Source organism: Amblyomma mixtum, chromosome 5 (genome assembly GCF_055824585.1).
Source record: "Amblyomma mixtum isolate Tamu chromosome 5, ASM5582458v1, whole genome shotgun sequence".
NCBI lineage: Eukaryota > Metazoa > Arthropoda > Arachnida > Ixodida > Ixodidae > Amblyomma > Amblyomma mixtum.
The window spans coordinates 4573096-4715322 of record NC_143016.1 but is presented as its reverse complement, the minus strand read 5'-3'; the positions used below and the strand labels follow the sequence as shown (position 1 = coordinate 4715322).

Genomic DNA, 142227 nt, shown 5'->3' with positions numbered 1-142227 from the left:
GCTCGTTTAGCTGCTTCAGCTTCTCGTCGTTTCCGCAGTCGTTCTTCCGTTTCTTGGGCACATTGTAACCTTGCTTGGCTGTAAGCTTGTTTGGCTGTCGCCTTAAACTGTTCAGAAGCAGTAGAGCAACTATATTAGATATAGACTCTTCGCCGGCGACTTCCGTGGCGAGACTCCTCGAGGAGCACGGCACGAGCCGCACGACCGGCTCCTCCTGGCTGCGGTGGAGAGAGCAAGCTGCCGTCACGCGTCGCCTTAGCAACGGAGAGGCTGACGTCACACCATCTCTTATGCGCGGCGGCGGGTCCTCGAGGAGCAGGGGAACCACGCGACGAGCGGTTAGACCTGGCGTAGTATGTTTCGCAATAAAATTCGTCCTGGTCCAAGGTTAGAACCTGGGGCCACCGCCTCTCCAGGGCAGTCGCTCTACAGGCCGAGCTAATCGGGAAGGCTAGCATGTGGTAGTGAAGAAACTTCGTTCTGGTCTGAAGTCTGATCCCGAGACCACCACATTACCGGGGCAGTTGCTCTATGAACTTAGCTAACTGGGCTGGCGAACCATTTGCCCTTCTCAGATTCACGAGTTGAGGATGCCGTAACCTGCTTGATGCAGGCTCAGGACGAACTGACGGGCTAGTTGGTTACACATCTGAGAATTTCCGAGTGCACGAGAATGAAACGAAGACTGACAGAAAGGACACACACACCAATTGTGTCAGCATTCCTTCTGTGCAGTTAAGTACAAAGGAACATCAATTCTTAGACATAATGCACCAGTAACGGCTGTTGCAAAGGTTGCCCTTACACGTGGTTACTCGCTCTGGATACTGTTTGTTTTTTTTTCTTTATGACGTGGCCCGGTTCTTCGCACGACGACCATCATCGCTATCAAGGAGTAGCCAGGCGTATCACCGAGAGGTTTGTTTTGATGTTTGTAATTTTTCTGCGAGTGCCAGCGATGCATTGTATAAATGTGGGCACATCGCATGCAAATAAATCAGTTGAAGTATGGCGCTTTGTGGTGTGTGTCCTTTCTGTCAGTCTTCGTTTCGTTCTCGTGCGCTCAGAAATTTGATGCAGGTGGCCGAGCACTACGCCGCTCTCGAGAAGGCCCCATGTGAGTAAACCAGCACACGACAGCAAAGCAGAGCGCCAGTAAAAACAATACAGACTTCTTTCCAGTGACAATGGGCCGCAACGCTGGGCGAAGCTTTATTACGAGGAACACATGTAAAACGGGTGGCAAAGACAAGAGATGGTGGGTGCAGGAAGAGAAGACTGGTCGTCAGCGGTGGTGCCGGTCCCGGCTGTGTGACCTGCGGCCGCGGTGCCTGCTGCCCGAACGAGACCTCCTGCGCGACGAGGCACGCCGCGAACGACTACGCGAGCGACGGGGGCTCCGGCGACGCGCCGAGCGCGACCGGCGACGCGAGCGGCTCCTCTTGGTGCGCACCGGACTGCGCGACAAGCGACGCCTCGGGCTGCGGGAGCGTCGGCTGCGAGGGCTGCGTGATCGCCGGGTGCGAGGACTGCGGCTGACGCGGCGCCGCGGGCTGCGGGACCGCCGCCGTGGACTCCGAGACTTCCTGCGCGGACTTCGCGAACGGCGGCGCACGGGGCTCGGCGATCGTCGGCGCGGAGTGGGAGTTCGGCGTCGCGGTGGACTCGGGGACCGGCGGCGTGGACTTGGGGACCGGCGGCGCGGACTCGGGGAACGTCGTCGCGGACTCGGGGAACGCCGTCGCGGACTCGGGGAACGCCGTCGCGGACTCGGGGAGCGCCGTCGCGGACTCGGGGAGCGCCGTCGAGGACTCGGGGAGCGCCGTCGCGGACTTGGGGAACGCCGTCGCGGACTCGGGGAACGCCGTCGCGGACTCGGGGAACGGCGGCGAGGGGTCGGCGACCTCCTACGCGGGCTCGGGCTCCGCCGGTGCGGGGGGCTCGGCGTGCGGCGCCTTGGGCTGGAAGAGCTACGCTGCGGGCTCGGAGAGCGCGGGCGTGGACTTGCCGAGCGCTGGTTTGCCGGACTCGCGGAAGTGTGACGCGGTGGTGGTGGCGGCGTGACAGACTGCTGGCGCGGGCTCGCTGATCGCTGCGCCGGACTCGCAGACTGCCTGCCTGGTGACTGCCTCCGAGGGCTGGGTGAATGTCGCTTGGGACTTGGAGATCGACGCCTCGGGCTGGGAGAATGACGTCTCGGGCTGGGGGTACGGCGCCGCGGGCTTGGAGAGCGACGCCTTGGACTGGGAGAACGACGCCGCGGGCTGGGAGAACGGCGCCTCGGGCTGGGTGAACGGCGCCTCGGGCTGGGTGAACGGCGCCTCGGGCTGGGTGAACGGCGCCTCGGGCTGGGTGAACGACGCCTCGGGCTGGGTGAACGACGCCTCGGGCTGGGTGAACGACGCCTCGGGCTGGGAGAGCGCCGCCTTGGGCTGGGAGAGCGCCGCCTCGGACTGGGTGACCGACGTCTCGGACTAGGCGATCGGCGACGTGGGCTTCGTGAGCGCCTGGGCGAGCGTTTGCGGGGACTCGGTGATCGTCGGCGCGGCGAGCTCGGCGTTCTACGCGGGCTTCGCGGGCGAGCCTGCCGCGGCGATGGTGATCTCCTGAACAGAAGAATGCTAATTAAAAGTAAGAATTGCGATATTTTTGCATTCTGACGATATTCACACTTGACAAGTTAGGCAAGCACCACAAACAAGCGGCGGATGGGGCAAAATATCGATCACTTTCTTGACTTACAAGAGGGCAATAAGTCTCTTTTCCCTTCCAGGTGCACTGAAACTGCATGTATTTTTCACGAGGGCTACCTGACTCCGAGCAGTGTGTGCAGACCCTAGCTCCTTTATATGCTGACATTCTAGCTGTCCGAGCTACCTGTTCTGCAAGTCTTGGAAAGGGACACGGATTTATGATACAAGCACCGCTTAGCCATGGCTTCTAGAACTATCACTGCCACTAGAACTGCTGAGCTATTGTAACTACTATTGAACAATGTTATCATCAGTGCCATCCAGTTTCTCAACACAAGCCTTAAGGAGCATCAAAGGTCATGACAGACCCTGTTCGCGCCCTCCCTGCAAAGCACAAATGAGAATGGAGATATTCACTTCTCAGTACGGCGACTGTGCTATTTAGGCACAAGGACAAATAGTTCAAGGATATAATTGAAGCAGCGCCCATCAAAAAAAAAGCAAAGGAATTAGTGAGCCTTTGGTTGCACTTCAAGAATGCAAAAACAACCAGACTCTGTAATGCATACTTGACCTAAATGCCATAATACTGTGCTTCAAGGTTGCATTTTGCATAACCACTCACTCACCGCTGAAAGGATGGAGAGCGGTAGCCGGCAGGTGGTGTACGTCGCTTCCGATCTGAAGGGCTCGGTGACCGAGGTCGCACAGGGCTTAGGGGATAATCGGCCATGGCAAGTTTGACCAGTCGACTCTGAATGCCTGTGATTGGAGGGCGTGGCAAACCATTTGCAGGGGGCGGGCCATCTCCACCACCCTGCTGAGATGGCGGGGACTGTGGCCGCACAGGGCTGTTGTCAGAAGCGCTGCCCGAATCACCGGAGCTTGCGGACTCGGACGACTGACCGCCCCCACCACCGGACCCCGGCTGGTTGTGGCTACTGCTGTTGCTGCCTGTCTTAGCGGCCATACGCTTGAGTTTGCGCTTCTCCCGCTTGAGGCGTTTTTTCTTCTTGCGCTCCTTCTTCAGTTTTTTTTTCTCTACGAGCGAACAAGAGAGGGCCGACTATTAATTTGATCACACAATTTGCCTCACTGAGAGGCGCAGAGCATCATAGCTGCCACAATGATAAACACACACGCAAGCTTATGCACGAGCCCAATGAGAAGCACTTGCATTACCTGTGAAGGCTTGGTGTAAGTTTCAGCAGTTGAAGCTACCCCAAGTGAAGCCTTAATAAAATGAAGTCTTCTGCATGGAAAGTGCTGCATCACTTCGTGCAACAAAGATCGACATAGCTCTCAATGGCAATAGACATTTTTCTGGCAACATCCTGTTCATGCCCCTAGCCTCCTTGTCCAAAGCATGCTTTGCGGAAATGAGAGAACAGTTCAACCATGCTTGACCAATGATGCAACAAGCTGCGAGGCAATAGTTGGGTGCAGTGCTGCTAAGCCCATATACAGTCGCCGGCCGATTTTTCAAACCCGGCGGGACCCGAAAAATGGTCCGAATAATCCAACAGCCCGAAAAATCCGTGAACTTAAAAAAATAAACTTTTCTGCGAAAAACTGGCTTTCAAAATCGCGAAAATTGCTGCTCCCCATGTTCCGCCTGCATGCAATATTAGACTACCTGAGTCATAGCTGTGCTTTCTTTATGCCCGCACCCAATCACATCACGATACCAGATAGTGCGACGCGGCCGCAGTCATGTCGCGAATGAATGCACTCGCTGTGCGAAGCAAGAACAGTCGTTTGCATGGGGCAATGACGTTCGCGAGACCGCGAAGACCGAGAGGTAACCCACGGGAAAACACGAGCGGAAGCGAGCGCTTCCGAATGGAGTCCCCCCCCTCACCCCGTCTACCGCGTTTGCTGCCCTACACCGCAGGGTGCGTCGTCCAAGCGGCGGCAGACGCTGCAGCTGTCCCGCTGTACCGTTCTAAATGCGATCGCACGCCCTTTGTAGGCCATCTCGATGGCAATGGAAAGCATCTCATTATCTCAAATGGCAACAATGGAGAACAAATAGCCAAGCCTATCCAAGCCAGTCCGATCGCGCCAGCCAAGCCGATTCCGTTTCAATTCAAAATGGCACCTTTCACGGTGGCGGCAAATGGGTTGGTAGTGACAGCGATGCCCGCTAGCGTCTATATTAGGCCGAAATAACAAATTTTCGGTTGAAAAACGATCACCACAATATTGTTGGCGTCTATTTTAGTCCAAAAAATCAAACTTTTAGACTCCTCAAGGTCCAAAATATCGGCAGCGAAAATGCACAGTCGCCGTCAAAAGTAAATGGAAGGCGACGACTTTGTCAAAAAAATTTAATTTCTTTAAATCTAGAGCATAATGGTCCATGTTTGTTGGTGCACAGTGCAATTCGCACAATCACAATTAGTCTGCACATATGTGTTCAAGGATGCATGAATTGAGAGGGCAATGATTAAATTTTTTCTTTAATATTGCCTTCCATTTACTTTTGACGGCACCTGTACACATTCCTATGAGGTGCGCGACGGTTCCTCAACGAAGTCTGAAATATCGCGCTAGTCTGAATTATTGGAGTCCGAAATATCGGTCGGCCACTGTAGATGCGCATGTGGTATTTGCACACACCGGCCTCAAGCGAGATGTGGTTTCGTTCACAAGCACTCTTCAGTCAGGGACTTGGCGGATTAAATGCAGTGCTGACAATGTGCTGCAAGGCATGTGCGTCCATAGACAAAGCTAAAACTGCTCTTCACTACTGCCCTAAGTGAGCCCAAAAGACCAAGGGAGTAAAGAAAAACTTCAAATTTTCAAATGGTCTCGAATGAACTGCCAAAAACCTTTTGCACCATGGTAAATGTATTCTGTGAAGAGCTTGCAAGTTAATCCGTGCCATACACAAATTACCCTATAGCATGAGATGCAGTAGGGATATTCCTTCGTACAGTAGGTACCGTCTCGTGCTTTCCATGTATTCTTTGAGGCTACCTACACCTGTAGGTATGTGGGTGCTCGTCTACTATGTCAAGGTCAGGTTGGATTTGGTTTGGTTAGGTGGCTACCCACTTAACATCCATTACAGTGCTAGTCATACACGGAACACTGGCTCATTCCAAGATGTTCTGCATGCTCTCATGTGCAAACGATAAGCAAGGGTACACCGACCTTAGCACAGTGCACCTGTGTAGGCAAATGGGCAAAAGTGAATGGATATGGTACAGTGGAAGACTTGACATGGGAAATCAAAATGTGACCACAAGTACATTTCATGCCTTAAACCCCCCCAATAGTTGCCCCAATTCTTAAAACAGCGCAGAGAACATGGACGAAGACAAAAGGGGACACAAACACGGTTCAGTAATACTAACCTTGCAATAGCTGTTTGCGCTTGATATAGGAACTGCGTGGCAACAACTTTTTGCAGTTGCAACAAATGCTCACTCCCAAGAGTGTCAAAGCAAAACTGCTACATAAAGGTTAGCATCTCCACGGCTTCCTTCATGATGCAACACTGTGGCAATGGAGCTTCCTCACATGTGGTATTCACATACGAGGAGGCTTCACCACATCAACAGATAACAGAATGTGATGAGTGTACAGTTCCCGAGCACAGGTCAATCAGAAGCACCATGCTGACGGAAGCAAGGGAAATGCATGCCAGGCCTGCAACTATGAGACACCTTTAAAAAAATGACTGGTGATGCACCAATAAGTGTCCTAAACAATGTGCAACTAGGCTCGGTTGGCTGGCTGACATGAGACTGATAGCCAATAAACCAAAGTAAAATTGGTTTTCAGAAAAAGAAGACGCAGTAACTGTCTCACTACTCAGTGGACACCTCAAGTGCACCATGGGTGGAAAGGATGAAGGTGGGAGTGAAATAAGGAAGAGAGAAAGATGTGCTGTAGTGGAGGCCTCCAGGGTAATTTCAAGCACCTGGGGATCTCTAACGTGCACTGACATCACACCGCACACCATACAGCACACCGTTATTGGAGGTTGATGCAAAGCTCAGGAAGTGAAAGCAAAACCATGCGTCCAGGCTACTTTTTTTTTGCCTAGCAAAGGGGCCTCTGCAATAGTTATCACACCTGTAATTAAGCACACATCAGAGGTGCATGGTCAACAGTGCACCTTACTATTCAGGCTTTGAAGAAGGATACGACCGCTTATACTGCTGGCCATATCTGCCCACAATCCCGTTTCATGTGTCAGTCCGAATTACGTGGTGTGTGCCAGGCAGCATTAATCAAGTGCCTGATGCCATAGACATATGGGTGTTGGCTGGAACTCTACAGACAGTCTGAATTAGCCAATTTTTCAAATTAATAAGGGTCATCTTAATGAAGCTTCACTTATATTCACTGCTCATTCCTCAACCACAAGCAAACTTCAGCGGCCCTATTCACACACTGGCTACCATTATAATTACGCTTCCAACTTTGAGAAAAGCACCCTTTTAGACGTGTTCAACATGCAACACTGACTGTATAGGTTTATGGCTTATGGGGCTAAACATCCCAAAGCGACCCACGCTATTAAGGACGTCGTAGAGAAGGGCTCCGGAAATTTCGACCGCCTGGAGGGCACTGAAATCACACAGTACATAGGCCTCTAGCATTTCGCCTCCATCGAAATGCGACTGCCGTGACCGGGATCGAATCCGCGTTTTTTTGGGTCAGTAGCTGAGCACCATAACCACTGAGCCACCGCAGCGGCCACTGACTGCATATGAATGACTGTTTGCGAAATGTCTTGAAATGACTGAATACAAGCTAATTAATTTAAGCAAACGGGAAGCAAATACCAACGTGTGAGCAATGCTTCGTGATTGCACAAATGCAGTGCTGACTATAGAAATCACATTGAATGAAGTCAAGAAAATTTAAATTCATTTGTGCAGAAATGACGCATCACATGGCGGCCAAGCTTGGTGGAGGTTATACAACAATCTGCAGTTAAGTTTCATGAGCCCTAAATCCTTCCCACTGTTTCCCTTTAAATGCATGCTTAAGTAAAATTTCACCATAAAGCACCACTATAATAAGAGCATCCCTAATTCCTCCTCATGACTTAAGGGCAGTGTACCAATCTATTTGAGCGAGTCTGACAAGGAAAAAGGAATCAAGCCAATCCATTCTGCTTTATTGTGCTGGTGATGGGGCACCAGGCTCAGTTTCCAACAACCGGAAAGCATATATATAGCAATGAACATCTCAGTTAGGCACAGAGAATGGCTTAGGACCAAAACTGGCCACCTAGCTTATGACTCAAACTTGTGGTATCAGCTATTCCTAGTGCCTAGGCATGGCTGCTACATCAACACTGCTAGTAAAATGCTGCTCAGTGAAGCCCTGAACCATGATGATGCAGGTTTAAATGCAAATATTTGTATCCCACATAGAGGCCTTGCAATATTTCATGCAACACAGGGGGGGGGGGGGGGGGGGGGGGGGGGGAGGGGGGTGCGTGCGCGTGCGTGCACACTGCAGGCTATGCAGAAACCTACATGACAACTCACTAAGTAGGAAAAAACCTGTACATTCATTTCTGTGCAGAATTGAGTGCCAATTTTAGGATAACCTGCCATTCAACAATTCAAGGATAAGCACCAACATTCTATATACATGAAGAGCAGCCTTGGCGCTCATGCATACAGAAGCAATCTATGCTTGAGAAATGCATCCACACTGCACCAAGGCAGAAAGCAAACAAGTTTTGAGAATATACAGGGCAACCATTCTCTTCAAAGGCCTGCCTCCACTGACCCGATCAGTACACGGGTTTATGACAGTGAATGCTTGCTCAGGCTGCTTCAGTAATGTTCAAACTAAAAGCACGAACACTGACGTCGAAGTCCAGCCATGGCCGCTAAGGACAATCCGTCCAATTATTCTTCGTAAAAAATTCTCTGGCTACATTCACATTTGTGCGGCACCAAAAGATGCATTTATCGGCGAGAAGACTTCAAAAATCTTCCCACCATTCAATTCAGAATCCTGACGTCATTACCGAGAAGACTGGTTGCAACCGTTTTCAAGTGAATGGCATGTATGTTACTTGAGAAATCGACCAGTGACGGCGACACGTATTTGATTTTTAGTGCCGAGTGGTCTCTTTATGAATGGAATGCGGTACCCTTTCGATACAGGCCAACTTCTTTGTCCTCCTCAGCTTCTCTTTAAGTACAGCAAGCTCTTTGCCAATATGTATGCTGTCTTGTATGATGGGGCACAGAAAATTGACAGCCACAAGTGGATGCAGAAAGTGCTACAAGAAGGCAAACACTTTACTGTCTTCCAGGGCTCTACCATCATGTTGCTTACCCCTGTCTGCGAATGGGAGGCAGAGCAGAGGGAGCAGTTCTGCATCTGTAGTGCATCTCTAAAGGTACCAGCAATTAGCCATTTTTCTCTGCCAAGAAAGAAGTAATGAGCTTGCAGCCAGCACATACAATGAAAAGTGAAGTAAATATAAGTAAATATAGCAGCACATCTAGTGCTAAAAGTAAACATTGTGTGCCGTGATCTCATCACTCATGTGAAACTAATTGTGCCAGAAGAGGGGCAGTGCTGTATAGCAGGACATGCCGCAAGCACCCCAGCCTTTTCCCTAAGAAGATTGCTTTGAGCATTTGCATAAAGGATCAAATAAATCGAAGCACCAGAACAAACAACAGCAAGGCACAAGTTAACTTTTTTACTGGGTGTTTCAATTAAAAAAGATGTGGGATTCTAAACAACGTGAAGACAGCAAAGTAGGTAAAATCCCATGATTGCAAAAGGCTAATCGTTTGAAATTCATTCACATTAGGTACAAACTGTATGTGATATGTAATACACACTGTGCTGAAGCAGATAAGGGAATGGTATGTTTAGTATGTGGGGCTCAGTGTCCTGAAGTTGCGCATGGGCTATGTGAGATGCTGTAGTACGGAGCTCCCGATTAATTTTGACCACTTGGGGTTCTTCACCATGTGCAGTCATCACACAGCACATCGGCAATTTTGCAGAGAAGTCGCACACCACAATTATGAGGATAATGTGCATTTGATAAAAGAAATGAAATTCAAAAATACTAGAAACAGTGCTCCTTTTAATATTGCTTCAAATTTCGTTTTCTACATTTACTGCAGAAGACAACCGCAATGCAAATACTGACATGGAAGTGCCAGTATTCAACAAGGATTTTGCGGCTTCTTTTCAATGCACTGCTGATATTTGAGACCATTTTCAATTTTTCATGTCAGTTCTGTAAAGGCGTTTTACTCAATAATGTGTGCACTATCATTTACCAGAGCCCTTTCAGCAATGGTACACAAGACTTCGAAATATTTGCATTAAAGAAACTGAGGGAACAAATGCATGTAAACGATATCCTAGTTGAAATCAAGATGAAGATGGTCGCTTAGGGTCGCTTAGGGTTAGGCTAGGGATTCCAAGGGTAGGCAAAAGTAGCATGGGACGACAGAAAGCCAGGTGGCCAGATGAGATTAAGAAGTATGTGAGGATCGGGTGGAAAGCTGGCACAGGACAAAGTTCATTGGAGGTCAATGGGAGAGGTCTTTGTCCTGCAGTGGGCACAGTTAGGACAACGGTGATGATGAGAGGAGAAACCAACAGAGCAAAAGAGCTATGTTAGAAATGCTGAACTATGCTATGCTATGCTAGCCTTCAAGAATGCTACCGAAGTTTTACCTGCGTCAAAAGGTGACAGTGTTATCGAGAAAATCACAAATGAAGCGCCCAATTTTTTCCATTTGTATCTCCACGAAGCATCAGTGCTATCACGTCCAAACATACGGAAAATCTGACAAAACGGTGAATATACAGGCCAATCAGTGAAAATAAATGAAACCAATATCACTTTCCCCACCAACCATGAGGGCTCTCCGTAATAATATTTATCAAGAGATGGAGCCCCTTGTCATATTTTTTCAGCTTGAAAACATGTCTCTTCAACCCAAACGCTCACCTAAAAAAGTTTTTTTTTTACCAAATGTCTGAAATCGATGTTTAGCACAATGCTGTACAAATTAAAGCCAGAAAATGGGGGCACAAAAAGGCCACAGTGTAGCCAAGAAGTCGACACAGCTTTGGTGCACTCGAGCCATCCTACCACAGCATCCAAAGCAGCAGCTCATATTGTTTTGTAGCCCAGATAAAGTCACTTTCAAGCACCATATTCTCAAATAAAGTAAACTTTACAACACACTTCCTTTTCTTCTTTTGCTTCCAGCCTAACTGGTGAGGCTGAGCTGTACACTAGCGATGCAAGTGGTACAGACTGCAATAAGATTTATGGACTAGCACTGCAGCAGCAGAGCATTGGATGGCTCTCTGCTAAACAGACTACAAAGACGAGCCTCAAACAAGCGTCAGTGGCATCAATTTGCCTGAACATATACCTCCGTGTGGAGAAGCTGCAGAGAGTGAATGGCATATCTGCAAATCTTTCTAGATTGCACCTCGCCACTGAATTATGAGGGAACAAGTCTGGATGTCCCCATTATGTGACTGAGGAGACTGTGGCCAGATGGCCAATAAAAAGTAGAGAATGCTGCGGCGACAAGGCGTCTTTCCATTTTTGTAATGTGCACTCTATTGTGTATTTCACTCTAAATGAACAGTTCCAAGCAGGGCTCCGTTCATGTTTAAATGTATAGATTTATTATTCTATAAATAGAATAAAGCAACCTAGAATAAGCTGTTCTTGGCATTTGCAGTACCTTTACATAAAGCTTCCTTCTCAGAAAGATGTCTGATATTTAAAATGAAAATGAAAAGCGGGCTCATAATACAAGCTGCATTAAATCAAACAAAAACAATCAGAAGTGTCATCCAGTTGCTTTCAAAAATAACTGCATAACTCAGGGTGTTCAAAGTGCCCCCTCTCACAATCTCCCAGCGTGCTACAACAATGATGAAGACCACCAAGTGAGCATGCACTGCCATGCTTTCACAGGAAGCCCCAGCAATAACTACCATAGTCAGGTACATAAGAAAGCAGCAGCAAATGCCCCTCACACAAGGCCCTCCAGCCAATGACATTGACCGATTGTCATGATGCAGTGGTCAATCCCACTCCACGAAGGCACTTTCTAGTCACTTGTGAATTCATGCTTGAGGATTAACCACGATGTCATGAGAACTGGCCGAGGACACTGGCTGGATGGCCTGCTTCGAAGGACATCTGTCATTGCTTTTTCTGAATTGTGTCACACTATGACAACCAAAATGTTGCACACAGTGGCACATTATAAGCAAGTGCTTCACAGCATGAGCATGCATTGAAGTAAAGACCCCCCCCCCCCCCGGCTCTAACAAAGTGTGCACCAAGTTTGCTCTAAGGCACTTCCAAAGATGCAGATGTGTGCAACCGCTTACTTTCTGCCCCTTCTCCCACCAAGATTCACATGCCGTTTTATCAATGCTGCATGCTTACATTTCTGAATAATTGCACTCCTCTTCAACATGCATGCTTCAAAAGTTGTTTCCTTAACACTGCAACAAACAGCCATGCTTTTTGCTGCAGCCACAGCTTGAAATGAACCTAATAAAACTCACTTAAAAGCCATACTACATGTAGCCCTATGATTGTGTCCAAAAAAAAAAAGAATTTGCTTTTCTCCAAACTCAGCCAGTCAGAGAATCGGCACAGCATTACTTCATCGCTGTGCTTACCACGTGGCCCATGTCATGCCCAGTGTGTTTGGAAAGGCCCAAACGGAATCAAACAAATGTAAAAGAAAAAGAAAACAGCAATGCCAAGGTGTGTTAGTGTGCATGCTGCTCAGCAAGCAGTTCACAAAGGTGAGGATAATGCAAGTGTGGACCTCAATTTGTAGGCTCCTGCATCATATAATACAGGAGACCAGACATGACCAAGGCTATGAGAGCGATTTTGTTACCATCATTTTAGTGAAAAACTGGACAGCAGTCAACACATGCAGGTTTGTTAGAGCTACCAACACTGAGACAGCAGTGTGAGTCTAACCAAGGAAGCTGCCTCACGCCCAAGGAAATTTACCTACCCCCAAGCATGTTAACTGGCCACAGCCACATGCTATTTCGGACACATCCTCCATTCAAGCTACTTCCCAGAGAGCCCCGTGAGGTCTGTGCCTCCTGCTCACAAGAAGCAGCAACCGCAAGCCCGGACACAGGTTTCCTTGCTCTAGGGAAGGGTTTGCTCACCCTTCTTGAGACGCTTGGTGTATTCGGGGTCATCCCCGCGGCTGTCTGCCGGGGGTGGCCCCTTCTGTAGACCATCCTCAGCCCCAATCTCGTCCTCAGAGTCGTCCTCGGACTTGCGCTCATCTCGTGCAACCGTCTCAGGGCCGCAGCCTTCACGGTGCAGCTTTGCCATCAGCGCGTCGAGGTCCTCAGAGTCCTTGGGTGGCCTGTAGTTCTCCACGTGGTCCACACGAATGGTGCGCTTGCACAGCTAGAAACCAGGAGGGAGGATGCCAGGCACAAGTCAGGGCATCCCCCTTCCTTTTGGCACGCCCCCCAACCCTCTCTTTCCTGCCCTGTCCGAGATGCTTAAACTCCACCATCCTCCCAAGCCTAACTGCACAGATACATGTGTTAAAAGCAAGGCCCAGAGCTTGTAAGCTTTAAAAGCATATGAATAGGGCACCATGAAGAGTCACTTGATTTATATGCAACGCCAATTACCGAAAACATGCCAAGAATAAGGCTTAGCTCCAAAAATGAGCTACACCAAGCAATTTGGTACCAATAGTGCACTACATTAAGGCACCCAAAGAAAAAAAATGCTTTTGTAAGCAATATACAAGCTGGCCTTGTTTCGAACTCATCTCATGGTGTGCAAAATATGCATACCTGTGGCGAACAGCACTGCCTTGCTGTATAAAATGTAGTTCTGTTTGGACATGGACAAAAGCAAATTCCAACTTCAAGCTGCCAAACTTGAACCAGACATTTATGAAACAATCTGCAGCAAGTGTAAGAGGGGGGGTTCCCCTTTACAAGTTTCAAAAAGAAGCAGTAGAATAGACATAGCCACTAAAGTCAACCACTTGCTTCTCTACAAATTCAACTGCACTCATAGTGTGACACACTGGCACTGAGTATGCGGCTTCGGAATCATACTGAGATGTGCTGGTGAAGTAAACTGGCTCTAATGCAAAACAAATACCCTTCAGAACCACTGGCCAGCACGTCTTCCAAATCCATAAGACTGTACACCAAGTTAGACTCACACATTCATAACAAATGTGGCTCTGTTCAGCACTCAAAAGCCAATGTCACATCTGAAGGCTAGCCATATAGTTCCTGCAGCCTCCCGGTGCCAGTGTGCCTTGCATCCTGCATAAAAAAAAAAACCTGCACACCAGTTTGCAAATCCCCCCCTCTTGGTGCTGTCGGAGTAGGGCAGTGCGGGCCGCAGCAATGACCAGGCCACGGCATCTTCAAAGTGACACGCTAGCCACTGAGGAGGAGAGCTCGCACCGTCGTGCTGGTGCCGACTGCTTCAGCTGTGCGGTGGTAGCGCAGCGCCTAGTTGTCCTCCCGGCGCGGGGACGGCCGGAGCCCCCGTGGGCGCGGAGGGGGACGGGGCGGGCCCGTCCCCAAGTGCGCGGGGGAGGAGACAAGCCACTGTGGAGCCCACAGCACAGCCAACAGCATGGCTGCTGCTCCAGACAGGCTGCCGAACGAGGCGTCCCAGCTCCCTCGCTGGCGGGGCCAGCGCCCGCGTCGGGGACGGGACGGGCCCACCCCCAAAACAGGCCCTGCCCCAAACACACGGGGGGCGAAGCCTCTGCAGCTCACGGCGCCGCCAGCAGTGCGGCTGCCGCTCCAGACGGGCTCGCGTCCCATGCCGGCGTGGGGGGCCTTCCGGTGGCGGCCGAGCGAGCGCAGCCACCCGCTCGTCCATCGCCCTCTTTAAAGAGCGTCGCAGAAGGCGGCGAGCGGCGGCAGGCCGGCTCAATCAACCCCTGTGCGTGTCGCTCTTTTGCGACTCTGGAAAGGGGCAGTGCCAAAAGTGGCGGCGTCAAAGACTTGTCCCTAATTCCTGCAGCCACTTCACACTGGACCAGATGCAGCACCCCACAAAGAACCACTGCTGGCCACAGAAATCACTGCCGCCATGCCGCAAAGCAACACCACCCCAACTCACCGGAGTAGAAGCACCCAGGTGGGGCTCACCTGTTCAGCACACATCGCACAAGGGCTTTGCAGAACAAGGGGAAGTCACACGAGGATTTGAGACACCAAGAGAAAGCAAGCCAAGCCAAAGCGAGAGACCTCACAGTAATGAGCTGGAATTGCCCACTGACATTCGCTCCGCCTGTCGCAGATGAAGGATACCATTCAGTCCATGTACTTGACCAATGTTTACAATAAATGAAGGGGAGCCAGCATCATCACCAAAGTGGTCTGCCCCTGAACAAGGGAGGTGCTGTTGCTCCAAAGGCTTTGAGGTAACAGAAATGCTAACAGGACTTGTTAAGTGGTTAATTCTACAAATCCTATACACAGATGAGAAACTAAGCAAGAGTTCAATACATTTAAAACGATTTCTGTTCTTCCTTCCAGTACCTTTTTATTGAAAATTATATGATAAAATAATATGGGTGAACAATGCAGGCTTTGCCACACAGAGAAGTTCTTGTCACATACCTGTTGCAATGGCGTAACAGCATTAGATGATGCAGCAGAGTACATGAATTTAACAAAATGCCATAAGGCATTCCACAAGGACACAAGATGTTTTGTTCGTGTGACATCTCTATCAGACCCGAGCAGAGCAGCACTACAAAAGTGCATGTAGGCGTACAGGCAGGAGCAAGCAACAGAAATCAGCCAAAAGGTCAGGGTGCAGCTCTGGTAGATAACCATCAACGGTACAAGGCACTTAACTACGAGAAGCTTTACCAGCTGTATATATTTAAAGGAAAATAGGTGGCTATTGCACTAACATGCTTGTTGTATGCACTTTTAAAATGCTGACGTGTTCTTTCTGGCCATGTGAAAACTTATTGTACTGATGTAAACAAAACCTGTGTACCAGTGAGACTAGCAAGACTGGCAAAGTCCGAGCACTTACCGAAATGCCGTTAAGGTTGTCCACTGAGAGAACAGTACTACGCTGGTCTTCGTAGCAGAGAAAGCAGTACCCTTTTGACTTCCCTGTCTTTTTGTCCCGGATCAAGTTGATGTTCACAATCTCTCCGTACCTAAACAAACGAAAAAGGTGGTAGTTTTAAGTGTGCATCCGAAGCGGAGAAGTACAGAAACCAAAAGCCGAGTAATATGGCATAATTCCTGAATAATGCTTTTCATGGTGAATGCGCAAGTCAAGCTAAGGTGGTGCAAAGACACTAAAAAGCTGGAGCGAAACTGAAACAAACCGCATCAACCTACACGTTACCAATTAATATTTAAAGCAATTCGGCCATCAGCAATCGTTTACATTAAGGAGACGAATTGCGTGAGTCGCCGGAGGTAATTAATATCGTTCGAGAACCTGCCTTTCTGCTAAGCGTAGCCTCAAATGTGTTTTGCATTGTTAGCTATTTATTCCTCACTCAAGTGCTTTTCAGCGCGAGGTTCATTCCTCACAGCAAATCAAACCAACTGTTACACACAAACTTACTGTGAAAACACGCAGATCACGTCGCCTTCCGTGAGCTGATAGTCCAAACCACCGACGAAGATCCAAGCGCTGTCTTTATATTTCTTATGCCAAGATGTTTTTTCGGTAACTCCGAGTTTTAGTTCGGTCTCATTGAGTTTAGTGATATTCTTGACATTTCTGTGGAAGAAGAATGAATCCGCATAAGGGACTGATAAATAAAAGGCAATCAACTCGCAACCGACGCTACGTACACCAAGGTGTACAGCACCCAATACAAGAGCGATCGATTAAATGCTCCATCTTAATCCGACGGAACCGCGCCCCACATGGCACCACATCTATAAAAGTTCGCAACAGCAGCGTAATTCGGCAGACAAATTGTACCTACGTCAAAGGATTCATGTGAAGCCCTTGCCAACCGTACTGTAGTTTTCCGCCGTAAGCACGGCGTACTACACGAAGCACTGATCAATGCTAGGACTAACGAACTGTAGCGAGACGCGCACTCGAGCGCGGTCGCCCTTCGAACATGAAATGTATCAATGCGCAGGTTTCCTGCAAATTAGGGGAAAAAATATCTTACTCAGCGAGAAAATAATGATTTGTAGCGCAAGCACTGCAGTTAGTACTGCAAGATTAAACTTAATCTACAAAATTCTGAAGTGTTTGCACGAGGTACCAGGCGCAAGGACAAGGACTACTTCACGATGAGAAGCGTCAGCAGCGGCCCTTGAGCCAGCGTAGCGCTTAGCCAATGGCTTAGCCAGCCTAGCCCCTGGCGCAGCTCTCGAAGCAAGGTCCACAACGTCCTCTTCAACTTGCAATTTTTGAAGCGTGACTTATCCGTTGTCTCAAAATATGGAATATCGACTGTCATATCACCTATTGTCACCTATGCCATTTGCATGCGCATACAGTAAACTGCTTGAACTAATTACAAAACGCGCGTGGGGAAGGTGGATACCACATAGAGCAACTTCTATGTTACTCTATGGATACCACAAGGTCAATCGGATACCATACCAAGAACTGAGAGGGAGAGAGAGAAAGCCTGAGTGCTGCATTCTGCTACGCGATTGTGCACTTCACATTCTGTTGATGCATTAATTACTGTCAGGGAGTCCACGGAACGCCACCACACGTTCGGCGCGATGCGTTGCCCTTTGAACGCAACGCTTTTTGAGGAAAGAAAATTCATCTCGGTGGACACCTGAACCGCACCGTACAGGAAGGGAGGAAGTGGAGTGAAAGAAGAAAGAGAAAGAGGGGCCAATGAAGAAAATTGCCTCCTTTCTTGCCAAATGAAAATTGTATTTGAGAAAAGGAAATTACGCAGTAACTGTCTCACGTATCTCGGTGGACACCAGTCGAAAACTGTATTTGAGGAAAGCAAATTGCGCAGTAACTGTCTCACATATTTCGGTGGGCACCCGTCAAAATTCGCGCTCAGTGATGTCACGATCATTTCGACCAATCTGAAATGCGGACAAATTTGCTAACACGTCTTGGTCACGACAGTATGAGCCATTAAAGGCTTTCGCCTTAAAAATTTTGTTATCTTTTCAGTTCAAGGTGGTTCTCCCAAGTCCAAGGGCGGCTGCTGACTTCCAGGCCCTCTTCACCAACGTTAATGGAACTACTCTTCACCAGCTGAGGCTGAGTGGAGGGGTCCGAGCTGGCTGCAGTACTGCTAGAGGCTTTTCCTCAACCCAAAACATAGGACGCAGCTTTGTTAGTTCCCAAAAAGACGCAGAAATTAAGCAGATTTCTAGGCATTTTTTTAGGCAAACGCATGCGTGGCAAAAGCGTACGGAGCACGCTTCGGCGTTCTTTCTCTCGCATTGCGTAAAGCTTACGTGCAAGCGTACAGGGGGTGCTTCCTATGTCTGATACTAGCATCAAACAGCACGAAAAGTGTCTGATTGGCAAAGCATGGCCAAAGCACGCCGAGCGCGCTCCGTGTTCTTGAGTAGGATGGTGCTAACGTGCACGAAATATGCAATCAAAACGTGCATTTTATTTAAATTTACTCTAAACGTAGAACAGCTACATATATATATATATAAGTTGGGGAACATTGGGGAAGTCACATTGAAAAACTTAACAGATTTATTCAACGTTTCGACCAGGGACTGGTCATTCTTGAAAAAGACCAGTCCCTGGTCGAAACGTTGAATAAATCTGTTAAGTTTTTCAATGTGACTTCCCCAACTTATTATATTTTTAATCAGTTGCCTTGAAGATTTTGTTATCCCTTATATACATAGAGTTTCTTACTACTCTATGCTTATATATATATATATATATATATATATATATATGAGAGAAGCCAACAGCCACAGAAACCAAGGAGCACAGGGGATTTTTTTTTTTTTTAAATTCATTTATTTTTTTTTTTTTGTGGTGTTGATCAAGTAAGAATATTACTGAATATGTTGTCGCTTAAAGATAATTGATTAGAAAAGCAGAAGAAAAAACAACCACATGCCGCCGGTGGGATCCGAACCCACGACCTCCGAATTACGCGTCCGGTGCTCTACCTCTGAGCTACGGCGACGGCTGTCAAACCTTCTGCTTTCGGGGGTATTTATGTTTACAAGTAACCTAACCGTGAGAGTGTTCATCAGCGCCACCCACGTTCGTAAGCGGCGGACGTGGAACGTCCTGAGTTACCGCTGGTGTGACGTAGAACGCCATCGAACGGCGAGGGTGGAAGCTGTGTGAGAACCCTCCTATGCTTCCTATGGCTTCAAGGTTGCCAGAACCGAGGCCCTCGCTAAGCAATTAAGCAAACAAGGGAAGGGGAATGAGGGGCTCGTTATAAATATGAGAGAAGCCAACAGCCACAGAAACCAAGGAGCACAGGGGATTTTTTTTTTAAATTCATTTATTTTTTTTTTGTGGTGTTGATCAAGTAAGAATATTACTGAATATGTTGTCGCTTAAAGATAATTGATTAGAAAAGCAGAAGAAAAAACAACCACATGCCGCCGGTGGGATCCGAACCCACGACCTCCGAATTACGCGTCCGGTGCTCTACCTCTGAGCTACGGCGACGGCTGTCAAACCTTCTGCTTTCGGGGGTATTTATGTTTACAAGTAACCTAACCGTGAGAGTGTTCATCAGCGCCACCCACGTTCGTAAGCGGCGGACGTGGAACGTCCTGAGTTACCGCTGGTGTGACGTAGAACGCCATCGAACGGCGAGGGTGGAAGCTGTGTGAGAACCCTCTTATGCTTCCTATGGCTTCAAGGTTGCCAGAACCGAGGCCCTCGCTAAGCAATTAAGCAAACAAGGGAAGGGGAATGAGGGGCTCGTTATAAATATGAGAGAAGCCAACAGCCACAGAAACCAAGGAGCACAGGGGATTTTTTTTTTTTTTTAAAATTCATTTATTTTTTTTTTTTGTGGTGTTGATCAAGTAAGAATATTACTGAATATGTTGTCGCTTAAAGATAATTGATTAGAAAAGCAGAAGAAAAAACAACCACATGCCGCCGGTGGGATCCGAACCCACGACCTCCGAATTACGCGTCCGGTGCTCTACCTCTGAGCTACGGCGACGGCTGTCAAACCTTCTGCTTTCGGGGGTATTTATGTTTACAAGTAACCTAACCGTGAGAGTGTTCATCAGCGCCACCCACGTTCGTAAGCGGCGGACGTGGAACGTCCTGAGTTACCGCTGGTGTGACGTAGAACGCCATCGAACGGCGAGGGTGGAAGCTGTGTGAGAACCCTCTTATGCTTCCTATGGCTTCAAGGTTGCCAGAACCGAGGCCCTCGCTAAGCAATTAAGCAAACAAGGGAAGGGGAATGAGGGGCTCGTTATAAATATGAGAGAAGCCAACAGCCACAGAAACCAAGGAGCACAGGGGATTTTTTTTTTTTTAAATTCATTTATTTTTTTTTGTGGTGTTGATCAAGTAAGAATATTACTGAATATGTTGTCGCTTAAAGATAATTGATTAGAAAAGCAGAAGAAAAAACAACCACATGCCGCCGGTGGGATCCGAACCCACGACCTCCGAATTACGCGTCCGGTGCTCTACCTCTGAGCTACGGCGACGGCTGTCAAACCTTCTGCTTTCGGGGGTATTTATGTTTACAAGTAACCTAACCGTGAGAGTGTTCATCAGCGCCACCCACGTTCGTAAGCGGCGGACGTGGAACGTCCTGAGTTACCGCTGGTGTGACGTAGAACGCCATCGAACGGCGAGGGTGGAAGCTGTGTGAGAACCCTCTTATGCTTCCTATGGCTTCAAGGTTGCCAGAACCGAGGCCCTCGCTAAGCAATTAAGCAAACAAGGGAAGGGGAATGAGGGGCTCGTTATAAATATGAGAGAAGCCAACAGCCACAGAAACCAAGGAGCACAGGGGATTTTTTTTTTTAAATTCATTTATTTTTTTTTTTTTTGTGGTGTTGATCAAGTAAGAATATTATTATTAATATTCTTACTTGATCAACACCACAAAAAAAAAATAAAAAAAAAAATAAATGAATTTAAAAAAAAATCCCCTGTGCTCCTTGGTTTCTGTGGCTGTTGGCTTCTCTCATATTTATAACGAGCCCCTCATTCCCCTTCCCTTGTTTGCTTAATTGCTTAGCGAGGGCCTCGGTTCTGGCAACCTTGAAGCCATAGGAAGCATAAGAGGGTTCTCACACAGCTTCCACCCTCGCCGTTCGATGGCGTTCTACGTCACACCAGCGGTAACTCAGGACGTTCCACGTCCGCCGCTTACGAACGTGGGTGGCGCTGATGAACACTCTCACGGTTAGGTTACTTGTAAACATAAATACCCCCGAAAGCAGAAGGTTTGACAGCCGTCGCCGTAGCTCAGAGGTAGAGCACCGGACGCGTAATTCGGAGGTCGTGGGTTCGGATCCCACCGGCGGCATGTGGTTGTTTTTTCTTCTGCTTTTCTAATCAATTATCTTTAAGCGACAACATATTCAGTAATATTCTTACTTGATCAACACCACAAAAAAAAATAAATGAATTTAAAAAAAAAATCCCCTGTGCTCCTTGGTTTCTGTGGCTGTTGGCTTCTCTCATATTTATAACGAGCCCCTCATTCCCCTTCCCTTGTTTGCTTAATTGCTTAGCGAGGGCCTCGGTTCTGGCAACCTTGAAGCCATAGGAAGCATAAGAGGGTTCTCACACAGCTTCCACCCTCGCCGTTCGATGGCGTTCTACGTCACACCAGCGGTAACTCAGGACGTTCCACGTCCGCCGCTTACGAACGTGGGTGGCGCTGATGAACACTCTCACGGTTAGGTTACTTGTAAACATAAATACCCCCGAAAGCAGAAGGTTTGACAGCCGTCGCCGTAGCTCAGAGGTAGAGCACCGGACGCGTAATTCGGAGGTCGTGGGTTCGGATCCCACCGGCGGCATGTGGTTGTTTTTTCTTCTGCTTTTCTAATCAATTATCTTTAAGCGACAACATATTCAGTAATATTCTTACTTGATCAACACCACAAAAAAAAAAAATAAATGAATTTAAAAAAAAAAAAAAAATCCCCTGTGCTCCTTGGTTTCTGTGGCTGTTGGCTTCTCTCATATTTATAACGAGCCCCTCATTCCCCTTCCCTTGTTTGCTTAATTGCTTAGCGAGGGCCTCGGTTCTGGCAACCTTGAAGCCATAGGAAGCATAAGAGGGTTCTCACACAGCTTCCACCCTCGCCGTTCGATGGCGTTCTACGTCACACCAGCGGTAACTCAGGACGTTCCACGTCCGCCGCTTACGAACGTGGGTGGCGCTGATGAACACTCTCACGGTTAGGTTACTTGTAAACATAAATACCCCCGAAAGCAGAAGGTTTGACAGCCGTCGCCGTAGCTCAGAGGTAGAGCACCGGACGCGTAATTCGGAGGTCGTGGGTTCGGATCCCACCGGCGGCATGTGGTTGTTTTTTCTTCTGCTTTTCTAATCAATTATCTTTAAGCGACAACATATTCAGTAATATTCTTACTTGATCAACACCACAAAAAAAAAAATAAATGAATTTAAAAAAAAAATCCCCTGTGCTCCTTGGTTTCTGTGGCTGTTGGCTTCTCTCATATTTATAACGAGCCCCTCATTCCCCTTCCCTTGTTTGCTTAATTGCTTAGCGAGGGCCTCGGTTCTGGCAACCTTGAAGCCATAGGAAGCATAAGAGGGTTCTCACACAGCTTCCACCCTCGCCGTTCGATGGCGTTCTACGTCACACCAGCGGTAACTCAGGACGTTCCACGTCCGCCGCTTACGAACGTGGGTGGCGCTGATGAACACTCTCACGGTTAGGTTACTTGTAAACATAAATACCCCCGAAAGCAGAAGGTTTGACAGCCGTCGCCGTAGCTCAGAGGTAGAGCACCGGACGCGTAATTCGGAGGTCGTGGGTTCGGATCCCACCGGCGGCATGTGGTTGTTTTTTCTTCTGCTTTTCTAATCAATTATCTTTAAGCGACAACATATTCAGTAATATTCTTACTTGATCAACACCACAAAAAAAAAAAAATAAATGAATTTAAAAAAAAAAAAAAAAAAAAAAAAATCCCCTGTGCTCCTTGGTTTCTGTGGCTGTTGGCTTCTCTCATATTTATAACGAGCCCCTCATTCCCCTTCCCTTATATATATATATATATATATATATATATATATTAAAAGTTCGATTTTAATCCTGCCTGATTTGGGCCGCGGGCCAAAAGGGCCAACAGACTGTCGTGCCACTTGCAGCATTCAGACAAACTGATGGACCTTGCAAATTTGCTCAGTGCAGCAGAAATAAAAAGTTGCATGGGCTAAATGTTCAGCTGCAGGACGTAACCGCTATAACTCGGGACATTGCCTCCTCTTCTTGGATGGTATTAGGAAAATATTTTCCTTCCTCCATGCACTAAATTTTCCTTCCTTCAAGACTATAACGAAGCTACAGAGCGCTTTGCTGTAGAGCGGGCAAACGGGTGACGGTCGCTCGTTTGCAGCGGCGGCGGTGGCAAATCATCATCATAACTACAGAGGCTAGAAGGTTTTCCTAGTGTCGCGACCGGGCCGGCGCAGCTGAAATAACTTGCTATGCTCAAGGCAGATGGCGCTGCCGCCCGCTGGCGTGCGGGCGGGCGCAAGAAGCCCCTATGGGTAGTGCTCGCTGGTTCAGTCGGTTGATCGTGTGTGGGTTGCTATCACTGCTTTGACAAGGCGTTAAAGTGTTAAAGACGGTGCAAACACTGGCATAGGTTCTCTTCTCATTTAGATTCGACACGGACTAGCTGTAACACCGACAGTGTGCCGCGGCAGGAGCAAATGCAAGCGTCACGTCGGGCCTCACCTACTGCGCCGTAAATAAGCGTAAAAACGCATTTTGTACATGATACCGAAATGAGAAAAGGAAGCGGCACAGATTGCAGGGTGGAACGTCTTCATTACACAAGGTTCCATGACAACAATGTACTAATGCCTTTATTTGTGCGAAGTGCCCTGTGCGAGGCTACTGACAGCGCCTCATTTTCAGCAACTTTTTCTTTTCTCGCTGCGCGCCGCGCTCTTTGTTTACCGACTTTACAAGGAAATGCATCCTAGTCAAGGCGTGAAACTTGACCACTTCTGTCGTAATTCGACGTCCATGCTCCGCGCAGCCCACACCTTGAAGCTCACGTCCCTGAAGAAAATGCAGAAAGCTGACCATGCTATCTGCGTGTAGCTCATTGCGGCTGAAAAACACCGTAAATGCGTCCTCAAGCTTAGCTATGAGCTGTTCAATTGGCCTTGATGGATAAACTAAGCCTCCATGGTCAAAATTTCGAGTAAGTGAGGCATTGTTGTTTGACTCGGCTTGCAAAGGCGAAGTGCTGAAACAAGTTGCACATTCGGGGCAAAGAAATCTTTTGATTTTTATAACAACATAGCCAGCTACATAAAAAATTAGTCTGCAGCATGCTGTCACTTTTTTTGTCTACACAGCCCTGATGATCGCTCAGGCTGCTGTGCTCCTCGAGCAGCTCTGCAGCAGAAGCCAAGTTTCGGCCATTTTGTAAATTATCGACAAGTTCAGTTATTCGCTCATTTTTTTCTTTGGGAACATCAGATGGCTGCAAGAGGGCAGTCACGACTTCTTCAGGTACGTTTGCTCCTTTTGGAGGCTTTGCGAGGCGGTAGAAAGAAAGGTGGTTGATAATTATCAAAAACTGCCCCACAGTTGGATGATCATTGCAACCGAAGCACTGGCGCACAATCCCAAATACATTCTCCATCCTGTCTTGGCTTAGGTTTGCAGTCAACAAGTACTTGTATTGCAGCGACGTGGTCAGGTATTTTACAAGCGACAGTGTGCTTAACACGCAGCCCAAGGGCAGTTCCTGCACTTAAAAAGCCGCCACCATACTGTGCAGCATGCTCCTCCCATTCCTTGAGAAAAACAATGAACTCATTAAAAAATTGTGCACTTCTTGAATCAGCACGAAGGCCTCTTGATGGAATTCTAGATGACATTATAAAAATTAGTCTTTCCATTAGTTTTACAAACCGTTCTGTCGGTTCGATGTTTCTGACGTTGTCCCTTTGCAAATGGTCCCGGTAAAAGAAAATACCCTTTAGTACCTCCTGACTGAACAGCTGAAATGCAAGGTTTACTAGCATTTTTTCGAATGCGTTTGGATGCACATGTGATTGCGTGATGTGTGGCATCACCTTCAATGTCACAAATCGCCCGCGCGCACTTGCCAACTGGCTGGGCGAACGGCGCGGCTTGCATAGCGCGCCAAAAGCCGCACGCCTGGCAGCTGCAGCGCCACCTACGCTGTGCATCCAAACCGGTTTCACAGGGGCCCCTTGAAACGGCGGCCGTTCACGACACTAGGAAAACCTTCTAGCCTCTGTATCATAACTATTTATAATGATGGATAGATGATAAGTGGATGGATGATAATGGCTTTATCCTTTGTACCGGGCGGTAGCTTTCGCCACCTAGCCTATACTTCCCCCATTGTTAATTTATTTTTATTTTCCCTTTCTTTCCCTTTCGCTCTTACAATGTCTAATCTGTCTATCCTTTTCCCCTCGAAATTCACTCCTCCCTTGATTTCCACCACCAATCCTCCAGCCTCCCCTTCGTCAATGTCACGCTTTTCCCATCCACTCGCCCGTCCTCCCCAGTAAATCCCAGCGCTATCTCTATGGCCGTTGCTGCCCCCTCTGGGAGGGCTGGGCGGAGTTCTGCGCACCTCATAACCAAGTGTTCTATGGTCTCCGTTTTACAAGCAGAGCACAAAATATCCACTTCTTCAAATTTGGATCTATACGTTTTTGTTCTCAGAGTCCCTGTCCTAGCCTCAAAAAGCAGTGAACTGCCCCGCGAATTATCGAATAATCGCTCTTTTTTGATGTCCTGTTTTCGTGTCCTATATATGCCTAGCGCTGATTTTTCCTGCATTCTTTCTTTCCGTCTCCTTTACCTCCGCTTTCACCTTAGTATTTTGTTGCGTCCCATCCCTCACCCGTAAATACTTCGTTCATAGCTTTCGGGTTCTATTAGTCCATTTTGTGTTAATACTTTTCATGTACAGATACTTGTACACCTATTTTGCCCACCTTGTTTCCTCCATTTCAGTGAGTCTCTGATCATATTTCAGTTTGCTGATGGCCTTCCGAACCTCGAACGACGCCCAACCCATATCTCCCTGGACTCCCTCATTCGGAGTGTTCCCATGGGCTCCCAAGGCTAGCCTTCCTACACTTCTTTGTCTGACCTCTAGCCCTGACTGTACTTCTGATTTCATGCACAGGACTGCATTTCCAAATGTGAGGCCCGGTACGATTCCCTTCCATAGCCCTCTAACCACCTCATACCTATTATAGTTCCATAGTGCTCTATGCTTCATAATGTCTGAATTCCTTTTTCCTTTATCCTTCAGAATCCTTTCATGCTCTTCCAGATATTTTTTCCCTTCACTTAGCCATACACCTAGATACTTATAAGTTCTCACATGGTCTATCATAGTGTCTTGTATTTCTAGTGGGTCTCCCTTCTCATCATTATAGACCATTATCCCTGACTTCTCTCTACTGAACTGGAGTCCTAGCTTGTTGCCCTCCTCACCACAGATTTTAGCTAGTTCCTGCAGCCTGTCTCGCTTGTCTGCCAGTAGAACAATATCATCCGCATACATTAGTCCAGCCAACACTTGGTTTACCTTCTGACCATCCTGCATATAACTCACGTCAACTCCTACCCTACACTCTTCCAACCTCTTTTCCATTTGGCTCACATATACCATGAAAAGTAGAGGTGATAGCGGGCAGCCCTGCCTTAGCCCTCTCTTTAATTTTAGCTGGTTTTGTAGTTTCTCCCTCCCAGGTTACTACGACCTCATTGTCTCAATATACATGTTGTAGATATTCAACCACATTTCTATCTGCACCATATCCCTTCAATTGGTCCCAAAGTTTTTCCTGATTCACATTGTCATATGCCCCCTTAATGTCTAAAAATGCCATCCATAGAGGTCTCTGACTTGCCTCAGCTATCTCTATACACTGCGTTATGACAAATAGATTGTCCTCCAACCTTCTGTCCTTTTGGGAACCGTTCTGCAACTCTCCCAAGATCTCCTCACGCTCTGCCCATTCTTCCATTCTCATTTTCACCATCTGCATTGCTAGCCTGTAAATAACTGATGTGACCGTAATTGGTTGGTAGGATTTAATGTTGTCCCTGTTTCCCTTGCCTTTGTATATTAGTCTCATCCTGCTCACTTTCCAGTCTTTTGGAACGTCTGCTCCCTCTACTACTTTTTCAATGATCTGTCATAATTTCAGTTTGCTTTTTTTGCCTAGTACGGTAATTAATCTCATAGGTATGCCGTCTGGTCCTGTTGCTGTTCCGATGGGAACCTTGCCTTCTATTCTGTCCCAGTCCCCTGCTGTTCTCTCCCTAGGCTCTTCCTCCCCTGCCCCATTGCTGTCCCTGCTCTCCCCTAGACCATCCGCCACAGGCTCTGCAAATGCTGCTTCAATTGTTTGTCTGATAAATTCTTGTGCTTCCTCTCCCTCTACCCTTTCTCCATCCTGTGTGGTCAGAGTGTGTTGGATGCCCTCTGTTCTCTTCCCTTGGAGCCTTATGTGCTCCCAAAACCTCTTTGCAGCATTCCTATCTTTCTTATTTACCTCCATCATCCACTGGACTCCTGCCTTTCCTATTTTGGCTTGGACTAATGTCGCTGCCTCCCTTTTGCTCTCAAGGTATTCATTCCATTTTGCGTCCACTTCGTCTGGTGGGGCCCCCCTTTTCTTTGCAAATCTGTGTTCCCTGGATGCCTCCTGTCGTCGCGCTATGGCTGCCTTCACTTCCCTGTCCCACCAGCTTTTTGGCGTGTGTCTTCCCTTTTTTCTTTGAGCCTTCTCTAACTCCCCTTGAAAAACCCCCACGAGGGCATCATATGTCCACTCCCTATCCGGCTGCCTGCACACTATGTCCTCAATGTGTCCAGACACTTCCTGCAGTTGTGCATCAGTGAGGTTATGTTTGCTTTCCCTCCCTTGAGTTCCTTCCGCTGGTATGGCGCTACCAAATGTAATTTTGATTCTTCTGTGGTCGCTTCCCAGGCTTTTCATACCTTCTTCATCAATTTTCATGTCCCCTAACCTGTCATAGAGTTTGTGTGACACTAGGCAATAGTCAATAGTTGAGTGCGAATTCTTTCTTACCCATGTTACTTTCCCGTCGCATTTTATTTCCGTATTAACCATTACTAGATCATGGGCATCGCAGAATTCTCCTAACATCTTCCCCGTTGTATCTGTAGCTCCGTCAAAGTATTCCAAGTGAGCGTTCATATCTCCCAAGATGATTGTTTCCTGATGCAAGCCTAAGTCCCTGATGTCTTTAGACATACATTCGAAATGCCCTTTGTTCTCCTCACTCCCTGTTTTAAGGTATACAAACCCTATTATTGTTCTTAGACTCCCCACTATGCCCTGGAGCCATAGATGCTCTCTGCAGTTCTCTCTTACTCTTTCCCAATCTTGCCCATTTACTAATGCCCCTAGGCCTCCACCTTTACGGTCTTTCTCTTTTCTGTTACACCCTATCCAAGTGTAACCTGCAATGTGTGGCGGTTCTTCCATGTCTCTCAGGTGAGTTTCCGCAACCCCATATACCCCACTGTTGTCAGATTTTAGTTGTTCTTCGATTTCATCCCATTTAATTCGACTTCTTCCCCCTTGCATGTTAATGAACCCAACACTGAGAGGTTGCTTTCTTTTCGTTCGCCATGCCCTTGTCCTGCCCCCCCTCCTTTCACCTTTGCTGCCTACTCCTTGGTCTGCAGGGGTTTCCTGCGTGCCTGTAAAAAAGCAAGTGCCCTACGGCCTATCCTCTTCCCAACCTGCCATTCCGCTGGTTCGGCGTAATGGATGCCATCCGGGCAGAAAGGGAGAAAGTTCCTGTCTCCATAAATCACCCGGTTTACATCCATCACGTCGCACCTGAGGATCTTTCCCAGCTCTCTGATTGCTGCGTTGGCCCTCATAACCTGGTCTGCAATGTACGGGCCCCGTCCCCTGATCTCCGGGACTGTGCACAGAACAATGTGCACTGCCTCGGAGGTTGCTCTAAGTTTCTCTACCCCTGCCTGTATTTGTCTTCCCAGGTACTTCCCTTTCTCCTGCAATACGTCGTTGATCCCTGCGTGGAGAACCACGAGGTTCTCACCTTCCATGTTCTCCCACAGTTTTGTTTTGGCCCGCTCTGCCACCTCTCCAAAGCACCCACCCGAAATGCTCTCAACCTGCACCTGCTCACTGTAATTGACTGTTTTAAGTAGTGCTCGCTTTACCTTGTGTACGTTTGAGCTACCCACTACCCAAACCTTCCTACCATCGTCTGGCTTTGCTCGGTCTACACCTCGCTCCTTTTGCTTATCTGGTCTTGGAGCCTGGGACCCCTCCACAGTACTTCTGTTCTCTGCCTTCTCTGACTGCTCGCCTCTCTTCGGCGCGCTCCACACTGACGCGTCTGCCCCCCAGTCTGTTATGCCGGCTGGCCTTCCTGCCTTCCTCTGCTCTGCCTCCAACCTTTCTGACTCTCTCATTCTCAGCTCCTCAGCCTGCCTTGCTAATTGGGCTCTTTTCTCTCTTTCCTCGCTCAATTCTCGCTCTCCCTCCAATCTTTCTGCCTCTCTCGTTCTCAGCTCCTCAACCTGCCTTTCCAATTGCGCTCTTTTCTCTCTTTCCTCGCTCAATTCTCGCTCGAGGGACTCTACCCTGCTGCTCCATTCCCTCTCGACTCTAGTCTCGGATTCCGCACGTCTCTCCCTTTCCTCCCTTAATTCCAGGCTTATCTTATCCAATTCGCTCGCCAGTTGTTTTTGCAACTTCGCGACTGTTCCACACAAGTTACACACAAAGCTTGGGCAATTTCCTCACTGGCGTCCCAGAACCCTCCTCGCAGCGGCGCCTCTCCTCCTCCGCTCTTTTCTCCCTTCTCCTCTTTTTTTCTTTCACGGCTGTTGCGCTCTTCGGTCTATTCCTCCGGCGAGTCTGCCTCCGCGCACCGCCGCCGCGAATCTGCGCGTCTTCTGGTCCTGGTCAGCGCGCCTCTCAATGTGCTGACGCATGAACACGTAGGTGGTGGTGGAAACGTTTATTGCCAATGATGTAAATCGTCGGGGGCGCCTGGTTTGCCGCAAAATTTTGCATGATTACGAGCATTGGTCTGGGTATCGGGCATGCAGCAGTATTGGGTATTGAGCAGTCCGGGTTTGTAGTTGTCGCCAATGTGCAGCCTGCGCTATGGTGAGGGACGGAGCGGGGGTGCGTATTCCCTTCTTTTGTCTCGGTAATACGAGAGAATATCACGGAAGGAGACTAGGTAGTGCATTCCCTGCTCACGACAGTATGAGGCATTAAAGGCTTTCGCCTTAATAAAGCGATTCTGCTCGTATTGTCTTTCACAGCTGTTCTGCTCCTGGCGAGCTTCTAGGGCGGCCGGCTCGCGATTTTCGCGTTGCCCTTCGAGCCATTTGTGTGGCCGGCACGTTCCTCGCGCAAAGAAGGCGACTGCGCACGTACTTAAAATGGCGTTAAAGGGCGATTCACACGACGGTCCGTTCGCCCGCGGCCCGCGCACTACCTGGTCTCCTTCCGTGATATTCTCTCGTATTACCGAGACAAAAGAAGGGAATACGCACCCCCCGCTCCGTCCCTCACCATAACGCAGGCTGCACATTGGCGACAACTACAAACCCGGACTGCTCAATACCCAATACTGCTGCATGCCCGATACCCAGACCAATTCTCGTAATCATGCAAACTTTTGCGGCAAACCAGGCGCCCCCTACGATTTACATCATTGGCAATAAACGTTTCCACCACCACCTACGTGTTCATGCGTCAGCACATTGAGAGGCGCGCTGACCAGGCCGCGGTTCAGAAGACGCGGAGGAGAGCGGAGGAGGAGAGGCGGCGCTGCGAGGAGGGTTCTGGGACGCCAGTGAGGAAATTGCCAAAGCTTGTCCCCTCCGCCTCCGTCACACTTTCGAACCGCGTTTCGTCCATGTAGCACCATCTTTTGCATGACTCGCATTGGACGAGGTCTTCTTCCTCCTTCGCTTTTTTTGCCGGACGTCCCATGTTAGCCCTGAACGAAGAGCCCTGCCCCGCCAATGTCTACATGCCCCAGATCAAAACACACTAAAAAAAAAGAAGCTACATCAGTCAGAACAGTAACCTGCACATCCAAGACCAGATTACACACACAAGAAAGAAAAGGCAGCAAAGATCGAAAAACTTCTTCTTACATAAAGGCCTAGCACATGGTTCACGCTAACCCTACATGGGCCCAACGCTAACTTCAACTCCCTGAAACCTACTTCCTATTCTGCTTCCCTAGTCCTGCCACCTGTTAAATCTGCCGCCGCTTTCTAGTCCATAATCAATCCAAACAAAACAAAACAAAACAAAACATAGATGGTACTTAGCTACGAATGGATCGATGCTGCGACGAACGATGATGATGCCGGCGCTGCTCGACTCCTTCGACCCCTGATGATGATGATGATGATGATAGATAAACATTGTTTCCAGACTGGCGATTGTTTTTATTGTTTCTTTAGGTGGCTGTATGAGTTTGTATGAGTGGCTCGGTGGGCGTGCGAACTTAGCTGCGATGCAAGTTATCGCACGCAGGTGGCTTCATGTGCCGTTATCCTGCATGGCTCATGACAACTTCTTTAGTTACATTGTCTGAATTTCGAGTGAGTGCTTCTGGACGTGCAAAGAAAGTGTATTCCGTTGTAGAAGTTGCCGCTGCATTATGAAACTGTCAACGTTGATTCTACACATACCTCGTACCAGTGCAAATCAGCCAATTCGTGATCACACGGTTTCTCGGTCGATGTCACGTGCTACGGCTAAGAACTGTGTGCCTTTGGAGCTGGTCAGTGGCGATATCGCTGGCCAAAGGTAATGAACAGGCGTGGCAATGCTCTTGATTGGAAAGGTGATCGTGCGGACCGAGTGCACCTTGCACCTCTTGTGCTACCGACTCGACGCGTGCATGTTGTGCCTGAGCACACGCGAGGAGGATCGAAAGCTGGTGCATCACGTTGAACTGCAGGTATGGCAGCAGCAGGAGCACTGGAAAACCGTGCGCGGTGTCCACAGTTGAAGCGGCGCTGGAGCAACGCCGACGAAACTGAGCGTGACGGTGACCAGTCTTCCTCTCTTGCGAAAACTGTGAGCAGTGCGGGAAACATGACTGCTGCTCGGGGCCGCGGAGGCAGGAAGGCGCACCACGTTCGTTCGCGGTCGGATCTGGCCGGCCACATACAGTGCGACCCGCCGCCACCGCAAGCACAGTCCGAGCCGCCTCTGATGCGGACATCCGTCTCGTACCCGGCGCAGCTGTCCGGCGGCTGTACGGCGCGGAGGAGCTTCCTGGACGAAGGTTCATGCCTGCTTATTGGCTCTTCGTTCTGTGCTTCGATCTGTTTGTGTGTGCTAGCGCCAAAATGTGCCCTGCACTGCTACTGGAAAACGAGGGGGTGGGGGCGGCTCATTCGAATGCTCTCGCTGTTAGCTTACATGCAGTTGTTTTACAGCACCTTGCTTGTAAAGCAAAATGCCTTTCAGACTCATGCAACACTGGTCTATTAGAGGACGACTGTGTTGCAAAAACTACCTGCCCCCTCATAAACAGTGCAGCAGTGTTGAAAAATACTAGTACAGTTGCATGGTACAATGTCTTATCCGTCTTAATTATTCGCTTTAGCCGCCGTGGTGGCTCAGTGGTTATGGTGCTCGGCTGCTGACCCGAAAGACGCGGGTTTGATCCCGGCCGCGGCGGTTGAATTTCTTTGGAGGAGAAATTCTACAGGCCCATGTACTGTGCGATGTCAGTGCACGTTAAAGAACCCCAGGTGGTCGGAATTTCCGGAGCCCTCCACTACAGCGTCTCTCATAGCCTTAGTCGCTTTGGGACGTTAAACCCCATAAACCAAACCAAACCAATTATTCGCTTTAAAGGTGATCATACGGCATTAATGATGTAGTGTCATGATCTGAAATGCAGTGAAAGGCATAGGAATCACTGCAATGCCATTTTTCTCTTGGGGGTATTGGAAACAACATCTTTGCCATGAGTGCACAGTAGTGCTTGGCGTTACCGTGCTGATGACATGTATTTTCCTGCTCTGCCACAAGGACCCTTGTCCAAGGTCTTTGGCAATCACGGTGGCTCAGTGGTTATTGCGCTCGGCTGCCGGCCCAAAAGACGTGGGTTTGATCCCGGTCGTGGTGGTCGAATTTTGATGGAGGCGTAATTCCAGAGGCCCGTGTGCTGTGCGATGTCAGTGCATGTTAAAGAACCCCAGGTGGTCTAAATTTCCGAAGCCCTTCACTACGGCATCCTTCATAGCCTGGGTCGCTTTGGGACGTTAAACCCCAGTAAAACCATAAACCAAGGTCCTTGGACCCTGGAGTGATGGGGCTTCGGCTGCATGTGGGACAGAAACCTTACTAGTTTATCTTAGGGACATGGGTTTGACAGACTTTGTTTGATGTTCGTGTGTTTGTGAATGTGTTAGTGTTGTGGATGCTTGACTTCACCTTTTAGCTTTTTTTTTCTTCCTTTTTATCCTCCTCTTTTCAACCTTCTTCCTTCACCCTCATCTGGAGTAGCATGCAAGTTTAACGACCAGGCACACCTTTCTGTATTAATTGTAATATCTATCTCTCTCTCTCTACTGCATCTCCCATCACAAACTAAAGAAAATTCAGTCAGCTGTACAAAAGTACAGTAAGAGACAAGTGACTAAAACATGCCATAAGATGTTGGAAGTGAAAAGGTCCCTTGTATTGTCATAATTAGACATGCTCTTAATGTGTAAAATGTTGAAGCGTTGTTTTCACTTTGGCACAGTGTATTGGAAAATGAGATAAAGTAATATCCCGAGATAAAACTTCGGAACTATCAGTATATCGCTCCACTTTACAAAGGGGATCCCTCCAGTGTTTCAAAGAGGGGAATTTTCTTCATCTGGGCTACTGCAAACCTCACTGACATGAAATGTATTGTTGTCCTAGAGAACTCCAACTTGGATGACAAAGTAGCGACTGCTGACATAGGGCTAGAACTGAAGCTAAGTGCTGTAATTATGTACAAAAACAAACAAACAAACAAAATACTAGCAAAGTGAATATTTAGGCAAAAATAAAATAAAAGATATAGGAAAGGTAAATAAGCAGGAATGGCATGTTCTAAAAGGATGCCAGAAGAAACCAGTGCGAAATCAAGAAAATGAAAAGCTATGACTCAAACGACAACCAAAAATGGGAGAATTTATACTTGCAGTGCAAACAACCGTGTTCACATTAAGGAAGTATTGTGAGTGTGGTTATTTGCGCTGTAGTTAAGTCTGAAGTATCAAACCAACTCACCCAAAAGCTTGTCTTGCTTTGGAGAACTTCCAGCTGCCTTTTGACAGAAGCCTTTTACGTATATTCACTACAGGTGCCATTCTCGCGACATGGAAGCACTGGTCTCAGGTGCTTCATCATTCATAACCCATATCAGTTCCTCTCACCCTAGCATTAAATTCTCTTGCCACTGTTCCAGAAAACGATTCCTCGACACTACTGACCCTTTTTAGACAACGGCTAGATTAAAACTGCAACTTAAAAACAGCAGACTTGGACTTCACTAGTCAGCAGGAACTGTGAGCAAGGCATATATGTAGTCAGTTAATGCAACTTAAAAGATGAGTAGCAATGGCAGGGGCTATATAAAGGATCTAAACACAAAAAAAAATATGCAAATCGGTAGGAACCATCACCCCAACTTCCTGAATCGAACAAGATACTGCAGTACTGCTCCAAAACATACATATTATTTTGTGGAACTTCTGCCCTGTACTAACTAGCAATGACTATCCCTAGAAATTTTACAGAGCACCAGAGGTCACATATAAACACAACATACAGGCTTATGGATATTTTAGCTCATGCTGAGCTCGGTAAATAATTTCCACCTGTAACAAATTGCAGCTCTCTGTCCAGTTGTAAGTATCGCAGGCATCTAAGATTGATGGTGCTATTAGAACCGCGGCGAGTGGCTTCACATTCGCCATAGCATCTAACCTTAATTACACATTGTTATATGTTATCTACAAGCTAAGTAACCATGGAATTGGGTGTGATGGAAAGAAGTTGCTTAGATGGCAGTACTAGGAGTAGTCAAATTATGATGGAGTTTCACAACATTCTTTCTGTTCTATCATTAGAGTGGACATCAGATGGAACTAGTCATATGCTTGTTGTTTTGTTGAAATGTTTTGAGTGAAAAGGAACTTACTCAGTTTCTGACTTGAACTACTTTGGAAATAAGCTTTATGAGTCATAATTAGAAACTTAGGTTGCACTTTGAAGCTTTCATTGTGTATGAAGTGGAGGAGCAAGAAAATTTTGTAGTACATCAGCATATGCCTTGAATATAATTTTTTTCAGTTGGCTTGAGTATGCTTGGCGAAAATGATCATGACGAGTGAAGCAGATGGCTTTTATGCTACCACAATTAATACCGCCTGCAACTTCTGTTCAGGGTTTACAAGTAATGTTACAAATGGTTTGGTTTGATTTGGTTTATGGGGTTTAACGTCCCTAGCGACTAAGGCTATGAGAGATGCCGTAGTGGAGGGCTCTGGAAATTTCGACCACCTGGGGTTCTTTAACGTGCACTGACATCGCACACTACACAGGCATCTAGAATTTCTCCTCCAAAGAAATTCAACCGCCGCGGCCGGGATTGAACCCGCGTCTTTCGGGTCAGCAGCCAAGCACCATAACCACTGAGCCACCGCGGCGGCATTAATGTTACAAATGGTATCACAGCTCACTTTAGATGACAGGAAGTAGAAATTAAGAGATTGAAAGTGCTCCCTTTGTGAGAGAGAGAAAAAACTTTATTGTCAGTAAGAGGCTGGTGATCTCTTGGGTTCTTCAGCTGCTCCAGGTGGCCGGCAGTTTAAGTCTGTTGGCGACCTCCTGCGCTCTTGCCATGGCCCTGGACTGAACGTCCGGGTCCGGGCTGGCGAGAACAGCTTCCCATTTTTCAAGCGTGGGAGATGTGACTAGATCTGTTGGAGGCGGATCCTCCGTGCAGTCCCAGATTATGTTGTCTAAGGTGGCAGGCTCGCCGCACAGCTGACAATATGGATTTACCAAATCGGGAAAGATATTGGGATATTGCTGCGACCGCATTTGCAACCGCCTCCACGTGGTAGCCTGTTCGCGGCTGAGCGAATTGTGCGGAGGAGGCAGGCTCGCTCGAAGCTCCCTGTAATAATTGGTTATGACCTGATATGTAATTAGCGTCTCACCCCTTGGGACTTCAGGGTCCGAGCCCGCTTCACCGGCTTGGCTGACAAAACCTCGAGCATACTCGACCTACACCAGATCCACTTCCTTCCTGTAGTTTGGCATCGTACGAAGAATTTTGTATGCAGTGGCGGAGATACTTCCCCTCACAAAGTTGCGAAAGGCCGTTTTGGAACCACTGAGAATTGTGCTGGTGCCTTCTTGAACGATTCCTAGTGCTATTGCAGCCTCTTCGGCGTCTTCCACTCGATCCGTGACCACCATAGCCGCTACCCTGTGGGAGATGCTCACCGTGCTCACAGCGAAAGCGTCTTTGCCTGTAATGTTGTAAAGTGCTGTATCAACATACATGGCACTATCGTCTCCTAGATACTTTTTGCTTAACGCCTTCTCCCTGGCCCTCCTCTGGTTTTCGTGACGATCCGCTTGCATGTTCTCCCCCCAAGTAGAGTATGACACTGCTGACAAGTCAGCTGTTATTGCCATTTGTAACAACCATAATTGATGCATGCAGACATGTATGGGAACTGCTGGTGGTTCGCTGTTGTCCCAGTACTAATTCTATGCTCTTCATAGATTATTTAGTAGTGCGAGAACGTTGTATATGTTTTTTGTAGGTGTATTCCTTTGTGACTGTAATTGCGCCTGCAAATTGGCCTTGCTTCCACCTCCAGGCAGCAGGTTGGCACCAGCCACCGAATGCTTCTTTCCCACACCACACCGAGGCCAGAGCCTGACCAGCTTCTTATCATCTGCTGACTTCAGTTCGTGCGGCGAGTTGGACCGGGTGAGCGAACCACTTGTGAGAGTGAACCTGGCTCGAACAGTGAAGTTTCATTGTGTGTTTCAGAAAGGCAAACCAGAATAAGTACAGAGTCAGAGATGTTGAGGCACTGTTGTTTTTGGTTGGACTTGCAACACTCAAGCTGTGGTCAGAGCATGCTAACAGGCCAGGTTCGCAATAGTGTCACGTGACGGGCCATGCAATAAACAAGGGAGGAAGGGTCTCTTCATTCTGAAGTTGTGCATCATGGCACCTGGCTGCAAACTGTGCGAATGTCTTTGTTGCTGATTTGCTTGGACATCATATCCTGTTCCTGTCATCCAGGGACATCACTGCATTTGTTTCAAAGAAAGTTAAAGCAATGGAAGAAAAAAAATTAACGAATGAATTGCCATGCCAGATCGAAAGAAAACATGGTATTCTCTTGAAGTTTGTTATAATAATCCTCCCTTAAAAGACCATGGTTTTGTTTGCCGTTCATGCATATAATACTGTTCTGGTCCAATTCTGGAAGTTAGTATGCCGTTTCTTAAAACTCATGTGTATAATGATTCTTATATTCTGAGAACTAGCGCAAAACTAGAACCACCTTTCTCCCTCCATTGGTACCATTTCGGACACTACAAATTTCAAGACTGTTGTACGTTCCATTGTTTTGTAAACTTTTGTATTGTTCAGCAGAATGTAATTCTTTGTCTCCTACCACTCCATTCTGTAATGTTCTCGTGCCTGAAAAGTGTTTGAAACAAACAAACAATTAGAATAATAATTAAACTAAGGATATCGTCGATATGAGGTTATATTCATCAATGTATCAGATCTTGTCACGTTGGGAAACTTTTGATATGGCTTCGGAAAAAGAAACAACCGGGGCAATGTGCTGCTTTGGGTCAGTGACACCCTCTCCCTCTTGCTTGCTGGTGTATTTAACAAGTAAGGTTTATGACTGGGCAAACCAGTGCATCACATATGCGGCACTTTATGGGAAGAACACTGCTGCAGGAATAGTCTCTAGGTGTTATATGTCAATAACTGTAAACCACAAGTCTGAGCATTAGCGCTCATGGATTTTTGTCAGTAAGCTGGGGCAGCAGTTTACTGACACCCTCTTTGTGTGCTATGTTAATTTCCACCTTTCTGGAAAAAAGTTATCATATTGATTGCACAAGAGCACTATAGCTCTTCTGTGCATCTTGTGAGCTGATGCTCACGTCTATTTTGTCACACCCCCTTGCAGAAAGCTTTGGAGGTATAACAGTTGGGTTTGTAGAACATGCTCACTGTGCTTTCAGGGCTTCAGTGCTAAATATCATACTGATACATCCTGCATACCCTTAATGTTGGGTTAGGAGCCAGTCATTTTTGAGCACTGCCTCTATTGTTCTTTATGAATAATTTGCAATTTTTTGCAATTTTTGAAGATTGGTGCCTGTTGTTTGTTTTCTTTCTGTTGTGCCTGGTGGTTTGCAGGAGAATGCACACATGTATGTCTCGGAAGCCTTGATCGCTGCTTTCGAGCAGATGCGATGCAGTCGTGCGATGAGGGCAGCTGATGACGACGACGACCAGGGGGACAGTGATGAAGAAATCTGTCGTCTAAGGCAGAGGATACGGATCCGGCGAAAGGAGCGGCTTCGTGAGGTGAGAGGGCTGAGCAGTGGTGCAGCACATGGCTAAATGCAAATGTGGTCCAAAGAAGTGTCCCATTGAAAGCAGCTCTGTTTGCCATATTTGTGTACTGCAGTAAATGAGAAAACCTTCCAGAGAGGTGTGCTGGCTTGTTGGTTTGTCACAGGGGGGCATAGGTGAATGAACTCTTTATGAACAACATTATTTCTAGACTTGTCATAACTTCTTTTCGTTCTGAAACAGCATTTCCAATTGAGCATGCAGGCTGAAGGCTTGGGCTGCTGGTTCTTTGGTTCAGTGTGTGCAGGTTCAGAAAGTCTTTACTATTACTGCATTCTACACGGTTAGGTTAGGTGACCATTGTTTTATGTGTGTATGCAGCATCAGGCTAACAGGTGTTGCACACAGTCTTGAGCTCCTCGCAAGCAAGACTTTCCTCTTGTTAGTGGACTAACTGCACTTGTTTATAGCAATAGGTGTATGAAATGATCTCCTTGGTATTTATGATATCCATTAGCGGTATAACTGAAAACTCTCTTACTCCCCTGCTGGCAAACGAAAATGTGATTGAGGGTTGGTGTGGGCATGTGGGTCAGGGAGGGTGCTCTCGAGAATTGCCTTCAGTAATTGTGTGGATCTAGGCGGGAGGCCAAAACATCTTAGAGCTTATATTTTGCATCACTTCTTTTGTTACTCTTACATAAGCTCCGACCACTGTTCAGCACTAACTTGATACAGGCTTGTTTGCTGGTTTCCAAGAGTACACAGTATTAATCAACAAGCTATGCAGTAGTGTTTCATCACAAATATAAGTGGTGGTGTGTCAGGCGTACTGTTTTATAGTATTTCTACATATTTTCATTTCATTCTTGTGGCTGGATTTTGCATTTGAAGGAAAAGAACTCATTAGAGAAACTGACCACCGTCCATAATGCGTTATGAGATTAGGGTGGAAATGAAAAGATCCTACCTCACATTGTTAGGATTGAACACTCCAGAATCCAAGAAATGAGGATTTATAATTCCAATTAGGCTCTGAAAATTGCTTAAAACAAACTGAAGTGCCATCCTGCCGTGAAACTCTGTCATTATCGGTGTATCCCATCACGTGACCACATCTCAGTAAAGTATTCCTGATTTTTTTTTAAGTGCATAGTGTTTTTATTTTCTTTCAGGAGAGTCTGTCATGTTTTATTATAGTTTACACTCTCTCCAGTGCGGCCTTCAGTGAAAGGAACGCTTCCTTCGCATCGCCTGTGGCGTGGTTTTAGCTTTTTTGTCACAACATGGCACCACAGTGTTTTGCATTCCTTGGATGAAGTGGTAGTCATAGTCCATTAATACTTTTCTCAACAAGGTGCATGTCACTGTGTAACAGCTTTGGGTGTGGAAACTGATACAGATGTTACTCTATATTAAATCTGGCTTATTACTGTCCGGCATGTGGGATTTATATTAGTTTCGGTACATCACTTTTGCCGACCTGCAATAGACCTCTCCCAGCCTACGTCACGAAAGACATTTCGAAGGAGGGGCGATTGGCGTGGCGTGGAATGGTAGGCAGACCATTCCGTTGGCGATGGCGCGGTGCAGTGGATTTTTTTCTCGTGTAGCGCGACAATTTGCTGTTTTTTTCTCAGTGCGGTCAAGTTTTTGCGTGGTGGAATGCGCTAATTGATTGAAGAAGATCAGCTCAATATATTTTGTTGCTTGCCAACCAAGTCTGCTTTCTTTCGGTGCACCCACGTGCCCACGTGCTCCACTGACATCACATCATTAGCAAACAGGCAGAGGTCCATTGCCATCGCTCTCGCTGATCATTGTTTCTAACATCGAGATACTTAAAAATTTACGATGATTGAAAAAATCTTGTCAAAAATGTTCCGCAGAATTTCAAACAAAACTATTGCAGGGTCAAGCACCTGAGACAGCAAGCTTTCCGTTTCATCGAAAAAAAATTTGGGTATTAGTCCCTCTAAGTACTTTTTAACCTGACCTTGGCTGTACTGGCATCTAGTACTGCAGTGCTCAGAATGAAATGTTGAAGGAGTCACAGTAGTAGCAAATATATGCAAGCATGCAAATTCGGACTACGCTTTAATGCACGTGTACACTAATGTAGCAAGAGCATTTATAGCCTCTTGGGATGGTTGTGCATTTTTGCGTGCCTGCTATGAAACTAGATCAGCACAAGTGCAGAGGTGGATAGCACACCCACTGACCTTCTGGTTGTGCAAGGCATGGGCTGTAGCCGTTTTAAATATTTCAATAAAATTTACTCTCTTTCTTTTGTTGGTCTTTTTTCATCATCTTTCAGTTGTTATAAATGAAAGCAGGCATACATGTGCGACATGCACTAAAGCAGGCGATTCTCATATATCATGTGTACTACCGTGTTTCCTGAGCAATACCCATGTACTTTGCAATGTCGGAGCACGTTAAAGAACCCCAGGTGGGCGAAATTTCTGAAGCCCTTCACTACGGTGTCCCTCATAGCCTGAGTCGCATTGGGACGTTAAGCCCCAATAAACCATAAACCAAACCAATACCAGTGAATTTACCCTCAAATCATGTATGCAGAATGATGAAATACCACATTAGCCGCCGCGGTGGCTTAGTGGTTATGGTGCTTGGCTGCTAACCCAAATGACGCGGGTTCGATCCCGGCTGCGGCAGCTAGAATTTCTTTGGAGGAGAAATTCTAGAGGCCCGTGTGCTGTGCGATGTCAGTGCACGTTAAAGAACCCCAGGTGGTTGAAATTTCCAGAGCCCTTCACTACGGCATCTCTCATAGCCTGAGTCGCTTTAGGACGTTAAACCCCATAAACCAAACCAAACCGAAATACCACATTAAACACATTGCCCGTGAAAGATTGTAAGGGCCGCGTGAATGTAGGAAGCAATCTTGAGAAATGCGGTGTCACGTAGCTGACACAACCAGCTGACTAAAGCCAGTGATCTGTTCTTGCTTTATTGCAGAAAGCCTTAATGCGGCCAATCGAGCGCCAGCTCAGCGATGGCCGCACAGATGGTAAGCAGGTTCCTGGATGGTGCTGCTTGGACCTTGCAGTGAATCGCCGTTTTCACCACGCAGTTGCCACTACCAGCACGTCGCCCCTGAGCTCTGCCTTCTCCTCGCCCTGCTTCCATGGTGAGCTTCTGTGCTTGGGCAGATGGCACATCTCAGTTGTAGGCCACCTTCGCACACTTCCCAAGATGTGACCACCTGTTTCCTCCTGCTTTTCATAGTAGTGTCGGTGCAGCAGTTTCATCACTTTGCACTCTGCATGGCAGCCTGCCATGTTGCTAACCGGGGCCCACATTTCAATTCCTCAAAGAATCGATCGCTGGAAGTGCTCACGGACTGACTGAAGCAGCAGAAGCAGATGTGATGCCCAGCTGCATTGGCAGGCATCAGTGCACCAGCCATTTAGATAGTTGTATGCATGTTGCTGCCTAATTGGACTTCATTCGGCGACTCAGTTTCTTGCAGACGGGACCACTGTAATTGATAGTTTTGGAAGTGCGCCAGTTTTGGAAAAATTGCTGTGGCGTTTAAGTAACTTTGACAACACGACAGTTGCATGACAGTATGCTCAAAGCAGGAGCTGAGATATTAGTTCTTTTTGTTAAGGAGCAAAGTTATGCATTCAGCCGTATTTTATCTGGCATTGATAATTTAATTTTGCTTTTCAGTGTGTGGTGTGTTTTTAGTTAAAAAATAGTGGTTTACATAATTACACATAAGCTCATGTTTTTTGCACTGACAACACAGAAAGTGTGACTGCATCACTGCACTTTAGGTTGCAACTGAGCACTAGAGCCACTTGTGCTAATCCCTCAGTCCAGCCTTTCTCTATAAATAAACCTCCGTCTTTCCCTCTCCACTGCCTCAGCAAATTGATGCCTGCTTCGAGTCCCTGGAAGTGCCGTTCCCTCAGCAGCCCACATTCAAACTTCGATCGCTCAAGGGTTCGAAAACTTGGACCCAGGCTTCAGTTTACTTCTCAAAAGCTCATAGTAGCTAGTGGGAGGGAACTTCCCTTTTAGCATTTTTCTATGTGCCATGCTGCTGGTCAGCTTACTTGTGCACAGTTCTTTTCTCAGCTGTGCCATGTACTATGCATTTGCTTTACTGTAAGCTGCAAGGCTGCAAGTGAATTTTTTCTGTCATGCTGAGCTTAACTGTTTGTGGTTCTGTGTGGCATTTTGTTACACACACATTATAAATCAAAGTACAATCAATGTCTGCTTAGTCTTGGATATAGCGTGATTAATTGCACTATTCCTTCCTTTTTCTTTTTGCTTGGCTACTTCACATCCACTGCTGCCAGCGGACCTGAGTGACAATGATGATGACATAGATGAATATGAGCTCTCAGGTGAGTTCAGATGTTTGCTTATTCTAATCTTTTTCTTGTGGTCTTGGGCTGTTTTCTGCAGTAGCATACATGATTAAATGAGCTGTTTGTGCTGCGGTCACAGTTGTTGATTGTGTCTGCGCTCATTGGAGTGCAAACAATATGTGCAGCGTTTAATAAGCCCAGAAAAGTGAACTCGTTGTGCCTGCACCTATTGCAGATGACATGGAGTCCGGCCTGTCTACGGTGCATGAATGTGGTCTGTCTCTCTCCTTGGCCTCACTTTACTCGGGTGAGCTGTGCTCTCCCTTTTTCTTTAGGCAGTGCATGGGCCACTTTTGTATTGCACCATGTTCTGTTGGCAAACTGTGTTTGGGTCTTATATATGAATGACTTTTTATTATGGTTAATCTCAGTTGTTCTTATGGGTCTGCCGAGACAGAAATAGGGAAAATTAGGTGGAGGAAATGCTTTGTTTCACAAGCTGCTTGCCAGAATATTAAGATGTGAAAAATGGTGAATGCCCTAGGTGTGCCCAGCCAGGACTGAGACCGGGGTTGGTCCACATCTTTGTTTGCTTCTTCGCTTCTTTCTCAGGCACAGTTTGACCAGGTCATTATTTAGAGCAGTTATTCTTCAAAGCTTTCTTGTCAAACATTTTCAGAGGGTTTTTGAACATAGAACCTATTTTTTCTGTGTATATCTGCACGCAGTCCTCGGTTATTTTGCGAGCCTGTTTACCAGGTTGCAATCTCCAGTGATCATCCAAAAGTGTTTGTTCCTCCTTGCCAGCATACATATTGGTTCTTGTGCTATGCCTGGAGCAAGTTTAGTATATTTCATGTACACTTGTTTTTTTTAGGTGCTTTATGAGAGGGTGCTTGGGAAAGCGTCTCTACAAGAAAATATGCTGCCTTTTTTTGTTACTTAATTTTTGTTCCTTAAGACCTGCATTAATGTTTAGTGCTGGCAGTCATGCCTGTGGTTACATTAGTATTCCAGGAGTTGCTTGGTAAAATAAATAGCTGAAGCAAGCAGTTACTGTAAACTAGATGGGAATGTAGCAGCTGTTACTGCCAACAATGTATGTCATTGCTAAATTTCAGATGCAGATGTGCAGAAAAGTTCGTCAGTATGTTGGTCTCAGGAAGACGCCAGTCAAACGTAAGTGTGTTTATTTTTTTAAGGAGGGTCTGTAGTGTTTTTCAGAATGCTAATCATTTAGTTTACAGCGTGCTTCTTGAGCTGTGCCAATGTCAGCTTAAAAAAATGACAGAAATTTGCACGGAACAATGAAAGTTATTCAGTCTTAGAATTTTAAGTATAAAAATGAAGTAAATTTCCACTTTGGTGGCATTCTCTTGCTTACTTCACTTGCCTAGCATTCGAATTTGCCACTTCTGACCAGGAGAATGCTTGGCATTCATTTAGCACAAGCTTGTATACCATGGTGACCTTTCCGAGGCATGCAGCCAACATCTGTTCTGCTTTGAAAATGCTAATGGTTATGACACCCATGTGGGGGAGAGCATACCAGCAGCCTGCAGTCACTGTGGCACCTGTGTGACATCAGTCACCTTGGGCACAAGCTCCTGCCATGCAGTGAAGCCCTGCTCATAATACAATGCAAGGACATAGCAACTGGAGAAACAAGCTCTTGCAGTGAAGTGAACCACCACACATTGTGCGCTACAAGGGTGCAGCAACCGGAGAAATGCATGCTGTCATAGGGAAATGAAGCACTGCCCGTAGTATGGTACAAAGATGCAACAACTCTGGAGGCACAGCTCATAAAAGGGAAAGCTCAGAAAAAAGAAACCGAAACTATGTGGCTGCACACTTTTTCGCCGCGGAAGCCTTCCGAACCGTCACTCCTGCTATTGCCTGATGTAAGAGGTGATGGGATATTTGACATGATGCGGGATATTAGCTCGGTCGCTCATTATGTTGCCTCCGGTCTGGAGCGTGTCTGAATTAACCGGTGTGGGCCCAGTAGCACCAGTATTAACGAGCGTATGCCACAGACTTACATGGATGTTTGCTGGGGCCACTTCGGCTTTCGGAATTATCCGGAATTCCAACTTGATGGGAGTTGAATTAACCAGCTTTCACTGCATTCTGAACCATGAAGGCATTCTGCGAAGTACCACAGTGCAAGATCGCTGTACATTTAAATAAGCTTTTTAAAATCTGCCAGGCTTTGTGCATAATTCTGTTTGGACACACCGACGATTCCTGTTCAAGAACATTCATCACATATTACGAGGGGGTACCCAAAAGAAACCGGACTTATTTTTGTTTGAACTTATTTATTCACATTTTAAGCACAGACCTTCAATCTCCTTCAAAGTATTCCCCACTTGCAATGATACTCTTGTCGAATCTTTCGTTCCATTTTTCAAAACATTGTTTAAATTCATCTTTTGTGATGTTTAACAGTGCCTCCGTCGTTTTTTTCTTCACCTCAGCAACATCAGCGAAACGCTTTCCATTCACCTATTTTTTCATTCTAGGAAACAAAGAAAGTAGCACGGGGCAAGGTCGGGAGAGTATGAGGGTTGAGGAATGGGGGTCATGCCATTTTTGGTCCAAAATTGTCGTAGAGACAGGGCCGTGTGAGCAGGGGCATTGCCATGATGGAAAAACCAGTCACCCGACCGCCACAAATCTGGCCGCTTCCACCGCACACTGTTGCCCAATATTTTCAAAACATCCAAGTAGAAAGCCCGGCTAACTGTCTGACCCTGCGGAACAAATTCTCAATGGACGACTCCTCTCACGTCGAAAAAACAAATCAGCATTGTTTTGAGGTTTGGTTTCACCTGACGAGCTTTCTTGAGGCGAGGTGAATTTGAAGTTTTCCATTGGCATGATTGTTGCTTTGATTCAGGATTCGATTCAGGAACACTTGAGCTGTCCCCATAGCATCGTCCTTGTACGTCTTTCTTAATATTTCAAGAGTTTCCATTCAACTTTTTCCGAGCAAAAATCAGAATTTCACCGGCGCACGCTGTTCACGAAAATCAGCCATTGGAAAAACGACATTCACACAAAACAGTCGTCGCTCTAAAACTCTGCCTAAACTAGTCTGACGTCCTTCAACGACGGCACTCGGCTTACTGACTCTGGAGTGTTTGTTCTATGCGCTCCTAGTGGCAAAACGCGGTACCACAGAAGCTTTGCCGACCAAAAAATTTAGTCCGGTTTCTTTTGGGTACCCCCTCGTAATAGCAGCATAATTTCTGTTTTTCCATGTTGGTGGTTTATAGTCGTTGGATGTGAAGAGTCACTAGCTCGTGTGTCTTATTCTCATTTGCCATTTGGTGTGCTAGCAGTGAGTGCTCATTGGCGCATGGCCGTGTTTGTTGGCACCATAACAGTTGCTCCTCAGCTGAGGCAGTGGCCCTGAACCTGTTGAGGCGCTTCTCCGAGAAGCATCTGCCCAAAGCCTCGGACCTCCAGTGGCTGGTCTCTGAGCAGGATGCGGCCCAGTCGGTACGTAGTACTTGCGGTAGCTTGGCACGAGAAAGAAAAGCTTGCCTCAGTTACTTGCAGTCCCTTTTTTCAACTAGATCAAGCTGAAAAATGGCCATGGGGAAGGTGTCGCAGCTCGCCATATTTTGCATGGTTAAGAAACCAACTGGCCCTCTGAAGTATTCTTTTCACTCCACCATTTGTACATAAGTAGGTTGGCTTGTCAGCAAATGTCGCCCTGACGCCTATACTAATATGATTTCCTTGAACGATCCCTGCTAGCAGCATTAAAATAATTGGATGTACCCTTGCTGTCATCGTAAGAGGGAATTAACTTGTTGGCTGTATGGTCCTACTCGGCACTTCTTTGTACTGTTTTCTCAGTTTCTCAGGAGGACTGCAGTCACTGTCACTGTCTGGCAGTGCAAAAGTGCGTATTTTGTGTAACGCAGGCTTTCTGAATATGCAGCCATTGTTGTTTTGTGTAGTGTGCAAAAAAAGAAATACTACACAGCTCGCTTTTTCTATATGTGTATTGGTTGGGACCTCTTGGACTTTCTCAGCTGAAAATTTACTTAAGGTGTGCTTAATCAGTAAATGTGTTTTCTAACTGATGGTACACATCTGTCCAGATTTACCTCTAGTGTGGCGGGAACGTCACCAATCGGTGAGGGTGGAAGCTGTGTGAGAACCCTTTTACGCTTATTATGGCATCAAGAAAGCCAGAACCGAGGCCCTCGTCAAGTAATTAAGCAGGCAAGGGAAGGGGAATGAGGGGATCGTTATACTTACGAGAGAAGCTAGCAGTATATATATAGGGAAGGGGAATGAGGCGCTCGTTATTAATATGAGAGAAGCCAACAGCCACAGAAACCAAGGGAAAGAGGGGATTTCTTTTAATTTTTATTTATTTATTTTGTGCTGTTTGATTTAGAATATTACTGAATATGTTATCGCTTAGAGCTAATTAATTAGAAAAGCAGAAGAAAAACAACCACATGCCGCCGGTGGGATCTGAACCCACGACCTCCGAATTACGCGTCCGGTGCTCTACTGCTGAGCTACGGCGACGGCTGTCAAATCATCTCCTTTCGGGAGTATCTATGTTTACAAATAACCTAACCTTGAGAGTGTTCATCAGCGCCACCCACGTTCTTAAGCGGCGGACGTAGCACGTCCTGAGTTACCGCTGATATGACGTAGAACGTCATCGAACGGAGAGGGTGATTAATATCTCTGTGATATTAATCTCAAGGGGCCGAAAAATATGTTTTATTCATATCATCCAAAAACAAACATCTGTATGCAAGAGCATGGGAAATGCATCCACACAGATATGTTTCCGACTGACTGGATTTATTTACAGCCGCATGGCACTTATCGTAGCTTGTCGCGGTGTCAGCGATAAGTGGGCCATGTGCCACTACTTGATCCTTACAGCGCATACTGTGCGATTGATGATCGCACGGTCTGCGGTGCAAGAGAACCGCTTAGTGCTGGAGGGTGCGGCTGCTGTCCATATCGCTGCAAGAAAACGTTCGGAACATCCAAAATTCTCCCCATTGTACACAATACACTTTGGTCAGGGAATTTTACAAATTCACGTTATACCGAAATTTATAAGCACTGATCATTTCATGAGAGATTCCACTGAGTTGCTTTGTGACGTTAAACCCTCATAAACTAAACTTAACTACTGTATTGCATTATTGAAATTAGCCAAAAAAGTGCTCTCGTTTGTTAGCACACTGCATTTAGGGTTGGGTATAGATATTATTGCAATCTATCTATTGCAATTAATAGACAGTGGACTCACAGTTGAACAAACATAGTGTGGTATTTATAGGGAAAAACTTGTTTGCAATTCTACGCACTCTATGGCATGTCCACATTTCTCACTCGCTCACTCGTACCTCTGCTGTTTTCCTTCCCATTGCTTTGTCAACTTCCCAATGTTCTGCTCAGTTTCTTTAACACTCACGCACTGGTTTCCATGAATCTTCATGAAGGACGGGCAAGGGCGTCCGCAGAATTTTTTGCAGGGGGGGGCCCCGTTGGTTGTTGGCGCCGGAGGGGGGGGGGGGGGGGGGGGTGTTCGTAGCAAAAAGGCACTATTTGCGGAGCAAATTTATTTATTTATATATAAATAAAAATTAAGCAAAATGCACACATGAAAGATTAATTACAAAAAGCAAATTAAAGCGCGGCTGGGAGAGGTACATTGGAGTTTATCAACGAAGAAAGAATTAAAATTAATAAAAAATGCGAAAAGATATACTATCACTTCGTGGAGAAGAGTGCTCAGTCTTGCTGCATACGGGTTCTCGACTCACCCGGATTGATGACCAGCACACAGCACAATATATTCACAAACACGCAACTACAGTCACTCAGTCAGTCTTCCTTAAACAGCAATTGTAGTCGCCTCGGATTTTTCTGGGTGAATTGCGTAATTACACGTGTGATAAATTAACTTCTGTGCTTCATTACACGCTCTCGGTGCACAATTCATCATACACATTGATTGGAAGAACGGTTGAACGCGTACGTTGAAAGCAAAATATGACTATATATGCAACGAAAACTTATTTACAAGATAAATGCACGCTCGCAGCTTCATACACCTCGCTCCATCTTGCTCGCGCATCCGCACACACACTGCTCGCCGCTCGTTTTTTCTCGTCCGCTGTCTTGGTTGTTCTCAGCTTCGCTGACAACCGGCCACTAAAAACACCGAAGCACAAACACAGAGGCGCGCACACGTGCAAGGCTTTTACTTGCCGCACAACTTCCGAGGGGAAGGGACACTCGCCACTCCGGTCGGAAAATTTGTTTTTGTGTTTTTATGGGGTTCTGAGCCCCAAAACGACTCAGGCTATGAGGGACGGAGTAGTTAAGTTCCGGATAATGTCGACCACCTGGGTCTCTTTACCATGCACTGACACGCACAATACATGGGCGTTGTTGTGATTTGAGGCCCAGCCAGAGGTGACAGGCGAGCCAGGCAGTCGCCATCGGGCTGCGTTGACCAAAGACGCTGGTTTTCGCAGAAGACGCAAAGAACGCTGGTGTGGGGGCGCCTCTGGAGACTGCGTCGCCGTGAACAAAAGCAGCTAATCCCCTTTGCCGGAAATTCTGAAAGCGGCGCTTCTACCGAACTGCGCTCTCCCGTGGATCGTAGGAGACAGCGAGCGGCGGCGGCGCCAACTCATCGCCCGCTTGCCCCTGAGCAGCCCAAAGCGGGGGTGGACACGGCTGATTTGTCCTTCCCTCCTGAAGAATTCATCGGTGACCGGCGCGAAAACAAGATGCCCTGTGCACTGTCTGCCTCCGTGTTGCTATCTCTCTAGAGATCAAAGAAAGAGACACCCATCTCAAGACGGCTCGAAACACATGCTAGCCGGTGCCGCTGTATCTCTGCAACAGGTCGCCGTTCAGTAGAGCTATATAACGATGGCGTGGTTTAAAAACGGCGGAACGACGCGCGCCCGGACGCGGCATTTCGCAGATATGTGACCCAAAGCGTGGAAGCGGGGCTGCTTTTACCCTTTTGGCTGAGCGCACCGCCGCCCCTGGCGTGCGGCCATCACTCACGGTTCGAGTGAGTGATTTTCCAGGGGGGTGCAGCCGCCCCCCCTTGCCCCCCCCTCCGGACGCCCATGAGGACGGGTCCTGGGCTTGCTCCAACCATACCGTTGCAATCAGATACCCAGCTTTGGGGGCTGAAAGTGCACTCCACTGAAAACTTCACTTTTCTGGCTCCCAAGTAAAAGCACGGCTGTCACCCTTGGTCATGAAAAGAGGGAGAAGCCTCATAAAAAAAAGAACAGACAGAAGAAAGGAATGCATGCTTATTAATGTAAATATTGCAGGCTAAGATGGCTGGCTTGGTGAGTGGAGCAGTGCAAATAAGGCAATTCATCAATTGAGAATTCTTTTTAATGTGGTAGCGTTAGAGTTGTCGTCGCACCATAACCCTGCTGACGTCCGGTGTCACAAAATTCACTGATTGGTTGAGATAGATCGTGTGACCTTTTGACGGCATCGCAGCCTACCCTAATGGGCCATCCTGATTGGTCGAAAGAGCTCACACGACCTTGTGATGTCACCACAGCCTGGCCACCAGGTTGTGAGCAATCTGCCCACCATTGCAGGTGGCAACCAATTTACTGATTTGTTGAGAAAGGTCACTTGACATTGTGACAACATCATAGCCTGCCCCACTAGGTTGTGAGCAACCTAGTTTCTAGACAGTAACCTAAATAGAGAAACGAAATAAAAAAAATGATATAGTATATGCAAATGTCGCCTTCATTTTGGCATAGCGATTACCTGCTACTGCAGCTAGCAGCCCAAGTATGGTGGTTAATGGACTGACAATAGCAAGAAAACTGATGCAAACATGCATAGAAGTTGCAACATCGCATTCCACTCTTAAACTGACTTAACCCCACGGTTTTATTTTTTACTCATTCTGTTTTCTTCCTTAATGAAAGGTTCCTTTCTTTTATCATGAAAAGTAATCTGTGACGAAGGCAAGGATGGCTGGAAGCCAAGTAATTATTCACAGCTACAGGTTGTCAAAGGGCAGAACAAGGGGGAATGAGTGAGGTTCCTTTGCAACAAAGGCTGAAATCTTCAAGGTGCGGGCTGCGTGCTTGAGACCCCTGCTTTACATTATTCGTGTGCACGACTGGAAAGCACACTTGCAGTGCTCATAGTCGTTCAAACCTGCAGCTTTTCTTCTTGCAATAACTTGACTCACACTAGTTTTATCAGTCTATTGGCTGCTCATTCCTGTGTACTAGCAGAGCTGTTCAGTGGTTTATTCGGGACTTCACTCTGCACCGCTACCAACTCTGATCACAGCTTACCCAGGTGTGGCCTAATAAAAGAACTAACAAATGTTGTTAAAATGCCCATAGATTTTTCATTGCCAATACTAAGCACACTGCAAGACATATTAAATGTTAACAGCTTTGCTATGCTGCCCCCATAGTGTACTGACATGCAGGCTGTCACCGTGGCTTTTCTGTAGGACAGCAATGTTTGCTGTGGCTTTTTCCGAAAGCAGTGTGCTCTTGCTCATTTGCCGGTGGTGTGCAGTTGCTGCCTCTGCCTGATGCCTGGCCTGTTTCGCCGGACGAAGTGGAGGAGGAATACTACAGTGCACACAAAGTGAGTCCGCTGTGGTCTGCTTGCTTTCTTCCCTGCATTCATGGCTGTTACACTTGCACAAGCAATGGATGACTCAAAAGGGGTTTTGGAGCACTCTTCGTGCAATGCTGCGTTGCTGTGAACATCTCAGTGAAGTTCTGTGATCCTATGCTGCTGTTGTATAGCCAACAAGCAACACACAGAGTCCACTTTCTTTATTTTGTTTTTTACTGTGCCTTTTGAAAGCGATTTATATGTTCATAAGATAGTGGCGAGAGCAGCGCACTGGTGACTAGCCAGAGCCTTGTTCGATTGAGGGAAACCGAAAAAGCTATATACTTGTAATTTTTTATTTGTCCATTCTGTTAAACATTTAAGAAAGTTATTTTTGGACTACCTCGCTTATACTAATTTCGAGGCACTTGTCGCGCTTGAGAAGGAGGTGTGTCACGGCCATTTTAAGTCCAGTTTTGCTAATTATTGGTGTGCTATTGGTATTTGTTAAAGTGTGAACAGTACTAACCTGAACAAACCTGCTGTGCTCATCAACTTGGGCCACTGACAGAGTTTGCATCTAGACATCAAGAGCCATGCCTAGTGCACGATAAGCAACTGGTTAGCCATCATTGGGACATCGATAAGGTGCATGCGTATTTAACTTTATTTGACTTTTTTTACAATGATGCTGGTAATACAGACATTTCACATGGGTTTGCTCTGCCTTACTGCTTTTGCACACTGAAATCAAATCGGAGAAGAAAAGAAACAGTAAGCAACAGCCCAAATGGCAATTAATGCAATGAACGTAGTGTTGCACTGGTGCCCAAACCACATTTCTGTTCCTCTCTTATTACTTGGTGAGCCACCTTACCATTGCAAAGTGCCAGTGGCTAGCTGGAGGCTCTGGATTTTGTTTGACATTGTGTTGTTTACAGCGCTAAGCACACACAGCACAAGTAAAGAACACACTGGTGAAATTTACTTGAACTTGAGTAAAGAACTTGAACACAAGTAAGGAACATTTGGATGCAGCAGGGACTCCCAAGTGTATCTGAAGGGCAGCTGTGCTGGATAAATTGCTGCTGCTACCATTTTAGGTGACTCAGTCTAAACTCGTAAAAATAGGCATTGACATTGTGGCCTCGCCCTGAAAAAAATTGATTTTTACTTGCTCAGGCACAGCTTTCAAAGTCAAGAGTCACATTTTCTGTCTGTCCTCTGGCCGCTCTGTGCTCCTGCAGGCAGCAGTGGAGGATGGTATCCTGTGGAGAGACTGGAAACATAAGCGACACTATATGTGCACTTTCTGACATTGTAGCATGGCTGGCATTTGCAGATGCGTCTCCGAGGGAACTCTGAGTGGGCTCCGCCAAGGGAGCAGATCATCTTCAGCATGCAACCAGAACTGAAGTAAGTTTCTTCTGGCCACTGCTGGCTCCCGACAAAGATGCCCGCATGGTTTTCTGGCTTACTTTTAGTTTTCCGCTCATGTGCAAGCATTGTGACTGCATTTTGTTCCCCAGCCTACTTATCAGCAGGCTGGAGAACACTGACATCTCTTCTTTAAATTTTCTCAGGAGTATTCATTATTCAATTTCCTGTGTAGCTGACATTGCGCTGTGTATTTATGCTTCAGTGGAGAAGTTTAAATAGATATCTTTGTCTCTGTTAAGTGTGTGTGCGCTGTAGTGAGCTTAAGCATTCATTATATTTTGAAGGAGATTGGTGCAAATGAAAGATGGATAATATAAAAGGTGGCGAACTTAAAGGGATGTAGGTACCAAATTTTGGTTTTATGATGCTTAAGACATTGCTATATATGGATCACCGTGTGGTATTTGCCTGTGACCGCTAAATAATTTATAACTTATTTTTTTAAGTTCAAAGTTGTTTATTTACATCGTAGATGTGCATCACTCTGTGTAAAAGTAAAAGGAATTACTTGAGCTGTCTCTTGCACAGTTGTATAATACAGTATCACAGCACAGTTCAAAGCTAACATTATGCAGGATGTTTAGAAAAATGAAGCTGCAATGTTTCATTCCTTGCGATAATTGCTACACTAAACGAGCATGAGTTACTCTCAAACTAGATACTTGCATTTTGCATTTTTTTTTTGCAACAACAGTTTTTTTCCAGATCGCTTCACAGTGCTTGGTGGCGAGAACATGCGGCGTGGTTTACAAGCAGTAAATGCCAGTTAAATTATTGATCTAGGTTAGTTACTTGGCTATGACATGTATAAGTATTGTATTTTCCCAACAAGGTCCTGATTCACTTTCCTTTGTAGCTGCCAGATTCTCAGTGCCATGTTTTATATTTTCAATAGGCTTGCATTAGTCACCAAAAGCAGTGACGCTTGTTGTTCCCCACAGGCGTAAGGATCAGCTTGCCAAGCAGAACTACCGCTGCGCAGGCTGCGGGATGCGAGTGAACCAGGGTGAGCTGGATGTTATGACTGCTCTGTTGTGAATACGTTTGCAAAGCTGATTGTGTGTATACTTCTTTTTTTTATGCAAAGCATATTGGCCGACCCCACTGGCTTTTTTGTGGTGTGGTGTGATGTAATGTCATGCAGGTTCTGTGTACTGTGCATGTGAAAACAGCTGCATCTTATGTTGCTGTAAAGATATTGGAACTTGCATTAGAAAATATTGGAATGCAACAGCATGTTGCAGCAGTTAATTTGAACAGGCTAATGGTTTGCTGACCTGCCCTGGCCGGCAAAGCACAGTGGCTTTCGTCTGTCCCTAACCCTTTAAACTACTCATGTGACCCCTAAACTCATAGTAGATACCGTGGCATTGCTGGTGCCGTGGGTACACATGAGTTGCCATAATCGCCTGTGACCATTGGCTGTCGGCGCATGCTGCTTATTGCAAGCTGCGTTCTTGGTGTCGGGCATGCAGTACGCATGTTGCTTTGTCGCCATCTTGCCGCACTGCTATTTTTTATGTGCAGCTACTGTGTTAGGGTGCTGGTTTATGTTGGCAGGCATGAGGAAACTGCAGCCAGGTGGCACTGACGAGATCCTGGCATGCGTCGGAGGTCATTACAGGTCCTTCATCGTACCTGAGTACTTAGACGTGAAAAGTCCTAGTAGTATATGCTGGAGCATGTCCAGTGCAGTTGTGCAGTGCAGTGCATGAGCCACTCACTCTATTTGGCCTCCCTTTAGACCTACGTCAGCATAATTTGAACAAATTTTTATTCCCCTTGAAGTTCAAATCATCACGGCGTGAGTGTATTAGCCTAAGCATGTGTAGACAGTGTCATTTTATGAAGAAACACCGGTGAGGGCACCTGTAGTGATGGCACACGATACAGGCTTTCCACGTCGTGCTTTTCAGTGGGGCAACAAGAAAGTGCATCTCAAGGCGTGTTTTCAATGTTTTCATGTCAGTGTTTATGCATGCTCACAAACAACTGCCAAGTGCCTCTTGGTAAAAAGTAGCATGTTGAAAAAAAATGGCACATAGTATATGCGGATGGTTGCTTTCGTAGCCACAAGATGCCGTGCCCTTCATTGCAGCCCAGCTGAGTCGCCTGCGTTACTGCGAGTACTTGGGCAAGCTGTTCTGCCACTGCTGCCACAGCAACAGCCGAGCGATCATCCCTGGTCGTGTGCTGCAACGTTGGGATTTCTCACTTTACCCTGTGTCCAACTTTGCACGGAACTTGCTCGAACGCATGGCCGCCGACCCACTGTTCAATGTGCGCGACTTGAACCCAGGCCTCTACCGAAGGGTCAAGACCCTTGAGAAAATACGCCAGTGCCGTGTTGCACTGCAGTACCTTGAGCAGTACATCCACAGCTGCCGACGTGCTGTAGAGTAAGCAATAGTTTGTTTCAGACTTTGAAAGTAAGGTACACAGAAGTGATGCATGCAACAAAAACTGGTTAATTCCTTCGGGAATGAGTACGGCTGTGAACTTGTAAAAATGTAGCAAACAAAGTGGATGTAATGAGATGGTAATCCAGCTGGCACAAATCAAGAGTGCTTAGAAGTCATCGGGAGAGGTCTCTGCCCTTCAGTGAACTCAGCTTGGCTGTTGCTGCCAGTGATTTTCAGTAAATGCATGGTCAAAGAAAATTCAAAATATTGGAAGTGACAAATAAAGTAGTCTTATTTCATGGTGGGATGACAGGGAGCATTTGCAAATACTGTTCTTGCTATGTGTAATCACATTATCTTTGAGTGCTCTCGTGAGCTGTAAGTATCTTCATCCGTATCAAAATTGTGGTACAGATACTTAGCATTCATAGTTGGTGTTGTGACCTTGAGCACCACTGTCTAAATTGCCTGTGGTTGTGGCAGGAGCGGGCGTCCTCTTCGTCATCCACATTGCTGCGATGTTCTATTCCAGACTGCTTGCTGGCTTCTTGTGCAGTGTCACCCTCATCTGTGATGTCCCTCCAAAGGGAAGAAGTTGGAGATGTTTGCTTGCAATGCAAAATTGGCTGCCTTATTATACATGGCGATGTGGGTGCTTTGCAAGCCAAGACCCATTTTCATTCCCAGCCTTATGGATGTCCTTAATAACTTTTCTGTTTGGTGTTGAGTGTCTTGGGGATCTCATGCTTGCTACTCTTCTCTTTGCCAAACTGGCTATGAATACTCTTGGGTGGAGACTTCGTGGCACACATGCAGTGCAAAACTACTGAAGGCAACAGCCAGTGGCAATTGGAGGTCAAAAACGATAAAAAGTAGCCCACCTTCTTGATTCACTTGCCGCGTCACTCAGACTGGTGAGCCAAAGAAGTGGCAAAAAGCCAGGGTTTCATTTGTTTAAGGTTTCACATTCCTGGTTTGGCAGTAACTTTATCTGCAAGTTTGCACTGAGAGCACCCATTATTTGGCTGGGAAGTGGATTATAAGTGGATTTGGGCTAGTGTAAACAGAGAGTACCACCGAATGTGATGTTTGTAGCATTAGGCAGTAAACTGTTAGCTCAGTTTAGCCAGGAGCTTATCTGGAGAGGGCAGCATTTATATTTGTGAGTCGGTGTAGTACCGCGTGAGCAGCCTGAGTGACTGTCTGCAGGCTCCAGGAGTGGCTACGCAGTCTGCCACAGCACCTTCTGGGTGACCAGCACCTGTACTCGCTCGAGGAGCTGGAGCAGGCACACCAGAGCAGTGGAGGGGCCCTGCTGCCGCGCCTGCGGGGCCTCCGGCAGGACTGCGAACAGCACTGCCTCAGCTGTCCAGTGTGCACAGGCCGGGGATTTGTCTGCGAGATCTGCAACGACGTCCGCTCTCTAGTCTTCCCCTTTCAGCTGGCTTCGGCTGCCCAGTGCACAGGTGCGCTACCACCTTCCTGCGCTACAGGTGCGCTACCACGCGCAGTTAGTCGTTAATGTGACATCTCCAAGTTTTTTTTCGTTCATTCGGATGTGAGTAAGTGCGGCAAGGCAGTGCGCGTCTGTCTCGTTTTTTGTGCCCACCATGATGATATTGATGATTAGCGCTCGTGTCCTGTCTTCACCTTTTCTGTGTCTCGTTTTTCGCGCTACGTTTTTCAATGATGATATTCTGCTGGCTCAGGATTCTAAACGCTGGCACCGCAGCGGCGACGCTGCTCCACCGAGCCGCTGGTGCGGCGGTGCTGCTCAGGGAAATTCTTGGGAAGGGTTGACCGTTGTGTCTTTCTGCTTTTACCTTAATCATAGGAAAATATGCGCGATTTTAATACATTCATTCACACTTAGCCAAACGCCTGCACAACGCTGTCACACGTGGCGAGAGCTACCGAATAAAATGAACGCGACTTCGGACCTCAGAATTCGTGAAAGCTGGATTCGCTGCTAATATCTATTCAAGCTTTGATAACTTGAGCAAAGTACGTTTTTATGCACCAGGTTGCATAAACCATGACGAATTTTGTTTTTTGTTGGCGCTGCGACTCAGTTAAGCTCACAGCGGTAATTTGTTGATAAACTGGCACACCACGCATGCGACAAGAAAGCCCTGTTTGTGGGTGGTACTTTATGGCCGAAGAATTAAGAGTGCATGGGAATTGGAACTGCATGCTAGCCGCACACCTAATACTTGATATTGAACAAAAAGTTTTTTTTTTTGCAGTGGAGCACCAAGACAGTAGCGCTATAAGCACGAGGTGCGTTCTAAGCGTCAGCACAATTCACGTGAATGTCAAACTAAATTTCATTAAAACGCATCAATGTGCTCCCTTTGATAACGTGAATACTTCCTGAAACACAGCCACGCTGCGGAAGTATGCTCGGCAATGTTTTCTTAGCGCCCGAAGCGCGGCTATATGCAGGCGCGGCCGCGGAGCTGCCGCAGCCCCGCAGTCCCCAAAGAAACGCCCGCACCGCGGCGCACCAGTCGGCGGAAAATGGCCGCGCCCAGGAGCGGCTCTGGATTCTGGTCTATAACACCTGCACCTCATCTGAGCTTTCTTTAAATTGAGGTTAAAATGGACACTGATAGAGTCTTTTTTTTTTTTTTCCTCTTTCAATTGAGCAAAATGAGGTTTAGCTGTAAACGCCTTTTCTGCTGGCTTGTTGCTAACTGACTACAGCTGGTGAGTGAAGCTTTTCTTTACTGCAATTTCCGCAGGCTGTAAGGCGTGCTTTCATCGGACCTGCTTCGTGCCAGGTGCTTGTCCAAAATGCAAACGGCTGGAAACAAGGTGCGGATGAGTACGAGTTGCACCTGTATGGTGAAATTTGCCCATTTATTTTTTCAGTGCTGGCACAAGAAGCAATGTTTAGTGCTTAATGCCTGAAATTCTGTTGTGCCATCAATTTCGGAGCCAACTTTGATGTCACTGTATGTCACAATGGTATGAAACCTTGAAACCTTTAAATTCTTCTGAAATTTTAACTAATCCTAAGGCTTTGTCCATAACTTCAGGATGTCATGATTTACCTTATTTACTTGCATATTTAGAGCGCAGCTCTTAGGCGCTTGTTCCTGGCTTGCTTGGTGGCGGCATAACCGTCAGAGCTATAGCAAAGCAAAGAGCATGGTGAAGGATGAAAGTAGGGCAGTAACAAAGGGAGGGCGTGAAGGAAAAGTGGAAGCATGAGGTGGAAAGTGTATGAGGAGGGTACGATGGAGGCATGCGAGAGGTGTTGTGCGCAGTTTTTACCGGCTGTTGCATAATCACTAAACGCGTTCACAGATAGCGGTCATGCTTAGAATGTGCACTGCAGCCACCTGCACGCAACTTGACCTGTGATTACTTACTCCCTAATGTTAAATTTTAGCGCAGTTTGATTTTGCGATATAATGAGGCAGAAAATTTGGATGGCTACCCTTAAGAGTACAATGCAGAGCAATGCTGTTTTGTTGCACATGACCTCTAAACTATCGCACTGATCAAACGCTCCTCAGTGATGTAGAGTGGCATGGTGCTACCCTTGCCCGGTTTCGGCATCCTCTCCTGCGTTTACTGCTGCCTGCAAGAACGCATTGCAGTGTGCTTGTCTCACTGCTTCAAGGAGGAACGGCCACAAAAGACTCATCTTTGTTTGGAGCGGACCACGAAGCGTGCGACCTGCACATTCAGAGTAGTGTGTGTCCGTTTCTGTGGTAAAAGGCATGGGCTTCATCCGCAAGCAACACTGGTCAACTGATTGTGAGGGGGAGCATTCCTTGGCACATATTGAAGGCTTTTAAGTTTCCCCGAGGAAAAGTTTGAGAACCCCTGCCATAAAAACAGAGCAAAGTTCATTGCGTAGTTTGGAGTGTAGGAGTAAGTGCATTGGAGCTTGAACATTGCAGAAGGAAGCTCATTACAGTCAGGCAGGTACAGTAGGTAGGACTTCCAATTGAGTTTGGTACTATTACCTGCACTAAACTTCATCGTAATCTCCTTTTTGAAAAGAGATTGAGATTAGTAATTTGGTGTTCCTTTACAGGAGTGCAAGGCATCAAATGACAAGTGTGATGAGAACAGACACTGTCTGTAGTCTGTGTTTGGCAGTGACTGAGAAATGTTGCATAAACGCAAGCAGTGTGGTTTAGTGCCATTCCGTATTGAGTGGGCAGCTGCCCTCTGAAGCTAAGCCCCTCCCCTTTTCCTGTGCTGCAGGAGGCAAAGCATGCTGGAAGCAGATGTGACATCGACGTGAGCGCCCACACTCGACGTCTCGTTTTCTTCTATGTTTGTGACGCCATGGAAAACTGTCAAGTCTGAGGGCTACTCATTTCCGTGCGCGTTTCTGTCGCCAACTTGCTGTGACAAAAGTATGTGTGTTAGACAACATGGAGCATCTGTGTGGCCTCCATGTGTGGGCAGGGTGCTGCTTCCACACTTTCACTTTAATTTTAACTCACCAGGTGTCATGGATGCACCATGATGCTTTCTTTGTTATGCTCCAGTTGGGCCCTGGTAGTCAGGGGCATGTTTTGACCGAATGATGGTTTAATTTGCACCCGTGTTTTTAAACCCTTTGGCGCTACTGTGATGCACTGTCGTGGCACCAGAATTTCTTATACGTGCTGATAGCTACACACACTTTCTGGGACGGGCAGTTATTCACTGATGCACTAAAATTAGGCATCAGTTAACCGCCTTTAGAATATTAATTAGCAACAGTGCGCAGAACAGAGCCTGCAGACATGTAAAGGAGAAGACAGCACATAAGGTCTAACAGTGTTCAGTTGCTTCCCTCCATCAGCAGGCCACGGGATTAAATGTGCGGTATCTACCTCCGAAGTGGGAAGTAGGGATTGCCTTTGCCTTCCTCAACAGAACTGTTGTTTGATCTTCTCTTCAATTTGTCTGTTGTCATTGTTTCGTGCTTTGTTGTGGGATCAAGCGTGTTGCGTCAACTAACCCAGTGGTACATCTGGAATTCCGTTTTTCATAGTCTTCAATTCTGGCTGCAAGTCTTGCTTTTGCCTGTCGTCATCAGAGTTTACATTGCCATCTTCACCATTCATGAAGTGATGACTGCAGACACACCAAGTGTACCACTATTTATTCAAATATAGGTTGGCCAAAAATGCAGGCTCACACCCTCCCCTTTCCCCCCATGTTAGAAGCCAGTTGCGAGTTAAGAAATATCTGAATTTATGTTGACTGCCACTAAGTGAAACATCATAGTCTAAAGATACTAGTGACATCCCCATTTTCTAAACATTCTCCTGAAAAACTAAACCAGAAGCAATTTCTCACTGATGCCAAGCTTACAAGAAGACAATTTGAAATCGGTGGCGTAACTTGTCTACTTGTCTAATGTGACATTTTGCAGGCATGCAAAAAAACTGCAAGTAAATTCTCGGCAGAAACAAGGGAGAGTAAATGTGACAAAATGGCATAAAGGGAACATGGCTTCCTTCTTTGCAGCCATGTCCGTAGTTATGCTAAAAAAGTAATAAGGCATGTAGCTTATGCACAGGTATGTGTGCAACACGTATTGATTGCGGTGTCATACAGAGTACTCATCATTTTCATTTTTCTGATGGTGCACAACTAACTCAAGTGCTGCCTTTTCAGTCGGGTGAGATTACCATAACACGTATCTGCCACTTCCAGGCTGAAGAGACGAGCAAGCTAAAGAGGCTAGCAGTTGTGCTTCACGACTATGATTGCGGTTATATACCACCCTTGCATGGTCATAATTACTGGTCAGCCCTGTTTTGGACAGTATTTTTGCAAAGAGAGGTAAACCTATATTTGGATAAATATGATAGTTTTCTTACGAGATTATGATAGTTGTCGAAGTGCATAATTTACATTGCTGTACACATGAAGGCATAGTGAAGTTTGCTGGTCTTTTGATTTGTGTGACAGTTAGTGTACTTTTGTGATAATGGTTGTCTCCTTTAATCTTTTTTTTTTGCCTGGTATACAAAGTTAAAGGTGGGTAATTTGATCACTCTAGGGTTAACGATGGAGACGACTCAACCTTGAGTTTTCACACAAGTGGCTTAAATATCCCTTTTTGAAGCTGCATATTGAAGCCAAAGATATCAATTATTTTATCATGATTACAAATTATTATATTGTGTGTTTTTAATGTGGTTGCTACTCAGATATTAGTGACTTAGGTTATCGTCTTAAAAAGAAACCATAAGAACTTTTTAATTGCATGTTATCCCGGGCTGATTGGCATGCTGTCTGCAGGAGGCCTCCTTGAAGACATTGCTGCCCTGCATGGACTTTGAAATTGTTCAAGCTACAGCTAAGCTATTATGGGATATGGGAACAGAGCTTGGTAGGAAGGCATTCTGAGTGTCTAATCTCAGTGCACCCTACTCGGCTAGAGATGTTTCCTGTTTATTGTAATATACAAGAGCCATATTTTTACATGTTGCACAAGAATTTAAAGTCTAGGCGAACAATAAAGAAGCACTAAACAAATGCATCGTCATTCCATTGGTGCAAAGTCGTGGTCTTTCTTGCAAAGAAGACCTTACTCGACAAGACACAGTGACTCAGTTCTGTGTAATAACAATGAATTTATTGTACAAGACATGCTCATGCATTTTTAAATACACTGCTGCCCACCACATGGTGTGGTCATTGAAGACTAGCACAAAACTATTTCCATTTTTCTGCGTGATACATCTTAGACAATGAAGGTTGAAAGTAACTGCAGGTCATCACATCACACAGTTATACAGTCGAGCATACATCAAACATGGATATTTCAAATTCTTGGCTACACCGACATGTTATCCCTTTGAGGATTTTGTGTAAAGGTATAGGAAAGTTGCACCATATATCTAACTAATTCCGCCAGTCATTCGATATACTGAACTGCGCGCCACTCCCCTGCAAGCAGTACTTCTAACCACACTCTTCGGTCACTTTCTGAGCATGCAGGCATGCAGACTGGCTGGCTGTGGGCCCTTGAGCACCTCTTGACAGCACTATTGCTGTGAAACCATGTTATAAGGTGAACTTGGGGTGGGCTTGAGGGTGGCCTTCAGTCTGGTTCACTCATTTTCCACATTGCTCTCATGCAGTGAAGCCAACCCAACTAAAGTTTAGAGGCAGCTCCCCATGTTGGGGCCCTTCGATGCCGAAGGTGTTGTGGAAAATAACTGTACCTTAATTTTAATGAGTGATTACTCTATTTATAGTGTACTGGTAAAAGGATTAAAGATGCTATGACAGGCAGTGGCTAGCTAGCACTGTACGCAGCGGCTTCGATTCTAAAAGGGTTAGGCATAACAACGCCTAGAGAGCAGTGTGAGGGACGTCGCCGTAAGAAGCGAGTCACTAGTATTGATACAGTATATTTCCACTTCTAGCTTACACATAAGCTTTTTTATATACCGAATTAACGATATATCAGACTATTTCACGATCCCCTTCGAGTTCAGTATATCCAGGTTTGACTGTACTTCCAAATCTGGTAACAAAGCATTTCATTGTAATGTGCTAACTAAGAACATTGGCCACGCAGTGTTCAAGTCTTATGACAATAAGTGGCTAAAGCTGAATGAAAAACACCACTCCTAAAACAGTTACAGGTTCAGTATATCCAGGTTTGACTGTACTTCCAAATCTGGTAACAAAGCATTTCATTGTAATGTGCTAACTAAGAACATCGGCCACGCAGTGTTCAAGTCTTATGACAATAAGTGGCTAAAGCTGAATGAAAAACACCACTCCTAAAACAGTTACAGGTTCAGTATATCCAGGTTTGACTGTACTTCCAAATCTGGTAACAAAGCATTTCATTGTAATGTGCTAACTAAGAGCATCGCCCAGGCAGTGTTCAAGTCTTATGACAATAAGTGGCTAAAGCTGAATGGAAAACACCACTCCTAAAACAGTTACAGGTGATTCATGCATATTCTCACCCAACCAGAAAAAAAATGTTTGTGCTCAAATAAAATGTTATGCACACTTTGAAAAAGGTCAGCAGTCATGACCGCAGAAGGTAATGTAGTGACTAGATAAGGTCAATGGCACACAAGTTTCAAACCAGAATGCCTCAAGTATGAGCTCAAACCATTCCATCTACCGCCAGCGTCCAGGTGCAAGGGGACGCTAGAAACGCAGTTCGTGCAGCAAACAAATGGAAAGGCTGCATGCTTAACCAAAACAACAATGAACAATCTTCTACAGTGGTACAGGGAGACCAAACTAGTAGCACTTTCGCATACTGCAAACACGGTGCGACTATAGGGCGTGTTACTGAAAAAGAAGGGCAAAATTACATTCATACTGGGCACCGGTTTTGTAACTGAGATATTTGAATGTAGCACAGCAAGCCACTGTTGGTAGCAGACTTTAACCATGCACATCACAGAAAAAAAAAAAAAAAAGGAAAGAAAACCCAAGTAATGTTCAGCAGCTTCGGAAGAGATCAGCAGTTTACAATTGGTAACGAGGCTCTGGAAGCAGTAAGGGTATACATCTACTTAGGGCAGGTAGTGACCGCAGATCTAGATCATGAGAGTGAAATGACTCGAAAAATAAGAATGGGGCGGAACACATTTGGCAGGTTCTCTGCGATCATGAATGGCAGTTTACCAATATCCCTCAGTAGAAAAGTATATTGCCACGCGCCCAACGCGCCGCGCGGCCTCCGCGTTGAGTCGAAGACGACGACGAAGCAGCGGTGGGCTCTCGTGGTGCGCTGTTCTGTTCTGTTTCGTGGAAGCTGGCTCCATAATTAAAAGAAGGCTCCCGGTCTTGGGTTCTTCCCGACGTCTACCTTCACGGCTCCTCTGGTCGTGACAATATAACAGCTGTATTTTATGGGTACTCACTTATGGGGCAGGTTAATTAAAGGGTTCAACTTAAATTGAGGACAAAGCAGCAAGCTACAGAAAGGAAAATGGCAGGCGTAACATTAAGAAACAATGAGAGTAGCGTGTGTCACGGAACACGCACGAGTTAATGATATCCTTGCAGAAATCAAAAAGAAATGGGCATGAGCAAGGCAGGTAACGATGTGGGAAGATAACCTACGGTCACTTAAGGTAACAGTGGATTTCAAAAGAAGGCAAGTGCAGTGGGGTGGCAGAGAGTTTTTCAAGAGGTTGGATGAGACAGGAAGCTTGCAGAGATGAGGTGGCCGCAGGTGGCACAGAACAAAGTTAATTGGAAGGATATGGCAAACGTAGAATGTCCCCTGTGGTAGAATTTTGACATAGAGGCTAACGAAAAGGGTTCAGCTTCAAGTTAAGGAGAATGCAGCCAGTTATGGAAAGAAAAATGATAGGTGTAACGTTAAGAGACCGGAAGCGGGCAGAGTGGGTGAGGGAACACACGTGGGTTAATGACATCCTAGTCAAAACCACGACAAAATGGGCTTGGGCAGGGCATGTAATGCGAAGGCAAGATAACTGCTGGTCCTTAACGGTAATGGAGTGGAGTTCATGCGAAGGCAAGTGTAGCAGGAGGCGGCAGTAAGTTAGGTGGGCGGATGAGATTAAGAAGTTTGCAGGGATACAGTGGCCGCAGCTGGCAAAGGAGAGGGTTAATTGAGGAGACATGGGAGGGGCTTTCGCCCTAAAGTGGTCATAGTCAGGATGATGATAATGTATGTTACCAAGCACATGACCACCGAATTCACTTCTTGACCAGAGGCATGTTAGTGATGTTGAATGCAGCATGCCATTTGCTTTGCATGTTTTGTTTTAGTTTATGGGGGGTTTAATGCCCCAAAGCAACTCAGGCTATGAAGGACGCCGCAGTGAATGGCTCCGGAAGTTTTGACCACCTGGGGTTCTTTAATGTGCACTGACATTGCACAGTACACGGGCCTCTAGAATTTCGTTTCCATCGAAATTCGACCGCTCCAGCAGAGATCAAACCCGCATCTTTCGGGCCAGCAGCCGAGTGCCATAACCACTGAGCCGCCCTGGTGGCCGCTTTGCATGTGAGAAGTCTGTTCACCCTGCAGTGTCTTTAGCTGGAGATTCAAGCTTTATTCTTGGAGAAAAAGGGCTTTCACCACCATCTGTAATCCTGGCAGAGTACTTGCTTGTTCTGAGAAGCAAAACTATCAAAATAGAGTTTCTAACCAGTGTTCAGACATGAGCTTGCGTAGTGCTTGCAAAATATGAAGCCACAGCCCGACTCCCCCCTTTCTTTTGTCACAAAAAAAGAAAACAACATAAGCTTAATGTAAATAGAGTTCTGTTTGTACAAGTTTTCTCACATGCAAGCACAAATCTACTTTGGCAGCATTCAAGAGCTGCTCAGCTATTAATGTGGGCTTGATCCTGTCCACTGTGGCCACCTCTCGTATGGCGTTGAAACTAGGTTTTTTTGAACTACTCTAGGGCTGCCAGACTGCGCCATCTTGTGTAGCCCACACGGTTTCTCTTAGAATGTGAAGCCCCAGAAATACCACAAGTGGTCAAAATTAAAATGAACCAGTCTACATGCGACCTCTCAAATTTTGCACACCAGTTTACTGAACAATAATTTGTAATTCTGGTGTCTCACGTTAAATGAAACAGGAAGGTTTGCGGTAGCTAAGGCTCTTTTCTTTCTGTGTTCACTGCTTTGTGCCATGTCCTTTCATTGGGCCCGTTTGTCATTACTTTTTCTTCTTTTTCCATTGAGGGATGCGCTTAGAGCTATACACTGGTTGGCATGAAGTATGAGCTGGCCAAAATAGCACCTTCAGGTGATTTAACAGAAGGTCTCATTCTTGCTTCTCGCCATCTGCACTGACACATACAACACTGCCATCGAAGTGGAGTCCATCGCCGGACACAGGGGACTTGATCCATGGGGCAAGCCACACAAGGAACCAGAAGGCACCCAGGGACTCTCGCAGGTTCCTTCTCACGCCCATGCCATAGGTCTTGATGCCATGGCTCTTTTCATAGGTTGTCTGGTTTCTGGCCACACAGGTCAGCTCGACTGTCAGCAGGTAGGCGCACAGAAAAAGCACGACCAGCTCCACCAAGTTTATAATAGTGCACAGGAAAAGCCAGAAGTCGTATAGGCCCAGTAAAAGGCCAAAATGTGGAGCCAGCATCTGAATCATGGTAACCAAGTTCAAACCGCCCAGCATTTCACACACATAGGGAAACTTGTATGTCAGACTGTAGACGAGACCTGCAAAGCAATAAATGCATCAGCACAGCTTGGCATTTACGCCATCTATTGCAAGCACTTTGTTATCTGGCGATAAGTGCACTGGTTACTGCCAATAAAACTTGCAGAGCTAAAAAAAGGCTACAAGGACTAAAGTTAAGCTTAGCGCTGCACCAGCCTTACAATGGGGGCGGTGTGAGGTCAACAGGTGCTGTTCACAGAAGGCAGTGACCGAAAGCATGAACCCCCAATGCACAAGGAAAACAAATGGAAATAACTTACCAATTGTCATGTAGAGAAGAGCGACAACAAAGTACCGTTGGTTGTAGAAGCCAATGCACCGGCCCGTAAACATACAGTGGTGGTCGTGCTTCAATATGCACTCGTTGCAGACACTGCAGTGATGTGAACGAGGTGGTGCATTCATTTCGCACACGGGGCAGTACCGCCAACCAGGCATGAGCACGGATGGTGTCTTCACATCATGCACGCCTGTGCCAATCCGGAGGAGCTTGAACAGGTTTCCATATATGTTGACAACGAGAAAGGTTGCCAGTGCTGTATGGATCCACATCACATTGTCAAACGTCTCGTGATACCTGCAAGGAAGAACATTGGCACATTCGTTCATGCTCTGGTATGAGTGGCCCCACGCAAGGAAAGCTATCACCATCAGTCGACAGGCTCTGGGAGTCTGCATGAAACGTGACCCATATTCGTTTCCGCAGTAGCAACCGCACCTTTTGTATTAAAACACTTCTCCATTTCTATTATGGCATCACAGCTGCAAGTGATCATCATCCTACCGGTTGTTCTCAACCTTTCTGTGACGACTGCGCTCTTCTCGAACTAATACCTTTCTGGTACTGGGCCAAACGGCGATATGCGGACCAGGAAAAAAGGCAAGCTTTTAGACGTGTTCTTGCGAAGAAATTAAGCACATTCATGTAAAACGCTTGCACTGCAGGCACTGCACTTAGTGCATCATGCAGCTTTCTTATAGCCATTACAGCTAAAAGGTCACTTCGACACCTTAAAATGACATACCTCGGTGCAACAAAATAAAAGTCAAAGAAGACGACGAGAGGGATGCCGAGCACCATGAGCAGGAACAAGACGCGGTCGCGGTGGCCGGTCGGCACGATGCCTCTCCGCGACGGTGGTGCAACGCGCACATTCACAACCCTCGTTGGCAATGTTGGCTCCATCGTACAGTCTGCAATCAGCTGGCATAGAAAACCACGCCCTCGCTAATTACTTCATACCGTCAACTTTGACAGGACGACAAAATCCGTGGAATCACTGACAGTTGTTGTTTCGGATGCCATGGACGCGATGACACCTCCCACCCGCCGCTTGGTGTGCAGCTGTGCAAGCGGATATTTTGCAAGTAAGGAGAGGTTACTGTGGCGGGAAGACGCTTAAATGGTAATAAAATAGCAGCAAACTTCCTCTACAGACGGATACTGTCATTAACCCCTACACAACGAGCCACTGAAACTTCAGCAAATTCAGTGGCCATTACCGCGCGCATCGTACGCCATGCGCGATGACGATTGAAGGTAGCAGATGGTAGCAGCTAAGAGAAAGCGAAACTAATCTCATTGTGAGCGAGTATCTACCATCCATAGGGTTGGACTTTGTAATAAAAACGCAAAAAACGATAAAGGTACGCCGAATTCAATTTCCAAATTCGGTTTTAACAAAGGTAAATATTCTTTAGATGTTGATCACAGCTTGCTGGCGATTGAGTAGAAGTTTAAAGAAAATAACAAGAACAAGGTATGCGTCATGCGCGGGCGACTGCGTTACGTTCACAAAGTGGGCGGGCGGGCTTACGTATCTTAAGAGATCTCTGCCGACTTTTTGGTAAACGAGACTAAAACAAATTTCTGCTGCAGGTGTCAAATGTTGTATGGCGAACAGGGAATTACTTAGGGCAGGCTGCAGTGACCGCTGATCCGGATCATGAGGGGGAAATAACTAGAATAAGAATGGGGTGGAGCCCATATGGCAGGTCCTCTCATAGAATTAATGGTACTTTAGCATTACCGGTACTCACCTACGAGGCAGAAACGTGAAGGCTAACGAAAAGGGTTCAGCTTAAGCTAAGGACAACGCAGCGAGCTATGGAAAGAAAAATGATAGGTGTAACGTTAATAGACCGGAAGCGGGCAGAGTGGGTGAGGGAACAAACGCAGGTTATTGATATCCTGGTAGAAATCAAGAGGAAGAAATGGGTTTGGGTAGGGCATATAATGCGAAGGCAAGATAATCGCCGGGGCAACTGTAACACTTTTTTGAGAATTTCGCTATAGGTAAAGCATGCCAAGTGTTTTTGCACTAGCATTTAAAATAGTGACGTAATCGGCGATTGAATTTTGCGCTTCTCCTCAATGCTCCGGAGGAGTGCAGAGAAATTCAGCGTGACGTCACGGAAGGTATGATTTCAAATTACCGAGCCACAGCCTGCTCTGACTCGTTAGACGCTGCCAAACAGCTCTCGGCAGGGTTTTCCTTCGGTGGCGTTGGTTTTTTCCTTCAAAGTAGGCGTTTGTGCGTTGGAAATGTACCGATACCTTCGATGAAGTCGTCATGCGTCCCCACTTGGCGTTGTGCACTGCGGAAAAGCTTGAAGGGCGTCCGGATTTTAATCGGCGATTACTTCACTTTATCAAGTGCTAGCCCAAAAAGAGTTCGCATGCTTTACCTGCAAGTTTAACACATTCGACCCTCTTAGGCTCGTTGATTTCTAAAACCTATGCAGTTTCCAGGGTAACGGAGTGGATTCCAAGAAAAAGCAAGCGTAGCAGGGGGCGGCAGAAAGTTAGGCGGTCGGATGAGATTAAGAAGCTTGCGGGGATACAGTGGCCGAAGCTAGCAAAGGACAGGGTTAATTGGAGACATATGTATTCCAGTTCACTATAATTGGAGAGACATGGGAGAGGCCTTTGCCCTGCAGTGGGCGTAGTCAGGCTGATGATGATCGGTCTTAACGTGCACGTCCGACTATTACTAAAAATAGTATTAAATTAAAATACAACAATACTAAATACTGTGATAAGTACATACAGAAGTGCACTCAGCAATGTTGCTGAATTGTAGAAAGTCTTTGTAACCGATGAGCCAATCAGAAAATTGAAAATTGGTTTTTGAGTTGTCAGTGCGCGTTAAAGATCCCCAGGTGGCCGAAATTATTCCGGAGCCCTCCACTACGGCACCTGTTTCTCTCTTCTTTCATTCCCACTTTCCTCCCTTCCTTTACAGCGCGGTTCGTGTGTCCACCGAGATGCGAGTACTGCGCCATTTCCATTCCTGAAAAACCAATTTTCGGCCCTTCACTGCGGCACCTTTTCCTCTCTTTCTTCCTTTACTCCCACCTTCCTTCCTTCCGTAACGGGATCATGTTCTGAGAATATTGAAGAAATAAAGATGTTTGTAATCAATCAATCATTCCGTAACGGGAAGCATCCCTAAACACTACCTGTCGTCTGCCATGGTTGGTAGATGGAGGCGTATCACAGAGACGCCGCGTCGGACAATTTTTGTCTTCATGGCCCTCCTAATGCTGTTGCATTAAAACAGCGCGTCTACGCCCAAAACGTTGCTGTCATTTTTTGAACTCTTTCATCTCCTTAATAGGTGACGTTGGAAGCACAAAGAGTTGGGGCCAAAGTTACTTTTTTACAATGCAGCTGCTCTCAGCGTGATATCCTTAGCCTCTCACAAGCTCCCTTTAAGGAGCGGGAGTGTATTGACGCCCCAGTGCATCAACACGTATACCATCAATGAAGGGGGAAGGGGGCACATGTCATGAGCGTGAGCTTCAGGTTACCGGAGCTTTATCATTTAGGCCCACGGTGAGGTGCGCTCATGTCCTTGCGGTACCTCAGCTTGTAAAAGATGCGATACCAGTTTGACTGGATGAGCTGGTCAGCGTAGCGATTTTCTTCAGTCGTGAGGGCAACCATTCGTTTACGGACCACCCGTTTATGTCGTTGGCGCTTCCTCCATGTCGTTGGCGTCTCCACCAGCGGGTGAGTCCACGGAGGCGTTCCCATAGAGTTAGGAGATTTTGGTCGACATGTGGGGTCTTGGCTGTGAGTGCAGTTTTTGTAGTGTGGTGTGTGGTTTCTAGCTGCATTATCCGTGTCCAGTCACTGAGAGACTCGTTCTCTTCTCGTTCGGCAGCATCAAGATCTTTGCGCATGATGGTCCAGTCCTTTCCATCATCATCATCATTTTATTCCAACATCAACACTACAGATTCTGAGGACCGTGAACAAAAAGCCTCTAACTGGGCTTGACGGGGTTCACGGCCCCTAAAAACATGGCATTGGCAACAAAACTAGAATACAAACACAACGCATCAGACATGGGAGAATGTGGCACAAAATCAAGACATAAGCAAATACAATTACAAGATTAGGAGAGTGTTTAATGAAGCATACAATGTACGGTGCAATACAGTAGCCGGTAGCGCCCTTGCTCCAGTTCAGTGTGCAGGATGCAGCGGTCGCTGTCCAATTCCTCGAAGTCGAAGGTGTTGTACCATGATCCGCGGAATTGGCCTCCAATAAAGGTTAGACCCGGTTCGGTGTAGTGTCCCGCCTGACGCTTGTGCTGATGCCTTACGGGGAGTCGCCCGTATCTATAGTCAGCGTATTATGCCTGCTCATCTTTGGCTTCGAGTAGCTTGCGGCCTTTCGGGGTGCCGTAGTTCCACGTGGGTGCGGCGCACGCTGAAATTTCCGAGGACGACGCCTTGTATACTGCGGACTTGCGCCTATAGCTACGCTAAGAGCGAGCTGAAGTTGGTTTGGCAGTCGAGCGAAGGGCTGTTCACGTTCAGCAACTGTAACGTTGGCGTGTTTCGCGCACTATCATGAGGCAGTAATTGAAGGAGGGCGTGCGGAACCGATCCGCTGTCGTCCGAGGTGTCACTGACGTTGAGGGTGCGTCGGACTAACGGTGCTACCAAGATTTGGAAAATGGCATTTGGCGTCCCCGCATACGTGTCGCAGCCTGGCTAAGGCTGGGTGCGCGTACGGTCCGTAGAGAGCTGTTGTGTGGTGGCGTGATAGAAGGAGTATTTGGGTGACATGATGGGCGCGATTTTGGCGCGCAGCTTCAGCGTGCAATCAGGAGCAGGCGGTGATATGCCGACTAGACATGCCGCGCTATCTTTGGCCGTACTCCAAGTGTGCACCCACCTCCTTGTTCTCTTGGACCCGTGTCCTAACTTGGGTTCCATTCGAAAACGTCCCTTTTGGCCACACCTGATTGGACTGAAGGAACGTTTTCGAATGGGACGAAACGGTTGGGATACGGCTCCTGGTATAAAGACGGCAGCACCTCGCAGCCGCTCATTTGTAGGTTTTGCCAACATCACATTAGATGGCAACTCTCGTGCATCTCGCCTTACGGTTTTTCCCACCAAAAAGCCTGCAATTCGACAGCCGCTGACAAGCAGAGAAGCTTTTTTCGAGTGGGCGTCACGCGGCAGTCCGCGGGAGACGTCTGTGAAGAGTCTTGCGTCTGTATATATCTTATTAAATCTGTGTCCTCGTGTCAAGCCTGGCTCGGCCGTGTGACCTCGTTCACAGTCCTAGCCACACATATATGGATACGCCAAAATGACGGCTGCCGTGGTCTGAGTACAGCGTATTGCAGTTTGTGTGCATCATCCCTTGCACACTCTCCAATGCTGCTTGTTGATCTGTTAATATTTTCTGGTTCCTTACACCTATTTTTGTTCTTTGTACTGCAGCCTGTACTCGCTTCTGTGATATGTCTCTTGTATGAGACAGCAGTATTTGTAAACAAAACTCTACAAGGCGCAAAAAATTGAGCTCTGAACATATACAAGATGCGTTCTCTAAGGCCGCCATGCGGTCCCTGTTGTCTCGGGGAACCAGGGCTACACTCGACGTCAATGACCTAGGAATGATTATCCTGGAACAAACTACCAGCCACTTGTGGTTTATTGGGGTATAACGTCCCAAAGCGACTCAGGCTATGAGGGACGCTGTAGTGAAGGGCTCCGGAATTTTCGACCACCTGGGGTTCTTTAACGTACAATGACATCGCACAGTACACGGGCCTCTAGAATTTCGCCTCCATCGAAATTCGAGCGCCGCAGCCGGGATCGGACCCGCGTCTTTCGGGTCAGAAGCCGAGTGCCATAACCACTGAGCCACCGCGACGGCTTTAGCAGCCACTTGTGGTGCTAGTGACAATAGTTACTGTTTCGATACTACAGCTAAAACATTGGCTTTTGCTACGCGTCGTATACGTAACAACCGAAAATTTGTAGTAACACGTCAGTTTTCTGAATCCTGTCCCTTACCGTAGCGACAGAACTACTGAAAATTACAGCTGAAAAATACTGCAGTTCTACAGAAAGATATTACAATACTACACAAATATCTGTCGTTAAGACAAAACGGCAAAACATTCTGTCGCATTTTGGCCACTGTTCTGTCGTTTTTTTTTTATTTTGGTTGGGATGTGTTGTGAGAGCGGCTGTGCGCACTTCACAGCAGCGCGGTTTTCGATTAACGCGCCGGCTGGTCCACAGCACCGACCAGGTTACTATATAGTTATATCGATTTAATCGTCTTCTTACGTTTGCCGTTACGCCGCAAGAGCTATCTTTATAAAAAAAAAAGCTATTTTAGAGATTAATGGCCGGCTCCGCTGGAAAATTCTTGCACGCGGGACACGTTTATTGCAAGGAGGCTGCAATTAACTTTTATTGCCTACGCTCAAGTGCTCTTCGTCTGAAAGTATATGTCGTTGAGGCAGAGGTGCATTTATGTGCAACACATGGAGAATGAAATGAGTGCGTCTGCAGCCTATTCGCCCGATGCATTTCTCGAACCATTTTCGTCGGAAAAATATGGGTTTTCACGGCAATCCCCTGAAAAATTTCCCGCTGAGTAAGAGAAGGGTTCGTTGCTCTCCCTATCCACTTTCCTCTTTCATCCGCCCCTGCCTAAGACCGTTTAATAGTCTTTTTTTTATTTATTTTCCCCCGTTAAATTCAGTTTGTCGAACTTGTACACACTGTAATTGAACCAACTTCGCTGTTGTCACTACGGCTTTGGGAGCCAAAACAGTGAAATTATTGGCCAGAGGCAGCCAGGTGAAGCACTGGGAAAAAAATAGATAAATCTCCCAGTAACCACGCATATTTATCTATTTATTTATTTATTATTAATGTCCTCAGTTCTGTTTGTAAAGGAGAGGGGCAGAAACAAAAGCAAACAGCACAAACTTCAACTACAGATACAAAATGTGGAACACAAATAAACAATAACTTTCCAAGCAAAGGTGAAACGAAGACACGCAGAAATTAATGCATGCAAAACATTAATATGCCGGAAGCGCCAGATTGGTGGCTCAAATAGAAATAAGAACATAATGCATAAAGAAAACAGTTATTACACAGAACATAGAGTCAGTCGTAACAATAAGCTATAAAATAAAATTCTGACCTGCAGTTTTTAAGTTATCGGTGCTACTTATGTTCGTAAATGAAACGGGCAAGTTGTTACAATGTTTGCTACTTCAGAGAAGAAATGTATACGTATAACTGACGGTGTTGCAATACGCGGATGTGTTTCTTTGTGTGTCGGGCGACAATAGTCGCCGTTTTGTATCTTTGTGTCCAATAAAATTATCTTAGAAGCAATACGGAATGTTTACCTTTTGGCTGTGGTGCCAAAAGTGCCGAACAGTGTGCCGAACAAATATCAACACAGACACAAAGAGTCAATAAATTGAAAGAAAGAAAATCTGAAGTTGTCATCGGAATCCATTCAAGTGCCGCAGCAGGCACAGGCAGGCGACAGAGAAGGTGCCATCAAATGAGTAGGCGAGTGAGAGCAGGCGGCTTCCTTCGTTCTAGGACCACTGCCATGTTGACACAAGCGCAATCGTCCTGCGTAAGTGGGCTGACTATCAGCGCCCGCGGCTCTACCGCTGCATGGTTTACAACGTTTCGTGGGGCTCGGCCGTTCCAACGTCACTCCGAGACGAGAGGGGACACGCACGGTGAGTGGGCCGCTGCTCTGACGCAGTGGGAGCAGCCTTGTTACCAATACATGTGCGGATTTAGACAGAATTTTCGCGCATACTTGAACCTTCGGTTTGGAAGGCTCAAAGTAGAGGCAATTTTTTTTTTCACGCCCTGTGGGAGTTTGGCACAAAATGAACAAACAACAGGACGTGGGAAGCCTCAGTCCGCTTATTGGAAACGTTCGACAATAGACTGACCCCCCCCCCCCCCTTTTTTTTTGTGTTGTCAGAAGAATTCCGTATTCCGTGCTCTCTGTCTATCGTGGGTCAAGCTTAGGTTACACATTCATGAGCGCTGTTTGCGGTTATAGCATGAGCATTAGTATTTCTTATTCAACCTCTTCGGTTGCATACTCTCATAGTCGGCGTAAGACACTTTTTTGTCTGCGCTATTTCTGTGTGTGTTCTCAGCAGCTGCATTGAATTTAAGGTATTGCCCTTTTCAGAGGTATCAGATGTGAGGAGAAAAATAACAAGACCGCAGAAGCTAAAGCCGTACTTGGTTTCCGTAAATCTACGAAGGAGCAAGCTGAAGTTCGCACACACGAACAAGGTCTAGAAATGAAGCGCACAGTTTAGCCATTATTCCGCTGATTGTTATTCTGGTATTAATTAAGTGTAACCGTGCACTAGAATAGACCATATTTCTTTAGAGCGCGGGTTTTAAGTTAATGTAACGCGTGTCCCCATTTTCGCCTTCTTTCATTCTCATTTCATTCTTTACGCAGAGAAAAGTGAACCTCAGCTACGGCGATAAAATTAGCCGGCTGGATATTAGCATCATAAACGGGCACAGAACCGCTCGATGAGCGTAAGGAAAGCGAGGCATATAGACAGAAGACTTCTTGAAGAAAACCTCAAAAAAAGTTTGGTGACTGGATCTCATAGCGCCGGATCTGACGGAAGGCGCTTGGGGGTTGCAACTGTTGTGTAGCGTCTGAAGAGATATTGGGGGCATAAAATGGCTCGACCTTCCCGGGCGCTGATTACGCCAGCGTTGTGGAACGCGCAGCTCTCTTGCGCCTCAGAGCCACATTCTGGCGCAGCTGGCGACACAGATTGCGACTTCCTTTTGCTTCCTTGACCCCTTCTCAGCCGAACTCGAGCCGCGGATGAAATAGCATTTTTAAGGAACGAAACAGCGCAACTAAAACGAAGGACTTCGTTTTAGTTGCTCTGTTTCGTTCCTTAAAGACGCAATACCAACTCGCCCACTATGCTATGTTGCTACAAGAAATAGCATTACGTTGCCTTCTACCATCGCGGCACGTAAAAAGGAAACCGACTCTGTACGCACTTTTAAAAGTCCGATTCCATTGCATGTTTTCTCTTAGAGCTCGCAGCTCCCTGGATACCACTAGTAGATATCGCCAAAGCGGTAACTATAAACGCAAGCATAACGTACAAAAAAAAAATAAATAAAGAGAGCACTGGACAGTGGTCATTTTATAAATAGACAGAAATTAGAGCATTGTTTAAGACTTCAAGACGCTGAAAGCTTCCTGTGGAAAACGTGTCTTACTGTGTTTGCAGGTTGAAGCTCCGCCTTTAAGGGAATGACGCGGTAGCGGCTCCTCTTGCCCAAATAGACAAGCACACTGTTTCCTCTCATATTCACAGTCATTACGTGAATGATCACACGACATACATACAAAGCCCCGCTTTTACCCAGCCGTTCGAACGTGCCTGCGAGGCCTAGAGATAGTGCGTCTGACTCGTAAATCAATGGTCAAGGGCTCGGTTCTCGACTAATTACCCCAATTTTATTTTCAGCGAAATTCATTGACTTTAGACGGTTACATGTCCTAATTACGTTTAGTCACGTTTCGACCTTCTAATCAACAGCTTTCTAATGTTTTAATCAATTTTCAATTCCGCCACTCAACGCTTGATCGACGTAGCCACAATTTTCGACCGGTTCGGAGTCTCTCGACGCAACGCCGACAGACTATACGCCAAGTTCTCCACTGAACGGGGCCTTTAACACTGTCGCGATAAAATATGCTAGGGAGTTTTAGAATAGACCTTATGCAAAATTGCTGCCATCTATCGGAGAAAAGAAGAACCAGCATAAATCCGCCATGTTGGAGGATGACTGCAGCTCGTTCCGCCTCTGCTCTCTGGATTTAGGCGTGCCCTGCGTTAGCTTCCTTACTGCTGTGCTGGCTCGAAAATCTTGTTTCCTGTCACTTGAGCCTGTAAACATGACTGAATGGTCAGTCGACCTGTTTCTGATGCCCAAGTTTCCAAGCGACTTCGCAGACACTTACTACGCGTCCAAAACACTTTCCGAACGCCACCGGGTACGGAGATACAAGTTTTTCACGGAGTCCTACATCAGTTTGCCGACGCTGAACACCAAGAAATGTACGAAGCAAGTGTAATTTTCGTTTACGGCTAAAAATGTGCGCATTTCAGTCTAGTTTGAGTCAGTTTTTATTTGGTTGGATACTTTTTGCGAACGGGCATGCCGCTTGAATTGCTGCTGTTGTGGTAGCGTTTTCTGTGTGTTGCGTCGACACCGAAAGCAAACGATAGTAAACTTCACGCTCATGTTGGCAGTGTGGAAAAAAGTGGCCTGTCAACATGCGACGCTTTTCATTTTCCTTGAAAAGTTCATACAGCATTTGTTTGTTTGCCCTAGTGCTCTAGCGCCCAGAGCCCCTAGTTTGCCCTAGTGCCCTAGACAGAGAAAGAAAACACGTTATTATTATTACCGGGCGCATAGACCCCTAGGTCCTCGCACGACCCCACTACACAACTGTTTACCATTCTTGGACTATCGCCGTTAAAAACACGTAGCCCGTGAATGCAGCAGTGTCTATGGCTTTACCACGACGAGCAAGCAGTTGTGCACTGAGATTTTTGGAGGATTCTACATGCGTTATGCATTCCCGCTACTAGTTGGAACTATGGTACCGCTTGAGCGGCTTCCCTTACGGTCCTTTATTTTTTTTTACACAACACACGGTTTCGTGGAAACCGGTCGGTTAAGTGAAATCACTACATGCAATCGAGCCGTCGCTCCACAAAATAGGCACCTTTCCCTGGTCTAACAGAAACGATTGACTGACTTGCAGTGCACAAACGTTCCGTGCCACGGGCACTTGATACTTGCTGGTGTTTCCGTCGAAACAAATATTCACACTTAAAACTAACGCGTGTAACCGCTGCGGCGGATAACGCTAGGAGCGACGGTTCTCACAAAGCGCGACCCGTACCACTGAGCAGCTGATCACGATTACTCTCTTGCGAGGCCGATAATCGCAGCATTTCACGGGCAATCGCAGGAGAAAAACTACTTTTGTGTGATATTTTCTTCGTGCCTACAAAGCTTATTTCTAATTTCGTTCGCTACATAGCGATAACGAAATGCGTTTCGCGACGTCTCGACATGTATATAGCGACGGTACTGCGACATTTGTGTCGCCGATGTCGGGGATCGCAGTACAAAAATAGAAATGCGCTCAGATCAAGTGCTCTTGTCTTTTTTCCCTGGGCGTCTGTGTAACCCTTCTGCGTAAAGCAAGGCAGTAAGCAATATGTGGGCATACTGAGGACGGTGAAACTCGAGCGCGCACGACGAGCGTGCACCAGTACGTGCTGTGAATCCGGCGGCTATCCTCCAACATGGCGGATCGCGCGCGACGACCGCTAGATGGCAGTGCATTTCGCATAAGGTCTATAGATGGACCTTATCGGTTAGGGGGATAGGGAATAGCGCCCCGCCACTGCGCATGCGTAGAACAATAATTCGAGAGACGTTTGTTGTTCTGCTCATGCGCACTGAAGGGGTGCTGTTCCCCTATCCGATAGAGTCCCCCTATTCTAAAACTGTACTAACGATTCGGAGCTTTCGGTTTGGGGTGAAATGACAAAGTTAATGAGAGAATGGGAATAAAGTTGGCTCATTAAATTCGGCCGCACTCCGAACTTACAATCGCAACAATAATGATAATGTTTATAACAAGGGCTACAGAGCGCGATGGCTACGCTGTTCAGCTCTGAACGGTTTGACGAAGAATTGCCTTGTTGACAACAAGAATGAACACTGGCCTGAACTCTGAACTATGGCGACCTGTGGCATCCGCAGGGACGTTCATTTCCCGTTGAAGCGTTCAGCACAGTCCTCTTCTGTCGGCAGGTGAGGCGACAGCATCTTCTCGCTTTGGCCCCAACATGGCTCCCGCCACGGTAGACGCCGTGTTGGACAAGCTGTCCCGCACCCACGTCGTAATTTTTGTGTTCGCCTTCATGCGAGGCCTGCCCGTCACCTGGAATCTGATGATGCCGGTGTTTGTGGCGCCGTCGGCCGTCCTCTTCCGTTGCGCCGACGACGCGGAAGCGACTGCCAACTGGACTTCGGTGCCTGCCAACAGCCAACTCTGGTGGGCCAACTCCAGCTTCAGCACAGCTGGCAATGACACGGAGCAATGCTTCCGCCCTTCTGAAAGCGTCGGCGATTCCGAAACGTGCACGTATTGGGTATACGACCGCAGTGTGTACGGGAAAACAGTGACCGAAGAGGTAAGCGTTTTCATCGTGGAAATAAAAGACGGAAGGTCAGGTCTTATATATAATTATTGTATGCGGACACTTCGCCACACCTAACCTTCTTATACGACATAATCACCTCGTAACTCCAGATATGCTTTGCAGGAAGAGAAAAGAGAGGTGCTCGAAGTGTGTATTCCTAGAAGAGACGAGTATTTCATAGCTTTTTCTCAAATGTTTTATTGCCTTGACGGACTATTCCTTTCGTTTGATGGAAGTGCCAGGTTTAAATTTACGTGCAGGTCACCGCAGCCTAAATTTTCCCAGAGTATTATAGTTGTTAGAATGCCGCCTGTTGAAGACGTGTTTTGGACAAAGCTGACGTCGTCTGGTCAGATTTTTTGGTTTTTCAAAGGGGATAAATACTTTTTCTCCGCTTAGTCGTGACTCACTGTCCAAACCTCCCAACCAGCCCCGTTATTGCGATCTCTACCGAGCGCACAAAACAAGGCGCAAAAACACATGCTGACGCAAAAGACCGGCTAGCAACAAAATATGCATAATTTTTTGCAACAGCGCTACACAACGAGGACAACGAGCAAAGAGTGACACAAAGACGGCGCTCTCTTTGCTTGTGTAGCGCGTTGTGTAGCGCTGTTGCAAAAATTATGAATCAGTACCAACTCGCCCAGACTTCCATTCTTCTACAACAAAATATGCTTAGGAATCAAGGACATCTTACTCGTCAACAGGATTACGAGGCCCAAGCTAGGGTACGGGGGACACTCCGAAGCCCGACGGGACGATCCCGCGGGATACGTTCCCGCTAGTCTTCTTCCCGTTGGCGTAGAGCATAACTGAGTCGACATATTCAATGACGGCGAGTTCCCTAGGCCGAAGAAGGAGATGCCTATTCCCCTATAGCACCTGCAACCGTCACGCTGCTTTACCCTCGCCGTCCGTGGCGCGTGCTGCCATAGCCTAGAAAATACTGATAGTTCTGTTGCGGTGCGGATGTCCTCGCTTGATAGGGTAACAATAGAGGAACAATGAGCTTGTTATGACTCATTACGACATAACTTGAGGAGTGCTCCAATCACTTCTGGAAAGGTGGCTCGATCGTCGGCACCTTAAAGGTTAACCCTTCTTAGCCTGTTTTACACTGTATCTTACATAACTTTGTTCCAAACACCATGTTGTATATATATAGGGCTGGAAATTGGGAGAACATGTGACATTCCCTTTAGAAAGAAGTTAAAAAAATTGTAGCGAATGTTTGCCGTATCTATTTTTCGCAGTGGGACATGGTATGCAGCAATAGGTGGATGACTTCTTTCGTTCAAAGCATCTATCTGGCTGGCATGGTCTTCGGAACAGTTGCTGCGTCTCATATTTCGGACTGGTGAGTACTTAGTACCAATATTTACAATCATTATCGGGTATTAGTGGATTTCGCACCTGTCGGGCTTTCTAGAAGAATGTACAAGCTTTACAAATCAGTAATGACTACATTGCATCTTTGGTCTGGGCAGTAAGGTACTCTTAAATTTGAAACTCACTGGTGACTCGACCCAGCATTTTTAACGATTCTCAACGAGCCACCAGTTCATGTTGGTCTACTACATCCCATATAACATATAGGACTCAAACTGACCACGAAATGTCAGCTGCAAAAGGCAATAGCTTTATATGAACGTAAGCGTACTTTGAGCAAGACGCTGAATCTGAAGGACAAACGCGATAAAACATTGGCCCATAAATAATCTTTATGCACTTGAAACTCACTGGAGGGCGTATCGCTGCACAATTGAGACCTGTAGGGTAAGCGCAGCTAACGCCAGTACAGCGGCATAAACGCAGCATAGATCTTAACAACAGTACCTGCTCTAAAAATCACGAGCATCTCTGTGATGCGCCAGTTAAGTTGAAACGTATGTATCCAAAGTAACGTTCTCAAGCATCCCACTTGTCAACCCTTCTTCAGGGAAGAACTGAAGACATACTTGAGAGGAGGTGGTGGTGGTGAAAACATTTATTAAAAAGGGACAGGAGGTATGTTTGGATCAGCCCTTAAGGGACTGATCCTTACAAACACTAGGTGGAGGTCCCTAGTATGGGACCCCAGTGGCGGTGGCCGCCGCCCGGGCGCGCCCGACTAAGGCTCGTTGAGCCTGTCGTGGCAGCCGAGCAGGGTCGCCTACCAGTCCTCCCGGGTTGGGTTGGGGATGGGGGGAATAGCCGGGTTGGAGGGGCAGGCCCACACCATGTGATAGGTGTCCGAAGACACCGCACTAGCCGCTAAAGGAGGGGTCGAAATGTTTTAGTGCTGCCGGGCACAGCAATGTATTGGTGAAGAGGCGGAGAAGGAGCCGCTCATCCGCCTTCTTCAGGCCTTTACATGGGCTAGGGTAAAGGCGATGGCTATCTTGATAATAGGTTGTGATGGAGGCGTTGCTGCGCACCTACGCATTTTTCTTGAATCATATTTTTAGGGCACACGCTATGCACGGGAAATGACTTTTAAACTAACTAGGGTCTATCACACTTGCCTCTGCTTTTAATTTTTTTTTTCGTGCGATCTTGCTTAACGTTCCAGAAAAAAAAAACAACCATTGGGAGTTGGAATTCAAGCAAAATCAACGTGTCAATTGGTTGTTAGACGCCACTGAGATTTCTTCAGTTGGACGCAGTTGCTTTGAAGCTCCGGTTGGCGTTAGAATGCCGGTCCCGGTTGTACGCAGTGGGCGTTTCTTCCCCGCTATGAGTCTAAGGTACAGTCGAGGACAAAAGTAAGCGGGATGCGGATTCGCGGCTAAAAATAATTTCCGTGCTGCCTCTCTAGCTAGCCAATGGTATTTTTTCAGAAGATGGAGCACGCAGGCCACCTCGCGCTTCTATGGTTTTCATCAACCTGCTTTGCCTTACCGCTCAGAAATATATTTTTTGAGCGAACTGGCATTCTATAAACATTTGTCACCACTGTAAATCGCATGCATGCATAGCATAGCGGCAGACGTTACAGGGAGAGGACTATGCACACGAATTTGCAGCTGGTACTTGGAGTTCATTTAGTGTTTTCGCAATAATCAGGTGTCAACTAAAGGAACACTGCACCTGAACGTGCTGCACTATACTGACCTGATGGATAAAAAGGCACAACATTGATAACTTTGCTAAACAACAGTTTTCCACAGACCTGTATGGAGATACCATTGTTGAACGGTATAAGCACGAGTGAAGGTAATCTGTTGGAATTAGGTGAGTGGAGAGATGCGTGTTCTGGCTGTTGTATAGTATTGCGGTGTACTGTATGATAGTGTGCTAACGGAGGATTCTATATTCGAACACCAATTGAAATGAACCGGGAATACGCCAAAACTGTTCGGTTTCATGAACTTGTGCGTAGTTTTCACAGACCCAATGTGACGAGTATCCAACTGTATGGAATTTTGGTTTGATCTTTTGATATTATGTAGATTCAACCGCATTTATTTCAAAGCATAAGTGCACTGCACTTATGCTTTGAATTAAGTGCACTTCTGCGCTGCATGTTATCAACAGGGACTGGCTGTCAATTTTGGTTTTGTAGATGCGTGCATTCTTGGTAGACGACTATTATCTGCTAGTGGTGTCAAATGTGCAGTGGAAATATATCATAACTCCCATACAATGTTTATGTTCTACTGGGTAGAGTTACTGAAACATTCCGACTGGAGTCAGCATTTTGTGTCATCACATTCCGAGGGTCCCTTTCCCGAGCAGCTGGAGTTTCTATTGCACGCAGGTTTGGGCGCAAGTGGACGATCATTGGCGGCCTGCTGCTGTCGGCCGGCGCGAGTGCCATGACCGCCTTCTCGACCTCAGCCACCATGTACTACGCATCGCGGTTCGTCTTGGCTCTCGGTATATCCGGATACGCTGACGTCATCTACACACTCAGTGAGTAGAGCTCCGTGCATATATCGCCGGCCGACAGCACGTAGTAGATGCGCAAGTGGCACGATGCACTGCTAAGAGCCATGGAGCGCGCCCAGTGCCCCGCCGCTTGCGCGCTCTGTGCTTCGTGCCGCTTTGGTATGTAGCATTGAAAAGCGTTTGCTGAGGCAGACGATGGTGAAGGAGATCGGACTGTGTTAGAAAACCTGGCCGAGTTAAGAAAAATAGTGGTGAGGGGACGCGTAGAACACAAGAAGAAAATGCAATCGGAAGAAACAATGAAAACGTCATTACGTGAGTCGTAGGAAGCCCATCGATTCTCCAATCGGTACATGCTTTACCATGGTCTGGTGCTGGGAATTTAGTGGGGTGTAGACCAGAAGCACGGTAGCCATGACCCCTCTTTGGACGAGCTCGATAAGCTGCTCTTGAACCTTTAAAATCAAATCATCCGCACCGCCGTCATTCAGCCTGTCCAATGAACTTCTGTTCGTATACCATGCACACCCTCAGCGCTGCTTTTTCTTGAGTGTGAATACAAACCTCCAACTAGCTTGCATTCCAATTGTGCTCAGAAGCAAGGAATTCATGCTCTGATTCAAAGCTGGCTTCAGCCGTTTGTCAAAACCCAGCACGCGGGCGGTCTGTCCTGTGTACGAAATCACACAGGACAAAAAAAAAAAGTAAAAATAAATGCAGAGGTGGTAAAACGATGTGATGCGAAAAATATGCGTTAGCAGTTTTGATGGTGAATTTCGCTTTTGCATTGGACACCTTCCCATTGAGTCTTTGAATTTGCTTTCGCCGTATACATAGGTTTGTTACTTATGTGGTGGGCGAGGAATATTGGGAGGTGGAGGTGGGCGAATCCACCTGAAGGGTGGAGGCGGGTGGCGGCCTTCTGGAGGGACGAGGTGGTTTGATGGTGGATGGGCGCTCATAGGCGGGAGATGCATTTTTACCGTCGGGTGCCCGAAAGGTGGACGCTTCACACACAGAGGCAGACAACGAGTTTTCTCCAGAAAAGGACTCTACATGCTTATGCATGAAGGAAGTTAAAAGAGAGACGTACACGAACTCTGTTTTGTGCTTGTCTGCCTCCTGGCTTTTGCCTTGTCTGCTGCCTGTCAGTCGTTCTTCTAAGGAGCGCAGTGCATGCCAGAAAGAAAGCGGGGCGCGGGGGAAGTGTTTTAATTCACCTATCCAGTAGGAGTGTGCGAATATTCGAAATTTTCGAATATATTTCGAATATTATATTTTTAGTATTCGAATTCGATTCGAAATCCAAGTATTCGTGTTGTTTCGAATATTCGACCCGAGGCGAATATTGGTATCTAGCCGAATATTCATTGTGAGCACCGGCGTTCATTTCGGTCCGCAAAGCCCTATCGACAGATACATAACAACATGGCGGCGCCTACACAGAAGGAAAAATCTTTCTTCCTCCAAGGGCCATGCCGTAGCTGACTGCGCTGGTGAGCTTCTTTGTGGCTATACCTGCGAAGCTGGTATAGTCAGAGCTGTGCACGAAGTACCTCGCAATACGTGCTAGGTCAGTGCAAAGTGAGAGAGCATTTTCTGTGGCTGGAGGAGTCGTTTCAGCTTGAAGGGAACTACTTCTGCCTGACCATGTGGTGCAGCTGGTTTTCCTTCACGACAACCTTTTACGTCATCCCAGCAGCGCGCTTTTGTGCTGATGGCAAGCTAGCCTTAATCAATGCTGTGTACTAGCCATCTTCTCTGATATTTCCACTCTTCTAAGAATAATGTTCGAGACATTGATATTTTTTGTGCAGCCACACACACCTTTAGTGTTCATTTAATCATCGATATAGTTGAACTGTGATGTTCTGGGGTGCCCAAATAAATGTTTTGTTGTGATTAAATGCGTCTGTCCTTGATTATTCGATATTCGATTCGATATTCGGAACTAAGTATTCGTATTCGATTCGTATTCGAAAAATTTGATATTCGCACACCCCTACTATCCAGTATTGCGAAAAACGTGACGGCGCAACAAGGAATTGTATTTTCCGGTGCTTCCTTTCCCGATTAATTATTTTGTTCCTCTGCCGTTCAGCCGCCAACCTAAGTGCCGACCGTTAGAAAACAGCGTCGCTCAGAGGCTCCGCGGTACCAAATGCGAGGAATGCCAGGGCGATTGAACAAATGAAAAGGAAAATTATTTGCTACAAGACATCGGTCGAGAATAGCACTCCCAATTTTCTTGCATGGCGGGCCTTTCATTTAGTCTTGCGTGAGGCTACGATTTAATTAGGAAGATTAAAAAGTTGTCACGCCCGTAGAGCTTCGCTGCGTGCGTTGGATACATCGACAGTTGTCACACAGTCTTACAAATCAATAGCTGTCTTTTAGCGAAGGGTTTTGTGAGGGAAGTCCACTGAATTTGTACTTCCATCAAAGGAGTGCTTCACGAAACCCCAACGCGATTTGAGAACAGGCAGTTCTGTGAATGATAAGCCGTGCGGCTGCCCTCTGCCCGTCTTGTGCGCTGATCCCGTATCTCTTCCCAAAGCCCCGTAGAAGACAAAAGCCAAAGCGACGTAAGCGAGCGAATGACGTTCTCTCTGCCCTCAGTAATGGAGACGGTGTCGCCGCGGTACCGGTACATGCCGACGATGACGATGGGCAACGGCTGGACGACGGGCATGCTGCTGCTGCCGTGGCTTCACTATCTATCCGGCCAGTGGCGGGCGACACAGCTCTATGCAGCGCTACCACTGGTTCCGTTGCTGGCGCTCAGCTAGTAAGTATCATGGGACACGTAAAACCCGCCTTGTGGCTGTCTGGAGACCTTTTGCAAGGTTACCCTTTGCGCAGAATCTAAAGATTTAGGATAAATGTTATAAGCACACAGGAATACGCTTATATGGATGTAAAAAAAGGAGTAAGCTGTCCTACAGGCTCTCCATTTTTTAAAATGGATGCTCTGGGGCACAGCTTACTTCTTTGTGCTCCTTTCTGTTTAGTGTGCATTTAGGCCTTCATTGCTAATGGCTCTGTCATCGCAAAAATGTAAATAAATCAGGAGGATTTACTGTGGAAAAGACGGTAAATATATTTAGCTGATTCTGGCGATTTCTGGATGTCTAAGTGCGATAAAACTACTCGCAAATACGGAGGCGCGTGCTGTAAACCAAGAAAAAATTTCAGAACTACGTTATCACCTGTCAGTGGAGCATTACGACCATAGAAATTGAAGGCTGTTTAGCCGTTAGGGAAGCTTTTACGTGAATTTCTCTTTTAGCAAGCATCCTGGGTCTCTGGCAGCTTGGCTTTGCTTTAATAAATGTGGTGAAGAAGGTCGTTTTTGCAAGTGTATACGTTAGCAGTTAGTTCGGCGGCCAGAAATGAAAATTCGCATTTTTGCTCTGTGTACCATGTAGGCGATACTCCGAGAATGGCAGGGCTCACTCGCTTGGGCTACAGTATATGCCCCACTAAAGAGAGGTAGAGGACCTGCTTGTTGCAGTTGGCTTAAGATTAATTTGCACAATCTGTAGGCCACAGCCAAATGCATATGGCCCAGCTGCTACAGATGCCGAACATACACCGAAGCCGAGGGATGAGAATATTCCGAAATGTTTATACGGCTAGCACCAGTTGTTCGCCTATTTAAGTTGTTGTAGGATTTCTAGAGAGGTTTTGGGTTTGGCGTTGGCAAAAGGTTAAAGTGGGCGCTTTTATCTCGACAAAGGAGACATTCCTGGGCTAGGAGGAGAGAGCAGGCATAGAAGGAAATGAGGTCCTTCGCGCGCTTTCTTCTAGTGTTCTGAGCGATACGGCGTCCTGACAGCGCTACATCATTGATAACACATTTATGAAGCCATGTCAGTGCAGGCACTATTAGCGTCCGCGATCTGCCGCACGCACGTTTCTTTAAGAGCATGCAGAACTGCATGGAACCAAATAAAACTGTTTTGTCCTCAGACAACTGGACCATTCACGGCACTTTGTTGTGGTCTACAACTTTTCAACTCAGTATTTTCGTGCTTCTGTGGGTATTGAAGAGTCTTGCAGTTGCTCAAGAAATTAGCGTCATGGAAGAATATTCTTGGCTCTGTTTAACTGCCAACAATATTGCCACGTATCATTGTATTGTTTGTTCGTTCACGCTCAAGGCTGCAGGAAAGGGCTGTTATCATTTTTGTTCGTGACGCGAGAAGCGACCGGACTTATCTCGATTGTTCACAGCCATGAACAGCTGCATCTACGTGTTTCTAGATTACTCTAGATGATCTCGACCTGTTATCTCGAAGTTTCCTTGCCGGCTTTAAATTGAACGATGCCGCGAGCAGCGGGCATTCGTAGATCGACGATTGACGAGCACGCTTGTTGCTTACGCCGCCACCGAGTGATTCAGTTCTTTTGCGGGCGCAAGTCAGCCCTAATAAAGAGCTTCGTTTGCAAGTATTTCTGGTGTCTTCCTGACCGCTGGACTGCCGTCACTACAACGTGACATCTGGTGGAGGTGCTGGGTAGCCTTTCATGTTCCGGACACCCCCTACAAGCCGTGACGCCAGCCCTCTGAGTCATCAACCGCAGGACCTGAGTCCAGTCCACCGCGCTAGCCGACGCCTGCAAGGGGACGCACCAGAGTTCGGGAATCTGCCGGACCCTACCCGGAAGCGAAAGCCAGCAGCAACGTCCACCATGAGCTTGCCCCAGACGACGACTCCAATCATTCTGCAGCAGCCCCGGGTGCCACCAACCTTCGACGCTTCTCCTGGCGCCGACCCCGAAGAATGGCTGGAGCAGTTCGACCGAGTGGCTGTCTTTAACAACTGGGACGATGCCATGAAATTTAGGTACGTCTTCTTTGCCCTGGAGGGACCAGCAAGAGTCTGGTTTGAGAATGAGGAAGCCAGCCTCGCGAATTGGGCAACCTTCAAAGAGCAGCTTCTCAAGACTTTCACAAACGTCGTGAGAAAGGAGAGAGCCCAGCAGCTGCTACAGTCTCGCATACAACACCCAAACGAGACCGTTGCAGTGTACACTGAGGAGATGAAGCGTCTCTTCCGGCGTGCCGACTCGAACATGAAGGAAGAAGAAAAGGTCAAGCTGCTTATGCGAGGAGTTAAAGAACAACTCTTTGCCGGCCTCGTACGGAACCCACCGAAAACCGTGGCGGAATTCATAGAAGAGGCCTCCACGATGGAAAAAACACTTGACGCCCGAGCCCGCCAATATGAGCGCCAGCAGCGCGTTTTTTCAGCAAACTGCCTGGACGTCGCTAACAACGATAACCTGCGGGAGGTTATACGCCAAGTTGTACGAGAAGAGCTCCGACGATTGCTGCCAAATGGAACGCAGCCGCAGGTTTCACCACTTACTGACGTAATCCGGGACGAAGTACAACAGGCCTTGGGTGTGACGCCGACACCCACGCAGCCTCTGCAGCCCCCAGCCATGACTTACGCCGCAGCTGTGCGCCGTCCTGCACCTCGACGACGGGACCCAAGCCCCTATCACCCACAGCCAGCTGCGTTGGACCGCCGCCCACTCGCCCCAACCCGCCCGTCCTACGAGCGACGCGCGCAGCCGAGGAAATGCGACGAGTGGAGAACTCCCGACCAGCGCCGCCCACTATGCTTCCACTGTGGAGAAGCCGGTCACGTCCTCCGGCACTGCCCATACAGAAGACTGGGCATCCGAGGGTTCTCTTACGACGCTCCACGACCCCGACCCGGCCAGCGACCAGCCGAAATCGAGGAGTTTTTACGTCGGGAAGAATACTCATCGCCAAGCCGCCTATCACGTTCCCCGTCGCCATCGTCCCAGCGCTTTGTATCTCCTAGCCGAGGTTACGCCGTGCGTGGACGCTCCCCCAGCCCCCGAAGGTTAAACTAAATAAAGCAGCCTCTGGAGGTGAGGTTGCTTCTAAGCGCAATGACAAAGATCCTCCATCGACGAGTACTCAAGACCATGCCACGACGACGAGACCGACGACGACGACGACGACGCGGCCAGAATTGAAGCTTTTACCGCTGCCCAGTGAAGTAACGTCGCAGTACGCCCACCGCAGCCTCACTACTCGACGAAGCCGTGATCGGACACCGAAGACAACGTACAATACGAGAACGCGTACAAGTGACCTTGAAGTTACGGTCGACGGTCACGCGGTTACTGCCTTGGTGGACACGGGAGCTGACTACTCTGTCATGAGTGGCCCACTCGCTGTCCGACTCAGGAAGGTAACAACAACCTGGGATGGCCCGCTGATCCGCACCGCAGGTGGCAACCTGATTACGCCGTCAGGACGCTGCACCGCGAGAGTTACTGTAAATGGGAGAACCTATGCGACAACCTTCCTGATCCTACAGCAATGCTCGAGAGACGTGATTTTGGGAATGGACTTCCTGAACGAACATCGGGCGATCATCGACCTTCGATCTAAGTCGATCAAGCTTTCCACGGAAAAAGCCATACCTGTTGCGACGAGCGCGACTCATCACGTTGCCTTAAACGTCCTCGATGAAGCATTGAGCGTGCCACCCCGATCAAGTGTTCTCGTCGGCATAGGTACTGGAGACATCGAAAATGCCGAAGGCGTTATCGAGGGGAACACCCAGTTACTCCTGGATCGAGGATTGGGCGTCGCGAGGGGAGTCGCCGAAATCCGAAATGGCCAAGCCCAGGTGTTACTAACCAACTTCACCGAAGAATACCGGCATCTAAACAAAGGTACGACGATCGCTTTCCTCGACGAGCTGGCAGACATCAGAGACGTATTTGCCCTACCCGACCAACCCGCAGAACTATCTGACCAAGGCCATCAACCCACGTTCGACATCAACCCTGCATTACCCCGGAGCAGACAAGACCAAATACGCAGTCTTCTTCAAAGGTACACCGATTGCTTCTCATCAGCATCGAATGTGCGACGAACCCGGCTTGCCAAGCACCGCATTGTCACAGACGAACACGCGCGACCACTGCGACAGAGCCCCTACCGCGTATCGCCGCTAGAACGCCAAGCTATCCGCAAGCAAGTTGAGGAAATGCTTCGTGACGACGTCATACAGCCATCGAGGAGCCCCTGGGCAGCACCGGTCGTCCTAGTGAAAAAGAAAGACGGCACCCTTCGCTTTTGCGTCGATTACCGCCGCCTGAACAACATTACGAAGAAGGATGTCTACCCCCTCCCCCGCATCGACGATACACTGGACCGGCTGTGCAACGCTAAGTACTTCTCATCGATGGACCTGAAGAGCGGCTACTGGCAAATTGAAGTCGACGAAAGAGATCGCGAGAAGACTGCGTTCATCACGCCAGACGGACTCTTCGAGTTCAAGGTGATGCCATTCGGCCTCTGCTCTGCCCCAGCTACGTTCCAGCGAGTAATGGATACGGTGCTCGCAGGCTTGAAGTGGCAGATTTGCCTAGTCTACTTAGATGACGTTGTTGTCTTCTCCTCAAGCTTTGAAGACCACCTCAGACGGCTTCGGATAGTGCTGGAAACGATCAAGTCTTCAGGCCTGACACTGAAACCAGAGAAGTGCCACTTCGCCTACGAGGAGCTGCTGTTCCTTGGTCACGTCGTAAGCAAGGATGGAGTTCGCCCAGACCCCCAGAAGACGGCTGCGATCGCAGAGTTTCCACAGCCTAATGACAAGAAGGCTATACGCAGATTCCTTGGATTGTGCGCTTATTACCGACGATTCGTCAAGAACTTTTCGCGCATCGCTGAACCTTTGACTCAACTTACCAAGGCTGAGGTGCCTTTTAAATGGGAAAGGCCACAAGAGGAAGCTTTCAACGAGCTGAAGCGCCGCTTACAGTCCCCTCCTGTGCTCGGGCACTTTGATGAAAACGCCGAAACCGAAGTTCATACCGATGCAAGCAGCGTGGGCTTAGGAGCGGTCCTCGTTCAGAAAAATGGCAGACAGGAGAAAGTTATCGCGTACGCTAGCCGTTCACTGTCGAGAGCCGAAGCCAACTATTCGACGACAGAGAAAGAATGCCTCGCCATTATTTGGGCCACGTCCAAATTTCGCCCCTACCTATACGGACGACCATTCAAGGTTGTGAGTGATCACCATGCTCTGTGCTGGCTGGCCAATTTGAAAGATCCCTCCGGCCGCCTTGCTCGTTGGAGCCTGCGTCTTCAGGAATTCGACATAACTGTAGTCTACAAATCTGGCCGCAAGCATTCCGATGCAGACTGCTTGTCACGAGCTCCTGTCGACGCAGCACCCGAAGAGGAAGACGACGACGCTTTCTTAGGACCGGTAAGCGCCAGCAGTTTCGCGCAGCAGCAGCACTCGGATCCTGATTTGCAAAGCCTAGTTGATTATCTGAAAGGCAAGACCGCATCGCCTCCCCGAGGGTTCAAGCGGCAACTGTCGTCCTTCGTCCTTCACAATAATGTCCTCCTGAAGAAGAACTTCGCGCCGAACAGGACAGTGAATCTTCTTGTCGTGCCCAAAAATCTCAGGCAAGAAATTATGCAGGCATGTCATGATGAGCCGACTGCAGGACATCTCGGGATTGCTCGCACGTTGCACCGCATCCAGGAGAAGTACTATTGGCCACGGCTAGCTACCGACGTTTCCCATTACGTGAAAACGTGCCGTGAGTGTCAGCGACGCAAAACGCCTCCGACTAGACCAGCCGGACTCCTGAACCCCATACCACCGCCAACTAAGCCCTTTCAGCAAATAGGGATGGACCTCCTCGGCCCCTTTCCGACCTCTTCATCAGGAAACAAGTGGATCATCGTGGCCACCGACTACATGACCCGCTACGCCGAAGCAAAAGCGTTGCCTAGTGGTACCGCAACAGAAGTCGCAAAATTTTTTGTCGAACAAATTCTCCTGCGACACGGCGCCCCGGAAGTGCTCATCACAGACAGAGGAACGGCGTTTACAGCGGAGCTCACGCAAGCCATTTTAAACTACAGCCAGACAAGCCATCGGAGGACCACTGCCTATCATCCACAAACCAACGGACTCACAGAGCGTCTGAACAAGACCATCGCAGACATGCTCTCCATGTACATCGACGCCGAACACAAGACGTGGGACTCCATTCTGCCCTACGTGATCTTCGCTTATAATACTGCCGTCCAGGAGACAACCAGGTTTACCCCATTCCAGCTGGTATACGGCAGGAAGCCCACGACAACACTCGACGCAATGCTCCCGCACGTTTCCGACGAAGACAATCTCGACGTCGCCGCCTACCTTCATCGCGCCGAGGAAGCCCGAAGACTTGCGCGGCTTCGCATTCAAGACCAGCAGCGCACCGACGCCCGACGCTACAATCTGCGCCGACGAGACACGCATTACAAGCCAGGTGATCGGGTTTGGATATGGACGCCAGTTCGCCGCCGTGGATTGAGCGAAAAGTTGCTGCGACGCTACTTTGGCCCGTACAGGGTTCTCCGTCGGATCGGTGACCTCGACTATGAAGTCATCCCCGACGCCACGACAGCATCTCAGCGACGCCGCCCACGCCCGGAAGTCGTACATGTCGTACGCCTGAAACCATATTATGAACGCTAAAGCACTTGAAGTTTCATTTTCCGTGTTTATTTTCATTTTAAAGCATCGAGACGATGCTTCTTTGGAAGGGGGGTAATGCCACGTATCATTGTATTGTTTGTTCGTTCACGCTCAAGGCTGCAGGAAAGGGCTGTTATCATTTTTGTTCGTGACGCGAGAAGCGACCGGACTTATCTCGATTGTTCACAGCCATGAACAGCTGCATCTACGTGTTTCTAGATTACTCTAGATGATCTCGACCTGTTATCTCGAAGTTTCCTTGCCGGCTTTAAATTGAACGATGCCGCGAGCAGCGGGCATTCGTAGATCGACGATTGACGAGCACGCTTGTTGCTTACGCCGCCACCGAGTGATTCAGTTCTTTTGCGGGCGCAAGTCAGCCCTAATAAAGAGCTTCGTTTGCAAGTATTTCTGGTGTCTTCCTGACCGCTGGACTGCCGTCACTACAACGTGACAATATGCTACAGTGCAATTCTGTTGACATCCACAAGACTTTTTCTTAAACCCATCGTCCAGGTTATGTTGGAGATCATATATATATGCAGACTACAAGCAATTTACATACATTACCCGAAGCAGCAGATACAACACGGCTTTTTGTCTAAAGTCGTGCGTCGTGGCACCGCTGTGGATGCAGTTCGCAGTCGCTCGGTGCGAGGTAGGGAAGACAGCGAGTGCGGCGGGCAGTAGGTTTTAACCCTCCAGCCCAGTTTTTTGCCAGAGTCTCCCAGGTGGCTGATGGCCACCGGCCGGTTTCCGGCCGCAAAGCAAGTGGTCGCCAAATTTGCCAAGCACGGCGAGACCCCGGCGCACCTGGTGGACGAAATCATCGAGGAGGCCAAGCGCAAGAAGGCCGCGGTGAGTGCACTCAATAATGAGGCTGACGTCATTAATTGATGCAGGCGGATTTAGCCACGCTCAGTGTACACGTGAGTAGCTTGTGGGCAGGCCATAAGGCTTGTTGTACTCGTCGGTTCACCTCTGCTCCGAAACTCGGAAACATGTCGCGTCGTGCAACTTCTAAGCGTATAACTACCCATGCTACTACGCCTTTCCGGTCTCCACAAATTCCTGCTTCAAGCATGGTTGCTCGCCATGTCCGTTGAGAACTACAACTACGGGAGCGGTGCAGTGAAACTTCCAGTGAAATCGGTCTATTTCAAAAGAAAAACATACTCATGTCGCTTTAATGCGCCTTGTTTTGAAACTGCGAGGTATGCCAAATAGGACATAGCATGGTGTTGTGCCATAGAGGTGGTCCCGTAGCGCTCGCCACCCGTTTCGTGACTGAGCGCTGCCAGCTCTCCTGGCGGTAGCGAAGACTCCGAGTCCGGCGTCGGTGAGACTAAGAAAACGCTTTATACATTATGTACAGGGCATAACATAGTACAACATCGGCACGGGGGCCGAGAGCTACACGACGCGACTGTTCTCGCACAGCGACGATCAGCGAGACACCAGCACGTCACACCATCCGACTCCACTCGTGAGCAGCACTCGACTCACGGCGGGTCGGTCACTCGGTCGCTGTAGCTGTAGCTGCTATCCAAGCGGCAGCGGTGGCGCTTATATAGCCTGAGGAACGGCGGTCACTCAAAACTGTCCAATCCGAAGGCAGCACTCGACGGCAGTCCGAAAGGACCAACCAGCGACCGCGCGGGCCAACCGCTTCAAATTTTGCCGCGCGCGGTGGCGTCCTGGGGAAAGGGAAACCGGCGCCTCGTAGTCTGGCATAGAGCTGTGCACGGGCCGAAAATTTCAGCCCGCGCCCGGCCCGAGCCCTACACTACTGACGGAGGCCCGGCCCGGCCCGACACTGAAGAAACCTAAGCCCGCCCGGGCCCGGCCCGAGTTAGTTAAGGCCCGGCCCGGGCCCGGCCCGACCTGCAAAACTGAAATTGAAGTGACGATGAAACAGAAAGAGATAATTTCACTCTGGTGACTCTCGGAGGCACTCGAATGGTCACGGAGGGGGCGACCCCAATGAGTCGCCAGCGACATGTTTGATGCCCGATTTCGTTGTACTCCGTGACGAATCGAGTCGAGCGACCTCCGTGCATTCACGTGACGGCAACTAAACTATGCGCGTACGCAGACAACCATGGCGAGCAAGAAGATAATGGTCACAACACGTGGTTGTCGCCACACGAGCGAGAATCCTGTTGTCCCGTACATGTGATAATGACCCCCCCACCCCTCCCACCCGACCCCCGTCAACGCGTGGCGGAGGGTACTTTTGCGAGTGCCTTCGGTTCGACACACCACACCTTCCTTTGTGCAGTATCATTTGGGCTCGTGAGACCACTCATGTGGAGATCAGTTCCGAACCTTGCAACAGTAGGGCGGCTGGAGCCACGCAGGAGCAATCGCGATCGCGAAGCCCGGCCGGCCCGTCCGAGACAAATATACCGTGGCCCGAGCCCGGCCCGGGCCCGGCTGAATAGACTTCCGCAAGGCCCGAGCCCGGCCCGCGGGCCGGGCCGGGTACGGGCTTTTGGGCCGGCCCGAGCCCGTGCACAGCTCTAGTCTGGCACCCAGCGACGTGTCCAGGCACGCTGCTCGCCGATGCTTCTCCTCAAGACCCCGCTGACTTACGGCGCAGCATCGTGGCTTGTCAAGGGAGCGTTAGGGCGCGTTGCCTTGCGGCGCAGCACCAGGGCTTGTCAAAGGGACGTTCGCAGAAGAAAGTTTGCGGCCTCGAGAATTGGAATCCGGGCGGGTTTCCCGGCATAACAATGGTTGCACCTGTGCGTGACAAGGAATAAGCTAGCAGAATTTGGGATTAACCACGGTTTGACCGCGACGTCATGACAATCGGTCAACGCTGACTGGAGGGCCTCCTTTGAGGGGCATTTGCCGCTTCATTCTTGACTTGTATCCGCCTATAGAACATGCTGCTTTGTTTAAACCAGTGAAGCTCGGGCGATGGCAGAGGAACACAGGCGCGTATGCGCGGAGGGGCTGAGGGAAAAAGCGGATTGGATAGAACTTCTCAACCTGGGCGCCTTCTTAGTGCCTACTGGACTGCATGCAGTTTTGCACCTGGTGCCACTAATCACTCCATGGGCGCCTCCTTATTGTTCACTAAGCTGCTGCGCGCACATGACGCGTACGATGTGGACTGGTAGCGTCAGGTTTAAACGCAGTCCAGCGAGCAATATGGTGGCGCTCAGGTTGGAAAGGTCTATTGGTGAGACGCCGCGAGAGCACGTCCGCAGGTCCGAACACCACTTGGGCTTCGCAACATGGTCGGTTTTTTCTATGTGGAACGAGAGCAGCATATTTTAATAGCCACGGCAGCGTCACTGGTCACATAGCGATCTATGAGAGCAAGGCAAAAAAAAAAAAAAACAGACAGGTGGCTAGAGCTCTGGCTTAGCACTTGGAGGGATACCACTGCAACGCCTCATGGCTGCTGCCTCAGTGGCTGTGGTGCTCGGCTGCTAACCTGAAAGGCGCGGGTTCGATCCCGGCCTCGGCGGTCAAATTTCGATGGAGGCAAAATATTAGAGGCCCGTGTGTTGTACGTGCGGTGTCAGTGCATACTAAAGAACCCCAGGTGGTCGAAATCATTCGAGGTCCTCCACTACGGCGTCCCTCATAGCCTAAGTGGGCGCAAAAGGCGAGCCTTGAGCTCAAAGTTTTAATGTTTTAATTCCTTCCCTCTCTTTCCCAGGCCCGTGACGTGGGAAGAGCAAGCATCGCTGACCTGTTCTCAACGAAAGTCTGGGCCACAATAACCGCGTTGTTCAGCTTCCAGCTGTGAGTTCGTCCTTCACGCATACCCAGCAGTTCTGGACAAGCGCATTTTTTCGAAGGGAAGTTGTTTTTAACTCAATGTTTCTGCATATCATAAGGTTGCAGCAAAACAATCAATATATCCGCGGATCCCACTTCGGGGCGTTTGCAGTTTTCTGTCATTTTTTGTCAAAACATACGCCTTTGATTTACTATGGCAGTCTTGACTACTCGTTGCGAGTGCAGGACGAACTTTAAAAGCAAGATTATTTTGGCACGCATCGGACGATTAGACCATTCATTCCCATCAATATGTTCATAACAGTATCTGGCAATCTTCTGCAGTTATTTCACAATTAAAAGTGATGTCCAAGAAATCCTGACTTCCACAAGGATACTGGTTGAGGGGGCATCTCTTTTTGCTTCATTTTAATATGTGAAGTTTGTGGTAAGTTTGGGTACCTACTAAGTTTACATCTCCCAGCAGTTCGCGTGGCTCTTGCAGTTTAGAGATGCCAAGATAACCCCAAAAATGGTGAGTGGCCACACGCAAAGAGCTCCTTCTTCAGGACTATTCTCAAATGTCACGAGGTTACGTAGCCTGGAAAATTCGCTAAAGAAGCCTGGCAAGAAATGTGACTTCCGGGTAATTTGACATGTTTAGAGCGGGCATGCCGACAATGGGCTTTCTTTACACCCAAGGGTGCCTAGGGCGATTGTCGTATGGCGTGGAAAGCTCTCATAGCAGTGGTGAGGAAGAGTTTTCACCTGCGGTGCCAACTCATTCCCGCTCTTGGGAATAATGGGCTTTATGTAACTACTTGCTCGTATCTACAGATCAACCCCCCCCCCCCCCCCCCAAATTACACCATTAAAAAAAAAGAAAGAAAAGAAGCCCATCGATGCAATGAGAGCTTCGGAGGAAAGAAAAAAAATTAGGGGTTATCAATTGGATTGATGCGGAGGAAATGCGATAGCATTTTTATTTTACTCCGCAATCTACTCCAATACTTTTTTTCATTACTATTCGTAAATGCTTCGTTTATGTTCATTTACGCTGCGTCAATCTTAGTCCTGCGTTTTCCTTCTCTTCCTTTCAAGTAGAGAGGGGGAGGGAAGAGGGGAACAGTTGGAAGGTGGCAGGTGCACAGAGCCAAATCCCTCTAAACACCACCTGCCACGGTTGGCAAGTGGAGGCTTCACACACACGCCGACGCCGGACAGTTTTCGCCTTCGCGGTCGTCCTAATGCCATCGCATTAGAAAGTTTACGCGACGATCACGCTTCGTGTGTTGCGAATGGCAGCGGTTTAGAGAGAAGCAATTGAGTTGTGCTTAGGCGCCCGTTCTGCGAAAAAATTCCGGGGGCACTTAAGCTCCGCTTTACGGGTATGACGCGATATCTTTGTATATGTAGCGCGCATCACGATTACATGGTGTAATTAAGAACACAAGTAAAACTCAGATCTACAGAATGAAATAATATTACTAAGAAGAGTGCAAGGCGAGCAGAGGCCGTGACTGACAGCGGTGTTGCAAACAGGGAAAACTTATTCATTCAGTAAATGTTACAGCGCGTGCTCGGAGCGAACCCTGACGACGCTGAGTTGCGGATCTGCCTCGTCTTCCATTGCGTTGTCGCCGGCGCGGCGCTCCGCGCTGCTTCAAAGTTGGCGGCCGCCGCATGCTGGCTGCACTAAACCAAATAGCTGCGCCAAACTGCCACGCCAGCCGACCAATCCGGGATTTTAAAGCGATAACTTTTTCGCTCACGGCCAGCGCACGGCCAGCGCAATGAGGCTTGATTTCCTGCATAACGGGGCCCTTGAAGTTATCGCTTTAAAGTCCGGCGTCGTAGGCAGCGTTGTGAGCGGAAAATCAGGTGGTCCACCTGCCACCGCCGGACGCCTCTGGGCGGCGTGCGAACCTTGCGTGGACCAGGTGTATTCGACGAAAACTGACGAAGTGACGTGCCTTGCTCTCCGGCGACAAACACGGCAGAGCCATCACACTTGCCGCGGCGTCGGCGGCGTGAAAGAAGAGGCGAGAGCGTATCTTTTCTTGCTGAGAGCAGTCACAAGGTCATGTACGCAGCACGCGATAAACAACGAGAGATAACGCTGCGGCCGCAAAAGGAGAGAAAGTGAACGACTTCTTGTTTGTGGAGCCTTTTCTCTTATTTCTTTAGTTACGGCGTTAGCAGCTCTTTCCGCAGTTCTGCGCAGATGTCGCAAGCCCACCGTCTGGTAGCCACAATGAAAAATATAACCCCCCCTCCCCCTGCCCTGCTTTCCCCATGGCCCCAGCATCCACCCCCGACATACGAGGCAGCTAATGGTTAGCTTCTCTCAGCTCTTACCTTCATCGTGCGCCGTCTGCGTCCGCAAGACCGCCGCCAGGCACCCACCGTTAAAAATGCTTCTACCACATAAAAAGTCCAGTAACCTCCCAACAGGGACCTGGCGATTAGAGCACCCACTCTAATACATCAACTCTAATATGTCTCCATTTCTTCGAATCACAAGCCAGCTAACGCTGAATCATTCGCGTTATGAATTGATAACCATCCTTTAATTTTTTTTCGCCTTACCCTTACAAAAAAAGTTTGACAGTCTATAGAGTGCGTATAGACTTCTGTCTATAAAGTCTATAGACTGTCTGTATACAAATCCTAGAGAACGGTGTATAGGCAATACAAGTGACATAGACAGTCTATAGACAATCTATAGATATGTGGCCATGCACTTTTAGTAGACTTTTGTCTATAGACAGTCTATAGACTATGAATAGACAAAAAGCAATATCTATAGCAAGTCAACAGAGTCAATAAGAACTCTATAGACTGTCTATATACCATTTTTTAAGGGTACCGCGCACGCGCAGTTTGTCTGAGGGTACGGATTTGAGGTTGTAAGTTTGGCCGCCGTGTTTTGGCGAAGCGTCGCGCTCAAAGCTACTACTGTAAAACCTGGCTCGAATTTCCGGACCGCTTTCGATTCGACACCCTGTAGACAACGAACGCTGCGGCAGCTGCAGGTGTGCAGTGATTGTATCGTGTACCCCGGCAGAGTGGTCTCCAGCCTGGTGTGGTACCACATGACCGTGTCCACGGCCGGAGTGGGCGGAGACCCCTACGTGAACTTCACCATCGGCGCCTCTTCCGAGTACCCCGTGAAGCTCATCAACGTTGTACTCATCAAGTACTGCCGCCGGCGCCGCACCATCTGCGGCACCATGTGCTTCTCGGCACTCGTCATGGTCGCCCTGTGGCTCGTGCCGCCAGGTAAGAGGCGAACCTTGTGCTACTCAGTCACTGACAGCGGTGGATGGTCGCTCGCGATGCAAGAAATCAGCGCTGACGATGTAGTAAGCACACAATGCGCAAACAGCTGTACCTTCGAGTTAAAAGTATCGTCACAAGAAAAACAAAAGCAAGAACCTTAGACCTTGCAGTCAGGCCCATTTGGCTCTGTATACGGGGTCCGTTAGAAAAGTATCCGACTTTATTTTTTTTTACGAACACCTGATGGATTTGAAACAAGCATGCTTGCACCAGCCTACCTTGAACCTTCGTGCGCATGCACGAATTTTTTCTCGCCTGCCGATAGCGTCAGTCACTGGTACGCAGCGTTTGAGTGAGGCAGTGCGCAGTGCTCTCGTCGGTTTTTTATTGCAAGGAAAATGGCGGTGCGACAGGAGTAGCGCTACTGCATCAAATTTTGCCAGAAACTAGGCGACAGCCAAGTGGAAACCATTCGGAATATTCAGACGACTTTCGGTGACAATGCTATGAGCAGCATACATATTAAGCAGTGGTACAATTGGTTTAAAGACAGCCGCACATCAGTGCAGAGAGAGCCCCGCTCCGGTCGGCCATCAACATGCCGAAATGACCAGGTCATTGCCGAAGTGAACGCTGTGGTGACGCGGGACCATCGTGTGACTATCCGAGAAATTGTGGAAGAGGTGGACATCACCAATTTTTCTGAACATTCGATTATCACCGAAAATTTGGCCATACATTCCATTATCACCGAAAATTTGGCCATGGAGAAAGATGCGGCGAAATTCGCGCCGAAGCTGCTCATGGTGGAGTAAAAGCGGCTTCGTGTTGAAGTCTCACAGGATATGCTGGATTCCACAAACAGTGACCCCGATTTCATCAACACCATAATCGCTGGTGACGAGTCTTGGGTGTACAGGTACGACCCGGAAACCAAATCCCAGTCGTCACAATGGCAGCATTCCACGTCACCAAGACCAAACAAGGCCCGCCAAGTGCGCAGCAATGTCAGAGTGATGCTGACTGCTTTCTTTGACTCCCTCTGTGTGGCACACCACGCGTACACACCCCACAAAGTAAACATTGACCAAAAGAATACTACAGGGATGTTCTTCGTCGCCTGCGTGGTGCTGTGCGGCGCAAGAGGCCGAAGTTGAGGTCAACAGGAAATTGGCGCATCCATCATGACAATGCTCCTGCACATTCCTCGCACTAAATTCACACTTTTTTCGCGAAAAACCAGACTGTTGTAGTCCAACATACTCCTTACTCTCCTGATATGGCCTCCTGTGACTTCTGGCTGTTTCCCAAAATCAAGAGGTCATTGAAAGGAGCGCGATTTCAGACAAGAGAGGACATTATGGCTGCAACGACAACTGAGGCTAAACTCCATTCCGAAAGGGGCCTTTTCGGAATACTTCCAACAATGGCAGCACCACTGGGAGAAGTATGTGGAGTCCCAAGGAGACTACTTTGAAGGTGATTAGTTTTCCAACGCTCCAGTTATGCCAGTTTTTTTTCTTTGGCAAAAGGTCGGATACTTTTCTAACAGACCTCGTACTTCTTCAGGCTACTGTTTTTCCAGTGGATTCAGTATTTAGAGGAGTAGCCTAACGAAATGCTGAAGCAAATGCGTCAGATTGTATCGCTATTTCACTCACGCATCCGAGTACCAGAAAGTACGTTTCCGGGGCGGCATTGGTACTGTGCACGAGATTGCCAGTCCCAACTGGGGTTCATGTGGGCCCATGCACTTGCGCGTTCTACATGCCGCTCACCTGCACGTGATCACAGGAAAAGCTGGCGCTCTGCTCGTGGATTTTTAAACGTTGCACCAACGTAAATGACGCGGAGGTACGTTTCATTTCTAACCTGTCATGACTGTTTATTTGAACCATTATATTCTGGCACTGCATGTACCACGCACTCGATAAGAAATCTTAGTTTCCATTCTGTACACTGTGGAAAACCTGTTTCCCCCCTCCGCGGAGTGGGAGTGCGGGGGCGGAAGGCTGTCCCCCATAATTCCCCTTACAAAAATTACTTTTGAGCTTCAATTGACGCCTTGTTGGGCTCCTGTTGAATCAACTGGAAACCAACATGAACTCAATGTATGTTGAGCCTACTCAACACCTGCTACACAAAGTTTTTGTTGAGCTTAGTCGAGAGATTAACTGTTGAGCAATTTCTGTTGAATTTAAGTTGAATCATCACAAGGCAGCTGTTTCTAAGCCTAACTAAATGAAATCAGTCCGACATGCATCGTGTAAACAGAACCTGATCACATTACACATATTAAGAACTCGTGCAGCACCCGTTAAAATTCTCATAAACCGCTCAGTCATTTTCTTGCATAGAAAAAAGTGCTAGTAGTGCAATATTCTCTTGCAGACATACCTACTTTAGAGGATTCGTATGTGCGCTCATAAAAACGGGCGCTTAATTAGTGCTTTATTTATGTTATTTATGAATGAATCAAGGTCGTCAAATAACAGAACCTTGCAATTGAACTTGATTACTTCTACTACACATAAAATAAATAAATATTAATAGTAATAACTGACATAACTTTGCCGATCGGCAGGCCACAACTTGCGCAGGTCCCACCCATGAAGCCGAGGTTGCACTTAAGATCGTAAGATGACCTAAGATGACGTCAGTTCATGCTATAGCCTCGTGTGCAATACTGTTCCATGCTCTTTATCTGATGTATGTGTCAGGCTAGAGTGTGCGTATATATATATATATATATGTGTGTGTGTGTGTGTGTGTGTTTGTGCGTGTGTGCGTGTGTGTGTGTGTGTGTTTGTGTGTGTGTGTGTGTGTGTGTGTGTGTGTGTGTGTGTGTGTGTGTGTGTGTGTGTGTGTGTGTGTGTGTGTGTGTGTGTGTGTGTGTGTGTGTGTGTGTGTGTGTGTGAGCATTACATCACAGTGCATGACAGCGTCACGTTAACGAGAAATTGGAGCAATAAGTATGAATATACCGCCGAAAATTGCATTGGTAGTCGGTCCATCTGGCGCAATACGAATGTATTCCCAGGATTTGTGTTTTTTTACCCCAGCCAAGATTCAGAATGATGTTTTGATTCACCCCCGTAATTTAAACATGAATTCAACATTAATGCAATGCATAAATTTCATTGAGAATGCTCAACTCTAGCACTGTGGCCACTTTTCCAATGAGTTTCAACTCGGCCTCAATAATTCAACAACACTAGCCCATCCTGGTCACAACAAAAATTCAACATGGCGTGTTGAGTCTGCTCATGAGAACTTCAACATTGTCACAAGAAAAATTTTTCTAGGGGTCCACAACACATATTGTACGATATAATGTTACACCATGTGTTTTTCCGCAGGGGACTACTGATCTTCCTGTGTGTTCGTATTTTGTTCCGTGAACTTCCTTTTTGCGGACGGTTTTTTTTTACTTGTCTGAAACCTCCATACTATAAACAAATCCTGCAACAGCCTCGAAAGATGCTTGCAGTATGTTCCAAATAAATAAAATAGATAAATAATAATTGATAAATATTATTAATCAATACTTATAAATAATAAGTGCTCGGCATTGTCCCACGCCCACAAGTTACATTACCTCAATGCAGAAAACAACAATAAAGGTCGTATTGCAGGGAAAAATATACAGACCTTCATCCCAAGCATTACACCCCAGAAGAACCGAGAAATATTCTACAGTCGTTCGCACACCTGTCTAGAGCGCTCGAACGGCGCACTCAGTTGTGCATTTACGACATTCGCGTCTGCGTTTCCGACCCAATATAACTTTTAAACACGTGAGTAGTGTCACACAATCCATGGGAATGCACATGCATGATAAGGTCCTGTTTCGAGCTGTGGGGCACTCATAAATGACACAAGTGTACTCCCCGGTGCGTCATTCGAGCTCTCTAAACAGGTGTGTGAACGAATGTATCCATTATAAAACCTGTGGCTGCCTGGCGGCACTAGGGGTCGAACCAAGCGCCTCTCAGATGCGAGGCGGATGCTCTAACCGCTCATCCACTGCTTCGGTTTTACCCCTTCTTTTTTGTAAAATGCTTTCATCAAGTGATATAGAGGAGCGGGATCGCGTGCTGGTTTGCAGAGTACTCGTGGGTGCGGCTCGGCCTGCTGATGTTTGGCAAGGTGGGCACGTCGGTCAACGGCGCCGTGCTGCGTGTCCAGCTGAGCGAGACGTACCCCACCGTCGTGCGCTCGGTCGCCATGGGCTTCTGCTACACCCTGGGCCGGCTCGGCTCGGCCTTGGCGCCTTTCTTCGACGACCTGGTACGGCACGCTCAGGCCTGTCGCTCTGGCGGACGCCCCACTCCAATGAATGAACGCATTTGTTTGCGGTTAGAGAGGTGATGCACGTACAGGCTGCGTCAGATGTTCTCAGACCACAAAGCCTGTTATTGAGCCCTGCAGTGCGGCATTTCAGACGCCAGAATCTAAAAATCGTTGTAGGGGGCATAGGAGAAGTATTATTCTCACCTCTGAGAATACTGGCACTTCACTGGTGTTTGAAGTGCAGAATAAACTATACTGGAAAGGACCCTGTGGCCTGGGATCTCTTAAATCACTTGTGTTGCATGGTGTAGATGTCGTCACCGTGACCTCTTTCAGGCTCAGCTGAACAGCCGCGGCAGTCACTTCACTTGCTGCTTTATCGCAGTGCTGTTGACAGCTTGGAGAAAAGGTGCTTTGCTTTACACGGGCTGTCTAGTGCATCGGTGTCTCAACGACTTAAGAAGTTCTAACAGCTTGTACTGCGCCAGTGAAATTGTGAGCTGAGGAGGCGATGTTCGACGATCATAACTGCCGCACTCCTTGCCTATGGCTTCTGATGTTATGCCGCTGTGCACCCTGGAGAGTCTGGAAGGGAAAAACGCACACAGAAGGTCAACCAGGGTGGCGGCAAATCATGTGTCGCAGCTCTGTGTGCGGTAAGCGTCGTAGTGGAAAGTCGGATGTAAAATGCATGACGTGCTTCAGCACGCCCCTGTACCAGCTGCGCAGCATGAGCAGCTGGATAGGCTACAGCAACTCGTTAAACAGTGAGACCTTTGAGTGCAGCAACACACTCTTTTTCCAGCTAAGCCATTCATGAATCGGTGGCGTCATGACGCGGTATTTCGGCGGGGTGACAGAACAGGTGGAGTAGGAACAATATAATCAAAACTGTATATGACACTCTGGTTTAGTTTGGGGTAAGGGCCAAAGGTTTGGTTTATAGGGTTGATTTCCCAAAGCTACTCACGCTATCAGAAACGCCGCAGTGGAGGACTGGATAATTTCGACCACCAGGGGTTCTTTAACGTGCACTAACATCGTACAGTACGCGGGCCCCTGGCATTTCGCTTCCGGCCGGAATCGAACTCGCGTCTTTTGAGTCAGCAGCTGAGCACCATAACCACTTATTCACCGCGGTGGCTGAAGGGGTCAAAGGTTCAAGGAAACGCGGGTTACATCCTGACGAGGAGGCTGACTTCGCGGGCATAATCCCACAAGGAGCGCCGTACCCAAGGCGCCTTGACCTCGGACAGAGAAAACAAGAACCAAAACTCCTGACGATCCAGAAACATCGTAGTAGCCAAATATGGACTCACAGCTCACAGATCAGGATTGCACCGTACAATCAATCAATCAATCAATCAATCAATCAATCAATCAATCAATCAATCAATCAATCAATCAATCAATCAATCAATCAATCAATCAATCAATCAATCAATCAATCAATCAATCAATCAATCAATCAGCCAGAGCCAGCCAGTCAGTCAGTCAGGTCAGGTCAGGTTAGGTCAATTAAGTTTATCATGTATCTGGTAGATCACATGGTGTTTTTGTTCATTTGTTCATCTGGCCAGCGGGCGAAACATCGAGATGTCATTATAATCATTATAGCCCAACTATGTCCACTGTAGGACAAAGCCTTTCCCATATATTTCCATTTAATCCAATCAGTCCTGTGTCAGCTGCTGCCACCTTAACCCCGCAAATTTCCTAATCTCATCCACCCACCTCACTTTCTGTCGTCTCCTGCTACGCTTGACTTCTTGAATCCAGTCTGTAATCCTTAACGACCATCGGCTGTCTTGCCTTCGCACAACATGCCCTGTCCATGCAGTTTTTTTCTTTTTCATTTCGTCTAGAATATCTAGAATACCAATAACTCATGGTAGTTCTCTCACCCGTTCTGCTGTCCTGTCTCTTAATGGTACAACAATCATTTTTCTTTCCGTAGCTCACTGCACGGTCCTCAATTTAATTTCAACACTTTTCGTTAGCGTTCACGTTTCTGCCCCTTAGCGAGTATCAGTGAGGTATACAGCCGTTACATGCTTTTTTCATCAGGGATACCGGTAAATTGCCCTTCATGATCTGAGAGTGCCTGCTGCAGATGCGCTCCACCTCGTTCTTAATCTCCTATTTTTTCATGTTGTCGCTACCTGCTCTAAGTAGATGCATTCTTTGACGACCTCAAACGCTTCGCCGCCTATCCTGAACTACTGTTTTCTTTCGAGACTACCGAACATTACTTTAGTTACTGCATATTCATTTTTAGAACCACCGTTCTACTTTGCCTGTCTACGTCCCCTATCACGCTTTACGACTCTTTCCCTGAGGTACTCAGCAACCCAATGTCCTCAGCGAATCGCAGATTTCTAAGGTTTTCTCTATTAACTTGTATCCCGAACTATTTCCAGTCCAGATCCCTGAATTCCTCCTGTAAACAGGCAGCGAAAAGCATCGCAGAAATCGCGTCACCTTGCCGGACACCGTTTTTGATTGAGATTACTTTCTCGGTGGAGGTGTATGGAGTCTGTACAGCCGCTTTAGAAATTTTCCAGTACTTGTACAACATGTGCTTCTTCTACTCCCTGGTTCCGTAATGCATGCACCAATGCTGAAGTTTTGAGTGCGTGAAATGCTTTCTCCTAATCCACGAAAGCTGTATATACAGAGAGAGGTTGGTTATATTCTGTGCTATTCTCTATCACCTGAGTGATGGTGTGAATGTGGCCTATTGTCGAGTGCCCTTCATGATAACCTGCCTGGTCCTTTGGTTCACCGAAAGCCGAAATGTAGCGGCAAAAAGTTCACACGAGTTTCCAGAACTTGAAGCATATGACAGGATGATAGTCTCCGCATTGAATACAAATTGGTACGGTGCCTTGCCGCAGTGCATGCAGTGTTGCGGTTTCCACGCAGGGCTATGCCACGCAGCCGTGGGTGCCGAACGTGGTGGCGGCCGCGCTGTGTGTAGCCGGCGCGGGCTCCTCATTGCTGCTCCCGGAGAGCTTCGAGAAGACGCTCGAGGATGGCTTCGCCAAGCAGGACGGCGCACCCAAGTGAGAGCACCTTCTGCCTGAAGCGTCGAACCACCCACGAGCAGCGCAGCCGTAGCGTACACAATTAAAAAAATACGGATGGAGTAGGGCGCTCCTTGCCGCTGTGAAACATTCCAAAAACTTGAAGAGCACAAACAGACGAGGGTGAAGAAAAAAACCCTTTGCCATTGCAGTATGCAAAACGAAGCACTGCGCCAGGGGCGGAAATACCTTTTTGGAAACAAGGAATTTCTTCGCCCCATTGCGCGCGGGGCAGGCAGGCATATAGACCGCGCAGTCCTGATGCCCACAGAGAGCGTACACGTACGGGTGCGCACACAGGCGGAATTCGTAAGCATGCACGCGATCAAAACACTAATTCTTCTCTTCAGGCATTGGCTTAAGTGCATGAAATGACTCACACATGCTAATAGTTCTTTGTGCCATCGGTGAATTATCCCATAATTAATCTTGCGACGAGCGATATCACAGCGCAGCGCATTTCGATCGCACAGGCGCCAAATCCCACTGAACTACGCTACCAAATACGCTTAATTAAATGCGCCAGTGTGACAACTGGATAACACTTCGCAAAATGCTTGCGTTTAGCGTACGTGAGCGTGAATACACTAAAGGTGCATAGACGGTGTTGAACTATACTATTTTCTCACCATATCTGACATATCTGATACGATCATGTCTTCAGACGACGAGGGGCGGAAGGACAGGTTTAGCACGCTCTCCTGATTGGCTGAGGAGGTCTCTATCTTGCATAGTGCTGCCAGGAACTTATTAGATGAAGTATAGGTTGCGAAAATCGAAAATTAAACCGCACGCAACCCGGCTGCGTTCTTTCACGAGCTTTCTGCCCTAGATCTATAGCAACGAAGCGCACGAGACGAGCGCAGACTAACAACTGGTTTATTGCACCAACGCTTCCTTCTTTCAACAATAAACCTCATACGCACCAACCACAGGCACCAGGAAATGAAGTTGCTCTGTTTTTGCTGGCGGAGGTTCGAATCCCACTTGGCGACGCAGTTCTTCATAGATTTCGTTTACATGACAACGATACGGCGTTCCAGTTGCTTTTTGCACGGCAGTGGTAAATAGGAAATTTCCTGACCCTGTCATAGTCATCGCTCGGCTGTTGAAACTGAAACTGGAATAAGTGAGAGAAGAAATTCAAATATAAACTATTTAGGCGTCGTTGGCGAATACTGCGTGTTGACCCATGTCTAACAATGCTTTACGAATCATTAAAAAAAAGCAGGAATGCAAACGAAATTTGACCCGCCGCGGTGGCTCAGTGGTTAGGGCGCTCGGCTACTGAGCCGGAGTACCCGGGTTCGAACCCGGACGCGGCGGCCGCGTTTCGATGGAGGTGACACGCGAAAGGCGCCTGTTTCCTGTGCGATGTCAGTACATGTTAAAGATCCCCAGGCGGTCGACATTGTTTTTGTTCCCTTACGGGGCGGTTCATGTGTCGGCCGGGATGTGCGGCAGATTCTACGCCATTTCCTTTTCTCAAAAACCAATTTTCGATTTTTTTTTCAAACCTGATGCCTATACTGTTCATCCTGTGGAGATAGATAAAGAGGAATTGTGTTGGAGGGCTACACGGACTCATAATTAGTATAGTAGAAGGCAGAGGATGGATGCAAAGTCTGCAACCTGCAGCTACTCGTGTGATACGCTGTGGATGAAAAAAACAAAGACGGAAGAAAGAACCGCGAAAATGATGCCCTCGGAAAGGGAAAGGTGTTCATGTTCTCCCTTTTGTTTTGCACTGTTTCGCAGAGGAACTACCGCAGCAAGCTCAGATGCAGAGCAAGTCTACACCGTGGAAATGACGCACTTTTAGACGTGCACCTCTCCGCGCACAGCTGGGCTGTACAACGGAACCAAAGATGGAAGCACAGACAAGCTAGTGAACACACAGCTGTGGGCGATGCCTTCGTCCATCAGCACTGTGTTGCCTGAGCAAGTTCTTGAGCTGACGTGTGCATGGACGTTGACGCAGATCGGATGCCAAGTTCGGGCGCATGCGCACGGGAGTTCGCCCGTGGCTCTCGAGCTCTCCTCTGCGCGTCGCTGCTTCCTGCTTAGCGCACCTACTACATGCGCTCACTGACTTTGTTGGTAATAACTTTATCGGTATTATCAATAAACATCAGTTTCAAGGTGGCAGAGGTCATATTTGTTACTGTTCACCTATATAGTCTAAATAGTCTTGAAGAGCAGAAAATAGGCACTGCTCTATAGAGCAGTGCCTATATTTTGCTACTCAAGACTATTTTCCGGTAAGCGGGCAACTGTGGATTTAATTAATATTTGTTTCACGGAAGTACATAAAAAGAAGCCAAACGTTCTGTCGCCGTTATTCTGTGTCTTTTCTGATTCCCTCGCCTTTACCTATGTCTTACTGGGTTCTTAATCAGCCGCTGAAAATTAAGTCCACTATTATTCCGTTTCGTTCAGTGAGAAAAGAGGCATGGGCGTTGACGAGGCCAGTGCAGGAAATGACGATTAAAAGTGCATAGAGTCGTAAAAGTGCATAGAGCGGAATCAGGGTGTAGAAGAGTGCTATGTGAAAATATTGTAAGATATTTATAACGATTGCACAGCTACTATAGTTCTCCATAAAGTCAGCAATAAAATTCCAATACGGAAAGGTGTCAGGCAGGGAGACACGATCTCTCCAATGCTCTTCACTGCCTGCTTACAGGAGGTATTCCGGGGGTCTGGAATGGGAACAGTTGGGGATAAGAGTTAATGGAGAATACCTGAGTAATTTGCGATTCGCTGATGACATTGCCTTGCTAAGCCACTCAGGACAAGAACTGCAAAGCATGATCAATCAGTTAGACAGGCAGAGCAGAACGGTGGGGCTAAGAATTAACATGCAGAAAACCAAAGTAATGTTCAACAGCCTAGCAAGGGAACAGCAGTTCGCCATTGGTAGCGAGGTGCTGGAAGTAGTAAGAGAATATGTCTACTTAGGGCAGGTAGTGACCGCAGATCCGGATCATGAGAGGGAAATAACTAGAAGAATAAGAATGGGGTGGAGCGCATATGGCAGGTTCTCTCAGATCATGAATGGTAGCTTACCAATATCCCTGAAGAGAAAAGTATACAACAGCTGTATCCTACCGGTACTCACCTATGGGGCAGAAACGTGGAGGCTAACAAAAAGGGTTCAGCCTAAGTTAAGAACAACGCAGCGAGCTACGAAAAGGAAAATGATAGGTGTAACGTTAAGAGATCGAAAGCGGGCGGAGTGGGTGAGGGAACAAACGCGGGTTAATGACATCTTAGTGGAAATCAAGAGGAAGAAATGGGCTTGGGCAGGGCATGTAATGCGAAGGCAAGATAACCGCAGGTCCTTAAGGGTAACGGAGTGGATTCCAAGAGAAAGCAAACGTAGCAGGGGACGGCAGAAAGTTAGGTGGGCGGATGAGATTAAGAAGTTTGCGGGGATACAGTGGCGGCAACTGACAAAGGACAGGGTTAATTGGAGAGACATAGGAGAGGCCTTTGCCCTGCAGTGGGTGTAGTCAGGCTGATGATGATGATGATGAGAGTCGTACAGTATAACTCGCCGATCACTGGCAGTGTTGCATTTGTTGTACTACGCCTATTAGTTGACTTGGAAGCAAGCTAACAACTCTGAGAGCAGAGGCGAACTCCTGTGCGGTACAGGTGTGGATGCTTTAACATTCTGATGAATTGGTTCATACGGACAAGCTGCAAAAACGTTTCGTGCATGCGTGCATTGGTAGTATGCATTGGATGCACTATAGGAACGAGACTGTTCACTCTTCTTTTCCGAGATGTTTTCTAGCCCGTGTGGGAGCTCATACACGTGCGTTTGACTAAACTTTTTTTCTTGTTCTTGGCATGTGGCGCATGCGTGACTTATTTTCCACAGCCCTGAACAACAAATAAAGTTAGTTGTGAGGAGCACTTGCCATGTCGGTTCTGCTTTCTGTGAGCATCCCATTTGTTCCAGCTGCCGTTTCAAACGGCGACTGCTCTGTAACGCCAGCGACCTCATCCTCATGCAAGTATTCCCGTCGGTCTCAGGAGGCGATGTGGCCAACAGAGTGTGCCTTTCTTTTCCATATGCAGCGTGCATATGATCTGCAGCCGTCCGCCTAACATTCAGGGGTGTTGTTTTCTCATGGGGGATACGGCCGAGCGGCCTACTGGAGGCCGATGACTAAAAGCTGCCTCTGCAGGCTTGTTTTTGTAAAAAGGGCTGTTGTTATGCCGTTATGAGAAGAGCTATTGTTTGTTACTGAGCGCGAGAGTAACACACAGACTGCCGCACCGCTGTCTGGAACAAGTATATGTTCTGCCGACTACGTTGTCGGCTACATTAAACTCAATACTCACTCGGAGTTGCGTTTATGAGTCGTCCAAACCGCTACCATGCTTAGCGACCTCTGTTGGCTGATTCACTTGCAATGAAAAGAATTAGGCTGTTGTCTGGTCGTTCATTTAAATGCAGGAACATTCCTATCCCACCCACTCCCCGCCGCGGCGGCTGAATTTCGATGGAGGCGAAATTCTGGAGGCCCGTGTACTGTGCGATGTCAGTGCCCGTTAAAGAACCCCAGGTGGTCGAAATTTCCGGAGCCCTTCACTACGGCGTCCCCCATAGCCTGAGTCGCTTTGGGACGTTAAACCCCAATAGACCAATAAACCATAAACCTATATCCCACCCACTGCCGGCCTTTGAAGGGGTGTAGATGCCGCTGCTTAATGTTGCCAGCAAAATGCCCACCAGCGCTTCTAAAAAAGTTTTTAAAAGGAAAGGTTTGGTTGGTTTCACGGGGTTTTACGTCCTAAAGCGACTCAGACTATGAGGGACGCCGTAGTGATGGGCTCCGGAAATTTCGACTACCTGAGGTTCTTTAACGTGCACTTACATCACACAGTACACGGGCATCTAGAATTTCGCCCCCATCGAAATTCGACCGCCGTGGCCGGGACGCCATAACCACTGAGCCACCGTGCCGGTTGTAATTATTTTTCGCTGTTCACTAGAACGTGCATTAGAGCATGAAGTAAGTTAGGCAGTGGACGCATGAAAGGGTTGAAAGAACACCTAGTGTCAAGGCGTGGCCTATGATGATGATGATGCGTGCCAGACACTGCCCCGTGTGGCACTCGTCCCTAGAGGCCGGGATAGAAAACTATTTAGATGGCCCGCTTCAGTACCGCCCAGCAGGAAATACCAAACAAGAGCCACCAAGCGTAGTCACTTAGTAAAAATGAGATAGTAAAATGCTGAAAGAAGAAGACGAAATACCATTCATTGATACAGCTTTCGACAGCTCCTCTTCCTCCTCAGCTCGGGAGAAACAACAAGCGGCTTCGCGGAACACAGTCACTGCTGGTTGCGAGATATTTGCATAGGGTGCGACTGCCACATTGCTGGGAACCTTCAGTATTATCCAGTGGCTCCAGCGAGCGCAGTGAATCGGCGGCCATCTCGTCATGAGCGACCGCCAATCGTCGTCTGTCGAGAAACCGGAGCCTTCAAGCAGGGAGGAAAGCCAAATCGGCAAGAGCCGGAAGAAAAGAAGACGCAGACAATCGTCAAAGGTAAGCATCACAGTATATACCTATATATCGGTCGCAATGACAGCAGCCAAGCATACACAGCGGGCACAGCTAGGAAGCTCTTTTTATGGTTAATGATGGCACGCTGTCGGTGCGGCTTCGTCGTTGCGCTTCCTGGGGCCATGGACTTTGGGCACTTCTAGAAATACTTGCGTTGCGTGAGATTGACGAGGACAGCTGGGCGCGACCCGGAAAATGTAGCCAGGGAACGAAACCCGCCGTCTCTCCATAAAGTTCTTCGCCGCCTGAACGGCAAGTGGCTTCCGAGAGAAGCGGTTTGCGACAAGGCGAATTCTCTCAAAGTGGTCATGGTACGAAGGCACCACCCGTTACCATTTGAAGCTTTTTAAGGATAAGGAAGAGGAGGAGGTCAGAACAGGCGAAAATAGGTTCAGTGGTGCTATGGGCGCATCTTGTAAGAGGATGAGGGAGACACTTCAGCTGTTGAGGGCTTGGATAGAGTGAAAGTGTCCCTGCGAAGGAGGAGGATTAGGAGGTATATGAACAGGCGAAAAAAATTAGGCGCGGTTTAGCTTTGGCTAAGCCTGGCCAGTTGCGTTAGCTGCGACGCTTTTCGAGCCGTGCAGCACGTTCTTCTGCTGTCTCTCGAGCACGTTGTCTCTCTCTAGCTTGGTCCTGTCGCCGTCGCTTCTCTTAAGCGCTCTGCATAACGGCAAGATTGCACCGAGGCGACGCGCGCGAAGCGTAACCTCCCCACCCTCTTACTTGGCGGAGAGCACGCCTCTGGAGGGAGCGAGCTGCGCGGCAGCGGCGCGGCGCCGACGACGGTGACGCCACCTGGCGGAGCTCGGCTGAAATGGTTGCTGGGCAACAGCTGTTCAAGGCCATTCGTGCCGACCGGCCACCTGGCGACGCGACGAGGCGAAAACCTGGCGTAGTGTTGCTAACGCAACAAAAAGGTTCGTGGGTGGCAACGGGTGCTTCGTGTTAGAATATGAAGAGGAAAGCTCGGAGGAAGAGGGCGTGTAAAGAGTGAAAAATCTGAACAAGGGGGAGCCAACGTTGGTGCGGGACAGTCGGTCTTTTTCGAGAACACATAGTGGCACTAAAGATTTTTTTTTTTTTCCAAGAACGCTGTACCCCGCGCGTGTGTGCGCATACGTGCCGCTACAGAGAAGAGCCGTCAAATGGCGTGCCCCGCGCCCACAGAGTTTATTGCTATTACCGGACCATTAAAAGACTGCTTACCGAGAGGGAAAGCTCGCGGCTCTGCACTTCAGCCACCATGGACGCTCAAAGCATCATTGGTCGGTGAGCGACTTGGTACGGGACAATCGGTTTTTTTCGGGGACACAGAGTGTCACTACTTAAGTTTTTGTTATTGCAAAAACGATGTACTCCGCGCGTGTGTGCGCATACGTGCCGCCTCAGAGAAGAGCCGTGAAATGGCACGCACCGCGCGCACAGAGTTTCTTACTATTACCAGACCATTAAAGGACTCTGCTTACCGAGAAGAAACGCTGGCGGCGCTGCATATCAGTTGGCTGGTGAGCAACTTGGTGCGGGACAGTCGGTTTTTTTCGGGATCACAGAGTGTCACCACTTTTTATTCCAAAAACGCTGTTCTCCGCGTATGTGTGCGCATACGTCGAGAACACAGTTTTTTTTATTATTCTAAAACCGCTGTACTCCGCATTTATGCGCATACGTGCCGCTACAGAGAAGAGCCGTCAAATGGCGCGCCCCGCGCCCACAGAGTTTCTTACCATTACCATACCATTAACGGACTCTGCTTACCGAAAGGAAAAGCTCGCGGCGCTGCACTTCAGCCACCAACTTCAGAGCCCGCAGTGCAACACAAGCAGAAGAGGTCGCGATTGCTCTCGCGGCCTCACATGGCAGGCTTCCCTCAAGAGCAACACAGCTACTTGGCGATCTCAGCCAAACACACAGACTAACATGGACACCTGGTCACGAAGGACTAGCTGGAAATGAGGTAGCCAACGATCTAGCCCGAGATTTAACCCACCGGGCGGATCCTCATCCCTACCCCACGCCCATGCCTAGCACCTATGGTGACAGATTAGAATACATTCGGCTGGAGCGCAGAAAATACCCACCCCCTCACATAAAACTAGACTCCTCCGCAGCCATAGACTGGAGGAAAATTCAGACCAACACTTTCCCTAACTTGTTCATCCTACACAAGATTAGCCCCACTCAATATCAGAATACATGCCCTTGGTGTGGAGCTTGCCCTACGCTCTACCACATATCGTGGGAATGCACAACGAAACCAAAACACTTAACTGTATCCAACCCGACATATGAGCAGTGGGAGGTGGCCCTGACCAGCGAGACCCTGGATCAGCAACTTAAGTTGGTTCAGCAAGTCCGTCAGTCAGCGAAAGCCAGTGGCGCCTTGGACTAGGGGTGCCACCCAAGTTGCTCGAGCAACCTTCCTCATTTTAAATAAAAGTTTCCTCTCTCTCTCTCTCTCTCTCTCTCTCTCTCTCACATTCCGATTCAAAATACATAATCACCGACTCGCGAGGGGCCTGTCGGGACGTCGAACAAGGCTGCACTCCCTTCCTAGCCTATCGAATCTACCAAAATTGCATACGTGATACGGACCCCGCACACCGTTACCTTATATGGGCCCCTGCTCATCAGGGGTTGGCAGGAAACGAGGCAGCAGACGCAGCCGCCTGCGCGCTCTCTATCCCGGCCTGTTTTCTCCTCCGCACCCGATCAGGAACCCGATTTTAATATGGTCTATACGTTCAAAGATATTACAACTAACTGTAAAGATAGTCATCGCCTTTACCCTAGCCCATGTAAAGGTGCCGCCGCGATGGCTCAGTGGTTATGGTGCTCGGCTGCTGACCCGAAAGACGCGAGTTCAATCCCGGCCGCGGCGGTTGAATTTCTTTGGAGGAGAAATTCTAGAGGCCCGTGTACTGTGCGATGTCAGTGCATGCGTTAAAGACCTCAGGTGGTCGAAATTTCCGGAGCCCTCTGCTACGGCGTCTCCATAGCCTTAGTCGCTTTGGGACGTTAAACCCCATAAACCAAACCATGTAAAGGCCTCAAGAAGGCAGGTGAGCGGCTCCTTCGCCGCCTTCTCACCAATACATTGCTGTGCCCGGCAGCACTAAAACATTTTGACCCCTCCTTTAGCGGCAGCTGCCCGCACTGTAGTGCGGTGTCTTCGGACACCTATCACATGGTGTGGGCCTGCCCCTCCAACCCGGCCGTTCCCCCCATCCCCAACCTAACCCGGGAGGACTGAGAGGCGACCCTGCTCGGCTGCCACGCCCAACAAGCCTTAGTCGGGCGCGCCCGGGCGGCGGCCACCGCCACTGGGGTCCCAAACTAGGGACCTCCACCTAGTGTTTGTAAGGATCGGTCCCCTACGGGCTGATCCAAACATATATCCTCCTGTCCCTTCTAAATAAATGTTTTCACCACCCCACCACCATGGAAGCTCAAAGCGTCATGGGCCGGTGAGCGATTTGTTGTGGGCAATGGTGGAGCAGTAGGTCTGAACAGGCAGAAAGAGATTCTTGGCGCGCACTCGATGCATCTCATTGTTTGAACTACGTGCGGTTATGTTTTGTCGATTTAGTGAATGAAGAAGAGGCCAGATTAGGTGAAAAGAGGTTCATGGGTTTCATTGAACACCAGGCAGAGGTCTGGTTTGGAAAAAGCTGGCGACAAGAGATAATCGAGAACATCTTAGTAATTTTGATTCGCTAATGGCATTGTTTTGCTAAGTAGTCTTAGGGGGAGAGCATCTAGAACGGCAAAGCAGAACTGTTGGACTAAAGATTGCTGTGCAGAAAGGTAAAGTAATAACGTACAGTTTTGGAAGGGAACCCCATGAAGCGGTAAGGAAATGCATCGACTTACTACAGGTATACTGACCGCAGATGTGGATCACGAGAGTGAAATAACAGGAAGAATAAGTTTGGCGTGGAGCGGATTCGACAGGTACTGTCTGATCACGCGTGGAAGTTTACCCGTATCCCTCAAGAGAACAGTGTATAACAGAGATATCTTACTGGTATTCACATTTGGAGCAGGAACGTCGAGGCTAACTAAAACGGTTGAATTAATCTGAGGAAAAAGAAGCGAGCTATGGGACGGAAAATGGTAGGTATAACGTTAAGGAACATTGAAACACAGATCTGGTCAGGGAAGAAACGCTAGTTAATGTCATCCGACTCAGAATAGAGAAGAAAAAATGAGCACGGTAATACGATGATGACAATTAAAGGCAACGGACAGGATTCCAAGAAAAGACAAGCTTAGCAGGAGGCGGCAGGAAGTAAGGTGGGCGGATGAGATAAGGAAGTTTGCGGGGATCATACAGCCGCAGCTGATACAGGGCAGATCTAATTGGAAAGCTATGGCAGAGGCTGTTTTCCTGTAGTTGTAGTAGTTGTAGTGATGATAACGATTGCTAGACGACCGAGAACGGGCTTATGAGCACAAACCTTCGGTCGCGGTTCGCGGCACTTCCAAAACATGAGGCGCCAGGACACGCTTCGTTCACAGGCTCCTCTGGCTCTCCCGGACGACCAGGCTGAGCGTGCAGCCATCGAAGACAGTGCCCCCTCAATGGGCAAGACGACGCCAGAACGTGTCCCGAGGACACCGTCGGGCGCTGTCCCTAGTTCTAACACACCGAGGTATGTGGAACGAACAGGGCGTTGTGAGCACGCTTTCGGATGGGTTTCACACAGATTCTAACTACCTAGTAATTGGAACTTGCTGAACGCTTGAAAAGTTCAAGTTACTTAGATAACTCTTTCCCAGGTACACTGATCAGCAAGATGTGTATAGATTCTATAGAACAAAGCTACGTCACATAATTCCTGGTGATTGTATGAAAACAGAGTTCTATTTAGAAATATGGCACATGCGGAGCATGTATCCGTCGACATGTATCTGGAGCACCATACCATATATACTGCTGGAAATACTGAGTGGAAGGGCGTCCCATGTGCTCTACTCCACACACGTGTCTACAGAGCCCGCGGAAGTCGCACTGCGCGTAATGCGCTTACGTCTTTCACAATTTCCCTGAACACCATATTGTGTACGTGGCTTCCTATAGGGCTTGGTTTACTTCTCATGCCTCCGAAAGCTTTATCGAAGCGTTGAGGCCAGCACAATATTCGTATACGCACTGACGTTCCTTCAAGTCCAGGGTGACTCTTGTGAACCCTGGGCATGAAGCACAGCGCATGCTTTTCGTCTGCGGGGGAGAGTTCACGGCGCCTCCTCCTTCGCTATAACCGAGCGGTGCGGCCACGGTTGTTCGTTTTATCTGAGAGGCAGTGCATAGCCCTGATACATACTTTGACGGTAGCTCCACCTTCGTTCGTAATAAGCGAGCGTTCGTTATAAATGCGATGGTCATAAGTGGGCTGCAGTTTGTGCGTGTGTGTGTGTTTGGGCAGGGGGTTGCGTGTGTGGGTGCGTGTGTGCAGAGGGAAATCACCAAAAAATGGTAAACATAACCGTGAAGAAACTTACCGTGGCTCCTTGAGATATGCTTAGAAAGAACTTGCAGTCCCTGATTTCACAGCAGGCATAGCGGGATGTTTCTTTCTGTTATGTTTTGTTGTTACCTCCCTAACCTCCCAGCAACTTCAGAATCTCATGTCAACGCTGCCGTCATATACGATTTCCCGGTGTTGCACGTGCACAGTCTTGTGGTGCACAAGGTGGAATGACAAGTGACTGAGCAGAGGCCAATCCAACCATTATTTACCTATTTTGAAGCAAGGCAGCGCGAAACGTGTAAGGGCTAGGGGTGCGTAGGGATGAAGGGGAAATCTGTAGATAGGTTTCAGAGTCGCTAGGGCTGAGGACAGGTTGTCTGCCCTCGCCTGCCTAGCCTCTGCTGCACTGCCATAAAAAGTTGTCCGCGAGTAGAGAGTGAAATCGCAGGTGACTGGCAAGTGCCTTCGGCAAATGGGATCAAGCGCGACGTCATGACAATCGGTCGACGTCATTGGCTGGAGGGCCTCCTTTGAAGGGTATTTGCCGCTGCCTTCTTGACTTGTATCCTACCATAGTGATGTCAAGAAAAAAATGCCGCCATCGTCTTGAAGACGTTTAAGTAATGAGCGTTGGCTGTTCGGTAGCGCCAGCTATCGTCTATGTGATGTATTGCCTCGTGGTTAGGCTACATTTCCATACGTTACGGCGAGCGGGCGCCTACCACCTTGAGGTCGGATATTTTTGGCCAATTTAGGCCGAAAAAGTGTTTCGGCTCTTTGGAGGGCCATATTTCCTTACCTCAAGCGTCCGGTCGCCATGAGGTATGAAATAATGTGCTGCCGAGTGGTGACGACATGGCCGCCATTATAAGCCTAACCATAAGTAAATATCATAATTGACAATATTAGTGTCTAACACTATACGCATCGAGCTGTTACGAATATCCATTAGTTATATCATGACGTTATCGGTTAATTAATTATAAGCAATTAAATATAAGCATAACCCTAAACTAAATATTAACTTTCTTAGTTAATTTAGTGTCTAACCTGTTCTACTCATATAGAGGATTCCAAATATCTAATTTGTTTTATGATGCCTCTTTAATTACTGAGTTAAAAGCGAGTAAACATAGTCATGTGACTTGTTAATTACGACGTAACAAAATCAATGACGTCACCAATCGCCAATTCGATATACTAATGACGTCACCAATCAATCACCAATTGGGTTGCTATATCTATTTACTATGGGGGCCGCATCTTGAATTCCTCGGACTTCGAAAATCTCACGCCGCAGGGGGGTGGTAGCAGACACCAAGAAATCGAGAAACGTGATGAATAAGAGCTCACGGGTACCTGTGGCGCCAACCCGAGTGTAGCGGCGTAAGCACCGCAGACGTCCTGCACCCGTGCCCAGGGTTACTAAATCCTCTTTATTGGCACCGGCATTCCGCACATTCCCAGCTGTCGCTGAAATTGCCACAAGGGTTGGGTCAATATTTCTATTCGAGAGCGGGTCGCGCGCTATGCCGCAGCGCAGCAACTCATCGTTGCTCCATGCAATGCGGTCAGCCGCGGCAGCATGGTTAGCGGAGGCGAGTCGCCGTACAGCGTGCGCCCGGAAGCCGCCGTTGGCAGCAGTGCCGATGACGCACCCCAGGCGGCGCAAGATTCGGGTACACCTCGGTTCGGGTCGACCGTAAACCGTGCCAGCAAGAAACACCGCAGCAAGCGCCGCTCGTCTCGACGCAGCAGCAAAGGATCATCGCCCGCGGGTGCCGACTCTGGCGGTCCGGGAAAGCAGGTATATAGTCATTTTCTTCTTATCGTACGGCGTCTTTTGAAGCGAAAAGCTTCACTAGGCTAGTCAACACCGGGTCTGGCGTGCGCCGTGATTAATTTTAGCCACACACGGCCGGGCTAGAGGGGTGACGCGCGCGCTGCGCGCGCGTCACCCCTCTAGCCCGGCCGTGAGCCACAGCTGCAAATGCGCGAGTTCGCCGCGTGAGGTCACTGGAGAGGCGCAGGTGGTCGGCGGAGCCGCCGCCGAGCGCGGCTCCGCCGGTCGACCTTCGCCGTCGTTCGCGCGCTCTGCGCGTGTTTACCGAGTGTGCATCGGCGCGCACTTGGCTTCCTCTTATGACGCTACTTGCAGCCGCGTGTTTACCACAGTTACTACGCATGCGGAAGGAGGACTATATAACGCGCTTTACACCGTTATCGTAGTGCTCCCAGTGCATTGTGGATGAACTGCGACAGCCATGACCTCGAACTTAAGCATAACTGCAGCTTTTCACTTGTATATCCAGGCTTAACCAGAGCTAAGCCACTGCCAATTTTTTCTTCGCATGCGACTGGCGCTGCGTTGGTCGAATTGGAATCTCTGCACAAATGGCTTCCCTCATAACAACGTCTCACTTTATGTAACAGCAGGCCTGGTTGACGTGTGCATCTCAGCCAGATTCCCAAAGCAGTGAGCGCCACCTTTTGTGAGCATGGTAATTGTCCCCCGTGCGGGAGGGTGTTTCTTTAACTGCGACATCAGCTAAAGGGGCTCTGAAAGGGGGCTCTCAATATGTTCCGTTATGCCTCGGATGGTAAAGGACGCCGCTTTACGAATGTCCTCCAGCAAGAATTTTTTAAAGGCCCCTTTAAAAAATTAAATTTTAAAGACAGCTTTAAAGGCCCCGTTCACCAGAAAATCCGGTGTCGGCGTTGGTGCTGTCGCCGTTTTCAGCGTCGGCGTAGTGAGTGAAAAATCACGAACATGTATATGGCAGGGGGTCCCCAGAAAGCAAACTAGGAGGCAGGTGGTCCACCTAGGTCACGTGACCTTGCGGTATCATCATCACAACCTGCCCACCGGAGAGTGAGCAAAGTGCCCACCGCGGCAAGTGACAGCTCGATTAATGATGGGTCACTAGGCAAAGGAAAGCTGGGTCGCACAAGGCCCACCGCTGGAAGCACCTGCCATCGCAGGGCAGTGGTGAGGACTCCCTGCAGGGTTCTATGAATATAAAGTACAGAATGACCTATTCCGCATTTATGAGCATTAATCCATTGAAACTATTGCGTCATACCCTGAAGGCGGAGCTTAAGTGTTCCCTCCTGTGTTTACGCTCTAGCACTGAGGTACCCCCTCACCGCTTTCGCCCATCTTTGTCCGAAGCCTGCTTGAGCTTGATAACCGAGCCTCGCACTGAAACCGAAGCGAAAACCGATGAGCACCAATTCGCATTTGGTCTAACCATGCTGAATTTTCCGGGTTTTTTTTTTGGTTTTTGAGGAAAGGAAATGGCGCAGTATCTGTCTCACATATCTCGGCGGACACCTGAACATTCTTTCTTTTTAGTGGGTCGGAGGGTTCACTGTAGTGTGCAAAAAGCTAAGCATGTACCGTGATATACGGTATGGGGGACCGACGTGATCACGGCGGAGGCGCGCGGAAGCGTTTAGCCCAGTCGAGAGAAACTGAACCATCTGTGGAGCCAAATCATTAGGTTTTAGTAAAGGAAAGGTGCTGGAAACAAGAGAGAACGAGACGACGTAGTGAATAGCTGCGGAATAATTTTTACCACACGGGGTTCCTTAACATGCTCTCACCGCACAGTACACGTTCGTCCTTTGCATTTCGCGTCCATCGAAATGCAGTTTCTACGGCCGGGATTCGGCCCTTAGACACAGCAGCCCAACGCCACAAGGAACTTTTGCTGAAGTGGATCTCTGATGATGATGGACTTTTATGGCGCAAGGACATCTGTGGCCAAAGAGCGCCATCACACGAGGTATTTTCTTCTGCTCAAGGTGGTGCCAAAGACCCATTTCCAAAGGATTTCACCCTGAGCTGAGCACCAGACCAGGGAAAAGCTTGTACCTATTGTATCACCGATTGGTACCCTGCGGCACAGGGGATCGAACCCCGCACCTCCCGCATGCGAGGCGGATGCTCAGACAACATATATTCTAGGAGTTACCGCTAAATCCTTGTTCCTTTTCTTTAGGCTGGCTCATATCGAGTCCAGCTGCGTTCTATGTTATTTGTCCGCCTACAGCGGGCTCGAAAACTGGCAGGTGTCGAGTTGCAGATTGTGTACAGAAGTGTTTGTGTGCGCCCCCGCAGGACTCGAAGGATGCCACGGACACTGACGATGGCTTGTCCTCCCGGCGTCGCAGGCACAGCTCCAGGTCCTCTCCGGTAGGGGCGCTCACGCCGCGCGGATCCTGGCCCCGGAGGCACACGTCGCAGGGTCGCAGTGGGGAGCACCGCGAAAACGGCACCCAGGACAGGGCCACTGAGGCCACTGAGCTCGCGGTAGGTGCAGAGACCGATTGTTTCGCGAGCGAGAGTCTGGAGATGCCCCGGAAACTGGATTTTACCAAAAAGTGGTGGAATCGCGTCATCATCATCAACAGCCTGACTACACCCACTGCAGGGCAAAGGCCTCTCCCATGTCTCTCTAATTAGCCCTGTCCTTTGCCAATTGCAGCCACCGTATTGCCGCAAACTTTTTAATCTCATCCGCCCACCTAACTTTCTGCCGCCCCCTGCTACGCTTGCCTTCTCTTGGAATCCACTCCGTTACCCTTAAAGACCAGCGATTATCTTGCCTTCGCATTACATGCCCTGCCCAAGCCCATTTGTTCCTCTTGATTTCGACTACGATGTCATTAACCCGCGTTTGTTCCCTCACCCACTCCGCTCGCTTCCGATCTCTTAACGTTACATCTATCATTTTTCTTTCCATAGCTCGCTGTGTTGTCCTTAACTTAAGCTGAACCCTCTTTGTTAGCCTCCATGTTTCGATCTGCCCGTAACACACTTATTAGCATTTTACGAGCGCTAATAAGTGTAACCAAGGCTTAACGCTGCTGCATGCAGCGCCACATGATCAAGTTTTGTGAAACACTTCTGTCCCACCGCGACGTCGAAGGTGAAAATAACCACGTGAAGATAACAAAATCGGGCGGCTTCTTCAACCAGTGGTTCAATCTTGTGACCCACTCCGACTGGGTGATGTACTGTCCGTTTATTGTTGTTTTTGTGTTTAGGCATAACATGACGGTCATTTTTTTTTTCGCTTTTCTCTGGCCTATAGTTTGACGCCATGCTATTAACAGATGTCGCCGCCACTGCCTTCCGATGATCCTGGGGCGTCTTTATCCGGCGCTGCTACAGTGCCGCAAGGGGATTCGCACCCACGGTGCGATGGTCCCTCTGCTGCGGGCGCCGCTATCCAGCCGAACGCCGAGCGAGCTGAGCTTGAGACGCCCTTGACTGTGGTCGACAAAAATCCGCCGCAACCGGTACGCCGCAAATGGAAGCCACTGTGCGCCTCTTAAATGTCAAGGTTTTGTATGCGTCTGCTCCAACTTGGGGTTAAAAAAATAACAGAAGTTGCACTGAAAAAAAAAAAAGAGTTCTTAGTGCCGATAAAATGTCCGTTCTGTATGGCCATATATGTGTCCTAACGAACTGTTGGAATGTGCTATGCTTTTTCTGCAATGCATGTCGTACTTGCACCAACTCTGCACATGGGCTACAATTGGAGATACACTGCAATTTTTTTTTTACTTTGTACTACAAATGCATAATTTACGTGCGTCTACTGTGATTTGATGAGAGTTTCGGTCATTTCGCTTCGCAATACGCGAGCATCGACAGCCGCAGTTTTCGGACGTGCCATGGTCGCAACAGTACCTTTCAGGCGGCTGTCACATAACCGGCTGCATTGACAAATTTCTTTTCTGCAGAATTGTGGGCTCTATGGCGACTGCGCCAGCTGCGGCTGTGTGTGCCAGGTGGGCCTTCGAGTTTCTGAAATCTGTCCTCACTTTTCTGTCGCCCGCTGGCTGCCCGACCCACCCGGACCTTGTGAAGGTCGGGCAGCCAGCGGCCTGCCCCCCACCCGTCCCTATCTGTCTGCGCCCCCATCTATCTCTCTCCCTTCTTTGCGGCGAGGGAAAACGTATGAAATATATTTCTGGAGTCTGGTGCAAGGATGGCTATTTCGTTGTATCAGAACGGGTCGCGTGTCGCGGCGTAATACGCTGAAGGAACACTGGTTTGGCAAAGTGTGCTGTCCCAGGCAAACCTGCCGCAGTTTCCTTCGATGTAGTTTGCAACGCTGTGCATCTTTATTGATTTTTACTTTAAGGCGCGCTCAAATGCAGGACAAACCATGCCTTGAGAAGCCGTCGCTGCCTCTGTTGCCGCACTCGAAGACGGAACTCGCAGAGGAACAGAAGCTGAGATTTTACGCTCGCTGCATTCGTCCTCACATGAAGTTGGTAAGCTGCGGACCGTTTCAGCTCTTCTGCAGACAGCGTAGATATCCGGAGGAGGAGGCGGCTGTTAGGCCGCGGCTGTGTGGTCCTCGCATCTGTAGATGTTTGATGATTCGGGACGTAGCCGAGCAGAGCACTCTGTACTAGTGAACAGCAGACACCGGATGGCATTTTCGCACTACAAACGGAGTAATGCACGACGTGCGAGTTTTCATAAACATACCTTAGTTTACGTTCTTCATAGCTAAATATGTCTGCACTGGCGGCGTAAGTTTTCGACTCCGTTTCACACCTGCGAGCATCGTAAATCTAGGATGCATACGACGTCGCCGTCCCATTTACCAGACGAAGCGCCTACTAAAACAGGGAATGCCGCTGTTGGGCACATCCTCAGAGCACGAGCTGAGAACTTTCCAAAAACGTAGCGGGGATCGTTTGCTCCAGTCCAGCCGTGGCCAAGCAAACTTGCCTCTCCCCGCCGCTGAAGCCTCGCCACCGCACCGCCTCTCGAAGACTCGTGACTTTTCCTTTACGTAACGTGCGCTCGCCCTCGGCTACGGAGGCGTACATCGCCTGTGTGAATTCTGCTTGAAGGATTTGGGGATCTTGCCGCTGGCCTCTTCTCTTTTACACCACCCATTTTTTTCTATGTTCAGAATTTGGGACCTATCGCACGCCTAGCGGGAACTGCTAGGGAAAAGGGGAAAAACTTCAGCGCATGCCCGAGACAGAGCCGCGCCGTAATCGACTGCCCGGTAGTGGATGTGATCGTATCAAGTTGCATATTGAAATAAACAGTAAGAAAGGTATGTACCGACAAGCCGTCTGCGAGAAATTTCAAGAATAGCTAAACGTTGCCGTGGCACGTATCCGTCCTTGCCAAAAGTAACCGGGCATTGTTGGTTTGTTTCTTAGCCGCGTAGCGAAGCACTTGTGGCAGCCCTGAAACTGTGTAAAGTAAGGTGAACCCTTGTACTCCCTTTCTGACACCTTTCGATGTTTAGGGGGTGCCGTAAAGACCCCGTTATACTGTTTAGAAGCACAAACCTGTTGCTCGGCTACTTTTGGCAAAGCGGGTACGCACTGTAGTATTTTCGCGTCTATGTCAATCCTCTCCCTTTTCTGCGACATGCACTGCTGGATATTGGCGGCCTGGGCGCTTCTGTTTCGCGATCTCGTGCCAGTCGAAATGCTTGCGCGTCAGCAGGGCGTGCCATATCACCATCTCTCGGTATCTCTCATTGTCTCCACCAAACCTTATACACTTCGTACCAAAGCAATCGGCGTCACACTCGCGGCAGTGACGAACGTTGTGGCGTGTAGAGCTGGTAGGCCACGAGAAGGCCATCCTGTGGGCCATGGGCGAGATGTGCGAGCACAGAAATGCGTGTATCGCAGCTGCTGCTGGCGTTGCTGTACCACGCGTACGTGGCGGTTGCCGTGGCGCGCACCTGGCATCGCTCGGGGGACTGGTGCAGTGGCGGCCGCTTCCTGGCCGCGCTCACGCTGGTCGTGCACGTCTTCCTGGTCCTCACCGCCGCCGCTGCCCGGCTGGCACCGGCGACGCAGCACGACCGCCTTTGTTCAAAATCGCTGCGGTTAGCAGGCATCACACTCACCTCGAGTGGGTGATTGAGAGTTGTTCTGTAATGTAAAGGTGACAGCTGCCACCTCCTGCGAGTGAAGCGTTAAAGGAGTACAGACACGAAATTTTTGTTGCGTGTTCTTGCTTCGTAATGACTCGCAAGGCAGTATGCAGCATAAATCGCCGTGTGAAATTCACCTATACGCCCGTCAAGTAATTCATGACTAATTTTTCTCATGTTTCGGTTTCAGTAGCCGATCTCTCGCTATCAGGTCAAAGTTTAGTTTTTGATGTCATATCCACCGTTCGGCAGTTGAAAGCGAAACTGAGGGAATAAAATTCAATATTACATTATTTGCACCGCGAAGGCGAATTCCGCATGGTGATTCATATATAAATTCCTTACGCACCCTTCCAAAGAAAAAAGCAAGCAAGAATTTGGCGTCTATGCTCCTTTAACGTATACAATTTAGGACCTTCATAACTGCTCCGTCTGCTTTCGGCTGGAGCCTCCCAGGTAATACTTCATGGGCCAGAGCTTTGCCCTCAGCCGGGCGTAAAGCCTGGCCCGAATAGAGCGTTGTCAGGTTGAAGCAGCTTGCGTTGGGTTTCGTTTCCAAGGTTTGAGTCGACGCCAAGCTAGCAAAATCGGCGTGTAGCCCTATTAGCCCTATGTTCCGCGTGAACCTTTCGTCCACATTAGGACCTTGTAAAAAGCAAGCGCTCGAGTCCTGTTCCACGTAAAGTTAGGTACGTGCGCCCTGAGAGAGGCTACAGCAGTCACTAAGAAGAGACGCAGTGAGCAACATAAAAGGGGTAAGGAGGCGAGGGGCTCGTTAGTGAACGAAAAAAGCTAACAGTGACTAAAGCCAAGAGAAGCGGGAAGGTGTGGCTGTGTTGGTTAGAGTTAGAAAACATCTGCGCGATAACTTTAGATGGAAGATAAGTTTTACAGAAAGCAGCAACAGCAGCAGCCGCAAAAAAAAAAAAAAAAATATCCACATGCTGCCGGTTGGATCCGAACCCACGAACCAATAATACTGCACGGGACGTACAGAGACCGTGGATTCTGTCTCCAACGGCGGCATGTATTTGTCTTTCTAAGCATTACAAGCATAGCATTAGAAGGCTCATCGAAAAAAAAAAATATGTTGCCAATCATAAAATTCACTCATTGACTGGAGCGATGTGATGTCACCAGACAGGAAATGATAACTATGCGTTTCGGTGCGTCTTCATTGCGTCCTTGTCACCACCTCTAGACACCTTCGGGGAAACATCTAACCACCAGGTAGAGGACCAGAAGATATGTATGTTTATGTGCAGACAGACTTGTAGGAGCCCCCAAACACAACCATCATAGAATGACACAAAATCCGACGTAAATGCACCAACAGCTTCTAATGCTATCGCAGTGCCAAAACAATGTAATTATGAGTCCCCGTGAATTTTTCTCTACTTTCTATAAAAGTAAATATCTCTGATCAGATATTATTGCAGAACTGCACCTTCCTACTCCAACACCATCATAAAAATAAGACGAATTCTGCTGAGCTTTCCTCTATTTCAGTGGCTTGGCCTCATGTGTGCACCTAAGATCCTCGTGCTGCAGCGTAATTGCCAATGCTTCTTCGAGCTCATCCTTGCAGCAATGCAGTAGACGCGACAATTCTGCCAGCCGCGATGAGTGTCCTCACAGTGCTTGCCGCGGAAAGAAAGGGTCACGCTATATCACGAAACCTGGACAGTTTGGGGAGTGAAAAAAAATAAATAAATAAATGTTCGCTTCGGGTTTGGAGGTTGCACGTCCTGATGAAAGCAACGGAAGTCTTTTAGACAGCCATACCATCCGCCTATTTTTCAGCGACGTGAGCGAGTACCCTCGGCAAGCAAGGAAAGGCCGAGAACGAGCCACTCAAAAGCCGTTTCTTTAGACGCTAATTTGAACGCGCTGTATTTAAACGTATGCATTCCTCAGCAGGTCCTCACGGTATTTTTTCAACGCGCGGTGACGCAGTACGGTGGCAGGTCATGGGTCAGTGGCTGCGCTGTGCTTGTTGCTGCTTATCCTGGACAGCTTGCACAGTATGCAGCGGCTGCGGTCACTGAGTGGCCTGCTCACTCTCGTCTGCGGCGGCTACCTGGTCTCGCAGAACAGGATCAAGGTGGGCTTCTTCCGCATATAGCCTGGGTACCAGTTCCCCTCCGCCTTCCTCTTTTTTGAAAAAGCTTTTTCAGCACTACAAAAATGAACGCAGAAAGAAGTACACAGTGCGGGCGCTGACCTTCACTTAGGCACGCCAAGCTTAACCAGTCCTGCTACAGTCTCACTTTCCTCCATAGTTCTGCTCTTAAAACTTTGCTAACACGTCTTGCATGTCCTAAAATTGGTCTACAATTTCCAAAAAAGGCACTCACTTCTGCAGGCATAAGTCCTTTCCTGGGGCAGAAGGCGATGAATCTCGCTTTGCAGGTGGTGACCGCTATTGCGCTCACAATCTTCAAAGTGTCAGGCTTGATGGGTGAAACATAAAAGAAAGGGCCCGCAGTAGAAGAAAGTTCACTTAACAAAACAAGTTGTGGCTAGTTGGTGAAGCATGGTTCCTTGAAAAAGTTTTTTCAGCACTACAAAAAGCATGCTTCACTAACTAGCCACAACGTGTTTTGTTAAGTGAACTTTCTTCGACTGCGGGCCCTTTCTTTTTTGTTTCACCCATCAAGCCTGACACTTTGAAGATCGTGAGCGCAATAGCGCTCACCACCTGCAGAGCGAGATTCCTCTTTTTTCGGGCGCTTAACGATGGTGTCGCCGCCTGCCGTGCTACGTAGACAAATAATGTTCATAAGAAAGAAAAATCGCCATTTGTTTACGCTTTCTGTGCCTCTGTCGAATGCCTCTTCTGCGTCAAAAGGGACTAGCATCTCTCGCTTACTTGCTATAGAAGCCAAAAGCGCGCCTGCCCGGTGGGCTCGGCAGTCCAATGAGGAACAACGACTGGCTTGGGGAAGGAGAAACGATGAGCGAAAGTCGGTGACAGGCGACGTTCTTCAAAGCTTGGCCCTCGTTCGGGCCTCGGGTTAACCATGCGCCGCTAGCAGGGAGCAACCGTTAGCCAGGGAGAAATTTCGATGCAGTAGCTTACCATACGTGCTCAGAAGCAATAGACATCCGCAAGCATCTTACGCGTACATTTCCATTTGCGAGCGTGTGAAAAGAGCTTCGAGACGCTTCGCAGATCCGGTGGGCGCGAGTGGTTCGGGCGGTGCTGCTTCAGCTGGCGTCGGCAGCGCTGGTGCTACGCTGGGGGCCGGGCCGGGCGGCGCTGGGCTGCGCGGTTCGCAAGGCCACCGCTTTCCTCGACGTGCCGCGCGAGGCGTCGCGATTCATGTTCGGGCACCTGACGAGCGGCGTCAACCTCTCCGACTTCCTTGGCGAGGCCGGCGAGAACGTGACCACCGTGAAGCCGCCGTTCGTGTTCGGGGTGCGTAGGCCGGCTGCTTGCGACCCTTTAGCCGATTCCCAGCTTCCTCTCTTGAAAGCGATAGCTCCCGTTCAGCGGAGAATCCGGCGGCGGGCGAGGAAGTGATTAAAACACCGCATAAATTGTTAACAGAAGGTCGCGACATGACTCAAAGGTTACTGTTACATTTAACAATCTAAAGTAAATTAATTGTGCCAAAAGGTAAATTGTGGTCAGATTGGAATCGAACCCGTACCCCTTTATGCCGAGTCAGACACGCTATACCAATGGGCCACCGCGAGACAAGTTAGTTCGAATTGGTTAAAGGAGGCGCTGTTTGTCTTTTCCGGATGTGTCCGTGTCTGTGAAGAGGTATGCAAAGAGGACAGCTGAAGGGAGCCATTATCGCATCATACTCTTAAGACGAAGCTTAAGAGTCCCCCGATTTTTTTTTCTTTTTGCACACAGTTAAGTTGCAACACATGCACAGGCTCACGCACGCACACGCAAACAAAAAAGTGCGCGCTTTTGAAAATGGGACCATGAAAAAAAAAACGGAGTGACTGTTGCGAATTCAACATGCGCGTAGACGAATAACGTATTGCGTAGCTTCTTGATCATACAAACGATAATAGCACTAAGCAAATGCTGAAAACATTTGCGCCATGTTCTTTGATCATGATTCATTTCTGAAGCTATACTCTTTTCGGTTTTCGTCCGTCTTTGATTGACCGTTTTGCCGCAGCCAGCTGACCTATTCTTACTGAAGTGTTCAAGAATCTGGACCTACTACTGGCATTAGCGAATGGCGAGCGCCCTTTAGTCGCCTAAAGGTTAGCCTCGCACGAGCTGCTTTAAACAATCGAGCTGTAGCGCTTGCGGCCTCTCCGCGTTCTTCGCTAACATTTTTCTTGCAGTACCCCACCGCTCATGTACCCCACCTTGTTGTGCCTACCCCGCAGGGGGTGACGGTTATGTTCTACGTGAGCTTCTTCGTGAGCGCCCTCTACTACTACGGGATGGCGCAAGCTACAACCAGGCGCATCGCTGCAGTGCTGCGCCTCGTCACCGGCGCCACGAGCGCCGAGTGCGTCAGCTGCGTCGCCAGCATCTTCCTGGGACCGGTGCGATATGGTCCTGCCTTGCTTTTCCACACTTGCAACTGCTTGTCGCCTGAGCGAGCAGCGAGGCTGGCGAGAGTAGTACACACAAAAAAAATGCTAATGTTTACCCCGTGCTGCTTGTGTGTGTCGCAGAAGCGTCACTCATGAACCGCCTATAGCAGTGCGCATTACGCTGCACAGCGTTAAAAGCAGCAGAGCGCCGCGGCGGGGAAAGCACTGCGGAGGCTGGAGTTAAGTGCGCCGCCGTGCATGCGCCCGGCGGCGTGGTGAAAAAATGGCTGGGGTTCAACGTGGCTTCAACCTATAGTTACGCAAGCGAAAGCTCTGTTAAGCTGCCAAGGTCAAGGTTAAGGTCAAGGTCGAATGTAAAGGTCAGGTACCCAATGGTCATAGTCATGACTCATAAGATAACGTGGCCATAATACAATACATTGGGCCATACCACGCAGTTAAGTTCGGTTTTACCTTGTGAGGCACTGAAGGTCATTTTCTCATTCATATCGAGATCGGAATTTGTACCCCGAGGAGTAGAGCTCTCGTTCTAAGTTATTTTTCGCAGTAACTGTCTCACTTCTCGGTGGGCACCTCAACCACGCTTCAGAATAGATGCCATACCGCTAGATACATCGAGCGACTATAGTAAAATAGGAGTTCGATATACTACTCGTCTTTCCTATACTTTTACACTGGACCTTCAAGGGGATATTCTGTGTGTTCGATGCAGCCAATAATTCGAAATATCCGGGTTCGATATATCAGGGCTCGACTTAGAAAAAACCATTGGGCGACTGGCTTCGATTGTTATAGTTCACATTGGGTCCACAAGTGCTGAAGCTAGCTCCTGTAGACGAAGACAGCTGAAAACTGGACGCGGAGCTCCAGCGTGCGGCTGTTTCCTGATCGCTCACTCATGCCGCTTGCTTGCGTGCGCGCTTTCGATTGATGTTCCTTGACTTGTATTGTACGCGTACCTTACTAACTTTCAGCAATGCTAACGCTATTTCCTGTCTCTGTAGCTAACTCTGTAGCTCAATGTGCTGCGCGCGCTTCTGTGTCTGGCGGCGTTGCAGGTTGAGGCGCCACTGGCTGTAGCCCCACAGCTGGCCACTCTCACCCCGGCCAAGCTGCACTGTGTTATGGCGGGCGGCTTCGCTGATGTCCCGGTCGCCAGCCTGGCCGCGTTCGTGGTGTTCGGCGTGAGTCACACGTGCACTGTCGACGTGTGCGCGCATGCAGCCGTTCATGAGATAGCGCATGCGCACTCCAGTTCGTTGACAAGGAGATTTGTGGATTACCATTACCGGTGCAGTGCGTTAGCGAAAGCCGCACTCACTGGCCGAAACTGCGCGAGAGAGCTCCGAGCATGTACGAAACCCCGTGACTGCTTCGACAGTAACGGTTGCAGGATTTCATTACCCGTGCCGAAAAAAAAAAAAAATCAGGGGCTACTTTGTTGACCTAAAGTGCGGTGAGGCGAAAGCCTTTAGCGCAGTGTTGCTGCTTGTGTCACTGATGTGAGGTTAAGATGTTAAGTACACAATTGTTTGTGAATCTTAAATGCTGGAGACACTGGAGGGCGTTTGGGAGGCATCCGTCTGGATCGACGCCTTTATGCAAACACTCTCGAGCGACAACAGAACTACATCTGCGTTGGCAGGAAGCAGCGTAGCCAACGCTCGGCTGCGGAACGGAAGGATGGTGGTTCGGATCCCATCGTGCACAGACTTTTTTATGCGAAGCATACTACTTTAGCTACCACTTCAGCCCTTCACCGTGGTTATGCGCCTCCAAATCGCGTGATGCATGACGTCACACCACGTGACACGATGACGTCACGACAGTAGAGAAACGGGGGCCCACCTCGCGCCGTCGCTGTGCGCCTCCAAATCATGTGATACATGACGTCACGCCACGTGACACGATGACGTCACGACAGTGGAGAAACGGGGGCCCACCTCGCGCCGTCGCTGTGGTTGTGCGCCTCCAAATCACGTGACACGATGACGTCACACCACGTGACACGATGACGTCACGGCAGTGGAGAAACGGGGGCCCACCTCGCGCCGTCGCTGTGGTTGTGCGCCTCCAAATCACGTGATACATGACGTCACACCACGTGACACGATGACGTCACGGCAGTGGAGAAACGGGGGCCCACCTCGCGCCTTCGCTGTGGTTGTGCGCCTCCAAATTACGCGACACGATGATGCTTCGCATTCTCCAGGCTTAACTAAGTTAAGCCTCAGCCATTTTTTTTTTCTGGTCTGATTAGAAAAAGCGTGACACCCCTGCCTACAACCTTCTGTCGACAACGATGAGGCATCAAAGGCTTTCGCCTTAATATGCGCCCCTTGAAGTGCACAGTGGTGACGAGTTCGAGCGACAGCTGTGGACAGCCAGACTTGCCTAGCACGCACCGGTCGTAAAGCCCTTCTGGTGGTTATCTAACGTTTGCAGTCAGCAGTAAGCTCTTCACGCATGCGCGGTCGTCGCGTACCTTCCCCGGGATTTAGTTGCCTCAAATACGCCGCCATTTTTAAACTTGTGCCTCCGGTGGTCGCTCAGGATAGAAAGTTTCTTTTTTTTTTTCATCGTCGGCCCGGTCCCGTCGTGTAGCGCAGCTGGACGCCGGACACCTGGCGTTGGCGTCGCTGATGAGCATCCCGGCAGCGCTGGCTGCCGCCGAGCTTCTGCACCCGGAGACAACCGAGCGGCCCATTGCGCACGAGGACGAGGAGGCCTCGTCCACCGACGCAGGGTAGGTCCGCGGGTCTCTCTCCGACGCACGCACGCACAAACAAACAACAAACAAACGCGTGCACGCACGCACATGCTAGTTTGTTCGATCAGTCACTCTCAAGCTAAAAATAGTAAACCGAAAACCCACTGCTAGTTCTCGTTCCGTTCAAGAAGTCTTTCTTGGAATGTGACTGCTATATTTAGGTGTTTTCTTGTAAACCTTTCGTGAGCTTCGAGCTCAGCGTACACCTACCGCTGCTACATGGATGTCTTCAAGTGCGCCTGGCTCCATTCCTGCTCGACTCCATCGGCTAAAAACCTAGGTGCGGAGGATCGCCTCCCTATTAGGCGTACTTATAAGGATTCACTGCAACGAAGTACAGAGCGAAAGGCGTTGCTTTGATGCTCCTTCAGTGCGTGATGCTTGGAGAGCTGGAGTGGTCATTCTGTCCGGCACATAGAAAAGGGGGGCCCGCAGATGAGCCGTGCGATGTTCTTTTTGGCACGAAACAATGGAGTTGGTGGGCTAGCTGACGCGTACGTACCTAAGTAGGTTAAAAGCAAACAAGGGTAAGGAAGAGAGCTCCTGTCTTCCTTGACCGTTGTTTGTTTTGCCCCCTGGATAGAATTAGTGGCACGCAGTTTTGGCGAGAATAAAATGGAAAGATGAATAAAGGGGGGTAAAGCCTTGTTTTTTCTCCGCCTAAGCAGATGCCATGCGCAAAATATCGGTATTATGGCTACTTTATGCGGTGTACCGTGCATAAATGCCACAATGCAGCCGCTGCAGCCTTGGTGCACACTCGGTGATCTTCGCATACCTAGTTTCTGATGCGCGTGTTTTTAACGAAGAGACACAGCTCGAAACAGCTGTTTCGGATAATAGGGACCAAGATGAGTCCTGTGCCCTTTGAGCAATGAGTGATCGGGAGACAAAGGAGTAACGTATAAAACTTCATTTATCACCCTGTTTTCGTCGGAAATCCCCCTCGCTTATAGTTAGTCTGTGCCCTATATATGACAATCTACATTCTTTACATTTAAAGTGAGCACCAAGAAAATACAGTTTCCGCAGGAATAAGGTCATACGACTAGGTATTTGATGCGGTTATGTCCTAGAAATTAGCTCATGTAATTAGCTGGTGTTAGCTGATGACTGCAGCGATTGTCTATGTCTGCACGTGTTTCTTCAATATGTGTTTGTGGTTTTCGCGCTGCAGTTATGTCTCTAGAAAGTTACCAACTTGCCCGTAAGGTTCTTTTACTGACGTAATCAAAACACATTTCAACGCGTCTCTTCCGCTAGTTTTCCGTCGAAAGAGAACCTGCTCAGCCAACTTCTTCCTTCCTAATGGGGAAAACCATTAGGAAGGAAGAAGTTGGCTGAGCAGGTTCTAAATACAACTGGTAGTAAAAGTATAAACGCTGCAATTTTCTCTCGGCGTTTCTGATCTGATTTCGGCCCCCTGAACGAAAGCGACAACCCCCATAACGCTCGACCTGAAATCGGCCCGATCTCTACGCATGTGCTTGTAGGTATACCAGGTGTTTCACCTAAGATGTTCCGCAAATTTTAAAAATAGGTTTTTCGAGATAGATGAGTGCTTATTCGGCATAGGAATATCACTATGTAGCCATCAGGATACAGCTAGGACATGCTGACTAGTAGGCTGGTTAACTTAATAATGAGTTGTTAGCCTCCTGATTTATTGAGTTTCATTAAAACTTTTTGTTCGAGTTGGTTCATAGTGATTTACTAGTAAAAAAGTTATACCGCTTGTGTATGTGGGCCACCTCCCTGTGGTTGCCTATGTTTACGCTATAACTCTTTTACTGAATATTATTTATTGAGAGGTGTGTATAGTCGACCGTAAGTGTAATAAACATATCAGTTTTTTGAATTTCGAAAACGCAGTTACCCTCGGCGCTGTGACCCAACAAATTTTGACTACATCGCTCCAAGATACATGCACCTTGGGGAGGCTTGAAGGAAAAGTACCCGCTGCAATGTACTTAACTGCACTTAAACCTTCGAAATAGTCGAAATTTGTTGGGCCACAACGCGAGGGGAACAATGTTTTCGAAATTCTAAAAACTTATATTGTATCTATATTACGCAATATACTAGTACGGCGGGCTACGCGCCTCTCAATAAATAGGGAGACTTGCAGTAATAGTTAAAAAGTTAACTATTTGAATATTATTAAACAAGCCTACTAGCTGTATTCAGATGCGCTACATCGCTTACAATGCGCTCTTCTAACTCAAAAAGCCTATGTTTAAATATTGCATAACACCTAAGGTGGAACACCCTAAATGTGCCACATCATCCGTTACGCTTACACCGTTGTTACAGGTCCGGGCAGAGCATGCTGGAAGCGGTGTCACGTGGCATCATGGTGACGCTGCTGATGGTCGGGGGCATCGCAGTCAACATCGTCGCCTTCCTTGCCTTTGTGGCCCTCGCAAACCACCTCTTCGTGACGGTCCTCAATGATCTCAGCGCTCCGCCGTTCAATTTTCAGGTACGTAGTACCTACACACGGGACGTATGCCTCGTCGGATCTGTCCGCTTGCGGGATTCTATGCTCGGGCCATCGATATCGGTCAGTAGAGAGTAGACAGCAATTAGCCGTGACTGAAAGGCGCCACCAAGTAATCAAACACGAATAAAGAAGACGAGACTAACTGCCATTGCTTAGCAATTTCATTCTAAAAGAGGACACGTTCGTGGTTGTTCAAACGTCTTCAAGCCAGAGGATCTGCTTCTGAGCAGCATAGTCGGGAACTTGTGGCGCCTGTGAGGCTACCAAGCCCCTCAGGGGTAAGGGTGCCTTCGTTCTAACTTTCAAAGATTTTGAGCTTCGGGGTTTCAGTAGATGCCCGACTGCAAGGCTGTATATAAAACAGACTATGTAGCCGTTGTGATCAACCCTGTACGTGTAAAGGACGATTTTTAGTTCGTTAGCACTAGGGCTTCCGCTCGGCCGAAAAGCTGTTGTCTCTCTCAAACCTGCTTCTGGCAGGTGACGCACCTGCCACGGTGGGCAGGTGGCAACCTTCCCACCCTTGTCCCCGTTGTCTGTCTGGTCCCTCCACGACGTGCAAGAGCTAGGAGCCAAGAGCCTGGGTGGCAGGTGGGCCACCAGATAGGTCACGTGACCTTGTGACGTCATTACGACCTGCCCATCGGATTGTGAACAAACTGCCCACCGTGGCAGGTGGCAGTTCACTTAATGATTAGTCGTGAGACGTCCATCGGGAAGAGCAACCTGGGCCTCACAAGCCCCACCGAAGGCGGCACCTGCCACCGCAGGGCAGTGGCGCGTCGCTAAACCGCTGCACCACTGCGCCAGGAGCGTTATACGAGGACTCCCAGGGGTACGTGAATGTAGAGAATGACCAATTCAACTGCAGTAAAAGTCTAAAATGGTGCAATATCCCGCAGACTTACTTCATGTGATATGTCAACCAAGGTAGGCAGTTCAAATAAAGCAAAACCATTGAAAAGCAAGGGAAACCATGCAAAACCAGCGTTAACCGCGCTAGCGCACGATAATTCACGATTAACCGTAAGCTAAACCACCGGTGGTTTTTTTAACGCTTACAAATTTTTATTTTGAAAACCATGAGAGATACGTCGGTGTGATGTTGTGCAGGGGATTGTACAGCAAGGTGGACATTACGTGCGCGATTAGCGTTCATTAATTAGACAACTAATTAACTGAAATAACTAATAATTTCTTTCAAATTTTGATTATAGGAGGACTAGCGTCTGTCCTGTGTATTTGTGTTCTTTGTCTCGTGTGTTCACTAAGCGCTAGCAAAAATGATTTCAGGAGGCAAGATTAAATTACGAAATCGAAGGCCGTCAACATCGAATGTGAGCCCAGTTTTTAATTTTTATTAACCAGTAATGTGGTTCAAAAAAATCGAAGGGTTTCGCTGTACACAGTGTGTACAGCCTGATTGGCTCATGGTTTTGCTTTACTGGGTCGTCGGCAAGTCTCATACCCAACAATTCTGGGCAAAAACATTTTTGAGCTCGAAACCTTCTATGAACGGAATTTTTTTAAATGTAGCATTTCATTATAACAATTATTATATCCGCAGATCGCCAGACGATAGTCTAGCATTTTTTTCTATTATCGTTTTTGTTATCTTCAAAAGCTTTCCCCATTGGTTTTCTGTGCCAGTCTTTATGCGAGTGATGGAAAAAGTTTAAAAGATTTTGCTACACATTGGAAGAATGGACCATTACCTTCAATATTTCCATAAAGCACCTTACAATTTTCAGCTATTCAAAATCTTTGTCCAAGAATGCTGGACATGAAAAACTAAAATAATAAGTCCCAGCCTGCACCGCTCAAAGCACAACAGGCTTAATTCAATCAAAATATTTAAAAAAAATCTGTCCAAGGAAGGACAGTTGGTCGTTTTGCGTCCGCAGGCGAAACATATAAATGAATGTATGAAAATGCTTCAGGAGAGAGAAGTAAGTATACAAACGTACGCCGATTGTAGTAACAAACAGCGATCTGAACTGCGAACGGAAATGATACAAAGAGGTCGCTGCTGTTTCCACCTTTCGTTAGCACAAATTCTGACCATAGTAGAGTAACTGCGTGGCACTCGCGCTGGCTGTTTCGTCAGAGAAAAGTGTGGCCGCCAACTTTCCTAGCCTTTGTGAGGTAACACAGCGGTGGAAGTATCTCCGCACTCGTTCCGACATCACCACAAAGAGGTTCCGGTGCGCAGGACGCCCTCGGCGTGGTGTTCGCGCCTCTAGCACTGTTGATGGGCGTGCCGTGGGAGGACAGTGGCAGCGTGGGCCAGCTCATCGGCACCGGCCTCTTGGCCAACCAGTTCGTCGCCTACCTGCACCTCGTCAAGATGGCCCCCTCACTGCACGTACGTATATTCATTTTTTTTTATTCAAGAAAAACACAGTGTCTTGGTGCAGAGGGCAAAAGGCGAAAATCAATCCGCCTGACTGGGCCCTAAGCACCACTCGAACACAACAGCAAGGGGCACATACATGCACATACATAAACAATATAATGATCACAGTGCAAATGTTTGTGCAACACAACTTCCTAATAGAAACATTCATTATATTCTTATTAAGCAGAAAACACGTCTAAAAAAATTACAGGAAAGGACAGTGCAAGAGCATAGATCAAAAATATGTATGGAAACTAATAGTATTGCACACCTGCGCACCTGTGCACCACGCATTGCACACCTGTGCGCAGGCGGATGTGCCTTCATGAGATGGTCCGTGGGCAAGGTGTAGGAAATCTGATACTGGGACGTTCACTTCGAAAGCCGCACATCCACTATGCATTTCTATCCTCTTGCTCATCTCGATCTGTATCGCCGTCTGCTCTAATTTATCTAAAAAAAATGGCCCGAACTGTGCTCCTGTGCCAATGCGAATTTCAATGACAGCTGTGCTGGTGCTAAACGCCGATCCAATTCGGTAGGCGTTTAGCAACTTTGATTAGCGGTGCGGGATGACTTTTGCGTTTATGGCGCTATACTAGGATTAGCGCCACCAACAAGCTCTAGTGAATGCCTTCTGCTGAGAGATGGAGCTGTCGGATGCAGTAACCTTTCATAAGGTGTGCGACATAGGGGACAGGCGTGCGTCACTCGTGCCACCGTGCGTTGCAAGGCGGGTGTGCAGTGTGATAGGCCAGCCGAGAAAAGCAGGCGACGGTAGAGTGAGTGAGAAGGGAGAGGGGGAGAGCGCGGACAACGCCGACGACGCAATTCCGCCGGACGTGCATCATACAGCCACCGCTGTAAAGTGCCTTCATTCTGTTTGCAGCCGCGGTCGGTGCTCATAGCGACGTACGCGCTGTGCGGCTCCACCAGCCTCGGTTCGCTAGGGATCGCAATGGCAACCCTGGCCGTGCTGTGTCCCGCGCGCATGGACGACGTGAGCCAACTAGTGCTACGCGCCATGTGTGCTGGATCACTGGCCTCCTTCATGACTGCGTGCGTGGCCGGTAAGCTGAACCACAACCAAAGCCCCGTTCGGAGCACGTTCGGTGAGATGACGTGTGCCTTAACTGGGACCGGCACCACAGTGCTGTACCCCGGATGCATTTCGCCTGACGCTGTATAGTACTCTGCTGTCTTTGCCAAAGCCTGCAGTCCTTTTCGGGGCGTGCACCGGTGCTGCGCAACCCGTCAAACGTTTCATGATCGTTGGCTGCAGCTCCAGATCAATCGATATACAGCTGTTTCTTACGAGCTGTCTAACCACTGAGGTCATGTCAAATTTCTCCCAACTTGCCTTTGAAAGGAGCTCTGCGGTGCAATTTTAGACTCTTTTTACGAGCGTCACCTAAAACTATGTCAGGTTGGCGTTCCAGACGACAGTCGCATGAGCTTAAGAGGAAGGGCGATACAGTTCCTGGCACCACGACAAGGGCACACTGCCCCTTAATTAATACACTTCTTGAGCTTCTGCTCAGTTCTTCGTTTGGAATTGAAAATAGTCGCCATTTGCAGTTCACTAGCGTTATCTTGCCGCTCAGGTCTTACCTTCGCTGAAAAAAATGTGTATCGAGAGAGCGTTGATTTTCTAGGATTTGAAAGTCAACCATCACATTCTGTCACAAATAAACACCACTTCTCACAACAGATTTTTTCCAGCTCTAAGATCAATGTAGCGGCAGCTGAGTGATTTCATTTACCGTTTTTTGCAGGCAGTCTGGTGGGCTGACGTCGCCTTCGGGACAGCGCTCCTTCCAACAACCTTTGTTCTTCAGCATACTTTTCCCTACTGCCCTGACGCAAATGACGTGAAATCATTGAGCTCGAAAATATGTAGTACAGTTTATACTGAACTTAAAGAATTTTGGTGCAATCAACTGTATTTATGCGAAGGAAATACTATAGCGCTTTGCTTTCGCTCGACAATCTATTCTATTTCTGATTCTATTCCGATTATGACTTCATTGTATTTCACTCACCAATCGCTTCCAATAATAATTCTATTCCAATTTTGATTCTATTCCGATTACGACTTTATTCCAATTGTAATTCTATTCTTCATCCACTTTTAGTTGTCATCACTTCTGTTACTCATTTTTGTTGAGTCGTTGTTAAACCGGCGTCTCCGTCATCTCTCCCTTTAAGTGCAGAGGGGGATTTCCTTCTCTCACCTGACACCTGCCAACCGTGGCAGGTGTCAGGTGGAGAGAGGTAAGTCCCCCTAAACACCAATTGCTGCGATTCACCTGTGGAGGCTTCACACACACGCTGCTGCCGTCGACGCCAGACAGTTTTCGCCGCCATGGGACACCTATAGCAATAAAACGGGATTGATCCTTCTGTCCAAATTCTTCCACACATCTCACGGGAACTGACTACAAGTCAACTCTCATTACAACAATCTGAAAAGTCTACAACACTACAACCCGGATGCAAACACAGGAACGATACATGCTTAAAAACTAGAAAAGTGCCTTTTATTTTTTTTTTTATTCGCCAGCGAAATTATCGCAGTATAAATTTTGTCAGTGTTGTGGTTCCCATGTGCCCTTGGAACCAACGTCGTAATTAACTTCGCCACAATGGCGGATTTTGTACCTGCGATATTCTCTCCAGTGCCCGCCAACCAAGGTCTTTCGCCATGCGCGTTCAGCAACATCACGGGCCAGGCGCGAACCTCATGGGGCAGAAGTGGGATGTCTCAGTGACTCTTCGTCCTCGCTGCTCCGCGGGCCAATGGTCAATCATCTGAATCCACCTTAAGCAGGTTAGATATGAGTGCTACCTTTCGCATGGGTCTGGGACGTAACTTGAGGCTTGGTGCAAAAAAAAAAAAAAAAAATTCAGAGGTAGTCAACAGGTGGTGCGCCCGGCTCACGATGCAGACTTCGGCGGTTGGATTCCCCGCCAGGGCGAAGACAAACCCACAGAAGTTTCGTATTAGAGGGAGCATTTCTTAAAGCGATTTTATGAATGAGATTTTTGAAGCTCTATGAAGAATGGTATGCGAAATATTTGTGAATTGTGTTCATCAGTTCTTTGCACGATGGTTGTTTACCAGATGACTGGATAACGGCTGAGATCAAACCATTGTGTAAAACCGGGGAAAAAAAAGCACACATCGAGAATTACCGACATGTATCAATGACATCGACATCATACAAAGTTCTGGAGCACATAATTCATAAATATATAATAGGTTTCTTACAGAAGCACAAATAACTTACGCTTGGTTTCAGGCGCCGGTTTTCTACAAGTACTTAGTTGAGACTATCCACTTTGCAGAGTCGATAAATTAAGGCAATCCAACGAACGCTATATTCATAGATTTTTGCAAAACAGTCAACATGATGTCACATAACAAATCAATGCCTTCGCCGTGGCTCAGTGGTTATGGCGCTCGACTGCTGACTCGAAAGACGCAGGTTCGATCCTGGCCGCAGCGGTCGCATTTCGATGGAGACGAAATTCTAGAGGCCCGTGTACTGTGCCATGTCAGTGCCCGTTAAAGAACCCCAGGTGGTCGAAATTTCCGGAGCCCTTCACTACGGCGTCTCTCATTGCCTGAGTCTCTTTGGGATGTTAGAACCCCATAAACTCATTATAAATTATCATAAATCACGATATAAAAAACGACCAGATGCTTACATGAATTACAATTTACCTTTCGAATAGAAGTCAGTCCGTCACTTTACACAATACATCTAACCGTGCCCAGGCCGATTCCGGAGGTGTCTCCCAGGGATCCGTCCTTGGACCACTTTTATTTTTATTTTTTAATAATGACACTGTGGCGGAACTTTCGGTCCGCGTGAAGCTTTACGCAGATGACTTTTGCACAGTCTCTTCAGCTGACGGTCAAGTGCACCTAAATAATGACCTTGCGAAGGTTGTTGCTTGGTCTTCCCAAAGGCAAATATCCATTAATTACGAAAAAAAAAATTTTTTTTTAGAGTTACAAGAGAAGACCTCTTCAGTT

General features: G+C 48.1%; 5 protein-coding genes across 11 annotated transcripts; 3 read left to right on the top strand and 2 right to left on the bottom strand.

The window, feature by feature from the left end:
• Window positions 1-1182: 1182 nt before the first annotated feature.
• LOC149341200 (uncharacterized) lies at window positions 1183-16844 on the bottom strand. 4 transcript variants are annotated; one of them, XM_089543135.1, is made up of 6 exons: window positions 16685-16844; window positions 16315-16473; window positions 15766-15895; window positions 12885-13134; window positions 3323-3734; window positions 1183-2606 (listed from the first exon to the last, which is right to left on the bottom strand). In XM_089543135.1, exons 1-6 carry the CDS (start codon window positions 16696-16698, stop codon window positions 1286-1288), a joined length of 2286 nt encoding a protein of 761 aa, XP_089399261.1. In that variant the 5' UTR covers window positions 16699-16844; the 3' UTR covers window positions 1183-1285. The 4 variants fall into 4 exon arrangements, with proteins under 4 accessions (XP_089399261.1, XP_089399262.1, XP_089399264.1 ...); XM_089543136.1 differs by lacking the exons at window positions 16315-16473; window positions 16685-16844 and adding an exon at window positions 14048-14678; XM_089543138.1 differs by lacking the exons at window positions 16315-16473; window positions 16685-16844 and adding an exon at window positions 13916-14021 and having other exon boundaries at window positions 15766-15878.
• A 14535-nt stretch (window positions 16845-31379) lies between these two features.
• Rubicon (run domain Beclin-1-interacting and cysteine-rich domain-containing protein rubicon) lies at window positions 31380-61890 on the top strand. 3 transcript variants are annotated; one of them, XM_089543131.1, is made up of 16 exons: window positions 31381-32222; window positions 36823-36935; window positions 38403-38573; window positions 41541-41592; window positions 41656-41712; window positions 42896-42943; window positions 43143-43214; window positions 44029-44086; window positions 46303-46417; window positions 51503-51574; window positions 52890-52963; window positions 53929-53993; window positions 55086-55386; window positions 56599-56855; window positions 58134-58206; window positions 59614-61890. In XM_089543131.1, exons 1-16 carry the CDS (start codon window positions 31895-31897, stop codon window positions 59651-59653), a joined length of 1896 nt encoding a protein of 631 aa, XP_089399257.1. In that variant the 5' UTR covers window positions 31381-31894; the 3' UTR covers window positions 59654-61890. The 3 variants fall into 3 exon arrangements, with proteins under 3 accessions (XP_089399258.1, XP_089399257.1, XP_089399256.1); XM_089543130.1 differs by having other exon boundaries at window positions 41541-41712; XM_089543132.1 differs by lacking the exons at window positions 56599-56855; window positions 58134-58206; window positions 59614-61890 and adding an exon at window positions 55922-56587 and having other exon boundaries at window positions 31380-32222; window positions 41541-41712.
• Window positions 61891-61968: 78 nt separating this feature from the next.
• Window positions 61969-68181, bottom strand: LOC149341198 (putative palmitoyltransferase ZDHHC24). The gene is made up of 3 exons (XM_089543133.1): window positions 67591-68181; window positions 66826-67142; window positions 61969-66564 (listed from the first exon to the last, which is right to left on the bottom strand). Exons 1-3 carry the CDS (start codon window positions 67749-67751, stop codon window positions 66146-66148), a joined length of 897 nt encoding a protein of 298 aa, XP_089399259.1. The 5' UTR covers window positions 67752-68181; the 3' UTR covers window positions 61969-66145.
• Window positions 68182-74452: 6271 nt separating this feature from the next.
• Window positions 74453-109127, top strand: LOC149341197 (organic cation transporter protein-like). 2 transcript variants are annotated; one of them, XM_089543128.1, is made up of 11 exons: window positions 74453-74601; window positions 78770-79152; window positions 80418-80521; window positions 82904-83058; window positions 85654-85822; window positions 93293-93440; window positions 96259-96344; window positions 99388-99602; window positions 103711-103892; window positions 106821-106960; window positions 108740-109127. In XM_089543128.1, exons 1-11 carry the CDS (start codon window positions 74466-74468, stop codon window positions 108801-108803), a joined length of 1782 nt encoding a protein of 593 aa, XP_089399254.1. In that variant the 5' UTR covers window positions 74453-74465; the 3' UTR covers window positions 108804-109127. The 2 variants fall into 2 exon arrangements, with proteins under 2 accessions (XP_089399254.1, XP_089399255.1); XM_089543129.1 differs by lacking the exon at window positions 74453-74601 and adding an exon at window positions 75795-75914.
• A 10451-nt stretch (window positions 109128-119578) lies between these two features.
• Window positions 119579-141020, top strand: LOC149341196 (uncharacterized). Its single transcript, XM_089543127.1, has 11 exons — window positions 119579-119851; window positions 122168-122359; window positions 123166-123351; window positions 124219-124335; window positions 127935-128082; window positions 130341-130502; window positions 133119-133260; window positions 135598-135766; window positions 138000-138152; window positions 139075-139255; window positions 139961-141020. The coding sequence occupies exons 1-11, from the start codon at window positions 119630-119632 to the stop codon at window positions 139975-139977; spliced, it is 1689 nt and encodes a 562-aa protein (XP_089399253.1). The 5' UTR covers window positions 119579-119629; the 3' UTR covers window positions 139978-141020.
• The last annotated feature ends 1207 nt before the right edge of the window (window positions 141021-142227 follow it).

Bases quoted from the DNA above. Each gene is read 5' to 3' on its own strand.
- LOC149341200 (XM_089543135.1), bottom strand. The intron at 15,896-16,314 runs GTAAGTTTGTGT...TCGTTTGTTTAG, and splicing joins GTGATCTGCGTGTTTTCACA to GTACGGAGAGATTGTGAACA. The intron at 3,735-12,884 runs GTGAGCAAACCC...GTTCGCTCGTAG, and splicing joins CACCAAGCGTCTCAAGAAGG to AGAAAAAAAAACTGAAGAAG.
- Rubicon (XM_089543130.1), top strand. From the start codon at position 31,895: ATGGCAGCAGCAGGAGCACTGGAAAACCGTGCGCGGTGTCCACAGTTG. The intron at 32,223-36,822 runs GTTCATGCCTGC...TTCCACCTCCAG, and splicing joins GAGGAGCTTCCTGGACGAAG to GCAGCAGGTTGGCACCAGCC. The intron at 56,856-58,133 runs GTGCGCTACCAC...CAATTTCCGCAG, and splicing joins TTCGGCTGCCCAGTGCACAG to GCTGTAAGGCGTGCTTTCAT.
- LOC149341198 (XM_089543133.1), bottom strand. From the start codon at position 67,751: ATGGAGCCAACATTGCCAACGAGGGTTGTGAATGTGCGCGTTGCACCA. The intron at 67,143-67,590 runs GTATGTCATTTT...TCTTCCTTGCAG, and splicing joins TTTTATTTTGTTGCACCGAG to GTATCACGAGACGTTTGACA. The intron at 66,565-66,825 runs GTAAGTTATTTC...ATTGCTTTGCAG, and splicing joins TCTTCTCTACATGACAATTG to GTCTCGTCTACAGTCTGACA.
- LOC149341197 (XM_089543128.1), top strand. From the start codon at position 74,466: ATGTTGACACAAGCGCAATCGTCCTGCGTAAGTGGGCTGACTATCAGC. The intron at 93,441-96,258 runs GTGAGTGCACTC...TCTCTTTCCCAG, and splicing joins CCAAGCGCAAGAAGGCCGCG to GCCCGTGACGTGGGAAGAGC. The intron at 96,345-99,387 runs GTGAGTTCGTCC...GTACCCCGGCAG, and splicing joins GCGTTGTTCAGCTTCCAGCT to AGTGGTCTCCAGCCTGGTGT.
- LOC149341196 (XM_089543127.1), top strand. From the start codon at position 119,630: ATGGTTAGCGGAGGCGAGTCGCCGTACAGCGTGCGCCCGGAAGCCGCC. The intron at 128,083-130,340 runs GTGGGCTTCTTC...CCTACCCCGCAG, and splicing joins TCTCGCAGAACAGGATCAAG to GGGGTGACGGTTATGTTCTA. The intron at 133,261-135,597 runs GTAGGTCCGCGG...CCGTTGTTACAG, and splicing joins GCCTCGTCCACCGACGCAGG to GTCCGGGCAGAGCATGCTGG.